Here is a 143,443-nt window from a genome sequence, read left to right as displayed (position 1 = left end):
ATTCAAATGCCAGACTGAGTTCCAGTAACCTGTTTGCTACGTTTGATAGCTCTATACTCCTGTACTTGTGTGTTGTTCATTACTGCCTTTTACTATTTACTGCTTTGCTGACTCATATGAAGCTGAATATTAGGCCCGTGCACACACAACGAAAATCGAAATTACAATCGCGATCCAAATTTCGACTTTTTTTTCGACCGTTCATACACAAGGAAAAATCGCACTTCGCAGCAAGGAAAGAACGAGCTGTGGCCAAATTGTGCATGCGCGAAACTTACATGACCGAAGACTGACCCCGCAGTCCCAAAGTGTTGACGTTCACGCGCTACGAACGATGGGATCAAAAATACCGATTTCTGAATCTCGATCGCGCTCACACACACGACGCTTAGCAAAATAATTGCGATTATTCTGAAAAATCGCACTAATAGTGCGAGTTGGATCGCGATTAGGATCGCGAAAATTAGTGAAATTTTTCTGTCCACACAGGAAAAAATTTCGAAATTTTGATCGCGATAAGAAAATCGATTTTTAAATCTCACTTTTTCCCTTGTGTGTGAATGGGTCTAGTGTCTCTATGTGGCATAAAAGTGAGACGGCATTACTGTGTATATTTTGGTTGTTTTTTGAGGACTAGTAAGTATGTAAGGCGTGGAACCGTCTGTTGAGTTCTGCTTGTAGCACGACTCTGCCAGGTAAGAAGCCTTGGAATACATTTGTTTACACAAGCTCATTGAGGTCATATAAGGGTTATGAGGCTGATTCTTGTTCTTTTTTCTTCTTTTTTTTGACAAAGGCTGTGACAGTACATTATTGGCATACTATGTACCATCAAACTTGGTTAATCACCCACCTGTCTAGAAAGACCAGATTATATGTTTGCCTACAGTACATTTCACATGTAAATGCATCTGTCTATAAAAGTCACCTGCAGATGAAGATGGATGTCATCTTTCTTCCTCACATGGTCTTTCTAAACAGGTTTCCCTGTACCATCCCTGAGACTAATTATAGTAGTGAATCAGTAGGCCCCAGTAATCTTTTATTTTTCCTTTGAACTACTTGTCATTCAGGAGAATTAAAGCATGTCTGTAGCCTTGGTGGTAGTGATGACGCAAAGCACTTTATTTTAGCTGCAAAAACCCAAAATTTGTGCCAAAGATGGCGCAGCTGTTTTTATATCAATCATTGCAGAATAAAGTGAGTATGTAATGAGTTCACCCTCGACGAATGAACCATTGAGAGTTGCATCGAAAGGGATAAACTGTAATCATAGTGTGTGGGGGAGCCCTTGCAGTAATCCAGCAACTATGAATGTGAATTATCATCATGTCAGAACTATCAAAATATAGATTGTGGGGACTTGTTCATGGTAGGTTTTGGAGACTTTTATACTTCATGAAAATTTGTACTCTTTTTATATAGTGCATTTATATCATATAGAGCAATATAGAAATTTGAAGACCCTATTTTGGTATGATGAACTTCTTATGAAAAGGAATATCTTTTCAAATTCTCAAAAGAAAGTAAAAAGAAAAAATGGAATTTTGATTTCCCACTTTTTACAAATTTCAAGATAGGAATTTCCATTATTTGGATATTGTCCATTTGATAAAAGTTACAACCACAATTGTGTTAAAGTGTTCAGTTTCCGTTTTTGAAGAAAGGGTTTTTCTCCCCTGCACCGATAATATTGAGCTTTTTTCATTGATTTTAGTTCGCAATGGTGTTAAAAGAGTTGCTGTGCAAATTGTGGTTCCCAGGGGTTTTCATGTTTATCCTGATTTTTTTTCTTCACTTTTCACTATGTGTGTAGCCTCATGGATAGTCTAGATTACTCCAGGGTACTTCTGAAATTTGAACCACAGCTGTGTGGGCAATGAAAGCTCAAGCAGTAGGCACAAACTTTGTGCAAAAACAACTAATGAGGGAGTCCTTTATTACTGGCCTTTGTCAGCTTTAATAGAGATTTTTATCCTGGGAGACTTGTATCATCGACATTACGAGATACCTCCGATGCAGACAATGTAGTACTCAGAAATTCACTCGTCCTCTGTGAATTTAAATAGTAACATCTGAAGACACTTCTAAGCTCATTCTTAAATCAAAAGACTAAACTTGGTTAAAGGCTGATTCGTGATCAAAAACTAGACTCTCCAAAAAGGTGATTCCTGATCCAAGACTAGGCTCTGTTAAAAGCTGATTCTTGGTCAAAGACTAAATTCTGTCAAGAGCTGACTTTTTGATTGAACGCTAGATTCCAAAGCCGTCAACTCTTGCATAAGTTTTTGGCTTACTTGATCTGTCTTTTCAATCTTACCATTAAGAGTTTCTTTTTTTTTCACCAGGTATTTTCAAGTTCAAGCATTGTTGCTTTCGTGCCATTCAGATTTTGATAGTTGGCATTGTGTTGTTGTGAGCATAGTTATGTTAAAGAAAAGGTGTTCTTAAAGTTACGTGTTGAAGATTTTGAATCTGAATGTTCTTGTTTTCTTCCAAAGTACCTGTGCATTGGTTAAGATCTTGATTATTGAGCCTTATATACAGAAATTAGACATGTATACAATGTGCACACAGTGAAATTTCACTTTGAAACCAGAGTGTGATGATAATGTTATTACTATTGACCTATTAAGATGGTTGTGTCAATGCATTGTTCAAAGATTTTGAATGTCTACCAACAATGCAGGTGAATTTTAAAAGAGCGAAAAGTGTCTTTCGTGTGACATGTTTTCATGTACTCCGTCAACCCACTCTTGACTACCAATTGAAAATCCTTCTAAAGTTCTCTTCAGTTAAATCAGAAGTTAAATCATCCAACGTATTATCTTGCCAACTGAATATCTTTGCACATTTCCTTTGTGGAGTACAGAAGTTGGCACAGAGAGAGAGAGAGCTCAGACACTTGGGGTAGCCCGCCAGCTATCTTGTGCCCTGTAAGATTACACAATAGTGTAGTTCAAAGCCAGTTTGAATAGTTTTTGCCCATTTTTTGTGAGCCCAAACTTAGCCAAAGTATGGTGGTGCTAAACTGGGGTTGATTGATGTACTCAGTAGAAATAGAGTGTGACTGATCTCAGGAGTTGTAAGACCCCCCAACTGCCAACAGAACTGTTTGTTTGTATAAATGCTGCTATAAAAGAGAGAGAGGAAGAAATAAAAAGTACATGAATGACATCATAAAATGAACTGCTGCCGATGCATATCCTTGATAAAGAACAAAATATTTTTTCTTTAAATGTAAAAACCATAGAGAGATTTTGAGACCTTCAAACTCAACATTTTAAATGTTTATTTCTTTTATTTATACTTATTAACACCACTGGTACCACATATCTTCTGCATGGCATCTCTCTTTCCAGTCATGCTGGATATGAAATATATTCCTGGTGTCCACATTAAGGCATGACTAGTCATAAACACAAGGTTCAGATGTCCCATCCCAAGTAGCAAAGTGCTTGCTTCATTCTCTCCACCCCCCCCCCAAAAAAAAAACAAACAAACAAACAAAAAAAAACAAAAAACAAAAACAAAAACAAAAACAAAAACAAAAACAAAAACAAAAACAAACTCCGGTATTCATTCCGAACTTGCCAATATGCAGTATGACAAGTGTTACAAGTATTAAAACACAAAACAAAAATAAAGGGGGAAAAAAGAATGTGGCTTCTTGGATACAATAGCTGCAGTACTCCCAGCCAACTTGGTTGTGCCCCAGCTTGTATCATAGATGCAATGATTATATGCTGCAAGTGGTATGCACTGCTCTATGAAATAGAACTGTAGTCAGTATTGACATGCATTGGTTGGTAGGAAACTGGACTTTGTTAGCAGCAGCAACCTTTTGGCTCTGAAAGGAGGCAGAGAATTTAATGGAAAGAGGGAGAAAATGACATTTCTTCCTCTATGGGGAGGGTAGATGAGATGAACTAAATCAACCCTTGGTTCATTGCATTGTACAATCAGAATATTATTAAGGAATGGCCACTCTTTTTATTCCTATGTATTGATTCTCCGTACTTCCTTTATGATACAGGGATTCCTGTTGCCCAAAATACCATGTTCCCTCTAAAAATGTAAATATCGGAGTACTTAACGCGCTTTGTACTGGATAATTCAATTCGAACATAACTGAAATGTCAAAAATGAGTATTCATAATATAATATTAAAGTAATGGTGCTGTATTGCATGAGTTTGTCTGGCAGCTCTTTAGTTGCAGAATTTCAACACATTTTTTTAAGAGTGGTACATGCATTGGTCAAAATATTGAATGTTAAATGTAAAATAGGTGTAAATTGTACAGCTCAAATTTTTCAAGTACTCAATGGTGCTTAGATAACTGTACTGCTCTGAGATTGCCGATGACCGTCACATTCAAAATGTAAGAAAGAAGATGTTGTTACGGGCTGGTTTCATGCCTGATTTGAAAGTGTTACTGTATTCCTCTTGTTCTTTCATCTTTTGTATTAGTACTGTTTTTCATTCATTGTTACTTGCTGCTTTGTGATTCAAAAATGTTTATGGGAAAAACTGTTGAACGAGTTCGTGAGAACAGGCTAAAGTCAAAATATGCAATTACATAGAAAAAGAAGAAGAAGTGATTTTGGTGAGAAAAAGATGGTAAAGATAATTTATAAGAAAAATTTATGCTGTGAAAAATCAATAAAGATAAAAGTACTCTATGATTTGTCCACAGTGCATGATTTACAACGAATGTGATTTGTTGGTGATGTGCCAAAATGCTGTAGGTATCAAATGTAACCAGTTCTACCCAACCTTTGTCCACTATAAAGATATTCAGCAAAATTGAGTTGCCAATGTAATGACAACATGGTAATTTCTGCAGCAGAATTCTGCCATGATATGGTGGGTTGATAAATCTTTTGTGGTATGTGTGTGTGTGTGTGTGTGTGTGTGCATGTTCTTGGTAAAGGCTTCCAATTGCACATACATGTACTTACAAAATAATTTTTCCAGAAGCACAGTCACACTAACCATACACATTCTTCTCTTGCTGCCTCTCTGCCTGATTGCATAAAGACTTAAAAGGCACATGGTCCCGGTGGTTTAGTCAAATGCGTACGCGGGCACATGGTGCAAGTTTCCTATAGAGACCTACACTATCGACTCCTCTTTAGCGCTTACACTGTGACCCATTTCCCCGAGTCTGAAGAAGTCCGATCCACTGTAGTCAGTGGTCCGATGATTCGGCTGAGGGGGATGACAGCTTTAGCAAACTTCTTTTGTGATGTCATTATAAGCACATATGCACGCACCCTGGCATTACTACAGACTGCGTGATGCGCAGAGAAGACAACGAAGGCAACGTTACTTAGCAACACCTACGCGCTTTACTCTTGATGACAGCTCAACTTCGGCAATCTTCGTATCAATGCTAACGGTGATCGGCAGTATTATCAACAGCGCCCTCTACGCTACTGGAATTATGCGGCTGTAATTTCTACTTAGAAGCTGGTGTCGCCCGCAGGCCTAAGGGTAGGGCCAAAATTCCTGAACATAAGCTGGTGTTGTCCAGGGAGCCTCCAGCAATGCCAGTTTATCGAGATTTTTAAAATGATTTGCCTTGGATGGAGTGCCATAAAGGCAAAGTGTGATGCTCGGGTGAATGCTAGACTCATGGGTCATGTTATTTTACCGGTTCTTCTTTCACTTGACTATTGATTTGGGTAAATTTTCTTACTACATGACCTGTGCTGAGATTTGGTAAATACTGTACATGTCTGATTATTTCACATGTTAACAGTGTACTGTAAGACCAGAAATTTTCTTGTGCATTGTTAAGTTTGCAAATTTCGCGAGAGCCGTCGTGTGCGAAATCAAAATGCATGCAAAAGTTCTTGTCTACATTTTTTTGTATGTGCATTGAATGCCAGTGGAAATTTTCGAAAATTTCATACTACGAATATTTCTTGCTTTACATCATGCTTATTTGTGCATGTTTCTTTCTATAGCAAAAAAAAAGATCACAGTCAACTTGGAATAATAACAGTATCCATCACAGAGATTACTCAACCAGGTAAAGCATGTTCAAAGCTTGTTGCAGTTTGGACAGTGCTCAATATATAGTACAGGGTTAATCAATTGGGGGGGGGGGGGGGGAAGTGAACTTTGAAACGCGATTGTGATAATTGTTCCACAGAGGTTTGACATTCACAATGATTTAAGATAAAATAGTTTTCAGAGGGATCTCAAAATGTATCATACTTCCGAACAAGCAGCATCAGTATGTAATTTACTGTCATGTGGAAGATAGATGTATTCTGCTATGGCCCAATTTGTGATCCATTAACTCAGTGAAGACTAGTCCCGAGTATACTTGGACAGGACCCTGGTGTCTACAGGATATGTGTGTTATAGCGAAATCAGGGATGCCAAGTTCGAAAAATTTTTATGAGTGAGATTTTCATGACTCAAAGTCTCAGCGCGCTCATGTGCGCGTGAGCGAGGGTGTGGGAGGGGTTAGTACGGAGCTTTTTCAATTTTCAGCTCTTAATGGTGCGATCAGGCGCAACTGAAGTGACTATTTTGTACTTATTTTGAAAGACAAAAGGGAAATATACCTTCAATTGCAACTATCACTTTAATCCTTTGAGCTATGCTCATTGTTAATAGGCCCAAGTTGCAGATTTCACCCAATGCGTGAGAAAAATGGGTGCTATGCGTGAGATCGTGAGACGGACCCTAAATGCTTGAGTCTCACGCAGAATGCGTGAGACTTGGCAGCTTTGCGAAATCAGCCCGTCCTCAACAGGTTAAAAAATATATGTATAATGCACTTTATCAAACATGGTGGGATATGCTCTGAGAGTGCTGTACTGTCAGCGTATTTTTTTCGTAGTTAACAAATTGAAATTGTGTTATCACACACACACACACACATTTCTTATGTATATTTGACCATTTTGGAACAAAAATTGACAGTTACACCTAAATAAATATCTAAAATGAAATGCCATTGAAGTTTTTCTAATCAAAGACTCACCACAGTTGAAGAATACTCAGTATCCTCTCATTCAAAAGATCAGAACACAGCAAAAATATTACAGAAAAATTTCACCCCGGACCACACTACAACAGCATCACAAAATTGAAACTGGGTATGTTGTTACCTCCGTACTTGCATACATAATCATTCATGTTTATTAGAGAAATTAAAGGGACGGAACAACATATTGCATAGAAGGCGGTTGCAAGAACAGTTTACATATGCACGTATATCCACTGCAATCTTTTACGAAACACGAACTTCCGAATAAAAATTTTAAAAAGATAACAGTGACACGAACAGCAATGACATCTTTCCAAAGCCTTATTACCTTCAATTCATACACACTTGCGCAATCATACAATAAATAGCAAAGTTTCTTCCCAAATACCATCAATTCTCAAATCTATACATAATCATTTTACCTCTATACATGAAAGACCAATCGCATATTGATTAGAATGAAAATGTCATTTGCATCATAATGAAACAAAAGTGTGACTGTGCCATATGGAACTCGGCACAATTTGTCGAGAACTTTCCCAGTGAGCTCTTCTCTGTACAGGCTTACATTCATTGCACTTTCCTAATTCATTCATGCAGTGGTTCATATATTACATACAGTAACAACAGAAAATGCCATTTGAAAATAAAGCATCCTCGTATAATAATCCACTGTACTGTACGAGCTGAAATTTCGCGTACAGATATTTTCGCGAATTGCTACTTGGAGGACATTTTCACGTGTTGTTAATTTCGCGGTTGCAAGGGTCTAACTCGACGTAGTTATTTGCACGTTGAATATTTTCGCGTGTTGTTATTTTCACTGTTCAAAGGCAATTCGCGAAAATAAAACCACCGCGAAAATTTCAGCTCGTACAGTATATAGTTTAGCATGATTGTATATAATAATTAAAATATTTATCATCTACCTATAGTATAAGAACTAATGCACCTGTGTAAATATACCCCAAGAAAACTAAAAGAGATAGCTCCTCTACTGGTATCACTGTTGGTATTATATAATACAGGTGTACAAGTATACAATGCCAAACTTCTCATCATCCCAACACTTCACAATGTAGTTCCTCCTCTTTCGCAGGTTTAAAGGGCAAAACAACTCATTTTTTTCCCCTTATGTCTTTCAATATCTTATTCAGTATCATGGTAATTGCTACTGGTAATACACAACTCAATAACACAGAAATTGCATAGATATCATTTTAATTAGCTGCTCTTAATGATGCCAGTCATCGATTATTAGAAAATACATTGTCAAAAGTGTCATCAAAAGATGAAAGAATAGTTACTGGTACTCATCTGCCACATCTGCAATATTTAGGGTGCATAAAAGTAAAAACAGGTGCCCAGTGAGGATATATCTACAAATCTTTGACATTTCATACCCAGTATTCATATCAGAAATTGAAATATATTTATAGAAAAAAAACTGAATATCTGCTAAAAGAATTAGTTCAAAACGAAACTTTCTACATATTCCAGAAGGAACAAGTCAGTACCATGTACAAGTTCATTTTCAATAGTAAAGAAGGCACACAAAAAAATTGATAGTGTGGCAGCATAATCTCTACGAAGGAAGCATGAAATACATTAAACTCCATCTAATTAGCACACGTTGTATCCATCATAATCACGTCAGTATAAAGAGATGAAGAATTCTGTAGAAAATGTAAGGCATCATTTCTTTCGCATTTGCAGCAAGAAAAAAAGAAAGAAATTGTAATACATGATCCATACAATCGTAAAATTGGCAAGCTATTCCATGCACTGATACATACATATAATGGCACTTGTAAGTTATTACCTACAGTATTGGAAACTTGCCATAACCATGCTATCATTGTTGTAAATGAGAGTAGGTTCACAACTGGTGTGGTATATGTTAAAATGCCCATTTTATTGTTTTTCCTCCTAAATGATTCTACTCCTGTTAACTCTACCTTCACCCAGCAGACAGTTTGCCCAAGATGTAACAAAATGCAACTGGATATGATGAAATTCTATGAACTTAAACTTCTGTTTCTCTTCTTGATATCTCCCTTCTATGTTAAAATAATATGTCACTATCTATTTTACACGAGTAGAAATTAAAAACAAAATCCTGCTTAGCAAATTTTGTTTCAGGTATTTTACAGATATAATGCAAAGATGATAAACATACACTGTGTATATCACATCAAAGCCAGTTCAAAGTGACTTTAACTGTCTTAGTAAATATTTCTTATTCACTTGGAGTTCAGTTCTCACGAAGAAAAAAATAATAATCAAGAATATAACATCCCAAACTCATTTCTACCAAGCTATCATGACTTCAGGAGATTTGATTTATTCTTCGTATTTCCATGGTAATGGCAACTTGCATCTCCTGATGATTTCCTTCAAAGAAGCTTTGCAACCTGCCAATCATTAAAATTTTCATTTTTCATAGAAAGCCCTCCAACCCTACTTATAGCAACCCAATCACCTCTCAGAGTCTTGCTTTATACCAGTAATAATTGTGACCGTGCACCTCAAAACGAACATAAAGTCGCACACACTGATTTTGCGTGAGGACTGAAAATAAGTGAAATGGGTCAACCTAGCCGAACTTGACTTTTTCATATTTTCTGAAAGAGCGGGTCTTTTTTTACATTACGCTAAAATTTGCTATCATAAAAACGGGCAGGAAAGTGTGTTTTTTTAGCAGTTTATCTCGAACATTTTTGGTAGAATAGTGTGATTAGGTGTGTCTTTAGAATCCCTTTTTCATTTCTGAAAAACCTTGTCCACACTCTTCACTTTCAACTGTAATAACTTTTGAAAGGATAGTGCTACTACTTTGAAAGTTAGCATTGATTATGGACAGAATGTGTTAGTGAGGCACGCTTAATTTCAGTTTAATTTGATAATCCCTTCATTGTTGTTACTCTGGTGGTTTACTTCCTGTTTTTTGTCCCATTCATCGCACAGCCAGCACGGTTTAGTAAAGATTAAGCGCTTGAATATACATTGTACTTCAGAGTCTCTTTTCTCAGTTCACACTTTTCCTGAGTTTGTGCTTTCTTTCCAATATTTAGATAGGTTAGGAGAGTCCATTTGGTTTGAGTTATACATCATTTTAAAGCTTAAAGTCTGTTCTTTCAGAATATGGTCTTAACTAAAAATTCATGCCTGGCGACTTTTTGTTTGTTTTGAGGTGCAGGGTCACAATTGGTAATGCACATTTCAGTGATTTTTTGCTCAACCTCTGTATGACCTGCTAGGTGCATTATCTATCCAAATGTTACACATACTTCAATCAAGTTGACTCAGAAGCTCACTCAATATTTACCCATGGGTTGCCCAACACAGCAGGAATGAGCTCAGGAATGAACTCAATCAGGAAAAAATAGCAGACAAGATGTGAGCATAACAGCTTCTCACTTAGGCATGTACAGTACACCAAAAAGGTCTACATATTTGTACACATACTTCAACAGGCATACTGTAAAAGTGGAAATTGTTGTGCATTTCGTGTGACCAGAAACCAGCGCAAAAATAAAAACACGCTAATATTTTTGCACGTCATATGAACCATTAATTAATGTCTTGATTTCACGGAATTGAAAGCACGCAAAATTCATCTCACCCAACCAAGCGCAAAAAATTACTTGCACGAAAATGCATATCACAAGAAATTTCCGCTTTTACAGGAAGGGCCCTGAAGGACAGCACTGCTGCGAACACTAAAGAGGGGTAACCCTGTTCAGAGTCAATTAAAACTGGCCTGGTTGAAAATCTGATCAGCCATACTTCTTGTGTTGGGTGTCTACCTGTACTGCTCCAAGGTTCGTTCCTCCTTCTCCACCTTGTTGAAAGGGTTGCAGGGAGGAACAAGAGTGACCATCTTGGACATACGGGACGTCCTCTTGAAGGGTGACTGGTTGGGGTCATACCGGTCTATCCTGAGGGGGGACACAAAGGAATCATTCTCAGATTGGTTAACAATTGCGTTTAATTCATGGGAATGTACTCTGGTCTTTATTTCCTGCTTATTTTCTTTTGTGCTGTAGTTTCTCACTCATACATTTTTACCCAACAGCGAATAAATTTTTACCATAATTGACATTGATCACTAATGCCTCAACCTATCCTCTTTCTCCCTCAACAACAACAAACAATACAAACAAACAAAAATTTAGAAAAAGAAACTGTCACAAGACCTCAACCATTCATCCCCCATTATCATGACTTACAAAACTGTAGCCCTATTAAGGAAACAGTCAGTGACAGCCATGCAGTGCTAATGTGTACTTTGATTTCAATGTGGTAGTCATTGGCTGTGATATACGATATATCAAAAGAAACAGATTGTACTTTTAACAATCAATCACTATCTCTGTGAACATAAAGAAGATCAAAGCAGTGACATAGTGAAGACTGTGCACTGGTAACGTATCTTTTCAGAAGCAAGAGTCAGAGTTAGAATGTTTGACGGTGAGAAGAATGAAGGGAGTGAGGATAAACGTCATGAATACCTGTGAACTCTGGCAGTAGTCTGAGGCGGAGGGACAGGCACATTGGCATTGGCTGGGTCTTTTCCTCTCCAGTGGGTGCATCCAGTGTAGCCGGGGATGTTGGGTCGACTAGTGAGAGAGAAATAGCAGCAAAATGATACACATGAAGAGTTTGATCGCAATATTCCATTCTTGTTATTAAAGTTGACATATCTACTATTAAAGGTGCTAAGAAAAACAGAAAATAATTAGAAAATACAGGATATTTTTAAATCATAACTTCCGAGAATATTCCTTAATTGTTATGTAACAAGTCAGGTATCACTCCAAAGGTTTCATTTTGTTCTATCTGATGATAGACTTTCTTTAAAATGTTCAAAAATGATGCTTAGCCCATTTTGTGATGAAACTCTTCACACTAAACAGTTTAAGCAGTGTCAAAGCACTGAGGTGTTGAGGAGCATGCTTTAGACAGCTTGAATCTTGCCCAGCACATCTGATTCTTAGACTTCAAAATAGTGACGTTCCACAGTTTTCAAGCAGGTGGTAAGATGAGATATAACTACAACCTAACTCACACAGGATCGAAATTGAACATCTTTCAAATTGGTAAATCACTGCTTCCATCCTCTGTAAAGTGTGGCTTAATAATACAAGTAAAATCAAGTTCATGATTACAACCTATTCTAGGATAAAAAGATACATGCCAATATGAATATCTATTTCAATCTCATCTCCCCGGCTGTAGCCATGGATACTCACTGTGCTGTGTCTGTATACCAGGGCAGGCTGGTTCTCATGACAGCAGACGGGAGGAAGAACTGGCGTGGGTGGTCCCTCTCACCGTATCCACCAATGAAGGCTGTGTAGTTGGGAATCTGATAGTTCTTTCTGTGAGGGCTACAGCTGTGATTCCATGGAGAAAAGAGCATGATGATTATAATCAGTTTGTTTGATTCACTTAACAAAGCACACTACAATAATGAATGAAAGGATATTTATATGTGCTATCTACACACACACACACACACACACACACACACACACACACACACACACACACACACACAAAGAAACAATGACTTTTAAGTTTTCTGTGCACTTCAATTGATAATCATAGATGATTACTTGCTGGATGTTATGACCAGAGAATCCATGAGCTACTCATCAGAGGCCATGGAAGATCCAGTGCAATGTATGGTGTAACAGTTTCATAAAGTTACAAATTACACAACATTCTATCTACTTTGAAAAGTTGCTAAAGATGTCGACCTAGATATGCAAATAATCACAATATATGGGCTTTCTACATAATGTAGAAAAAAAAAATGAAATGAAATGAAATGAAAATGTTTTTGATTAATGGTAAAATACACTAAACTGAACTACATATTGTAATAGCTGGAAGGCTTGAGTAGGACCTAGCTACTACCAGTGACACATGTACTCAACTGAAGCTGGGAACAGTGTATAACTAATTTACACCACTGTTAGTTCTTCTTCTTATTGTTTACAGACTGGACTTTTCTGTGAAATACTAGCATAACTCACTTCAGGAAATGGTAGCAATACTTACAATTCAACGGGTCCTGTCATGTGATACCCATTCCTGGTCTGGAACCAGTCAAATGATCTTCCCAGATTCTGAGCAAACAAGAAAGAATGAGAAATTTATTATTCATGCTGAGTGCCATCACATTCACAAGATATGAACAAGATCTAATCTGCACAGGGCAGTAATTGTTTGTTTTTTTGTGATACTGTATCAACTGGAAAATAAAGCAAAGGATCGAGTAAAGATTTGTACCTGTTTGTAAAGGGGTCTACAGACCAATTTCAAAACTGAGACAATCTGATCGTCTTAAGGTAATCATATACTGTATTTAGCAAACATATATATTTCCAAAGAGAAATCATAAAGTCTGTATATGCATGCTTTATACATTGCCAACAAGCTCATGTAAATGGCATATGGTCAGGAATCGAGTTGAAAGCTGTAAAGCAAGATATTTTTGCTCATCAAATTTTTTGTGGCATGAAATTTTTTAGAATTATCACTGACATTCACTGCATATAGTGTATCCAAGAACTTCTATGTGCATTTTGATATTGCAAATCTTGGCTCTCACTAAATCATAGAACTAAAATGCATATTATGAATAAAATGAATATTCCTTGTCTTACAGTACCATTTTTTTTTTCTCAAAATGAGAAGTAGATGGTTACATATAATTGTCTACTACTTAAACGCATTTCCAATTTTTATCATTACTGTGCATACATTCTGTTGAAAATATGAAAGTAAAGTTTGAATTGAATTGAATTGAATACAATATGGTCATGTACAACATTTGTTAATGTGACTATATATGAAAAATGACTAAGTTCACTTGTAAGCTTTCCAGACACAGATTTATGCAGTGTAGTGGCAGTTTGATTTGAACTCCATGAACCGAATATGTGTCACTTTCTATTGTACATGCAGAGGAGGTCAAGTCTTGTGACCAAATATGGACTAAACAGCCTCATCTCGGCTAACAAATTACTGTAACACACACATCAGAAATGCGAGTATACTGTAACATGCATACCTGCCACTCCTGAGCATCCGGCTCGTAGCGCTTGTTGACGTTAAATCGATGTGAGATCTGGTCTGGCTGTCTCTCTAGGGTCGTGGCCGGAGGATCAACTTTTGGGGCAATCTTGGCATCCCAGTTGACATCCTCATAGGACCTGAAAATCAGTGAGCAGAAAAAAAAAGAAAAAGAAAAACGGTAAACAATGTGTTGATTATTCAGCATGACAAGTTAGCTTCGTCTATTTCTACTTTATTTTGTGCTTTTCTTTTTCTGGACGACTTGGGGTTGGGGTAGGGACAAGGGGATTTGAAGTGAGCCATTTGAGTCTTATCAATTGTAACAGACATAATATTTTTCCATTGTAGAAATATCAAAAGATGAGATGTCATGCTTGGCAGTGACTGAAAGATAAGATATAGACACAGAACTTTTGTGATCTTTTCGTGATGGGTTCAATTACATGGCATTATACCCAAGCATAGTATTGATTACAATTCATAATATTTATAATTTTGCAGCATGTTAGGTGGCAGATGGATGAAATTTGCCCATGTCACACTGGTTCCTGCTTGCTTCTGCAACATATATGTTATATCATTCTCTGAAATAATCATTTCCTGTGAATTATGAGAAGAACAGTTAGAATGACCATTCTACAATCTTAAATACATCTAGACATTCACATTATCAACCAATTTAAATAGTACTGGTCAGGATCTACACAGGTACATACTGTACTGTACATGTATTTATTACCAAAATTCTGCTAACAGCTATAATGAAAGTATTACAGGTGCAAACATGTAATACGTACCTTTGTGTTGAAGGCAAATAGATATACCTCAGCGCAGCTTCATCCTTCCAGTCTTTGGCTTTGTCAACAGCCTGGAAAATGGGTAAGAGAATTTCATTTTAATTCACCATCATAACAGCAACATACACAAATCAGGTTCTGACATGATGAAAGAATATACACATACATGTACTTATTCAGAAAATAGATGGGAATTTTTGGATACATTCATTTGAAAATGAAACAGTTCAAAGAGTAAATATTATAATCACAGCTGCTCTACTGGATTTTTCACAGTAATCGGTCTCACTGGTGTGCATTGTGCGACTGCCCAGCTCAAAACTCATAAAAAGTACCGGTAGGCAAAAGGAATTTTCACTCTTCTACATTTAACTTGGAAGAGTAGGCTCTAAGCTGTGAAATGGTATTAACTTGTTTGTAGACTATCCAAACCTATTCAAAAAAATGATTGAATAATAGAGAGTAAGGAGGTGCAGTTTCAAAGAAATGGGAGAAAAGAGGATTTAAAGATTAGGAGTACTCAGTCATGCTGTGGTGGAGTATCAATGAAAATAGGTTTTATTTCACATTGATAGCAGCACCAGTCCAAAAAGTTACAGTTCAAGAAAAACTGCTTATATCATGATTTCTGTTTTGTTTTAGCCTACGAAATTTGGGCAGTAGGTAGAGAAAAGATTACAAACTTAAAAAAAAAAATTGAGTCAGTGAACCCAGCTGACACACTTTGACCCATTTAATACATAAAATCCTAATCTGCAACTTTAAGTGGATTTTGAGCTGGGTGGTCACATATATACATAACATATGTTCACATGAAAATGCCATTGTCTTTGATAAAATTTTCCAGACTTTGTAATTTCATGCACTTTATGTGAGAAAGTTATGATAGTTTGTTTTCCACCAAGGGATGCTTTGTGATGAAATGCAATCACGATGAAAACAGGCTGTTCAGACTATACTTACATGGGACTGATTCTTGATATTCTTGCTGTGAATTTGCTGCCAGATCATGTGTTGCTCCTTTTCAGTTTTTCGAGGATCGATGTCACTTGTCCAACCTGAGAAGTAAAACAGGTAAAACCTTCTTGAGCGAATCAGTGAGAAATATGCATGCATACAATATCTACCAAACATTCAAGCAAAAAAAAAAAAAAAAAGATTCTTGCCCGCACTTGAATTACATGTTGATTCACATAATTGATAAATATATTTCTTACCACAATGCAAGACAACCAGCCATCATGTTGAGACCCACTTTGATTACTGTGATAATTACCTGTACCTCTCCACAAATTTTGATTGTACCGACTTTCATCTGGCTTCAAAGCAGACATGAATAATATCATTATTTTCTTTTACAGTGTTTCCTTACAACTTCTTCTTCTTCCTCTTTTTCTTTTTGCTACCTCTCCCCAACCCTGCCCCCCTCAAATACACCATCGCGGAAGAAACATGGTTGACTGACATTCAGTAACACGTGGCTATTAAGTCACAGTGTAGCTGGACCTTCCTTGGCGTCAATCTTTCATTTTGCATAATGTTATGTCAGTTCAATAGACAGTGTATATGTATTCATTTAACACACATCCTTGAATAATAATCATTCACTTCCTTTAAAATACAATACTTCTGTACACTGTATTCACATTTCAAAACATGTTTACATTTCCCCTAGGGTTTTCTGCACTGTGACTGTTGTGAGAGGTAATAAAAGAGATCTGCAATATTCTTGCAGCAGTATTTCTGAGCAGTACTTGGGCAAGCCCGACCAGACGCCGTGTGAAGCACTTTATACAGCAACTGGGCTGTGTATAGTTATATTTGGGCTTTCAAATAGCATGTCAGTAAATACACACCATTTTTTAAAGACATTTGATTTGTGATTTTATACTTACCACCAAGTTTGGCTCTTATCATTGCATCACTGATCTGCCGACTGTTCCACGTCCCTGGATCATTTAATACTTTGGTTGTCTTCAGCTGCGGGTCATTATAAACTATCATTGAGGGCGCAGAAAATCTAAGTGGATTTGGTGCCGCCTTGCCATTCTCTTTGACCTTCTCTTTCTCCCTGTGGGCAAGTGTTGTTGTCGGTCTAGGAGAAAGCGGAGTGACTGTATTAGGTGGGTTGTCCGATTGTTGCAGGTTTGGAATGCCTTTTATGCCCGTGTTTCTATCAACATCTGCCGCAACTGATACGAAACCACTGGTTGGATCGATGACAGGATAGTTATCACGGTGTGGAGCTAGAGTATCATCGTTGTATTTGACAAAACCTGAATTTGCGGGCTCCTGGAAGCTAGCAACATCAAATCGTCCTCGTGAAATTGGGATCTTCATCAAGCGCCGTCTGCGATTTCCAACAATATTTTGCACATTATTTGGACCCGCATTGGTGTCAACCTGTAGGTGAAGTCGCAGGTCTCCTGTGGGTCGAGGTCTTACCGCTGTGTCGGCCATCGTAGCACTTATTAGGTTCCACAAAATATATCTGAGCTTGGACTTGGTGGATGTGGAACAGGAAATATTGAATGCCGGTATTTGTCACCACTAACAGTTTTAGACACGTCTGGGACTAAGTGATGATGTGAACGCCCTGCCGGGTTACCTTCGAAAGGTAAATATCCGCTATCAAGTCAGTACAACATGGTAGTTTCAGCAACGCATCAATCAGTTCAAGAGCCTTTATTCTTCTGATTATATCTGGTAATTTCTGTTCCAATGTTATACAGAAGCAGCAGATTTCAGTTTTAAAAATCCACCAGATCCCACACGGTCTCTGCTTCTCGGTCTGCTATGTGCAAGCGTTATCTCGATCCCGAATCGGCGGCGCGTGGAACACAACAATACGAGTTGCCATGAGCTACGGGACAGGTGTACACTGTTGTTGACATGCCACTTCACAACTACACTGTACACGACCAGACTGTACAGGTGTACAGACGAATTCATTTTCTATAGGGGGAAATAATTTGGTATTCCGTAAGAATCAAATCAATTTTGGTAAATCTTTTATGAATGAAGTAAGAAACTATCAGTTTGAAGTATTCTATATGAACTAGATCGAATATCTAGTTGCAATTATCTCATTTTATTGTTATATTCTCCCTCTTTTTTTTTCTTACGTCCATTGTGTATCAGAAAATGGACGAGTCCAAATCATCCTCCAGCAGAATTCCCGGGCGGGCAAGTGAAGTTACTGATTTTCTGTAGAGGCTGATTACCACGTCTAATACTTTAAAATTGTACTCATTTGATTGACTGTTTGTTTATTACCTTGTTAGAATGGAAAAGAGGGATGAAATGTGCTATTCTTAATGTTATATGAAAAATATTTCTGTGAAGGTACGAGGTAGGCCTATTGCATCAAGCAAACGTTATTTTTGCTGTAACGCTTTTTGAAATGTTTGATTTTTTTTCGGTAGAAACATCAAATTCACTGACACCAACTGGCTTTTCCTAATGATGACTTCACAATACAAATTGCTTAAATAAGCGAGTATTTTCAACTTACACAGTGAAATGATAACCGTCTGGTTATGATAGAACGTACGGCATGGGAGGGAAGGGGACTTTGGGTCGAGAGTAAGGAGGGAGGGAGGGAGGGGATGAACATAAGGTTTGCTTGAATCCGTGGATTCATGTAGTCTTAAATTCAAAATAAACAAAACAAAACAAGAAAGGCAGTTTTGCATTGTTTATTTCGTCACAGACAGAAACAAGACAGAAAGAACAGTATGGAGACTATTGGGAAAATCATCGTCACGATTGTTGATAAAACAATGTTAATTAAATTAAAATAGATGAGAAATGTTATGCAATACGCACATACACATACAGCCCTAAACACACACATACACACACACATACACACTCACAAACACAAACACACATAGGAAAGAAGCCTTTTTGTGTCATGAATTTTGTGAGAGAGAAAGCTGCACTCAGCTGAAACACTGAACGATTAATATTCACAAGGTTTATCGATTACGGGGCGTACTTTGAAAAGAACTGTCCAGAGGTGAAGAATCGAACTTCAATACTTGAGCAAGGATTTAACATGTACAAAAACACAATAGTAAGTATGGATTGTACAAGGGAGGTTCCTCTCTTTCTTTTTTTTTCCTTTCTACATTTCTTTTCTGCTTTGTTTACCGTGTGTTCATATTCTAAAATTTTGCGAAACGCGTGATGTGGTGAAAGCAGTGTCATCTTGTTTTCTCAAACAGTTCATTTCATTCTATTTAGTATTGATTTCTAGCTGCAAGTAAGTAACAGAGCTGGGTGCTGAAAACATTGATTAATGGAATGGGTTGATAAGACACAACGTATGTCCTCGCTGAAGAGAAAGAGGATAATGTATCTCGAAAGACAAATAAGGTCTGTTCATTGTAAATACTGAATGTGGAGAGTGTACCATTATAATCATAATCTGAATGTGCTGTACATGCCTGCACTTTTGTCAATAAACAATGAGAGTTTTTCATTTCACATCGATCTTTTGTCTTCTTCCTTTTCTCCTTCTTCGTTCTCTTCTTTTCATAATAAGATTCATGTTCCTGTCTCTGGGTGTAAAAAGCTAAGAGATGCCAAGGTCAGAGAGCAGGTAGGTAGGAGATTATGCGTCGCGTTAAGGTCAAGAGGGACATGTCCCCTCGAACCCATCACGATGATAATTATTGAAGGGGCTTTCACATTCTTTAAGCTGTATATCTTAGTCTACGACATAATATGCTATTTAGTATATTATGAAGTAGACTATAAACATTATTTAACTTATTCTGTTTTTAAGATAGTCATAAAACGTGACTCCTTGGTAACTGGAAATCGATTTGGGTTTTTTTTTTCGGTCATGTGTGCGAAGTGAGAGTGAAAAAAAGCCACTGATGCGTCAGCCTCTCTCCTACAATGCGTGAGATTTGATAGGTCTGAGCGTTACCTCGACACGGATCAGGACCAAGTTTTTTTTTTCTATCCGGGATCTTTTCTTCCTAGAAATATATATATATATATATATATATATATATATATATATATATATTTCCTAACACCTGCCACTAAGCTTATAAGGGGATGCAGTGACAACTATGTGTGACTTGGGTATAATGCCATTTATGCGCATGTATTGTAACTAATATAGTAATAATTTGAAGCTGCATAATGCTGTAATTTTTAAAGGTAAAATATCACCTATTACTCAAAGAATGGTGTTATTGGTGAAACAGATATGGCACAGGAATATCAGGCGGAATTCATATTTGCCTCACTGTGCCTAAATATTAAATCAAGAAGGATTACTATTCTATAATTATGTGAGGGTCATGCAAGTACGACATAAGTTCATGGTTTCAAATCAAGGATAGTTGCTTGATCCCCTTGTTAGATTCAGAATACTGTGCCATTTTAAAAACAAATGGAGATGGGGATTGAATTTTATCTATCATCACAACGAAAAGACACACAATATCATGCCCACCCTCAAAAGAAAGAAAGAAATGATTCCGACAGATAGTTAAAAAAAGCACACAATACATATACACTCTCGTCCCGCCCCCTATTCCACCTTCTATTATGCCGGCCTCCACGAGTACACGAGCACATGAACAAACATCTTTGGCTAAATAACAGCAACAACAACAAAAGGGAAATAGAATCCAACACCTAGGTGTAGAAGCAAACACACTGAAACCATCGGATTTGTTCAAGTTTCACCATAAGTTCCCATAAACCTCTCACCAACTTACCCTCCACCGGTGTCCCCTGAACACCCACTCAAAACAAACAAACAAACAAACACACACACACACACACACACACACACACACACACACACACACACACACACACACACACACACACACACACACACACACACACACACACACACACACACCACACACACAAACAAACCCCAAAACATTGAAACAAACTACAACAAACAAAAAACAAACACACACACATACGAGGAAAGGTCCCGCATCGTCCCTGCAGAATACTTCGTGAAGACGTTATTGGAAACGACAAGGATTACAACTATAGTCATATAGTTTGTTGTATGCCAGCATATCAGCTATGATTAAGAAAGCAAATGCTCCTTTATGATTTTACTTTGGTTTTGCATCGTCCAACACAACCACAATAGAAATTTGAGTACCAAGGTACGAAAAAAAAAAGAAAACAACGTATACACTGGGTTCATGAACGTTTATACAGAACAAAACACACACACACAACACAAACAAAGAAGCACAAGAAAATATCCAGCATTTGTCCTTTTTAATGAGCAAGACTAAATGACTAAACCTGAAGTCAAATATGGAAACTCAATCTTTCCTATCAATCAAATACCCATGATCCATAATTTTTGCCTCAAGAACACGTACTGCGCTCATAATGTCTGAACCTGTGAAGGTGAAAATGAGATGGCGCTATTTATAAATTTAGTAACCGACATCACACACGCTACTATGGTGTGCAAACGTCGAGTGAAAAGAGTGAATAGCAAGAACTTACTTCGTGTGTGTTAGTGGAGCTAACAAAACTATCGTGCAGCCGAAATCATGTAAATATTCTGACCGCATTTTTTTTTAATACTCACAACTAACAGTCAAATACTAATGTAGGACGTATGCTCACAAAAAGGTTACTCATTGTTCAAAAAGTTAGAGGCATATATTATACATTCCCGAAACTTCTAGAGTGCATCAAGTCATAACCTCAGTTTAGGTGCATCCACCCTTTTACCATGATTCTTGGCGCCATCAGATAGGTCCATGACGGTAGATATAATGATACTGATTACTGTCATCATTGTCAGTTTTACCTGCACCATATTGCCAATAGCATGTTAAGTATAGGCGTATATGTCGGGCAGTGAGGAAAAACCCTTATTTTACTTATTTTCAAACAAAATTCACGCGTCTCATTCGGAGAATAAAAAAAGTTTTTAGTTAACAGAGTATGAAACGAATTGATAAGAAACAATGCCAGAGTATGCTTATAGTCAGAACATATCGGCGTTTTCATGTTTTTGTTTTTGCTTTTTGTCAAGCTTTATGATATTCGTTTGGAGCTTTGGGATTATCATCGAAAAAATGTCGGTCAAGTAATTTGGTTAGGAATTAACTAAATCTGTGGAATCTCCTTGTAGCACAGTTACATCTCGTCAGTTGCAATCTTCCATCTTGACCTCAAAGGCCCTCATACTATTTCTATCATCACTACAGTAACTGTTGTTATTATATATTTATTATCATTATCACTATTGTGTTTATTATCCGGTAGGCACATAATGGTTATCATCATCACCATCATTGTTGTCATCAGTACTATAACTATTGTCATTAACTGTATCAGACATCTGAGCAGAGTATTCTTTAATCCTTTTATTGACCTAGTTTTTACCGTCATCATTACTGAATTGAAAAACCTTATATTGCTCTCAATCTACAAGAACAATGCGCAGAGTTCGAGTTTAGACAAAGAGGTTCTATACTTGTTTGTAGAACCTGAGTTTAGATCACAAATGTACCTGCTGCTTTTCAGCATGGCTGAGTGAAAAGAGTGAACAGTGTGAACATGCACGTGGTACGTGTCGAGCGCGATGTGCACGCTGGATTTAGTTTAGCATGCAAGATCAGTGCAAGTGCGTGCATCATCTATGAGAGCGCGTTCAATGAATGAGTCCGTCGGCGCGAGTGTTGCACTCTGTTACAGACGATTTACCGTATCTCCGAATTCATATCGGCGACTTCCCATGATCTGCTGTAAAATTTGACTTGGCTTCTATGCAGTTTTTATTTCGAGGTTGTCATCAAAGGGTCAACTATGGCATCGGAGGTAGGTAATTGCTTGAGTAAATATGAGCTAGTGTAGGACACGGCGAGATAGGATATTTATAACAGTCCCACATACTGAAATATTTGTTATTTTAAACAATACTGTGTCTTGCGGCGCGGCTCGCGGTCGGGTCGGTGCTAAAATTAGAATCTAGACTGCTATAACCTATGTGTAAATTTGATTTTATGTGTGTCTCTTTTATTTTCAGCAATAGCGCTGTCGGGTCTCTTATTTTTTTTTCCTCAAAAGTGTCTCTTTCCTACCTGTAAATTTTGCTTTCGTGAGATTCTTTTGCGTGTATCTTATTTTCCTTCAGTAAATTTTAACGTAAGCTTAGTAAAGTCAATGAAGTACATTGTAAATTTAACTAGGTCTACAATCTGACAATATACAAGTACAATGTATGTAGACTAGGTCTACATATTATTGTACTTTGTAGCTTGCAGTGGTAGACGCCAAGCATGACCATGCAATGATATTGACCAAACAGAGGTCTGTACTCTTGCATATAAAAAACAAACTTTCGTAAAGCAAGCCTCCCAGAGTCCCATATTCCATAATTCAACCATATTCAAACGCCGTCCAAAATTCGACCACCTGCTACATGTATGATGGTGCAAATTTGGCACGGGAGGTCGAACCTTGGTGCGGGGTTTTTAATGCAATTTTGTAGGTAGGCCTACATGTATTCTCATACTTTTGCGCCACAACAAAGTAAACCCACTCACTAGGCTTGACTGTCATGTATAATTCCATGCACACAGACCTGTTGTTCTAACATTCTAATTCGTGTACCGGTACATTGTATGACTCAAATATTATCATGCATTGTACATGGTTTCCTGAGTTTTAAGGTTACAGTGAGAGTTTAGCCATTGGATATCTTGGTCATTGTAGGGTTAGGGGTGGGATTTAACCCGTAATATCAACCCCATTATCCACATTGAAAATGTCGCCGTCATTTAGAATGAACATGACAGGGTCTATACTATTAAAAGTTACATCCTGTAGCCGAAAATTTGTTTTGGCATAAGTAAGAGAATGCCACTTTGTTTCCAAGCAAGTACAATTATGAAGTTGGTCACGACGGATGCACTGTTCACTTTTGACAAACACTCTTTGAGTGACCATGCCGGGGTTATTGTACTTAGAGACAACATTGAATATCACTGCCGAGTCAACACTTCCTCGTGTTTAGTCATCTGAGTGATATGGTTCTAATTCATGGTAGTTTCCTCCAGTGGAATTTGAGATATCCACTTGGATACAAAAAAAAAAAAAACATTAATTAAACAATTAGCGCCACTCCTCCATCCATCATGCAGATGAATGTATGGTCCCAGTGACATGCAAGATGGACAGACATTGTAGATTCCCCTCGCCGAATAACAACATTATAAAAAGAAAGCTCAGATAGAAAAGAAAAGAAGAGATACTTGTCTGTGATTACTCTCAGGCCATTATTCCCAGTGGTGACTTCTCTGTCACTTAGTGATAAAGCAGGTGAATTCCGCTTGCTTTTCATTAATGAATTTCTTCACATACTTTCTAGATGAAAAGTTATTTTCTAAGCCTTTGAAAATCAAATATGGGATAAAAAAGATAAAACTTTCTTTTTGGGGGAAAAATGGTTTTGTGATTTCCACATCGCCGAAGCTTATAAAGCTCTCCTGTAAGTCTAAAAATGTAAGTTCTCCAAACAGTCCAAAGTACTTTATTTATTTTGTTGTAAGCATGTACTGCATAACAAGGGAAAGCAGTGCAAGTCATCTTAATTATGACTGAAGCCACAGGAGCTGTGTCTTCAGCAGATATTGACTGTAATTTAATGCAATTCCTTTGAATTAATGTAGACTGTACATCTGCTATTTTGTTAAAGGAAGTCAGCAATGTTTAGGAGTGGAGCATAGGACTGATAAATTTCTATCATTCTGTTTATATGATTTGCAGGTTCAAGAATGCAAGGACAACATACATGACGTGGTGAGACTGAATTTACTGTCATCTGTCTGTGACCTTGCTTGGTTATTATGCTCTCTGGTCCTGCATTTGATGTACAGTATATCAAATGAGTTGATCAAATTGACAAAATGCAACTTGATGTATTTTAGCAAGCATAAACTATATGATAAGTTTAACAAGACTTTAAAATTGTCTCCAATATGACCTTTGTGAGCTAAAAGTAGCAAATTCTTCTTTTTTTTTGACAATTCATTGGGCAAATCAAATATGTGAAGAGAGAAATAACATTTGTTACCTGCTGCCTGTGTAACCCCAGTTATTCAGACATTGGTAGGATCATTAAATGTTTACATTTATTCTGTCCCCGTCAATTGCATTCTATCTACATTGTGATGGATGAGAAATAGTTGTAACTGGAATAACTGAATGCTAAATGTAATGAATGGAATACTCTTCCTCATGTGTGTGCCAGTCTCATCCAGATGATGGAATACACGCTGTACCTCAAGATACTGTAAAAACCCAAAATTTTTGCGCATGTGAAATTGTTGAAAATTTCATGAGGAACCAAGATTTTCAAAATTAAAATGCACATGGAAGTTCTTGTCTACACTACTGGCATTGAATGCCTTTGGTATTTCACACACACACACACACACACACACACACACACACACACACACACAAATGATAATAAATAGATAAAAATCATGCTGTGAAAAGGCTATACAGATTCCAGTTTTACAGGAGGATAGGCAACATACAGTTGTACTGCTGATCAGTCAAGAATGTGTACTGTATCTTACATTGTAGAAGAACCAATTTTTCAAGAAATTTATATCAACAATTCTACACCTCATTAAAAAAACGATATGCACATCTTTGTCCAACATTAGTCAGAAAGAATATTTTGTTTGTTACAAATGAACCTGTCTTGATCTCTCTTTGAATGATAGAGCAGTGTTGTTGTTTTTTTTTTATAAGCCCTCTGAGAAACCCCAACAAAAACAAAATTATTATTTCTTTGAACCTCATAAATTTGAAATAACATGTATCATTTAGGTATCTTTATTTTAGCTCTAATGATATTTCCTTTTCTTATCTTGTTCGCTTCTTGTTCTCTTTTATTTTGTTTTAATTCTCCTTCTTTTCCCTCCATGTTAAAGTCTGAGGCACTGGTTAAAGACACATTTCCAAAGAAGATTGCTGAGTTCAACAAACTACTAACGGTAAGATATATTGGGGTTTCTTTTTCTCTCTGTTAGGAGTAAATTTAAGATATTGTTAGTGCCTGAGAATCTTCCCTTCTTTTTGATTCCTTTTGGGCAGAATTATGACCAAATAACTCAACTTATTGAGGAACTAAAGGAGTATATCAGCAAATCTTTTTAAATGAATCAGTAAAACATTTAGAAAGTTTAAAGGTACTGTTTACGCCGAAAATTTCGCAAGGCTTTTATTTTTGCGAGTTTCGCGAGTGAGCTGCTATTCGTGAAATTAAAGACACACGAAAATATTGACTCTAATCCCGATATGAATGTGACGCACATGTATACATTTTCCCGTTCAGTACAGGACTCCATGATCGCGAATTTAACCACTCGCAAAATTGTCAGGAAGTCTTAGATTCGCAAAGATTTAGACTCGCTAAATATATGGCTTATACAGTAGTTTGATTGGCAGTTTACCATTAAACCTATAATCATATGTATAGCTCAATTTCCTGTCATTACTACAAATCCAGAGTGAGACTATTGTTACCTCTTTCTTACTTACTGGGGAAAATGTTTTTTTCTTTCCACACTGAGTATAATCAAATTAACTAGCTCTACCAAAGCATTGGTAAGAAATTTCTTCTTTTTATGTGCATCATTTGAAAGTTTGTGTTGATGCTGAAACAATTTATCGTTGTCATTGATTAAAAATTCATAGTATTTACTATGTTTCCCCCAAAAAATGTATGCATCATGATCCTGTAAACTTTGTATCATGACCAAATTATCTTTATGTTAATGTGTTTGAATTTGTCAGTTTCCTGCATAAATGTTATACTATGGAATTATTGACAGCGCAAAAATTAATTTAAAAAAAAAATGTAATTCTGTGGTTTTGTTTATTCAGGATGAAATGTTTCAGTTACAACGCATGGCAGCGGTTCACAGTAGCATCAACATTCCAGTACCTTCACCAGTCATTGTCAATAGCGCTGACAGTGTAAATGATGCGCTCAATGCACAGGTAATAAACATTCCTATTTTTGCCATTTCATTATGATTTCTGTTCTCTTTGCTACTACACCAAGATAAGTATACAAGAAGGAAAACATTAAGATATGAAAAAGAAGCATTTGGTTGTTCTGTACATGCATCAATTCTTGGCCAAAGAACATGTTCAGCAACTATCAACAAACAGTGAAACATCCTTTTCTTTTCACATTTGCACTTCCACCCCAGAAAAATAAAACACACAAACTGAGCTGAAAACAGGTGTCTCATTTGAAATTTCAGCACTTAAGTAAAAAAAAAATATCATGTATCTGCAAAAATAAAATTGTCCCACAGCTTTGTGTTGAGATAGTTGTTGATGTTATGCTTATCAGACACATACATGTAGTAATGAGCACAGTGGAAATTACTCTTCATTAGTTGAAGTTGAACTGGTAGTGTAATCATATTCTGCTGTTCACTGAAGGGATATCTACAAAATTGTACCTTCAGGTTTTACCTGTGTGTGTGTGCAAATGTTGTAATTTGCTTCTTGTACCTTAATGTACAGTCAACCTTGCTTAAGTCGACCTCGCTTAAGTCAAATAATCGCCTAAGTGGAAGGTCTTTTCAAGTCTTCTTCTCTTTATATTCTATGGATTTTAATCCCTGATAAGTCAAATTTTCTTTAAGTCGAAGCTATTTCTTAAGTTCAAATAGATTCAACTTAGACAAGATTGACTGTATATTCTTTATTTATAAGGTAAATTAATATGATAGGATACCAAAGAATTTTTGTTGATCTGAAAGTTTCCCATTTTACCATTCCCTCTGTCTGCTTCTTGCATACAATGCAACTCATCATTGTCTTATTTCATTCTATTTTGTGTGGGTTTTTTTTCTCACTCAATTGAACAGGATTGAACCATGGAAACAAATCAAATTATTCAGTATTGTATATGTGTTACAAATTACCTTTCAAAGTGCCTAATATTTTTCATTTGTTTTTGCTTCCTTTGATATTTTTGCAGACAAAGAAGAGGAAGTTGGAAGAGGAGAATGCAGTACAAGGTAAACAGTGTTTGAATTATGTATCGTGTGTTGGTTTTTTTTTTCCCCTATGATGCCATGACTTAAGTATAGTTTGATGTGAAAAAGTGATGTGTAGTGACATTTTGAGACATCAATAGTAAATGGCAAAAGCTTTTTTTTTTATCCATTCCTGCAGTATCGTATGGAAAATATTTGGAACTGTTACATTTTTGACAGACTCGCATAGATGTGTTTGTTTTGAACTTACAAATTGTGCTTGTCTCGAACAGTTTTCTCTGTTTTATTTTCAAAGGCAGTTTGGATGAAAGATTCATAATTATTTTAAAAGAGGAATTATATGGGACGGAGTACAAATTATATGTTTGTTCGTTTTTTATTTCTGTTCTGGTTATTGCAGAGATGAAGTTTATGAGTGAGATTGTGGTATTTCAACGTTCAAGCATGCCGATAAAGCAGCTGTATATACATGATATCCAAAGTAAGACCAAATTATTCCAAAATTTTCAATGCAAAACATGACATTGCTAATTCTGAAGGTGTTGAAATATCTTAACCCGTTGAAGACTACTCCAGAGTATACTTGGGCAGGTGTCTATGGGAAATGCATGTTGTAGCAAAATCAACGTGTCCTCAATGGGCAAAGCCAAGGGTCTTTGTGGTGCGTCTCTCCGTCAATTCTTGTATGGGTTTGCCATCACATTCTAGTGGAGCCCCAAAGAGGACTATGAACCACACCAACAATGTCACCCTGCTTTCACACAAGAGCATCTCCAAGACCATATAGTCCTTATGTTGGTGGCCTTTGCAATATTTCACTGGCAGGTTGCAAGGTGTTCGCCATCCCGTCGGGGTCAGTCCCGTGCAACAAGCACATATCAGATCTGGTGGAGATTCTCAAACCCAAGATATGCGAGCTCATCGAGCACTGCAACTGCCTCAAGATGTGGATCCAGCTGCTCATCCCCCGCATCGAGGATGGCAACAACTTTGGCGTCTCAGTTCAGGTGACCTTTGAACCCCTTTGCTGCCTTTGAATGAGATGTTTCCCACACCCTTGCAGTCTCTGTGCCCCCCTCCCTACCCCCCCCCCCATGTCTTATCCCCATCCCTCGACCCACCACCACCACTACCACTACTACTGCCAATACCACTACCACAACCACTTCCACTACCACTACCATTACCACTACCACTACCACTGAAACTACCACTACCACTACTACCATTACCACTTCCACTTCCACTACCACTAAAAATATAACTACAACTACGACAGTAACAACAACAAACAAAAGTAGAGTATTTGAAAAAATAAAGAGATGTAGGGGATTATTCCTCTGTTTCAGCTGTTACAGATTTTAGATATTATATGTATCCTCTTGCAAGAATTTACTTGATATGTGATGAGTCAGGTTTGCTGTTTTCTTTTTTTTGGGGGGGGGGGGGGCAGTGGGTGATATCCTCTCTCAAATCATGTCAACTATGTATGAGGTAGAAATGCAGTTTTTGCACAACTAAATAGTGGCTTTCATGCTTCAAGTATGAGAATAATGGAAATCTTGTTTGACCAAAATTATCTCATTCACCCCGATTGAATCAAAGCTCAAGAGACATCAGTAGCACTGACAGAGATTCCAGCTGTTACTTTTTCATAGTATTTTGTACTGTTTTTTGGCCAAAATGTGGCAGGCTGCATAAAAAGTACTATTTTTCTAAAATTGTATAACCACACATGATGTCTATTTGCAGGAAAGGTAAAAATGCTGTTTTCCACCAAAAATTGGAATACCGCAATATAGTTTGCAAGGTTGTTGGTTTTTTTTTGCATTAAAAAAGCAACAAAATCAACACCTGCCTTGTGTCATCAATCCTTGTAAATATGAAAAGATGAAATCAAACTGAAATTCCATGTTACCAGGTCATATGCATCCCCAAATCACACAAAACAGCCTGAAGAACTCCACAATTTTTCTCTGTTTCTCCTGGATATGGATACTACCCTCCACTGTGGTTTTAGACCAGATCATCTTTTATCTGAGATAAAAGATGAAAAATTGATCATCAATTCTTTTTGTGTTTTGTCAATGACAAACAGGAGGATACTCTTGGCGAGTTGAGACAAGTTGAGAGTGAGGCGGCAGCTTACCTGGACCAAATCTCACGCTACTACATCACCAGAGGCAAGCTGGTCAGCAAGGTGGCCAAGTATCCCCACGTGGTGAGTTAAGGGGCAAAGACTTTGGCCGGAATTCACAAATTTGGTGCAATCTTTGTCCATGGATTAAACCATGGACAGAGACCATAGTTTTGTATGGGGCGTTAAGTGTCGCATGGCCTCTTTCGTTATGAAATCAGTGATTTTGTCGATGAAATAACCATTTCGTAACGAAATAGGCCATGCGACACTTGGCGTCCCATACAAAACTACAATCTTGTCCATGGTTTAAACCATGGACAAGATTATGCTACCTTCATGAACTCGGGCCATAGAGGTAGACTGAGGATGGAGGGCTGGGACTCACCCACCTTGGTTTTAATCACTTCCTCAGCTCTTGGGTCACGGACAAAAGTGTTATTCTATAACCTATAGTGACAGCTTGTATACATGTCATCACATTCAAATGGCTTAATGTGATGGCTTGTATCGAGCATTATGAGCTCACACATTGATTTAAGAAATAAATGTCGAAGTTCACACATTAAAAATATAAACAGAGAAGAACTGGGCAAACTTAGATATTGCATGGATCCCCTAGTCCAAAAAAGGGAATTACTGTGTGTGTGTGTGTGTTTTAACCGAGACAAGATGAGGACAAGTCACAAGTATACTTGGGCAGGTGTCTATGGCTGTTGTAGCAAAATCAGTCTGTCTTCAATAGGTTAAAGAAAAGAAGAGAGAGAAAAATGGGGCCCTATAGAATTAGAAATAGAATTACTCTGCCTCAAATTAAACACCATTGGTCTGTTGTAAAATTCCCTTTTCATACACAGTTTGGTGAAGTTTAGATGGCCTAGTGAAAGACAATCGAATTGTCGTACAAAATTTTGAAAATGTCCTATGTTTGAACTATATTTGAGTAATGATAAAAAAAACATCTTCACTTTGCTTTTAAATTCCAGGATGACTACAGGAGAAGTGTGGATGAAATTGATGAGAAAGAGTTCATCAACCTTCGACTGACTTGCCTGGAACTGAGAAACACATATGTGAGTATCCAAAAGTCTTTAATATAGTATTCTGCTGTATGTCGCCCCTACCACTCCTCCAACCCCGCCACCATGTTCCAGAGAAAACAAAATGTGAAATAAAATAAAACAGGCCAGTAAGTCAAAGCTTTTGAGACTCAAAAAAGGGCTTTGACTTATGGAAATTTGGACCTGTGAATGAAAAATGATATGACAATGTAAGCAACTAGACACAATAATGAGGGGAAGAGAATATTACATGAAAATAGAATAATGTGTTAACTATGTGAATACAGGAAACAATTTAAATTTTCCTGCTTACACAAGCCCTGCTTACTGTTGCCTCATCAGTGGTAAACTTCAATGTTTGCATGCTTAACTCAACCAAGCCACTGGCCTTTTATCAAGGCCCACCCGCTGTATATTAAAGAGAGCCGAGCTGCATGGGGATGCGCGAGGGCCTTTTGAGATCTGCTTTGCATCCTTTTGTTAGCCCTTTGAATTACCTACTTTTGCTCCCCGATTTCGGGAGCAAAAGTTGACCAATCAGAGTGTCTGTCTTGGCTTGCACTCATGCACGCCACAGACCTCCACAGGTGGTCAGTGATGCATGCGAACAGGCATGACAACACCAAGAGGGAAGATGTGGGGAGTGCGCCATGCCATTGGTCGACCGGAACCCATTAATATTATGAATACTCAGTAGAGTTCATGTATTATGAATAATAATATGTGAAGCAGATCTCAAAAGGCCCTTGCGCTGTCGTGCTCACCCGTTACAGCGAGAGGGCCTTGACAAGAGGCTACCAATCCACTGGAATACATCATACAAGTATTTATCCACGTTTATTTCATAAGATGTCTGAATGCTTTCAAGTGAAGTGTCTCTGCTGTCATCAAAAAATTCATTTTGTTCACTCTTCTACCTTACATTCTTTTTCCACCTTTTTTGTTTTGGGGGAAGGACTTGCCACAATGTCAAATATGTAAAGAAATGTCAAAGCATGTCAAAATTTGTATCCCAACCCATTCTGAGCTGGACCATTTGTCTGTTTATTACATTTCTTTTGACTTTTTCGTGTTGCCATGTGGCAAGTGCCCTTGCAATTGGCTAAAATTTACTTTGGTGTATGTTTTTCCTGTGTCTCCAGCTGTCTCTGTATGATGTCATCACAAAGAACAAGGATAAAATCAAGAAGCCAAGAGGGAACAACACTGAATCCATGTACTAGGGGGAAAGTGAACTTTTCAGCACATTCAAAAAACCAGAATTGAAATTTGACATCGTGGGACAAAGCCCCTCACGTCTTTTAACATGCACTCTGCAGCAACGTATCATTTTTTGCCAACTACAAGAGAACAACTACTTTTCAGCCAAGCTAAGTATGCACTTACTGGACAATTTAGATAAGGGTTCTGTAACCATTTCGGAATGACCTCATGACAAGGAGAACTTTTTTATTTTTAATGAAGCAGTCACTATTTTGTGGTTTTTAAGTTAGGACAAAAACTCCCACCCAGTCCAGGAAGTATGTGGATTGGAAAAACTTCACCATAACTGTGAGTTAATGTTAAACCCTGTATGAACTCACGCTGGTCATCATTATATTCCATCACATTCTTTTTATGTAAGTGGTTATACAATTGTAGCATGTATATAATGTCAATTCAGGGTAATAAAGGATGTTTGCTATACAAAGAATGTATGCAGATAATACCAGTATGATATCCATTTGACAATATTGGACCTGTCACACACTTTGTATGAGGATGAGAGCTAGGATGCAAAATCCCAGACAGTGCTTCAGTGTTTTGTATTTGTAGCCATGAAGAATTACTTGAGTCTTCTCTCTGCTTCAAAGAGGCATGTCCTACTGGTTTATTATAACAGTCTATCCTGTGTATCATGAGATATTTCATTAATTGGTAATACATGTACAAGAAGTGGAGCTTCTTTATCTTCTTTATCTTCATTTTGAACTCAAGATTACAAACCTATTTTCAATTGCTGTTATGTTCTTTGAAAAATAACCATTGAGGACTTGACACCAACATTTTATGTTGTTGGCCCATTTGGGCTACTAAAATGATTAGATTTGAAATTTTGTTGCCCCCCCCCCCCTCCCCCCCCCCAAAAAAAATGTATTAGCAACAATAACAATTGATTTTGAATCTTATTTTCCTGATTTCGCCACCAAAGGATAGACTTTTTGGAAATTTGATTGCTCAACATCGAATTTTAATGGCCCCAAGCCATTTTTAATGTTGAGCCCTTCCATTTCTGTATTTTAATGGAATTGATATCCAAGTACTCAATTGAAATTCATGTGACTGAATTTGGGTAGGCAGATGACGAGAAGATATTCACAAATGTGTTGGATGTATAAGGGTCAATTTATAGGTAAAATGAACAGTTTTATGTGAGTGTCAATGTATGCACAATATTTTCCTGAAATTGTCACTATTACTAGCCTATTTTGACCTCCAGAAATTGTTTTCTTTGTCAGTCCTGTACTCCAGTTTGCTGCCACAGGATGAAAGTATTTTTGTAAGGATCGGCAAACTGATAAAGAAATAGTGCAGACAAATAATGGCATAGATTTCAGCTGTGGCAGACCAAATTTCCTCTGTTATCAAAACAACAAAGTCATTTTTGAAAATTGAGATCATCTTTGGAACGTTTTCAAGGAGCACTCAGGTTTTATGATTCATTTCTCGCTTCATTACAATGAATTCTAGATACACTGGATGACTCCTAATAGCTAGACCAGCATTCCCAGCATTTTCACTTCATTTACTGGTTTTCAAAGTGATGAAGAAGCAGTCCATGAATTAACGAAGTTTGTGTCAGTCAACACAGACATGCTCAAAACAAACAAACAAAAAGATACATGTAGCATGCTTTGCTGCATTTACAGCTGTAGCAATCCCAATCTCTTGCACAATGCACAAGCGTGACATTTTGTGACCGACATTTGATTTTCATCTGACAATGATAGAGTGCCCTTAATATGGTTTGTCAATCAGTTGCAGTGAAATATCATGAATTTGAATATGCAGTCGTGAAGGCAGCCATGCTTTTTGTTAAGTCTGTGAGGATCCGTGTCCCTTGTCAATTATGATGTGAAACGGTGGAAAAACAATACACCTGTAGCTTGAACAAATGATGATGGCAAAGGACTAAAAAACATCATGACAGCCACCTGCTTTATGAGCTGCTGATGATAAGTTGTTTGTGCTCTTGCGTGGAATACAATTTCACTATCCGCAGATAAAAAAACACCGACGTTAACGTTTGATTGCACAAGTAATTCGCTTTATAGAATTTCCCTGGCAACAATTTTGGTCAAACAAGCATCTGTAACCCCTCCATATACTGTATGTTTGAGTGTGCATCCCAATTATGGAAATAGATTGGAACCTCCATTATAAGGAGGACCTGAAAACCATGACAATTACCTTTTATATCAGGTGTCCTGCTATATCAAGGTACAAAAACAAAGTTGGGACCCACAAAATTGCTATGTTAGAAAAGGATGTTGTAAACTCTGACATTTTTGTGATGATGAGATTCACTGAATTCCACAGGGCTAGAAAGAGGAATATGTGTAGTTGAATTGTAGCATAGAGCTGATGTACTGAGAGTAGTTGGCACCACTAATAGTGCATATCTTGTCTTCTGAAGACAAAGTGCTCCTTTGGAACAGATCAAGGCATCTCTTGTTTCATGAGGTTTGTTTGCGCTGCTGGTTATCTGTAGTTACCATAGCAACAACTGTAATGCTCATTGCTGATTGGTCTTTGGCTGCTGTTATGATATATGTAATTACACGTATTTCAACAGTAATGAATGCAAACACTAGTATGAAAGAAATCCTAAGATTCACCCACTTCAAAGGGGTTCTTCTTGTGGCCTAATCATCGCTTTTCTCATTACAAATGCAATTGGAAAGATGAAAAAATGTATAACGCAGAATAATTTCATTGAAGTTCCAAAATTATGACATATTTGATGCTTCAAATGAATGTGTTAGCATTATTTTAGGAAAGATTATTGTGTACTTTATCAACATGCAAAGAGGCAGCTGCTGTATACTGCAATGGTACATGTACATTCATGAAAGACCCAAGGAAATTGTACATACTACCTTTTGGAATGGAAACTCTAGAAAAAAAAAAGATGAAATTGACTCTCAGCTTCAGATATCTGCATATCATTTTAGAAAGTTTTGGGAGGAGAATAGATTTAAAGCATGCCCAGGATATTGTGATTTACTACAAAACTGTGGCAGAATCAACAATGTGCACAGTCAGTGGATGAGTATTTACATGTACATGTGGGCGTAAATTCTGGGCTGGTTAAATGACGAGACTGTATGATATCACTTTTTCCTTGTAGGATGCTTGAGTGAATTGCACAATCATGAAGAACAGTGTTTTTGTGTGTTTTTTTTAAGTTGCTTGTTTTTTTCTTTTGAATAAATTGTTCTCCTGGAATATGTATGATTGTACTGTAACATTATGATTTGCGATATTTTACAAGTTGGTTTGTACAGGTGTGTGTCTGAATCCTGGACATGTCTCAACCATGCCAGCACAGGTGGCACTATGGTATAAAAGCTGGCCCTCACTTACCCCGACCAGACGCCGTGCGACACTTGTGTACAGCAACAGGGCTGTGTATAGTTAGCCCTCACTGAAGCAAAGAACTGGTCAAAAGTATGCATGGACTCAAGCCTGTGGGACTTTAAGTTTAAAAATGGATTGTCGTCATTGTGTCTTTATATCAATGAAGTAGAGTAGTAAGTTATAATTAAAAACAGTGATAATACTAGACCCCTTCTCTACAAGCCAGCCATGAGCACAACATCCAATGAGATGAGATTCCTGGTATGCCTGTCAATGCCGTCTTCTTCACTAAAGTGTCTGTGTCAATGCATTAAAATGATCTACAGTATCATAGAAATAATCACATGTACATTTGTGCCCAAGTGATGTAATAAAGCAATTTTTAAAAAATTTGAATGGGACAGTACATTGCAATTTTTTTTTTTTTTTTGGTACAGTGCACTCCCGTTATAGTGAAGACAGTTTTTAACAAAATTCTTCTCAGTTTACAACAAAACAGAATTTTAGGTCCCAAAATTATTGTCTTTATATCTTTCTATACTTTATTGTTATAACAGTTAATAACAAAACAAAATCACAAAATACTGTTTAAACAAAAATTTTGATACAGGGCTTGTATAAAGAAAGAAAACTACTGGTCCTGACAACTTTGTTATTATGGGAGTGCACTGTATACTGTATAGTGTTGTTTTTTAGAACAAATTATGAAGGGAATTTTCTTCCCCCCCCCCCCCCCCCAATTTTAACTCAGTTAGCAGGACTGAGTAATAAAGGAAAGGTAACGTATGAATCTCATGATACACGTAAGGTGATCAGAGGTAGACTTGAAAGTTTCTTGCAGACCATTTGTACAGAGGTCTGGCAGGCCATCCTACTGGCTGCTAACTCTGGAAGGAAACTACATTTTAAGTCATAGATAGAGTACCGTCTTTAAAGGGATGGTATAGTTTTGGTAAAGATGGGGATTCAGGTTTCAACTTTTTGTGAGAAATCAGAAAATAGAAATCACTTACATGGAATGTTAAAGAGCATACAATTATAAGAGGAATGAAATAATTATTTGATGAAAATTGGTTTTGAAATGGCTGAGATATCCAAAAGTATTTAAAAGAAAAATACAGTGGTCCTAATGGAAGGTTGGACCCACCTTTTATTAGGACCCCTTTGTTTTTGGATATCTCAACCATTTCTAAATCGATTTTCATCAAATAAGCTCTTAATTCCTCTGAGAATCATACTCTTTGATATTTCATATAAGTGATTTCTAATTATCTGTGCAAAAAAAAAAAGTAAAAACCTGAATCCTTGTCTCAAACAAAACGATACCATTCATTTTAATTTGAGCCCTCTCCCCTCTTGCATCCAATTACCTTTTATTGACAGAGCACCAAATTGTTGCATGTGTTATATTTTACTGACCTATCCAAGTAGACCAGGGCCCCGTTTCATAAAGCTGTTCGTTAACTTACGAACGACTTACGAGCGACCGGTGATCAGTTCTGATTTGCTATACTTATCAGAATTTCCATAATTCAGCACAGGAACTGATCACCAGTCACTCGTAAGTCCTTCTTAAGTTTATGAACAGCTTCATGAAACACCCCCCTGGCCTCTTTCTCATCTCTACAGCCCCATTCATTCTTTCCTCTGATTCCAGAATTTTACAGAACTACTAGCCAGAGAGGAAAATTTCATTCACAATAGGTACCATCATCATCATACCAGAACAATGATAATAATAATAATTGTTTTGGATATAAACTCTCAAATTTTATTGTCCTAAAATGGAAATTCTTTTTGCCCAATTGATCGTGGGCCGGCAGCCACTGAGCAGCGCCAGATCGATGTTGCTCTAACCTTTTATTTGTTCTCATACATGTACTGCAACATTTTAATTATTACCATCGAGTACAGTGCACTCCCATAATAATGAAGTCCTCGCGACCGGCAGTTTTCTTTCATTATATCAAAAGTTTGTTATAGCCAAACAGTAAAGTACATGAAGATACATGTATATAGGTACCACCATCATAGATGATAATTTTGGATCTGAATTTTTACTTTGTTGTAACAAGAATTTCGTTAAAACCGTGTTCATTATAATGGGAGTACAATATACAGGCAGTCGAAAGTTTCAGTCTTCATAGAAGAAGCATAGAAGGTTTCTGCCATGCATTTGAATTGTATACGTGCTTTGTTCATAAAATATTGCCTTAACCACAAAGTTTGCTGGAGGCTGGCCCTACCTAGCAACAACTAGTGAATTCCCACCAAAAGGAACTTAGTCGGAGGGAGCAGGTGAATGAAATGGTTCAGTACTAAATTGTAGTGAGGAAAAAAAGTCCATGAATTTTGATACAGGTGACCCCCGTTACAATGAAGTCCTTTGTATTGGCAGTTTTCTTTCCGTACATCGAAATTTCATTTCAGCCCAATATGTTATACACTACCAATTATACTAGTGATGGTCGCCTAAGAGCAGCGCCCTCCGAAATAGTTAAGTATATAAAGGTATAAGAAAAGATGAAAATTCTAGGGCCTGAATTTTTACTTCATTGTGATGAGAATTTAGTCATAACTGTGTTTGTTACCCGGGATTCATTATAACGGGAGAGAATCCGTGCATTACAGAAACTGTCTTACCATGCCAGATGGGTACACTGGCAGCACTGCACAGCATATGGAGAAACTGAAATCAACCACATACACACACACACACACACACACACACACACACACACACACACACACACACACACACACACACACACACAAGCAATACTTTCAAGGCAGGCAATGGTAAATTGTGTCAGAAGTCTTTTATTACATATCCAATATATGAAAACTATAAAGTGTCTTCTTGCAAATTTAAAAAAAAAAAGACTCACTGTGACCCAAAGTCTGTGGTAATCTTCCGAACTTCTTAAACCAATCATATAGAGTACCATAATTTGGTATATTATCCAATAGCTGTATTTAGTGCCAACGTATAATCAACATCTATGTCTCATATCCTATAAAATGTTGATGTAATACAACATTACATTTCTGTTTGTCATGGGGAGTTAGTTCAGAAGCACAATTCAGCAATTTAGGATGTACCGACAGTCTCTCAACAGTTGCATTTGCAGTACATTATCAAGAAAATATGCACTTTACTCGATTCTTAAGGTGGTCATTACATGTGACACCGTTTAATAAAATGAACTGTCTTTGTGCTCAAAGTTACTTCATATTATATTCACTGGATTTCATATAAAACACTAACAAGAGCGAAAAAAAAAATTAACGTGGCTGCCCTCTAGCTGTGCATATATTGTAAATGCTCTTTCCTGCTACATTGTCTATAAAAGTTTGTGTGGAAAACTCCAATGGGGTTTGCAATGAGTGTTTGCTATATTAAGTATCTTCTTTACCAATATCCAATTCCACTGAAAGATCCATTGACCCGCTGTCACTTCATAGTCTCTCTAAAGAACAATTCTAGACCAGAAATAACTTGGTAAGATAAAAAGGAAAAACAATTTGCAAGCACAATGAACATTTCATTCCAGTTTGATAAAAAATAAAGAGGTTATGAATTGTTAACCCGTTGAGGACGATTCCCGAGTATACTCGGGCAGGTGTCTATGGGAAATGCTTGTTGTAGCAAAATCAGTCCGTCCTCAACGGGTTAATGTAGTAAAGTTTTGCAATATAGTTCTGGAACGGAATATAAATACATATGCAGATGAGTGAGATGATGATGTCATCACATTACAATTTTCCTTTTATCAAGTACAAAAAACAGATGAAAATTCAATTAACTTCAAAATAATGATCGGTCAGATTTTCAAACTGGGGCACAATTGCGTTTGAATAAATATCTTGAAACATACAAGAGTTTGTGTACAAACTGTATATGCAAGTTGTTAAGCTTATACTATTAACTCACTCATTTGCATATTCATATTGACTGCTCAAGAACTGTTTTGTGAAAATAAGCAAAACTTAGCAATTCAGAACTTCCCTAACTTTTATTGAATTTTGATGAAATTTTCACTGTTGTGCTTAGAAATGCTTAGACGAACTTGATAACTGGTCTGGAATAGTCCTTCAATGCACAACATCCAGGAAGAGTGACTATCATCGGTGTAGAGCAATGTAAATTTCAGGCCATCAAGTTTATCATGGCAACAACTTCCTTTTACAGTAGCCAGAATTTCTTTTTTTTTCTCACCTTCCAATAACAGTGAATGGCAAGATACTACAGCAAACATACAAGAGAAAAATGGAATGACATTTTAGGATTGTTTTAGAAACAAAAATTGTGTAGACCGTTGCCACTTTACAGATATCACTTCTTCTAAATGTTATCATCCGCTGATTCATGTGAGCTACTGCAGCAACAACTGTCAAAATAACAAACATATAGCAACACAGGGCTGGAAGAAAAGATAGATAAGTGAGAAAAAGAAAACTAGTCACCATGGTAAACATGGTGGAAGTGTTTCCACACTGCATAAAGCTAGTCACCCTCTGGCTACTTGGAACATTAGTTATGAATCTGTATCATGTGACACAAGTTAAATGCCAACTGGAATCAATGCAAGCAGACTCTATGGCCGGAATTCACAACTGTAGTTGAAATTTTGTCGACACATGCACATTTTGATAGCACAAAAACATGTATCACATTATGTCAACAGACATCCCACAGTGAACACACACTGATACACACATGCACAGGGTGCACCGATGGACTAGATAAAACCCATGGATTGGATTTAAACAACTGAAGTGAATTCTGGCCACTGTGATACAATAGTAAGCAACAACAATAACTGCACCCCCAGTAGCTGCCCCTGCTTGCCACTACAGTAGGTGCTAATGCTATAATTACTGACATATTGTACAGGGTAACTGCGACCAGCCTGAACGCGAAACGCACAACTACAACGGAGCGCCCTGGGGTTTTATGTACACTTGTATTTATTCTTTTGTATTTGGGCCCATATGAGGTGGCAAAATTCAGTGTAATTCAGACATTCTACATTATTTTCTTCAACTGACGTACTGAAAAAGATGTGTGATCTAAAATCATTCATGATTTCATACAAATAGAGTTGGCCATGCACTGGATTGCCTCAAAATGAGTCACACTGTACACTTACAATTCTTCTGTCAAACCAGTACATAGCGTACCATAGGGTTATCAACAATTATCTTCATATATGCTACTCAAAATATTCTTCTTTGATATCTAGCCTTTTATTCAATCAATTGCTTGTGATTTGGAAAAAAAAAAAAACACAAGTAGAACAATTTTGCTGCTCTAAAATTGCAACATTGCTAGTGAGAAAAAAAAAGTTACATGTGACAAGAGCATGTGAGTGGACGTCCACTGTTCCTCTACCTGCTTTTACAATTTACTCTTACAATGTAGATAAATCTATATTTTGAGAGGAAGATCTGGTTTTGGACAAACAATGTTTGTCTCACAGAGCAAAACCCTTGCCATAAATACCATTTCTTTCTCCTTCTTCTACGATTCAACTTGTGCTGGCTCCACCCTCTCTCCCTACTTCTCTCATCTTTCATTGCGACAATAATGAAAATAGAGATTGTATATAAAAAAGAACACTTATCCCATGCACGAGCCTACGGTAATGAACAACCACACCGTTTCTTTTCCTATTGGTCATATTTTTGTTTTGTTTTTTGTCAATCGCAAAAGAGACAACGAAAGCCCAATGTTTAACAGTCATAGGAACAGCGGGTGTTAAAAATGTCATCAGCTCTGTGGGAGAAGAACATAGAGTCTTGGAATATCCTTTAGCATGCCATTCATGTTCTTATACATGTATATGCCACGTATGTTCAATAGAATACTGGAAGGTGTTCTGGGCTGCAATGTTTTTAGTAAGACGGGATGACAATCATCATTTTCACAATCACTTCTACAATACGTCATGCATGAACAACTTCTATAAAATCTTGTTCATCTCTGTCTATAGATCAACCATCTTAATCACCACCTTAGAAATCTTTTCTTCTAAGAAGTGGTGCATACTGATTTCACAGAACAGCCATTATGGACTGCAAAATTAAGAAACAAACAGATATGAATAGATGCAAAGTCTGCACTGGCATCAATGCAGTAATGTTGTGTGAAGAAGTCTTGCACTAGCACTACATGCACGATCGGAAGAGGACATTCCTTGACCAATTCTGCTATGTACACAAACAAACTAAGCAAGAAATCCTACAACTTTGACAAATGAGGGAAGACACTTTCTATACTAACTTCCACACATGACTTTGATTGTTAACATGATAAAAAAAATGAAAATAAAATAAAAGGTCAGGTGGGGAGGGGGCTGGTAAGGTAGTTGAAGCTATTTCCCTGGAAGCCGAACCTCACATGATAAAGGATATCGAGTGGGTGGGACCAAAGAGAGCACTTTGAGGCAAAACAATAACACTTATATCTGGTGCTGGAATGTTGCCTCATAGTTTTCCTTGCATCAAGAGGCGAAAGAACCGTGCAGGGGTGACACCATCACTACACTCCATCAAGTGGCTCTACTACTCGACACATCCTGCAGGTGCTCTCTGCCTGACTTGCTCCAAAAGGTATTTGTGATGATGCTACAGGCATTTTGTCTCTAAAAAGTGCATCTTACTGAGAAGAAAAAGAGGGGATAAGTGCTTTTTTTTTCTGGTTTGATATATTTTTCTCCCCGCTTGAGTGAGCTGATGCTAGTCTCTGCGTAGTCCCTTCCTCTAGCTGAACCTTTCTCCTGGTTTAGTGCTGGACAAATGTCTTTCCTCTGTAGTCATATGAAAACAAAAACAAAAGCAGAGCACACAATGTCAGTGGGAAATTCATGTTGCTCTTAAAAGGGATGGTAGAGTTTGGGTTGAGATGGGCATTCAGCTTTTAACTCTTTGCAAGATAATCAGAAACCATTTTTATGAGATATCAAAGAGCACATGATTCTACAGTAGGAGGAATTCAAAGTTTATTTAATGAAAATTGGTTTTGAAATGGGTGAGGTATCCAAAAACAAAGTAACACAAAGTGATCCTAACAAAAGGTGGCTCCCATCTTTTATTAGGATCCATTTTTTGTTGTTGATATTTCAGCCATTTAAATACCAGTTTTCATCAAATCGACTCTGCATTCCTCATAGATTTGTATGCTCTTTAATATTTCATAGATATGACAATTTTAAATCTCACAAAAAAGTTGGAAACCTGAATATCCATTCAGCAGTAACACTTCTTAATTCTTCCAGACACTCTTTATAAATGCCATTATTAAAATCATCTGTCAATCCAAGTCGTTGAAACCCTGCTGAACATTCAAGCAATGAAGCAAAGCAACTACGTTTCTTTATTCCACACATGTCAAATGACGATTCATCTTATTCTCTACAGTTTCAAAGTGAGAGAAAATCATAAACTTGAGGTTATACTATGCCTTCACTGTAAAGTCCTAAAGTTTGCACTTTTTTCAAATCTCCCTTTAATGGAGCCATGAGTTATAACATAATGTAATACTGCGCAGTCAATAGCAATGACTCTACATCGCTCTATTGCACAGCAATGCACGTAAACACTTCACAGACAGGAAATATAAGACAGTACATCTCAAAAGAAACCAAACAAAACAAAAGAAACAAGAGACCCAGTGGGGCCAGAGCTCATCCCAGGATCCCGCCATAAACAAACTTGAAACCAAGCCAGTGTACTCACTCATGGCACTAACTTAGCTCTCTGAGAGATTTTTGAAGATTTCATAATATTGCAAATTGCCCCCCCCCCGCAGGCAAAAAAAAAAAACAACACCCAAAAAACAAAATAAAAACAAACAAACAAACAAACAAACATAAACAAAAACAAAAACTATAAGCTAAAATCTGGTGGGGAAGAGTAGAGGGCGGGAGGGGCTATCTTCTGAAAGTGAAAGTGCTGAAAAACTCACGAAATGGTCTTTTTCTCTTTCTGGGTCTGATCTTCTGGTCTTGCACGGTTAAGGATCTTCAGGAACTCTGAGGTGCGGAACCTCATTCTGGAATGGATATATGCCTGGTGTGAAGAAAAAAGACACAAGATATGATGATACAACTCTTTAAAGGAACTGTACAGTTCTGGTCGAGGTGAGGATTTAGCTTTTAACGTTTTATGAGATATTCAGAAAGCACTCTATGAGATGTCAAAGAGCATGCTATTCTAAGGGGTATCAAAAGTTTATTTGAAAAATTGAGCAAAGAAAATTTGATGAAAATCGGTTTTGAAATGGCTGAGATATCCAAAAACAAGGTGAAACAAAGAGATTCTAATAAAAGGCGTGGCCTGTCGCTTTTTATCATTATCACTTTTTTGGATATCTCAGCCATTTCAAAACCAATTTTCATCAAATAAACATTGAATCCTTTTTAAAATTACATGCTCTTTAATATTTCATAAGAGGTTTCTCATCATCTCACTTAGGAATGTTATAAACCTGAATCTCGACCTCAACCAGTACTGTACAGTCCCTTTGAAATATAACGAAGACAAAGACAAACTTCCACATACATTGGTTGCCATTTCACAAGTGTCCCAAATTTGAAATCTCATCTGCAGATGGGTAGGGAGGTGGCTTTTAATAGTCAGTAACACATCCACCTTGTCATTGGAAAGTAATTACATGAATGATAATGAAAACACTTAACAAGGGGTTATTAACATATATGTTTGGCAATCAAATCTGTCTTTTTGTTTCGGGGTGGAGGAGATTGGTATTATATACACTGAATTATATTATTTTGACCATTAAATATGTCTTGTTCATGGCTACTATATCAGTTGATTAAACTAAAATCCCCCAAACAACAACTATAAAAAAAAAACTTATTATTACCTTTACACCTGATTTGATTTGATCTACATTCATACAGTAAAACTCTTTTAAAAAAATACATAAAAAAAATAAAATGTATTCCGGCACTATGTAAAGCTTGCATTGCTTTGCGTTTCATTGCATTGCATTGCATTGCATTGCATGGTAAAGACGGTGCTGACAGTTATCCCTGCTAGTCTCTTCAAACATGGATTTCCCTACAAAGACTCTGTGCAAATACATTGGAATGGCTGGGATAGTAACAGAAAACAAAACAAAACAAAACAAAACAAACAAAACAAAACAAAACAAAACACTTCAATTCCCCACCCCCCCCCCCAAAAAAAAAGCAACAACAACCCTCCTCCTAAAATACCTTCAAAGGTTTCTAACTAGAACCAACTTACTTAAACCAATTTGAATGGCTTAGTCTACAATGGACCTACCTTTGAGCACTTGATGTGATAGTGGAGATAGTCCCGGAAAGTGTGAATGAGGTTGATGGTATTGTCCCTTGATGCTGCGTTTGTGTGACGTGGTTCCAAAACTGTACACCAGTGGCACAGGTGTGGAAAGAAAATTACAAAAATATCAGGAATGGTTAATACGTACATGATGCAATCCACGGAATGTCAACTTGCATACATTACCTAATTTTTCTTGCATCACTTCAAGAACTATGAACATGCTTCTGTTAAAACATAGTTCTGGTAAGGGTTTGAGAACCTGTCTGGCAACATTTCATATTTGCTTGCAATATATTGAAAGAGTCTACCAAGAAACTTTATAGCTGGCTGACGCGATTTGCTGGGATGAAGAGTTGTTTTGGAGTTATATTGAAATCAAAAGTGTGGTTGATATACCAACTTTTATTCCAGAAGGATCCAAACTAACTCGGTCTCAGGGAAAATTCGGCCCTATTTCAGACAATCTACACATGCAGTTTGTGATCGCCATATTCTATACATAGGCGCCTAATAGGTGCACATTAATTTTGCATGTGCGCCACAGAAGTTCTTTGATATGCACGTTGCATCAACTCCGCCCATAACTGCAACCAGCCAGAATGTGAAACGCTCCCATAGTACAACACTGTACAATCCAGAAGGACAACTCTGCCCCGCCGTCAAAGTGAGGCCGAGTTGTCCCCGAGTCCGAGTTAGCCTGACCCCGATTGGGTAAGTCCTGAGATTGCGACTCCGGCGAACCATTTTGGTTAATATTTTGCATTTTCGTCATTACCAAACAAATATCTTGTTATTACAGTGTTATTCCACACATTTCTTAGGCACACGTGTACATTTGGGAGCGAACTTTGACAATTTTTGCAGGCGTACCAGAACTTTGATTTGGCTTTAACAGAACATAAAAGCTGCATATATGTAATAAAAAGATCATACAATGTGTGTGAACTAAATCGAGGTATTCATTTAGACATAGTTATTTAAACAAGACATGAAACAGGCTAAAAGGAGCAAGGAGCTATATGCATGACCAATGACTGTGCCAATGTAAAATCAGGCATGCAAATGCAATGTGAAGAGTTTCAAATATCATGCACTCTGATCATTAGAATGCTAGGACTGTACAGGTACCGGTATATTGCAACATGCACTGAGTTTCAATCATTTCATGTTCAGTTTCATTCACAACTGTGCCAGCATGGCTGGATGAAGTTTAAACTACATCTGTAGGCAGAGCTAGAGTAAATCCATCTACATATCATGCCTCAGGAAACCTCTCAGTGGTTGCAGAAGTAAACTCAAATAAGACATCACATTAAAACCAAGAGTCAGGGGGAAAAAACAGCACACATACATCTGCAATCAATAGTAAGCAAATAATCAACGTTGGTGAAGGTGATGGGACAAACTATCACTTCTGAGGCGATCTGGATGTAGCTATCTTTCCGAAGCGCAGCTGAGGAAAGATAGCGTACACATTCAGATCGCCGAGGAAGTGATAGTTTGTCTCATTGCCTGAAACTAAAAGTTGATTATTTGCTTTATATTCCACATCTAGGGTCCTAGAAATTCCCATTTTATTCCACATCTGAAACTGTTTTAGCTGTCTTTAGGTATCCTTAGGGCTTAGGCTACGTGTGCGCGTAGATGACAAAACAATTAATTTGCTGCGCACACCGCGCGGCACCGAAGTGAAAGTGCATTGCACTGTGTACTATCAATTGACCTAGGTCACATGATAGTCCACAGTGCAACGCACTTTTATTTCGCGCGTTCTCATCTCGCGCTAGGACTGAGTGGACTGTATGGAGATCAGCGAAACAAAAAGGGACTATCAACATAGAGTGTAACGAACTTTTCTTCTCAGGTGATGTGATGGGCAAAACTACGCTTCATCACGTGATCAGCTCTTGACCAATCCTATTGCAACATTCTTAGTATGTGGAATATAATCCCACATACACAAGTTTGTGGTGGCAATGTCTGGGGTACATGAACATGTGAATATCATGTCTTTGCAATTTTGCCTTACCCACTTGGTAAACCATGTACTTAAGACTGCATGGAAATACTTGTACAGTGTTTTTACAAGTGTAGCAATGCAGAACAATATCTACAGACTTATGAACATGGAATATTTCATGTTCTAGTGACCTACTGCGAACATAGTAATATTCAAACACTTTTTGAAGTTACTGAAATATGTTCAGAAATACTGTCATTAACAAATTTTATGTTCAAAGTAGTTCATTTCACCAAGTTGGACCAAGGTGAATGATTGATCAATGTGAAGGTTTCCACATGCACAGCAGTTCCTCTCAGAGACTGCTTTATTACATTAGCAGCTGAAGATTCTGTATATATAATGGCCATGGTTCACTGGAAGGTACAGCAATATTACTCACATTTTGAAAATGTTCTATGCGTATATGTAAAATAGCTCTCTGCATGTTTATTTTTGTCTAAGTTATGTTTATTCAAAAGCCTATTGAGACATTACCAAGAGAATGGTGTGTCACAGAAATAATTCTGACATTCTTTTGCTGACCTTTTGACCTCTTTCAAGTTACATAATTACATATATTCTATAAAAAGCACAAAATTGAGAAGCAGAAAACTTATCTAAAAAACAGAAAGCAAAAAACGAACGGCCAGTTTCGGGCACTTCAGTTACCGTACTACAAACGGGTTGAACCATACCGGAGCTGTGGGGAAGTCAGCGTAACACTTGAAAATGGCAAATTAGACTTCACTGATAACACTCACCAAAAGTGATGTATCCAATGTTGTCCCCAGTTGCAGCATCTGTGCCTTCAAGTTCTAAGGGGGGCTCACGGTGGCTGAACAGAACCTGAGGTGCTGTATGGCTGGCCTTACGACCCTCCTTGAACTCCTACACACACAAACGATAACAAGAATGATGATGAAAATACAGTAAACCAGTGTTTCCTTGGCCATTATCCAGATTAAAATCATTTCTGAGAAGGTTAATTCATGCCCCTCCAACCATGTGAATAAAGACAATGACATTTAACCTCTGGATGTGCTTTTGATTGAGATCTTTCATACAATTACAATGTATCAGGTGTCCACAATTACAGTTACTACCATGTACATCCTTTTGCAATTACAAACAGCCATCTTTTTATTACCTGTCAAATTTAAATGTCATATGGAGCTACTGCACATATGGGTTCATAACAGAAGCAACAGAATTCATTGATCGAAAGATTTTGAAAGAATTTTCACAACTACAACTATGACCTACAGATATTCCCTTCAACTTCATGTGAACGTATTCAGTGTGATTTCTTTCGAATTCATACATTGTCAAACATTGTCAATGTATCAATAAGGGGAGGATGTATGGTGTTACAAGCAAGAAATGCAACAAAGGACTTAGGTTTAACCAACCTTGAGGTGGTTGCAACACACCAGACAATCTTACCTGCATGAAGACTTTCCCTATAATGACGTCATCATCATCCTTGAAGACCGTACTGAAAATGACCGTCACTCGGTCCTTGCGCGCAGACACATACCTGGAGCAAAATATTGTGGATTGATTGTGGAATGAGTATGGTGAATTACCCTCTTTTGTTTTCCTGACTCTGCAGGATATTTAGAGCACTGCAGTGAACATGCCAACATAGCTTAATTTCTTCTTCCTGTTGAGGATGGTTGATTTTGCTACAACACGCATTTCCCATAGACACCTGCCCGAGTATACTTGGGACTGGTCCTCAAAAGGTTAAAGTTTTTAGGAACACTATAAATGAAAATGCAATCAACTTTCCCTAATTCGACCTCGAAGCCGTCCAATATTTGCCTAAGTTGAAGGTCTTTTCAAGTCCTCTTCTCTTTATATTCTACTGATTTTAATCCCTCATAAGTCAAAATTTCTCCAAGTTGAAGCTATTCTTCAGTCCAAGTAGATTCAACTTAGGCAAGTTATTGTTGTTGTTGTTTTGGGTTTAATGGCAATCAGTCATAATTTTGACTATTTTTGCCAGACTATATAATTTCTATTTTCTCGTTATTATTTAATCATCGATATTTACTAACAATTTCAAAGTCAAGGTTGACTGTAAACTATAACAAAGGTTTAGAGGATTGACGACATATTGGAACCAGGACAGGTTACAAATACTCACATGGTCTCGTCTTCGCGATACTGGATCACTGCCTTCTTCTTGCCGCTCTCCTCGTTCTCCTGGTACTTGAAGTACCTCTCAAACACCGAGGCAAAGCAGTTCCTCTTTAGGAGGGCCACCTTGGCCGCAAACTCCTCCACATTGGGCGGGAGGTTCTCCAGGTCGATGAGGAGGGTTGCATTGTAGCCGCTCTCGGGGGTCGTCAGGAAATCACCGTACTCACGCTTCAGGAGCTGCATGAAAGCGACAGGGTTGGCAAGAAATAGATGAGTTGCACATCATAAAATTTCTGCATTTTTTAAAGCTGCCATTGATATAATGGCTCATAAAGTTGAAGCACATTACATGTACATGCCAACCCCAGATAGAGCTTGTGATACCATACGTACTCATGTTGATAGCATATACATGACAACAAAAAATTACTTTGATGAATAAATTTGGTCTCTTTGACGTTGTTTTTGTAAATGCTAGTAATTGTAATACACAAGCAAATCTTCTGCAAGTTGAGAAACTTGGGGTCCTATGCAAGAGTGAGGTACATTGTACACGACAGAAAGCATGTAGGTACAGTACTGCTCAGTCCAGACATTTCCACAGCTAGTTCTTAAACCCGTTCTCTTTTGAGATTCTGAAATCCTCGGACGTTGGACACAATCCATCACAGGAAATACATATCCTGGTATTGCATCACAATTTGCTATCCATTTATGATTTTTACACCACTGCTACACAGAGTACCTTTTGTGTAGCAATTTTCGTCCAAAGAAGCATACAGGATACCATTTGAATCATTGCTCATCAGCTGAAATTGCTAATTAAATTTGACATGGAAAATTATTCCCTGCATCAGGATACCATGGTCCAGCATTTTAACTCTGTTTGCACTTTACCTCATCAGCTCCATATTCTTGCAGGTCCTTGAAGAAAGTCAATGAAATGCTGACAAGTAACTTGGTCTTGTTTCCATCCTGGTTTCCAATGTGGTAGAGCACACCATCAAAGTCTAGCACAGATGAAAGATGTCAGTGAAAAGTTGATGAGTAACAAACAACATACTTTTAAGAAACTGTTATCCATGTCTGAGTAGACTGCTTGCTACCAAATTTCTTCTACTTTTCACTTCTTTGATGCTGACATTGCTACTGAAGGAGTGTGTTGGGTGTGCGCTGTGTGCATGATGAGAATGTGGTGTGTGTGTGCATAGTGTAGGGCTGATAAGTTTTTTTTTGTGTGTATTTTTTGTTTTCATTTTCATCTTTTGCACAATATGCTATTTAGCAACTGTATTTTGTATAATTTTGTTTTGGGCCCCAACAAGAAGCACCAGATGCTTCAAAGGGGTCCCGGCATTAATTTCCATAATATGAGCATTACACATTGCTTTTGTTTTTATTGTGTACATAATGTACTTTTGATTTATTTTGTGCCGAATAAATTGAATTGAATTGAATTGAGTAACTTGAATAGTCTTGTTTCCATCAAGGTTTCCAATGTGAAAAAGCATATCAGCAAAATCAGTAAAATCGCAATGTCAATCTCAAGAGATTACACTGGTCGGTAAGAAGATGAATGGCTTTATTGGGGGGAAAAAATTGAAGTCAAATTCAGGGATATCATCATTTTGAGAATCTGACACATAGATCTAGTCAGTCAAGCAAAGAGGAAAATGCACAGTCACTTTCTCACAAATGGTTATACTGGGTCAATTTTATGCAAGGAAGCCTGCACACTGCGTTAATACTAATAGGTTCACAAATCAGCAACAATTGGATGTACACAAATCTCAAAACTCACCTGCAATCTTGATGTCAATCCCATCAGCTTTCCCACTGTGCAGACAAAGAAAGGAGAAAATGGTATTTGAATTCCCCCTCAAGTCTACAGTCATGTTACTATTTTACAGACATACACAATGAAATATGACTGAACGACACCGACTTTCTCTATCATATGAACACTACTTCCCCATTAAAGACTGTCTTACTGCAAGAGTTATTGAAAACTAAATGCAAACTGTCTTTAAAACAGAGCACTGCAATTTTTCAGGCATGCTCAGAATGACAAAGCTCTGCACAATGCCAGAGATGTAAAGTTCATGAAAGACAAACAAACCTTCAGTATACAAATGACGCACAGGTCTGAGTGCGTCAGTCGGAATTGTGTGCATAAGGTAACTATGGAATGCTTAACCCACGAGGCGAAGCCGAGTGGGTTTAGGCTAAATTCCATAGTTACCGCATGCACACTATATTCCGACTGACGCACGAAAAGACATGTGCGTCATTTGATTTATAGAATGGGTAATTTTCTAGTCAAAAACCCAGTTTTCTATCGTGTTACCCGATGACAAAATTACTGGATGCATTTCCTTTTGGCTTTCCATAAAGGGCATGCATACCCGTACTTACCGTTTTTACTGGATGCATGGCCAGCCATGCATAAGTTTTTACTGGATGCATGGCCAAGCTGAGTGCGCGAACGCTTGCTTTAGTGCGCGAACCTTTGTTACAAGTACGCGTACTCTTGCTAAGTGCGCGATAACATGTTTACCACTGTGACTCAGCGTGCGGCCAGTGAAAATGAACACATAGCTCTCGACCAATCAGATCGCAGGATTCTCGCTACCCATTCTATAATACTACATGTATGACCCCTCTCTCTACTGGACTCTAGCTCTTCACAAAAAAACAAAAAAACAAAAACAAAAAAGTGTAGCAAAAAAAAAGCTGCTGAAAACTGCTTATCCAATAATGGCAAGCCAATGGAGTAAAATGGAGTCAAGAAACGGCTTGAGCTTTTGATCCTAGCAGAATCTTCTTCAGAGGCAAAATGACCACCAAAAAAATAATATTAGTTAATAAATTAATTAATTAAATAAAAAGAAACTAAGTACAGAGGCAGATTTTTTTTTCATCTTCTTGTTCTTGTTCTTCTTCCCCTTTGTCTTGGATAATGTCCAACAAAGTTCAACAACAATAATTAACAATGCCCAAAGCACTGCAAAGCAGCACGGGCCAAACCACTGGAGAGAGGTGCGGCAATGTTGATGGCGCAAGACAGAGAAATTAGAAGTTAACTATACCAATCTAGAATGCAGCTATAATACTGACAGATATTTTCGAGTGTCGACCATACTTTCAGTGTTCGTTTGATATTTCAAAGACAAAGCAAAGTTCTATTCAAGGTAAAAAGTCACACCATCTTTTGCACAGTAAATTTTAGAAGTTTAACGCGAGGCCTGGTTACATGCAGCTGCAGTGTAGTACCACCACATTACACTTAGGCCCTACAGTGTACAGTTCACCACCCACTCGACACTGACACTGCACTTATTAGTTATATAGTATAATCTACATAAGCAAAGAGACAGGAAAACAGAATCTTCTGTAATCTTAAGCAAAGGTAAAACTGAATGGCTGTAGAACCGCTCGCTCACCAACACACCCCACTCACGTTTCTCTCTGGCTCTGCTAGAGCTGTGAAACGTCGTAAACTAACACTGGTGAACAATCATCTTCGTGATAGGCTGCATTTTATAGCACTTTGAAGATTATAGAAGAAGAAGAAGAAGAAGAAGAAGAATCGTAACCTGCAATCAGCATGTCAGTGGCAGTGCACTGCACTATCCTATGCGCTATGCACACTCTGTACTCGTATTCTAGTACAAGGGAGGTTACCAGTGCAGTTATACGACATGGGAGGCAACCACTTCCTACTTACCCGGCCTGAGCATTCTCAAACTTCTGCAAGAGTGTGTCTTCCAATATCCTATTCTTGATTTCTAACAGAATCATTTTGACGGTGGTGTTGATTATATCACTCAGATATGCTTATAAATTCTGCCACTCCTTTGAAAATGAGATATTTTCCGTCAAGTCAGGTGGGGCTGGACACCAGCGATCGACGGCACTTGAGAAGGAAGTGAAGGCATCATCGAGATAAAAAGTGCTGCCCTCTAGTGGTGAAATGACAACCATTCCTTCCTGATTGCCTTTGAACAGCTGCACGAGATAGCCAGCACCTTTCCTTGTATAATCTGTTGATATAGGCAGCCAACAAGTATTGATACCCCGGAATTGATACCCAATTTCTAGAAAAAAACAAACAAACAACCAAAACAAACTCGACCTTCAGACAGCCATACACACACATACGCATACACGCAATTTTTGTATTCTTTATTTCTATTTCGTTCGATGATATCAAAATCGTATTCACCACCCACGAAACTAAAATGGCAGCTATTATTGCACATATGTTGCTTCACATTATAAAAGTTTACTTACTATGCAAAGATACAGTTTATTCACATTGATTAAAACGTTACTTTATGCATACTATAGAGTAACACACACACATACACACACACACACACACACACACATAGAGACATGATTATAGACATACAATGTATTAATGTCTTCCATCCAATTCCATTCAATTTATACAAAAGACAGACTTTATTCAAACTATGTTACCGAAAAACAAAGTAACCAAATTTCATAAAGATTATGCACACACACCCGTATACACCCAAACACAAAACAACATGAGCAAACAAAAACAACAATTGAAACCAAAAGAACAACAACAAAATCAGCAGCAGCAGCAACATGAGCAACAACCACTTTTCCCTTCTTCTTTTTTTTTTTTTTTTTTTTTGCGCTCGCAACTATACAGGCTATGAAATTTGACTAACACATAAACTCATCAGACAGATCCGAGACGCGCCGGCAACTCAACACTGATAAAAACACACTTCAAACTGATTGACAACATTCGCATTGAAGCCAGTAGAATGGTAGATAGACAGAAAACGTCACTCTGCATTCAGCCTACATGCACACTGAAGGATCTGGATGCCACATCACGCAGATGCTGCAGAGAATAATGGAACCTAACCTAAAATGAGTGACTGTACGGTTCTGGTCGAGGACTTGTGAGGATTTAGCTTTTAACGGATTGCGAGATATTCAGAAACCACTCTATGAGATGCCAAAGAGCATGCAATTCTAGGAGGAATCAAAAGTTTATTTGATGAAAATCGGTTTTGAAATGGCCGAGATATCCAAAAACAAGGTGAAACAAAGAGATCGTATAAAATAATAAAAGGCGTGGCCTGTCGCCTTTTATCATTATCACTTTTTTTTGACATCTCAGCCACAAACCAAGTTTCATCAAATAAATGTTGAATTCTTCTTAAAATTACAAGCTCTTTCATGTTTTACAAGAGGTTTCTCATTATCTCACTGAGGAATGTTCAAAACATGAATTTCCACCTCAACCAGTACTGTATACAGTCGCTTTAACCATAGTACTGCACAATCCCTTTGAGAGGGTATACCAGACAAAATATAAGCAGGGACTCATCACGGCCAAAACAAAGTTTTGACAAAATAATACAAGACCAAACAATGAGAAGGGCATTAAGTTGTCTTGAACACGGGCTTAGTGGCAAATTAACGCCCTTTTCATTCTCACCCGACGTATCAACTTCTGTATCTCACCGAAGTTCATGTTTGACTTATTAAACTATCTGTCTATCTTGCCATTATAGCCTGCAATTCCATCCATCTATCTATCTATCTATCTATCTATCTATCTATCTATCTATCTATCTATCTATTTATCTGTGTTTTATCATAGCAAGGGACGAAAGTCAACAATCCTATTCATCAATTATGTTAATTGGACAGACATAAGAGAAGAGGATACCCACCTCCTTCTTCTATAAGCAGAGACTCATTACGCCAAGAAAAATGTGAAAACTTGTCAGAGGTTGCTCTGATGCCATCATGAATCGTAGAGACACACGTAAATTGAGCTTTTTGCCATTCCTATATTTTTTTTTTCGATCGCTCAAGGGTACACAGTAAATTCAAATTGAATTGCAGCCTTAAAATGCTCAGTGTCTTGACCGTAAATGCGCTGATGAGCTTAACGCCCTAATAATTAGGAATAGGCCTAACATAGCAACTATCATAGCAACTTACTCGGCTTTAAGGTGAGGACTCTTTCAGGATCATTCACACACTCCTCCTTATTCTTCTTCTTCTTCTTCTTCAGCTACTGCTGGCGCTCTACAGTTTCGGTCCAGGGAATACGGTGACTGGTATCGAGATAGGAAAGCTTTCGGGCGTTGTTTTTATGATGATCGAACTGTATCCTAGTTTTGATATAAAGTGCCCATGGTGAGTATTATACACGTTAAGTGCTTACAACAACATGATCTGACAGCAATTTAGTTGATATCTTATATAACGTTCCACAACGCCCACAACTCAAACTCTGAAGCCAGCTGCCTGTATAATAGTATCACCAAGTAAAGGTGCCGTCAGTGCAAACGAACAATACTTTGCATAGGAAGTATTGGTATGATAGAATACCCCGAGGATAAACAGTTCCAGACGTTTCTTCCGGCTTTTAGGTCCCAAACATTACCTTGATATGATAGCCTTTTATCGCGCCAGTGATAAGATAGTGCCAAAAAGGAAACATGGAAAGATAAAATCACGTTTATACCGAGGAATTTTGTGGAATCTCTACAATCATCATCAATTCACATGTGACGCAAACCACTGCAGCACCTGCCGGCGGATTATCGGTTCCGAAGAAGAGATGCACCATAACATTCGACAGGAGTGTTGCAGACAGCATGCCAGCATTCCTAGATTAGATTCCCTATATAGGGTCTACTATGCCTATGTAGGACAGTCAAAATCAGACCTTCGCAATGATGTGACGAGTTTTATCGCAAAACGAGCTCAGTTGAGATATATGTGATTCAAGCTGCTAAAAAAACAAAGAAAATGATAAGAAAATACCGGATATTTTAAATTTTTACTTCTAGAACATTCCTTGTCGTGTTACAGGTGAGGTATTAATGGAAAGGTTATTGTGCTCCATCTGAGCGATGATGGTCTTGCACTATATATATGTTTAAAATGGCGCTTAGCTCATTTTGCAATAAAACTCTTCTGTGTTTCCGCATGGAGAGCGTATACAATTATAACATTAACATAATTTATAGCCATAACAGTTCCCTGAACCCCTGGGCTACATCAGTGACTCAGAGCGGAAGTCTTGATGACCAACTTCAATGGCAGTGATAATCACGGGTGCCTCTCTGGGGAGTCGTAACCAGCGGCGGGCTTGAAATGGCAGGGGTCATGATGTAAAAATGTCTCCAGCACCTTGGAGACAACAACTTTACTTGTCACGTAGTCACAAAAATACTCAAGCAAGCAAAGAAGGAGAAGGATCGAGGAGGAGGAGGAGGAGGAAGAGGAGAAGATGATGAATAGCGACAGAGAAGAAGATACTCAAGCAAACAAAGGAGGAGGAAGAGGAGGAGGAAGAGGAGGAAGAGGAGGAAAAGGAGGAGGAAGAGGAGGAGAAGGAGGAGGAAGAGGAGGAGAAGGAGGAGGAAGAGGAGGAGGAAGAGGAGGAAAAGGAGGAGGAAAAGGAGGAGGAAGAGGAGGAGAAGGAGGAGGAAGAGGAGGAGAAGGTGAAAAGCAACAGAGGTGAAATGGGAAAAAGGAACAACTGAGGAAAGAGAGGGATAGAAGGAGACACTGGATGGAGAAGACGTGAAAGGAAAATGTGGGGATTTGGCGGGAGAATGAGGGAGAGTGATGGAGATGAAAAAATAAGAACTCGACGAAGAAAATGATGAAGAAAATGATGGGCAGGAAATGAAAAGGGAAGAAGAATGGAAGGGGCTCAAGAGGGAATAACAGAAAGATCCAAAATGTTTTTGCATGAGGAGGAAGAGGAGGAGGAGGAGGAGGAGGAGGAGGAGGAGGAGGGGAGGAGGAGGAGGAGGAGGAGGAGGAGGAGGAGGAGGAAGAGGAAGAAGAAGAAGAAGAAGAAGAAGAAGAAGAAGAAGAAGAAGAAGAAGAAGAAGAAGATAGAGGAGGTAGCTGAGTGGATGCATAAGTTGTTTTTTTTTTTTTTGAAGATTTCGGAATACGTCTTCAATATCGTGTCAACAAAACATTTTGTATACAAGAGATATTTATACGCTTTGAAGGTATTTCCTTCACCTCTGGCTTTGCCCAGCGAAGTTTATTTCGCTTCTGCTGTTTTTATTCTTGCTGGAAGGCGTCAGATGCAAAAACAGACTAACAAACAGCCTTTCCTCCCTACACCTCCCCTCCTATATCATCGATAATGTTAATCTGTTTTGAGAGGATGGTATCTTAGAATGACGGATGGAAGACCTAGAGTGCCTTTAGTCTCGACTCGTTGGTATGACTGAGTGGATTGACGTACTCGGAAAATGATGCATTCTCGGTCGGCTTAAAGACGATCAAGAGTCACTGGGGCAGATACGTTAATTTCGGCTTAAGGGGACACCTTGAAGGAGAGAGCATGCGTCACGATACCTTAACATTTCGAGGTCGAGAGGAATAAGAGCACATGATGACGTTGATTTTTTAGTTAATGCTCGAGTATATTACTGAGCAGAGTTCAGAGCCTGTGATGTGCATCGGTGTTAATATAAGTCTCTCCTCAAAAACTTAAAAACCCTCTTCTCTTTACAATTATTACCTTTGTCAATTATAAAGTTATTTTCCCATTAACTCTTTCTTGATCATCTCTATTTTTTTCTTTTCATCAATAAAGAATATCAAACGATGCACTGTTCAATCCACTTTTGGTATTTCAACTATCTATTGTTTGACTCGCATTACCCACACACCCTGATTTTTCTAACATTATGTATGATATAGAATTTATAATTTTCCCAGCAACATAACATTAACTACATTCCATTTCTCTTACATTCTCTTTTTACTCTCTTTTATTTTCCAATATATTGTCTTTAAGATCTCTCTTTCTAGTTTTGTCTTTGGTCCTATTTGCTTGATATCATCAGATCATTGATAAAAATAGCAATTCACTTTATCTTGAGTAGATCGCGAAGAAGCGGTGGGACGATTTTTTTATTTTTTTATTTTTTTTTAACGTGGGACTTGAATCTTTTTAAAATGTTTAACATTGTGTATCAGTTTGTATGTGCAATGTCATGTTTGTGTGTGGGAGTGCAAACTTATTTGTATGTCTGTCTTCTGCCTGTATATGTCAGTCTGTTTTGAATGTCTGTCTGTATCAATGTACTTGTGTGTGTTAAGGCATTTGAAAAATCAACCGTTTATATAAAGTTTGAATGAAAAAATATTGCGTTTTTTGTGCGTCTTTTGAAGTATCTTTTGCAATTCAAAATGTGTGATGCCAGGTTGAGATGCAAAGAGTGCATCATTGCGATTGTCTATTTTATCGATATATTTCAAACTGAATAAATAATGACGTTAGAATATTATTACATTCACTTGGACAGATAGACTTGTTTCCCAACCTATAGGTCTCAAGGCAAGATGGCAAAGAGTTTATCGACACGTACGCTGAAGTTTGAGATACCAAGATCATTTCAAGCAATCCATGGAACGGATGTTGGTCATGTGTTCATGACAAACCATTATGAATGATTTTAACTACTACACACTGTGTGGCATCGAGCTTGCTAAACTTCCATCTCTGCAATGAACATTAACCTACGCCACAGGGTTATTCGGAGACCAAAACTGTAGTTCATTTTTAACTTAATAATCAGTGATAATGCAACCGCTGTGCTTTATTGCCTTTAATTTTGAATCCTATCAGACAATGTCACTGTTATAGGTATACATAACTGAAACACATTTACCTTTGCCTGTCAATAAAGCAATATGCAAGTTTATATCATAGTGATTCATCGTTTTCTTCGGGATCGACCATTGATACCACTCACCATTAGTAATCATCATGATCACTGTATGCCTCAGTCTTAATAATATCGATAATTCAAATTTGCACAGCAAAATCATTCGGCAGCAACAGATGTTTTTAACGTCTGTGTCACTTCTAAAGACAGACTGAAAAAAAAATCATCAAAATGTCTCCTCTCCTCTCTCTCTCTCTCCCCCCCCCTCTCTCTCTCTCTCTCTCTCTCTCTCTCTCTCTATATATATATATATATATATATATATATATATATATATATATATATATATATATAATTATGGTTATGATTATGATGATGATGATGATGATTATCATTACATACATTAGGTGTTTTAAAAGGTGTTGAAATCCAGACTACTTTACCCAAGCCGCTTTCCTTCACAATGCTTTCCATCGTCCTTCTTTCTTCTTCTTCTTCTACTTCTGGTTGAGTCTGCCTCCTTCAATAAGCTGAAGATTCTTGCAGACTGTACTTTCTGTATCTTCTGCCCTCAGAACAGCAGCTTATCATCATAAATCATTCAGATAAAAGATGAAAGCCAAACAATTTTTCAAGCAGCGTCAGAAAATAGAAAAAGAGAGAGGGGAGGGAGATGGGGGAAGGGGGTATAGAAAAGGGGCGCTGGTTCAGCATCCTATCCTAGTGCGTGTAAGAGCGTGCGGGATGCATTAATCACAGGCATGATGCTGTGGCTTAGAGGAGGTTTCTGCGCGCTCATCAACATACCCACGGAAGCGCTATTGCTCCTTCGCATCTCTGCACAGTGGGATTGGCATCGTCTGCGGTGGTGGATGGTGGCGGCGTGGATGTCATTTATCGCGGCTACACGTTCTCATCTCCGATATACATGGTGCACACATCTCGACTGTCCGCCTTCATGGTTTCGCGTCCAAACCTACCTTGCATGGTAAGCGCTGTTTTGAGTAATATGTTTTCTTTAGTTTGAGTCATTGCGGTGTGTGAATATTGTGGTAGAAATCAGAAATCCATGCAATTTTCTGTAAGCTTTAGTGGGCAATGATGTGTTTGGTTGGAGAATATAGTTGAAGTCGTCAACGTTCCATATGGTGAGTTTGCTAGTTCATAATGGGTGTGCATCGTGCACTACCTACATTCCACCTCTTTCAGACAAAGTCGCTTTCATCATGTATTTTTGGTGTGTTAATTCATCCGCGAAATAGTATAGGTCATTTTGCTTTTGTCGTCTGACTGCGAGTGTGTGACTGGATACATGAGTGGTGTGATGCGAATCGGGAAAATCTGAGTATGTGTCTATACGTCGGTGCAATTGATTGTTGTATGCTTCAAATCATCCCATCCAATCAAGTGCCGTCATTGAAATACGGCGGGGCATCTAATGCATTCATCCCTTGTTCCGCATACAAAATGCCCACTGGCGGAAAACGCATTGTGTTACACACCGTATACATGCGCTGTCTTCCGTAGATGGGTAAGCATTCATTTGGATAGTAGATAAACGTGCATGCCACCACGCCATAATCATTCATGCATGAGCATTTAGATATTGGGCTATGCAAGATAACCCCTAATCTATTGCGTTCCGTGAAGTCTTGCAGCCGGTTAGTGATGAATTAGATGCCATGGAAAAGGGAATGAGATGCCAATATAATCTTACAGAGGACATGGTGGGTAAAATGGACAACGAAATGAACCTCGGTGGCAGCTACCTTGAAATCATGTGACCCCGGCAAGCAAATCCGGTGTACTATCACGTAATTGATGTTTTGAATAATAGATGGGATGCAGAAAAGAAAGGAAAAAAAGCAAGGAGCGTGCAATCCCGTATCAAATATATTTACCAGCCGGATGAAAAATGCGCTATTCTCATCGGCTATCAGTCTTCGTATTATTAAGAGATCAAGAAGATTTAGTAGAGGGCTTCTCAGATTTCTTTTACATCGATAGTTTATCACGATCTTAATTCGACAGTAGCGTTTTTCATCCAGCTGCCCACCATTTATGTTACAAGTTTCAACATGATTATAGTGTAACTGAGGGCCACAACATGATTCGCAATTTTATTTTGGAGTCAATTTCTTTTTTTTTATGTATCTAGATATTACGTTTAAGTCATACGGCCGATCATTATCATAATTCCACTTTAAGATTGTCAGGATGAGAACATGGAGAGAAAACATACCTGCTGTTGGAGTTTGTGCATTGCATTTTTCTTTATGGCGAGTATACGCGGAGCAAAAGCAATACGAATATATTTTAACCACTTTGAAGAAAGTTTGACTATTTTCAACCTAAATTCGTTTATTCATACATTTCTAAATAACACAAATTATTAAATTTACACACACAAAAAAGAACAAATATACTTAATTGGAATCATGCACATTTGAAATTGTAACTGGACAGGATTTAACACAAAAACAAAGATCGAATGATATCAAAATCGAGATCAGGCCAACTAAGAAGCCAAAAAGTCATCACACGTTTACAAGAGTTGAAATGAATATGTCTGTATATCGGCTGGATCGTTTCTAACTGCATGGGATATCAAGCAGCATTGCGCTCATGTCCAGCTCGTTCTTACATTTCAGAGAATAAAATCTTGAGAAGTATTGATGTAAAAATGAATTGTATATAATTATAAGATAATGATATTCGTGACTGTGATGACCATCGACAGGTGGCTCGAGGATTCAAAGAAGATCATAGGTGACACAAACGAACTCAATCAGACATTTAGTGTAATAGGCCCTACAGTCTGAACCAGGAACCCTCAAACACACACACACACACACACACACACACACACACACACACACACACACAGTACTTACCCACACACAGACCAGGACACATGGCTACCCACCACATCAATACTATCTCACAAGGAAAGACGCCAAACCAACGGTTTAACTCCGTCTCTAGATTACTGAAGACATTGTACACGTCACGTGGTGTACGCCCATTTTCATCATGTCAGAAGCTTATTTCCGAGAAAACATGGTGGATAGGAGTGGTAAAAACTGACCATAAACACAATGGCGAATCATGACAAGAATAAAACTCATGATCAACAGCATTAACCTTATATGATTATACATGTATTACTGTACTATACAGTACAAATAATGAAATATCAGGTGAACATGTTTTATTGAATTGCTGATTAGCAATCGAATATAATCTTTAGAATTATGATTTTTAATGATAAGTGATAGAAGTTATCAAGACAAAACTTTAGAATGGAGAGTTGAGTTTACAGAACTCCTTGTTTCGCGTCCATTTAATCTGATATAGGCCTCATCAAGGCGACTTGTACTTTTGTACAGAACAGTGAATAGTCACAGAAATAATCGCTATGTATGCCAGTTGTGACAATCCTAATCACTCCCATTCTTAAACCTACTGCACTTACATCTTGGATGTGTCACAAAGCACCTATAACGCGATCAGTAAAAAATGCCACTCCGTTTGCCAGGTTTTACCTGTTAATCACACAGCCATTACTATACATCACTCGAGTGACCCTCTGGCTGTCACATTGATTTCTATCCACAGGTTAGTGTGTAAAGTTTTTGCATAAAATATTGGACTCATTGGCATAGAGCATGTAGAGTGCACGGGTTAAATAGTCTTGCAACGTGTGAAGTCCAAGTTCTTTTAAAGGTAGAGGCTTTTTTTTTCCAGTTCCCTCCAGAATTATCCACAAACCTCACTTGAATGTGACACACACACACACACACACACACACACACACACACACACACACATATATATATATATATATATATATATATATATATATACAGGGATATTAAATGATTGGTAGGAGCAACATGTATCAAACTCACTCAGTTGATGCCAAACTTAACATGACAAATCCGGGCCGGTGCAGCGTTTTTTAAAGTGGTGGCCCAAGTTTATATTTCTGGTGCCACTTCCGGGTTTCATCTATAATTTTCTTGTACAACTTTCAGGGTTAATCGGCTTCAACGCAAAAGAAAAAAAAAACCTTTTACCACATTGTTCTGGCGCCACTTCCAGGGTAAAAAAGTAGGGGGAGGGGCAAGCGGTTAGATCTTGTGTATTCCTATGTATTATGCAAAAAGAAAAAAAAGGCCCAAGCCCCGTCCCCCTTAAAAAAACAACGGAACAGAAACACATTCAACATTCGTCAGTTGTTGCCTGAAGCCTTTACCGGTTGAATGAAGACAACGAAGACAACGGTATGATATGTGGATGTTACTTTATCATAATATAGCGATGAGCAAAAACCTTGAGTTCATCACATTCATGAGCTATCACGGTTAAGAAATTTGGAGCTGGGTTATACGATCGCAGAGTAAATTTATATTTCCCAAGGGGTAATTCTCCACATCACTGACAGTTTGGTATCATACGAAGACGTTAGTGTCATCAGTCTAGAGACATTTGGGCATCGAACATGACGTCACAGAGGCATCTCACCTTTAATGTCCCCTTTTTGCTTGTACCGTTTATCCTCGTATATCCTCATTACCTGTAATCCTCCTTTGAGCGTGAAATATCGCTATTTTCCCTTGCTGTGTCAAGAATATTGAGTTACAGAAAGTAGACGAATTCATCCGATTTCAAATCTGTCTTTTTTTTAGTCTTCTGAAAATCAAGATTAATTTGTTGTATTTGCTGCAAGTGACGTAAAGGTCGCCTCAATATATTATGCACTTTCCCACAAGTTCGTCACCCCTGGTTTAAATACGAATAGGTATTCAAACTAACATAATCCGATTTTGACCAACTTCATTCAGACATGATTTAAATATATTTCATTATTGGTAGTTACATTTTTGAGTAAGCCATACGCGTCGGAGATTTTGGGGCTTTTAACTTTTGGGGTTACATTCTTTAAAGCTTCTTTACCTACTACATAAGTTGTTTGTTTGTTTGTTTTGTTGTTGTGGTTGTTTTTGTTTTTCCGATGCACCATTGCTGAAGTGTAATGACCTGACTTCCAGCCCCGATGAAAATGCATTGATGCCATTCTAAAGCGTATTGTCAGCTTCAATCAAATTCAATATCAATTCAAGTCAATTTATGATGCTGATTATCTGAAATTTATGTCGCAGAAAGCAGGAGTAATGTTCTAAACTGCCAGAGTATTGTCATTATTATTGGCACTTTTATCATATCATGTTCAAAGAGCTTTTCGGTTTTCTTTTTGCATTTCCATTTTGATATCCAACCTTATGGCACTAATAATGGATGCTTTGATACCATTAAAACTATGACATCCTTTGACATCCCGATGAGAGGATATAATATGGCGCAAAGCTGATATACATCGACAGATGTTGTCTCGTCATGCGTCTTATACCAATTGTCAAGAGGTCTGTATTGGAGTTCAATGTGAAATCTTGAGTCGTTAATAATTCGACTTAAACACAATAATTACAATCATCACACAATCAAAACATAGTTTTCTTTGCAATGCCAATGACTCACTGTTTGCCCGAACCTTAGATTATTTGTCCTCGATTGATAATGTGCACATGTGACAACGCGGTCAGCAACTTGAAGACTTAATGAATGTAAGTATTTGGACGTAATGTTAACTATATAATGTCTTGTAAAAAGTAAAATGCTATATGACTGATTCCATATTGTCGAATATAGCAGCAATGTATACACATTATTCTGTGCCAGTGAGCCAAATGTGTACAAATCCCACACACAAACCCATGGACGGGAAACAAACGTGGCAATCAAACAGTTAAACAGTCACCTACCCGAACGACATGACGGCGAAGTGTTTGTGAAAAATGATACTCAGGCGTATGGAGTGTGATTACGTGCAATATATCAATATGTCTCATATCATCATTTTTAATTTTTTTTATTCAGTGCCACGTGGTGATCGACGAAGCATTTCAGCTTGTGTGTGCGTGTAAGATGTGTGTGTTTGTGCATGTTGACGTATACGGGTTACAGAAGACGAAAATATCTGGGAATTATTATAGCGCATGCAATACTAGTATGTCGTCTCCATTGAAGACTATATACAATAAATCTCGGTAACTGAGTGTCTGAATCAATTTACATAAAGCATTTATTTCCTTTACTGCAGATCATTAAAATGACTACCAATGACGAAATCAAACCGGACATAAACAAGCCCTCCGAATGAATTCGACCATGGACCTACGTACTATCAGTTTTTCTGCTAACTAAGCCCAGATTGTATTCTCCTTGTAATGACAGTATTACAGGATTCATTAAGACGAACCCGGCCTTATCAATGACGATTACAATCCCCTGTATGGCGCAATCGCCACATTGCTGTGGATCATAACAAAATTGGCTCTGAGCTTGTCAGTTGCTGCCGTGCGTGGTTACTACAAATAGGACACAAGGATATATTTCAGCATCAAATGAATGCAATAATACAACGCTTCTGAATTCGTAAAGCGAAGCTCTCGTATTCAGTAGACGGGAACAAATCACACTCAGACGAGGCATTTATACCTGCTTTGTGCTTTCCTTTTGTTTTTTTATCCGTCAAGGCTATCATGACAGTATACTCCCGTGGTTAATTGTTCTTGCCTGAATAATGATATTGTGCACATGTAGGCCTATGTATGGAGCCGCCGCGGAACGTTTGTGTAGGACCTATGTGTGTGTGTGTGTGATGGGAGGGGGGGGGGATGATGGTGGTGGTCATGTTACAAACTTACCACCTCTTTCAGGTATAGTCACCACGATACACAATGAATATCCAACGTGAGCCCCGGAATTCAGTTCTTTTACAAAGAGACATCAAGGCTTATGAGCACAACCATCTTTTGACAGTATACAGTATACGAATTGATTATGACGTCAATGTGCAAAAACATCAACATAATAGAACACAAAGAACAAAGGGCGAAAATGCAAACATAAACACGACTTGAATGCAATCGTTACACGACACCGTAAAGGAAATCATCAGGATTAGCCGAAGGGAACTCGATTTGTCTACAGACCTATCAAGACTGCATTATGTCGGATACATTGTCTATTCGGGAGGCCACAATGGCGTGATCTGCTATACCTCGAGGTTTTCGTGAGATATATATACTTCTATATTATACACAAACATTAAAAACATGTGAACCTGTTTCAAATCCTCGACGACCTTAGATTTCCTATTAAAGTGATCAGATTTAAAGGACCGTCAAACATAAATTGTAGTCAAACCTACACAAAATGAGAAATTATACAGCTCACTCATACCATTTAATTGGTCATATTTTAAGCTGAAGTGGCAATTTAACCTCTGAGAACTACTGGAGAAAAAACATTGTGTCCGTCCCTTAGTCCACGTGTACATTCAGCATGGGATGTGTAATGGACGAAAAAAATATAGATAGATAGATAGATAGATAGATAGATAGACAGATAGATAGATAGATAGATACGATAGATAGATAAATAGATAGACAGTTCGATATATATAGAAAGAAAGATAAATGGATGGATATCATAGATAGATAAAAAAAATAAAAAGATGGATGGACAGATAGACGATGGATAGGTTATGAAAGATGCATAAATAGATGGACAAATGAATACTTGGATACTTAGATACATACAAGTTTACCGATATATGGATGAATAAATAGAGAGAGAGAGAGAGAGAGAGAGAGAGAACGAGAGAGGTGGTGAGAGAGAGAAAGATAGAAAGGGAGAGAAAGAAAAGTAACTCTGTGATGGGAGCAGTTGATACTTTGAAATATTGTGTAAACCGTTGCTTATCAAAGTAATTTCCCATGTACTGGATGCAGTTATGACGAACACGTGCACGAGTCGGAGGCAATGGAGTAATCATAATATATCATCCAAATTGTGCTTTGCATGTATAGCTTCTTTTCGCCTGCCGGATATTCTATGAGTTTGTATTATCACTCCCTCCAGTCACACACACCACACATGCACAACTCACTGCAGAATCATTGCTACTTTGCATATATGTTTAGATTTGGTTTAGATTTCAAACTCTTTAGGATTCTTCAGCATCGTCAAACATCCATAGTATTGTGTAATGTGTTGTCGTTGTTACCATTATCATCATGAATTTGTTGAATGTATAGGTGTAAGTCTCACAGAAAGAATACTTTGACCATTCCCACAAATGGCTTTATTCATGTAAATATGTACACATTATTTACATAATACATATCAAGCACATGTAGGCGTACTCATATAATATTCAAATGATACACAAACAAATGTATACAAATATAAATGTATATGAAATATATTGAAGGTAAAGATTGAAGAGCTTTCAACCAAAATGCGCTAAATCCATTGATAAATGATGGATTGGCGCCTTTTTGAAGCAAATACTTGTATTGCAAATTTTCGGGAGACTCACTCTATACGGCTTTGATAAACAAATCTTTAGTTAATGAAAGCTTGAAAGAAGGGAAAAGCCCCCGAAATTCGCATTAAAATCAACTTCATTGGGCTAAATGCAATGCATTTATCTTGACCTGCAAAGTGCATTAATGCATTGAATCATCGTAAAAATACGTGTCTACGTGTCTATGTGTATGTGTGTGTGTGTGTGTGTGTGTGTGTGTGTGTGTGTGTGTGTGTGTGTGTGTAAAGAGAGAGGGGGAATGAGGGAGTGAGAGAAGAAACGAAGTCTAGCTAACTCTCTCTCATCTATACCAGCTTGCTATTCTTTCTCCATGGGTTGACTTTAGAATAATAATTGCTTTCAGTGTGATCACACTTGTATGCTTATAAAAAGCAGCGCAGCACTGGCAGGATTTTGAGTATATCGTGCATGGTCTGTCTCGAAATGCTTGATTCCCTCCGATTGGGAATTCACTGAACGTAGCCAACGTCAAGGGACAAGGGATAAGGAATGCCGGGGTAATTAGGTCGCGATGAATATTTCAGAGCAAAGGGGAGCGATGTGGGATTAAGAGGTAAACTTGAAGGCAGGGGACACTAAAGCATTGAGGAGGAATGCCATTAGACGTTGTATTCTATTGGATTGGAGACAAACAACTTTTGCTTGCATGGACGATAAAACGCCTCTTATTGAAATAATGATGATGATGATGATGATGATGATAACCAGGCATTGAGATGCAGATACGCTACACATAGTTCAACAATAACACAATAAATGCGTGTACTTTAACTACATCACAGTGCTTACAAAAGATATAATCATACCAGTGTTATACAGAAAAAACCCAAATAGATCATGTAGATAGTACCAAATCATACGACTGAGGAAAAAGATGATTGACCACATTGCGGCTTTAATATGATCATAGTAATCAATGTTTAATGCTGTGCAAATCATTGCAAATAGTGTCACTTCCATATCTTAGTTCTCCTTCTCTTGAATTCCATCGTTGCTCCTTATCTTTTTCTTTTCGTCTTTCGAATGTCAACGTGAATGCCGCATTTGTTCTAATGAATCCAAGGTAGCATCCAGATTTGAACAGGACTAATGCTACATGATATTGACCATCTTGTTCAGATTTCAGCCGTAATGTTTGCGCATGGCTATTGCATCCGTTTCGTAGAGACACAATAGCATGTATTCATCTAAAATTCTAACCCGTTGAGGATGAGTCCCGAGTATACTCAGGCAGGTGTCTATGGGAAATGCGTGTTGAAGCAAATTCAGCCCGTCCTCAACGTGTCAAGAGATGAGGATCACCATTGATTTCTGCATGGTACGGCAAGCACTTGATAAGAAGACCATTTCTGAGCACATACCGAAGTAGAGTGCAGGATTCATAGGATCTTTCAATACCTCTCCCCTCTCCTTTCTCCTATCCTATCTCTATGCAAGTCATCCCTCCCCTATTTTCCTATATATTATGTATTATGTACGAGGGCTGCATGCAAATCAAGCATTGCTTAAGCTGTAGCCCTTCTGCGTTATTCATTGCATCGCTGATATGTTCTTTTGTACATTGTAAAAGCAATGAAGAAACTGTATTGCTGTATAGGTAATGAAGAAACTTACTTTGTTAGCAACTAATGTTTATGTATATCCATTTATATGTATGGTACCATCAATGTATATGATATATATGTGCATGTATCTGCATGAGCAATGATATAATGCAGGAACCAATAAAATCAAAATCAAATCAAATCTTTCAATACCTCTGGTGATTTAAATGCGATCTGGAGGAAGCAAGCTATAGATAAAGACATGAAGGCTCATAAGACAAACTGTTTACTTCTTTGTTGTGTTCATTCCAGTATAGCTTCTTGGACATCTGTCAATGTCTGTTGGAGCTGCGAGAGGGATTACAGTATCAAGTATCAAGTATCAATTATCAAGTCAGTGAGTGAATGAATACTAGCTCGTAAGGAACATTAGATTCAAAGCCACCAACGTACAATGCTCCTTAACTCTGACATCTCACTTCAGTTATTAACCTACGCCGTCAAACATCACCTGTATTCTTTGATAAATTCACAGTATAAATATTGATGAAGGGTTAGACATGATTATATTCAAAACCCTTGTCTCTATCTCTATCTCTGTCTCTGTCTCTATCTCTATGTTTATCTCTATCTCTATCTCTATCACTATCTCCCTCCCTCTCTCTCTCTCTCTATCTCCATCTCTATCTCTATCTCTATCTCTATCTGTCTCGCTCGCTCTCTCTCTATTTCTATCTCTTTCTCTATCTCTATCTCTGTCTCTGTCTATGTCTCTATCTCTATCTCTCGCTGTATATATATATATATATATATATCTGTCTCTGTCTCTGTCTCTATCTCTGTCTCTATCTCTATATCTATCTCTATCTCTGTCTCTATCTCTGTCTCTATATCTGTCTCTATCTCTATCTCTATCTCTGTCTCTATCTCTACCTCTATCTCTGTCTCTATCTCTATCTCCATCTCTGTCTCTATCTCCATCTCTGTCTCTATCTCTATCTCTCTCTCTGTCTCTATCTCTGTCTCTGTCTCTATCTCTATCTCTGTTTCTATCTCTATCTCTATCTCTGTCTCTATCTCTACCTCTATCTCTGTCTCTATCTCTATCTCCATCGCTGTCTCTAACTCCATCTCTGTCTCTATCTCTATCTCTCTCTCTGTCTCTATCTCTGTCTCTGTCTCTATCTCTATCTCTGTTTCTATCTCTATCTCTATCTCTGTCTCTATCTCTACCTCTATCTCTGTCTCTATCTCTATCTCCATCTCTGTCTCTATCTCTATCTCTCTCTCTCTCTCTCTCTCTCTCTCTCTATCTCTCTCTCTGTCTCTCTCTCTCTCTCTATCTCTGTCTGTATCTCTATTCCTATCTCTGTCTCCCTCTCTCTGTCTTATCTCTCTATCTCTATCTCTATCTCCCACGCATGCTTTCGAGACAGCATAAGATTGGATGATTAGGATCCCGCAAATTGATGAGATTACATAATAACATGTAATAATTTCTTGTTATTGAGAACTAATTGCATTAAAGGTCTGTTTACCTTTGGAAAAAGTTGCAAGATATCACATTCGATGCATATAATTATATGTGTAGGTCTGTTGTATCACAAAACATCCTACCATATGAAATTTTCGCAATAAAGCGGCCTATACTACAGGGAGATATCAGTATTTTTTTTCCATAACTGTAGACGGTTTAGTCTGGAAACATTTTTGTTATAACTATTGTTCACATTTTGTGTATAACCTCAATTATACGTACGGATTCAAATTTTTACAGTGGTTGTTTCTATCCCAAACTCACAATTTAGAACTATTTTAAAGCATTACTGCTGGGTTTTTGTTTCATGTGCAAGTGGTAAATTATGCCTCTAATGTATATATTATGCGTGCGTCTATGTATCTCTTCATCGCTGTTTTACGTCTGTCTCTCGTTATGTTATTTCTTAAGATAAAAGAAATAAAAAGGGAAAAATTGCGCTGAACCCCCTCCTTCTTTTTTTTTTCTTTTTGTTAGCTGATGAAACCCGGAAGAGGCACTAGAAATATTTTTGACCCTCCCCCCCCCCTTTATGGAATTCCTGGATCTGTTCCTAATCATTATTTATAAATTTTGAATCGAACTGAAGAAACCACAAAAATCCTGTTTTGTATTATTCTACACGATTATATGGAGGAAGCGTAAGATTTACCTGACATTTAAACATACCTTTGCGACAAAGGTTGCTGGAGAGAAAGTTTGCCCGAGGCTGGCTCTGCACAGCCATGACAACAGAAACTAATACTGTAAACTGAACTCCAGTTATTGAAGTGAATACAAAAGAACGGAGAAATGGGGAGAGATATTCTATGAAACAGAAATATCAATGCACCGGCCTACTTCCTCCTTCCAACTGGAGAAAAAAATCTTCTTGCAATTTTCATCTTCGAGGTAAAACTTTTTTTTTTGTGACATGAAGGAATCACACACAACTCGTTGTTAACCGATAACCCCCCCCCCCCAAAAAAAAAAGACCAAAAAAACAAAACAAAACAAAACAAAACAAAACAAAACAAAACAAAACAAAGCCAAAAAACCAAAAACAAAAACCAAAAACAAAACAAAACAAGAAAACACAAAAGAAAAACAATAGATAGAAGAATAACAACAAAGAAAGTTTCCAGTAACCCATCAAAACTCACGTGTTTTTATAAGAATGTGAAATATAAATTCGTCATATATTTTCCTTCCTTGTATCTCTCTCTTTACCAGCTCTTAACTCTATAGTTATTATGTGCCATGGTGTAAACCCCTGTGTCCAACATTCTTTTGAGACAGGAACGTTGTCATGCTTTGGGAAAACATTCTGTTTTTCAGATCTATGTAACTTTTATAGAATTTTGTTTCCCTGGTGGACAGGTAAGGGGCAATTGTACAGAAAATGCCAGGCTTAGCTTTGATGTAAAATCTGCTGTATGACAAATCTATGATTGTTTTTTTTTTTCTTTTTTTTTAAATTACCAGTAGCTACATTATTGTAGAGAGATGACTTTTGCACACGAAACAGTGACAACAAGTAAGAATTTACTTGCAAATCCAGTCGGGAACACCCCTTGATAGTCAACCACCACATTAAATGCAAGCTATACATGTGACAGGAATTGAATCGTGAGAAACGATTTCATTGTACTGCGGCATTTGGCGATTTATTGATCAGTTTGGGCTGGTTTGTGCGTTTGGGCAGAATATGCGAAGTTGGCACGCCGTCAACTGAGTCGGGTGTGCAAACATGGCACATAAAGAGTTATAACTGTTGTTAGCCGCTGTCTATAGCATAATCATGCAGACTCAATAGAAAGTTTATGAATGCCCTACTCATAAACGATTGCCTGAACAACCTCAAACTTGCTGGAGTTTTGCCCTACCCATAATAAATCATGCATGCAAGTGAATTACTGCCTAAGGAACTTGATTGCAGATAAAATGGTTCCTTGATATATAGGCTACCCCCTCCCCTCACATTATTTAACAGCAACAACAAAAGCAAATCCATGAATCCTATTACAATGAAGGCCTATTTGTATTTACCTTTTCCCTTTTTTCACTCACACATAAGTTCTGTTGCTTGGAGAGATTTAGCAATGATTAACTACAAAAAAAAACCTTTCTTGGTATTCTTTCACTCATAGAATTATATCCAGTTTCGTCTGGAATGCTTTTCACTTTGTTTGCTCATTGATATAGCTTAAGCTTTATACGGTGAACCCTTTTGAGAAAAAAAAAGTAAAGGAACTCTAAACAGGCCCTCTTATTTGAAAAAAGGTAAAATATATCAATTATTATAGTTTCTCTGTAATCGATGTCTTTGCTGTTATCAGTATTGCCATAAATCACAAAGCTTTTATGAAAAGCTGCAAAAAAAAAAGAAGAAGAAGAAGAAAAATCAACTCGATGAAATTATGAACAAAATTTCATCGACTGTTTTTTTTTAAGGAACCGTTAATGGCACCTTCTCACTGTGACTGAAATGTGAAGGAACCCACTGAAAAGCAAATCTTATATGTAGGTCCCTAGATGGAAATTTTAAAATCTTTAAAAAACCGAACTAACAACGAAAACGTTGAAAGGAAGGAGTGGGACGTAAAGGAAAAGAGAGCAAAACGAACAATGAGAATACGTTACAACATACCGAGAGTGTAATTTCAACCAGCTAAGAACTTGAAGAAGAGACCATGGAAAAACAAAATGATGGATAAAATTTTGTTCACAATCTTCATATAAAATGCATTTAATATACGCATTATTCAAACTATCACTGGTCTGTAAGTTTTTAAGCCTCTATTCTGTTCTGTAAGGTTACAGAAGTCCATAAAAATAGGTTCTTTCTTTTTGTCCATCAAACTACAGTGGTTAAGATAATATTTCGTGCTCTTCCGCGCGGACTCTCATTAATGATATCCTTAACTACATCAGTTTCACACCATGAAATCATGTGATTAAGCAAGTTGTAAACCTACATGATATGTCTGTATGCTGTCAGTATAATCATTCCACATCCTCCCAAAATAGACATTGTTAACCTCTGAAGAGCTCGAGTTAAGGTAATTATACTGTATGAGAAGGATACAGTTGATATAAATATGTAACAGAGCAGTAGACTTTCAAGTCTCCCACGAGGTAGACAGAAATGAGAAAGGGATTGAAAGGGATGGACTAGTTTTGGTTGAGATTCAGATTCAGATTCTAACTTTGTGCTAGATGATGAGAAACCATAAAAATAAGATCATTTATGCAATAGGAATTAAAAGTTTATTTGATGAAAATCGGTTTTGAAATGACTGGGATATCAACAATGTTCCTTAATAAATGATGGGACTCATCTTTTATCACAGGACATCTTTGTTTTACTTTGTTTCTTGATATCCCAGCCATTTCAAACCGATTTTCATCAAATATATTTCAATTTCTCCTAGAATTGTATGCTCTTTAATATTGCATGTAAATGGTTACTAATTATCTCACACAAAAATGTTGAAACCTGAATCCCGATCTCAACCAAAGCTAAACTATCCCTATTAAAATGTGTCAATTCACATTATGTGAATTAGCCAATTAAAGGCGATGTCGACGGTCACCTCTCACCTCTCTGACCACAAGCTTATCATTATTTTTATATCAATGATAGACATGAAAGCATCCTCCCTTTTTAAAAGGTCATCACATAACTATCTATTTTTACGACTCTTATAAGAAGTGAAGAAAATTTTATTTCTTTATGTCATTGTTATCAAATTCAAGCGGAAATAATGGTGATATATTCATACTGTAGGCTCAAATGAATCAGTAACTTATAAGCCCTTGACATCACCATACTCTCTAAAAAAAAATCGAGTGAAAATTTTCACTCTAAAAAGAGTGAATTTCGAGTGAAATTGGAGTGAATTTTGAGTGAAAATGCTCATTTTCACTCATTTTGGAGTGACGTCAGGGATCACTCCAAAATCTTCGAGTGATCCCTGACGTCACTCCAAAATGAGTGAAAATGAGCATTTTCACTCAAAATTCACTCCAATTTCACTCGAAATTCACTCTTTTTTGTATTTACTCTTTTTAGAGTGAAAATTTTCACTCGATTTTTTTAGAGAGTAATATCCATGTAGATTGATTTTCACATGTGAATGGGATCGACATTGGTGTTCCGGGAAACTGCATGATAGTAATTTTACAATTTTGTAATTTGCTTTGATATATTAACATTTACATTCCGTTATTGCTTGATATTGCTATGCCAAAGTCAATCCGATAGTACAAAGAGGATGTTTGCTTCAGAGACGAGTTTAATGGATTGATAATGGTAGCCGAAATATTTGCCATAGATATTGTTTCCATGGTGAAGAAAACATTCTTCGCAAAATATGGGGAAGACAAGCTATATGGAGAACATAGAACTCTCGTCACAGGGTTTGCTCGTGTCGGTCTTATTTTCTGTTTTTCCTGTTCTTCGATCTTGCTCAACTCTACTCTACTCAAAACCAGTCACCCTTAGCATAATGAATTTCCCTTTAATATCACGTGACACCAGCTATTGTTCTCTCGATCAGGAGATAGAAGTCTTGCTTTCGTCTCTGCTTTAGTTGTTTGTTTTTCTCCCACTCTTACTCATTTCGGTCGGTATTGCATCCCTTTTAAGTACTGTACTAGTAGTATAGATTAAACCAGACTGTTCGATCTTCAAGATATGGTCATCTGCGGTCGCATGTTTCCCCCTTTTTACTTTCATCTGCATCACGTTCATACACAGTATCGATGTAATATACGCATATACATTATTATATGATTTTTTGTTGTTGTTGTTGCAATAACAAAGGAATTTTGTGTTAACACTCTTTATGATTACTGATAATAATTTTCTTTATGACAGTCGTTACAACTGTGTTGAAGCCTTCCCATCAAGCAATGTCTGTGCACGTAAACCTAGACTGAAAAAAACCCCACTAAATTTACTATAAACAACAGGTGTCTGATTTTGCTCAGACATTATTGTTTTGTTCTACCATGCAAGCCGCACGCATTGATTTTGGGTGTAAGACAGTTTCCCTCGTTCATGTAGGAAGGGTACCTGGATCTCTTAGCCTTTGTCAAAGGCTTCTTTTATAGTGATGATTTCAGATAATATAGGAGTTGTGTAGTTATAGTATAGTGGTAGTAGTATAAAGCAAAACAAAAGTAAGACTCATTGACCATAGATCCATGGAGCGACTGGCCTTTGGCTCGCTGGCCTGGCGATTGTCGGCGCTAACAACAGCAGCGCGAATTTCCATAAAAGAGGCTAGCGATCGCACGCTTGAGGAACCTCCCTTACGAAACACGGGCGTTTGTCAACCGTGGTAGTACATCGTACATGTGTATGTAAATGTGTAATTTATACATGCAGAGGGTAAGAGGTATGGGGTGTTGACAGCTGCAAAGTCCGGAGCATATTCGGCGGTGACAGTCAGCTCCTGTGACCACAGGTGAGTCTAGTATAATGATTGATGTTCTCCCATCTATCATATCTACCTTCTAAGAAAAGGCGAGAATGCATACCTGAATGTATATCGTCGCATGGTTGCTTTGTCGTTTCTGTACAATACCATATGTCTTGTCACAGTCACTATTTACATCTTTCTGAAGTCTCGGCATCCATCTCTATGTCTGTCTGCCGTCTAACATTTCAATTTGACAGATCGAGTGAGTGTGCCAAGACCTGGTAATGTGTATAGACATGTGAATCTCAATTGTGGATTACAGGAGCGGGGTTGGGTTTTCATCCTTTTCATTGTCGTGAGAAACAGATTGTAGACTGTATAGTACGTGCTCATATCTAAATGTTCATTCCTGCATTATTAGGGTGTTGAGGTGATGAGGGGATTGAAACCCAACACGAAACGAGCAAAGAAGCGTGAACGTTGGTACACTATAGGTGTTACGTAATGAGGGGCTGTACGATGTTGGTATATGTTATTAGTTGCGGTGGGAATAACCCCGGAGCGCTCCTTGTGCTGAGGGCTGGTTGTAGTAACACAGAGTGGTAAGACTTTAAAGGGATCGTATAGTTTTGGTTGAGACCTAATGTCGGGTTTCTAACATTTTTTGGTGAGATAATGAGAAACTTCTTTTGAAATATGAAAGAGCATGCAATTTCATGAGGAATTCAACGTTTATTTGATGAAAATTGGTTTTGAAATGGCTGAGATATCCAAAACAGAGCGATTCTAATTAGTGTGGGACCCATATTTTATTACGATCGCTTTGTTTTACTTTGTTTTTTGATGTTTCAGTCGTTCCAAACCCGATTTTCATCAAATAAACTTTGAATTCCTCTTAAAATGGTATGATCTGTACTATTGGTATCTCGCAAAAAGTTAAAAGCCCCATTCCCCTCTCCACCAATACTGCACCATCCCTTTAACCCCGAGAGCTCGCTCGGAAGCGAGTGGCAAAACAGAACATTTGTGTTCTCTGGAGCGCTGTGTAAGATTTTCATTATAATGGTGTCTAGTCAATTTATAAACACATACAAAGGGATCCGAAACTGACCAGAAATGAGTATACATTGTATAATTCATTAGTGAAAAATTGAACAAAGAAAATCGGATTTTCTGCGCTCAATTTTTCACAACTGGAGTAATCTGATGTCATTCAGATTCATGAAATTCTTCCGTCGAGTTTTTATTGCAACTGATTGACAAATTATCCCAAATCGAAAGGAATACAGCACCAAAATTGATCAGTGTTATAGTCGTAGCCATAATTTGATATTAATTCGTCTCAAAACGTTCTCCACACACTGGAGTGAGACAAAATTCACTTGTTGTCATACATCATGTGCAGAGACTCCAACCCCAAGCACCTTCTGATCTGGAGATTCTCCCGCCTGAAACCCGTAGCAAACGGGAGACTCCAAGTTGATGTGCGCGAAGCGCACATCACGTGCGCGGAGAGTGAAGTTCCTTGCGGCCGGGGTCCAGGGCCCGCTGAAGGGCCCTGTAAGCTCTAGGGCTCTAGATGCTTTTTTTGTGTGTTATCTAAGGTTTATATTTTTTTCAACATACGATGGCAATGAGTAAGAAATTCTTTCCAACGGGAGACACAGAAATTAAACCTCAAGCTGGAGAACGGGATATTTTGCAAAAATGGGCTTTCGGCGGGAGATCTCCCGTCGAAAGCGGGAGAGTTTGAGTCTCTGCATGTGTGTTAAGGTGAGTTCCGATATTATGCTAATTTTCTCTCGACTCGTATCAATATTTCGTATGAATTCAGTGTATATCATTCATACGTGATAGTAGACGCACGTCCTGATACAGATCACTTGAGGTGGGTATGCTGGTATGAAATTCGAGGCCATAATTCTCGCCTAAGCAGACGTGTCTGTAATTACTTCATCCTTTAGTTTCCTTTGTGTATGTGGGGTGTTTGGAACATGATCTAGATAGCAGGCGTGTCTATAGGATACACTAATAATCTATATATAAAGATTCTGCTTGATAGTGTCATGTACCCATTCCACACAGTATTCACAATAATTTCTAAGTACAATTAAAGGTCAGCCATAGACTGTTTTTATATATTATACTGAAGGAAAAGATACGAAACACTAATCCATTAGTGTGTGTGTGTGTGTGTTTACCTGTTTGTGCTCTTACAATATAAAAGCATTATCTTTGCTTCTTAATATTGTAATTGCAAGGAACATAGGGCCTACCTAATGTGCACTGATCTTCGATTAAATCAAGGTTCTATTATTTCATTTCTTTATTTTACCTACTACTTTCAACCACTGTTTTCGTATTTCATTTTTTTTTTAGTGTTCATTACTCGATGATATTCTTTATTGTATACAAATGCATTAATGGCATGTTTGTTTTGGTTAAACAGTGTGAAGCAAATACAGCATCTTTTTATTGTTAGAATATCAGCTGCAGAGGCCATTTTTCGCTATAATGCACACAAGTATGATAGATACAAAAAAAAAATAGACTCAAAGTGTCTTTGTAAAACTTACGCTCTCACGGTGAATATGCTGTATAACGTGTTAATGTTACTGCATGACCGGCGCACTCATTCACAGCCACAGGCCATGTGCAATTGTTATTCAAAATGTCGAAAAGGCTATTAAATAGGTGCGAGCGTTTTATACCTCCGGATGATTTTCAGATTTTTACATTTGAACAACGATAAATTACTTATACTGAGTACAGAGTTTCAGAATTTGTAGTAATTGGATGAAGAATAAGAATGTTTTTAAAGTTACATAACAAATTGCAATGAACAAGGATGATGACATGGCAGCCTCACCATAAGAATGCATCAGTTGGGGCTCAAGGAAACAGAACAAAAGAAGGCATGCATAGATTATACACAGGTGAACTTGTTAAGCAAGCGGTATTGTAAAGGAATTACACTGCGACATTTTTGTAATATGTGAGTCTCCTACAGTGTATGTCATCAACAACGTATTCAGTGTAATTTGTTGAAGATTTTCAGAGTTTTCTTTTTTTCTTCTCAAAGACCACAATAAATTCCACAAATCTATACGTGGAGCTGCCGATGTATGTACATTGTAGGCCTACTGCATGGTGTGAAATTATGAAAATCGTCTGGAATGCCCCTTTAAGAGTTAAATGACTTGTTGTATTATACTTTGATTTTTTTGCCACAAATTTGACCGAATTGAGGATGCTGTACTAATATTTAGTTGATGAACTCAAGTTGACTCTTAAACGGAGTTACTGATGCGAAAACCTGTGCCCGTACGACACCAGCTTTTCTTGATACATTAGAACGACAGGTAGAATACGACGAGACAGAAAAATCCGTTTGTCCGTAGGAGTTTTCTAACATTTTTTTTTTTTGGGGGGGGGGGGGGGGGGGGGGGGGGCATTTACGGCTCTCCTCTATAAGAGGGGATTCCGTGAAGCCAGACGTAGTGTCTGCGGAACATTGTGTAATTGTTTGTACGGAATTCAGTGGAAGAACTGTACCTGTCCACGTACAAAGTGTACGTTACCTGTCCACGTACGGTATGTTGCATCAAAGAGCTATTGGGTTAGTAGCTCTTTGGTTGTATCTAGTGTAAATGTCATTGTTTTGTCATCTGTATGTACAGGGCCTCCAAGGAAGAACAGTACTTGCCTACTGGTGAGGCTACCCTGTTGAAACAAGACTGAATAAATAAATAAATGAATAAAGTATAAATGAATAAACGAATAAATGAATAGATAAATGAATAAATAGATAAATAAATAAATAAATAAATAACTAGATGAATAAATAAGTGAATACATGATACATACATACATCATACATACATACATACGTACGTACATACATATAAATAAAATCTCCGACAACCAGAGACAGACAGAATAAACTGATATATCGGTCAAGAATGCAACATGTCCATGCGGGTTTACCAATATCTGTCATTTCATCCATACCATCATGCAGATATTACACAATGTGGCACGTACTGAACAATGCCTTTCTCGTGCAATATTTTCATGTACCAAGAAAAAAAAAATGATTTAGGGAGGCACGGAAAACCGAGAAGGGATGGAAGGAAATAGAGAGTGAAAAAGAGGTGATGGAATCGGGGGTATAGAAGCTGGTGTGACATAAGGATGACAGTTTTCCCACCTGCTTGTTTCTATAATCCTAGAATTGTCCGGTGTTATGTGAACATGACTAGATCTCATGATAACCCCAGGAAAACAACTAAAAGAGGAAATAACCCACATACGGAATCACGAAGCCCTTTTTGTTTCCAAGCCACCACCACCACCACCACCACCAACCCCCCCCCCCCCAAAAAAAAGAAGAAAAACCGACAGCAACAACAACAACAAACAATATAAATGTGATGCCTGGGGTCGATGCAAACCACTTGCTACCACTCATCTCTCTTTCATTATCCAGCTGCTTTTGATCTTAAAGGGATTGTACAGTTATGGTTGAGACCTAATTTCAGGTTTCTAACATTTTTTGGTGAGATAATGAGAAACCTCTTATAAAATATAAAAGAGCATGAAATTCTATGAGGAATTCAACATTTATTTGATAAAAATTGGTTTTGAAATGGCTGAGATATCAAAAAAGAGCGATTCTAGTAAAGTGTGGGACCCACACTTTATCAAGATCGCTTCGTTTTACTTTGTTTTTGGATGTTTCAGTCATTCCAAACCCAATTTTGTTAAATAGACTTTGAATTCCTCTTAAAATAGTATGTTCTGTACTATATCACAAGTCTTTTCTTGGTATCTCACAAAAAGTTAAAAGCCCAATTCTCATCTCCACCAAAACTGAACCTTCCCTTTAATCACAACGCTCGCTGTCCTCGAGACGTCTATCGGAAGTGAACATAATCAAGACGCGCAGATTTGCTGGTTGGTGTGAAAATTGCCTGCTTACACATTTCAAGCGAGGCAGCGGTGGACAGTGATAGCTACGGGAACGAATGGTTGTCCTTCGGTCTTTCTTTTGTCTCACTGTCATTTCTGTATTCACCTCCGTGCACAGATACTTCTCCAGTGAAGTGAAGAATCCAGCATTGTCCACACTGGTTATGATCCACGCCATCGCTCGTCTCGTAGCCTTCACCAGTCCTGTCCTTCGTTGACCACCTGCAAGCTTGACCCCGCCCACCGTCCAGTCCCTCACCATGTTCGTCTTCTACCTGCTCCTCGGCGCCTCGCAGGTCCTGGCCATCCTCATCCTGATCCTTGCTGGGTATTGGACGGGCCACACCCTTGGAGGGTTTGCCTGGGATGGGTCCTCGCAAGAATTCAACCTTCACCCATTGCTGATGACTCTGGGTCTCATTTTCCTCTACGGAGACGGTGAGTTTAGTTCTTCGTAGTACGGGAACATGACGTACATTGCTGCGTTTACACCATGTTCCCGGCGGCCACGACAGTCCCATTTGCCCGAAAACTAAAGTAGTGTGCCGTGGGTAGAGGAGACATTCTCCTGCCTCCCCCCCCCCCCCCCCCCCCTCCTCCCTTCGCCCCGGTGAACAGCTATCAGATGCTGTTCTCATGCACGGCCATTGGTCAGGCTAGTCTATCCATATTTTTCGTCGCGTCCCGTTATTGAAGGGCTCCATGTTTTGTGACGGCCTATCACTTGTCGTCGTGTTTTGTTGAGTTCACCCGCTTTTATCGCGGCATACAAAATTCCTCATTAGCACCGGGACTGCCGTGGCATTTTTTTTTTTGTTGTTGTTGACAGTTTGAAAATCTGACAAGGCATCCTCGGCAGTCGAGGCTTGTCACATTTGCCTATCCCTTATCACCGCGTTGTTTCACGTCCATCTCGTTTTGTCCACGATGGCCTGAATCGTGGCTGCCATGGTTGCCGGGAACATGGTGTAAACGCATCATCATGGAAGGTTTTAAGGAATGATCCAAATGTAAGTGCATGCCCTGGAAGAGAGGAGATTGATAGCATTCTCGAATTGAACTGCGATGGATCAAGATAACGTTTCATTGTTTGATTTTTTTAAAAGTTTCTCGGCACTTTCTGGACAAATTAAGATGGAAAATTGATAATAAAAATGGCATCGTTGATAATTTCAACCAAGTCATAAAGTACTAGTAGTGTTTTGTAAATGTGCCCATTGTTACACATGGTTCATGGTCAAAGCTATGAAGTATATGAGTTCGAAGTTGCATGTTGTATGTGTGTCTCCTCTTGTAGATACAATGTCGTGAAGTACATCATGGCAGCCGAACGGTTTTAATCAGGCGGGAAAAGACAGGTATCCAGGGGCAACACCAGACGAAGTGTAACCGGGCGGAGAAATCCTTCGAAAATTTTGCATTGCGTTTGTTGTTGTTTTTTAACAATCTTGATGTTTATAAATCATCACTTTTATTATCATTCTGATACCTTCGCCGCTAAGTGTCCCTGGAGGCATTATGTTTTCGGGATGTCCCTCCGTCCGTTCGTTCTTTATCGATTTTGTAGACGGCGTAAGGTATGTCCAAATGAAACCTGGCATATGTTTGTACGAGTGGACAAAGATGTATACCTACCGATAACGTGCATGTGGGTACATACGCTGAACTTCTGCTTTGATTGGCATATTTAGCACTATAATTTTGGCAGGAAGGGTAAACATGAATAAACAACTATTTACATGCAATGATGTTAGTGCGGGTCATACATCAAGTTCAAAGGCTGTCGTTCCTTTGAGTTAAAACGTCTTTTCTATAGCCATTACCTCTGTTATTAATGTCTATGTAGTGACTTAAGCTGTAAGACACGTTTGAAATACGAATGATTGGCACGATAACGATGATGACAGAAGTTCAAAGAATGAAGTTCAAAGATCGAGGTCAAAGGTCGGTGTACTTTGCAACAGCAGCAGCAGTAACAACATAACTTGTTCTTTCAAGCCATTACTTGAGTTGGCATTATTATTGTTAGTTCTGTAAGTTTGCTGGACAGCGTAGAAGAAAATTTGCAATGTCGTCCATGAACATGACAGCAGTAACAGGTCAAATGTCAAGGTCACGACTTTTCCCTTGAAAGGGTGGATATGTTGTAGATTGGGATGGGGTAGACCCGCTCTCTTCTGCCCGAGTTTATCTTAACTGCATGCGATTCTCTCAAGGGATCCGTAAGATGTTTTCGCTACGTCTGCTGTGGAGATGAATTTCTCAACATTTGCAATAAGTACGTTATACCAACAAAAGAACGCAAGTAAGGGTAAATGATAAGTTTGATAAGTTTCTTATAGAGTATAATTTCTTGGGTATCCATTCATGTGGCCTCTTTCATCTTAAGTGCTATAAAAGATAATGCTATATAATTTGAGTACGAGCGGTAAAAGCTTTGCTTCACATTCATTCCATTTTTTGAGACCTGAGTGCATGAATTTAACACTAAACATTTCATGCTGTCTTTATCAGTGATACGTTATGGGATTTATTTCTCTTCTACCAGCCATCCTGATGTTCCGCATTCTCCGGCGGGAGAACAAGACGGCAGTGAAAGTTATCCACCTGCTGATGCAAGCCCTGGCTCTGGTCTGTGCCTGTATCGCCCTCAAAGCGGTCTTCGCCTTCCATAATAAGAACAGCATTCCTAATCTCTACTCCCTGCACAGCTGGGTCGGCCTTACCGCTTTCATTCTCTTCGCCTGTCAGGTAGATAATGACTCTGCATCCTGCCCGGAATATTATTATTTCATTTTAACAAACGCAAACAGATTGGAACTGACCAAAAATAAATATTATTTATGAGTGGAAAAATGAGCAAAGAAAATGGGATTCCATCGGGATTCGAACCCGAGACCTCCGGATTGCTAGCTCGGTGATCTGAGCTATATAGAAAGCCCTAGTTCAGTGTTCGTCCCAGAAACCCTAAATTCTCAATGCTCGGATGGTCAGAAGCCATGGCAATGTGTTTGTGTGTGACACACACGCACACACTTAAACCTGACATAAACCCGCAGGATAATTCGACTTGGGGATAAAAATGCGAGGGATCACCGAAGTGATAAAACTTTTTGAGTTTGTAACAAACGCAAACAGATGGAAACTGAACAGAAATTGATATAATTTATTAGTGGAAAATTTTTCATCTAATTCTTTTAATTCGTCAGGCTTATAGAAATTGCAATGTAGAAGATGAGGGGCCACGTTGTAAACCTCAAAATGGATTGTCGTGATATCTGAGAATGTCGTCAAGTCTCCTGTGTTGAAATTTAATACCCAATGAACTAATTTATCTAACCAAGGAACCTCCTTGATCTAACAATCTCATATAGTGGTGCATCAAATGATCTCATAGTGTGACTGTGATTGGCCAGTATATCTGTGACGTCATCTAATCTCTCTTCCTAGCCTATTGTTCAGTTACTTCGCTTTTAGACCCCCGATTCGACAGATTCGACAATGAGAGGAGATCCTATAATGTACTGGACAAAAAAAAAGAATTGCCCAACAGGGTAGACTAGGAAGTGCATTTTATAAGAAAAAGAACTGTTAATAGTCCCAAGCACGAAAACAGCCTGCGCGGAGACAGGATAAAGGTCGAAGAAAGTTGTCTGCTCTTTGTCAGACAATGAATAGCAAATTATAGATGCGGGTATTGCTGTATTACACTTAACAGAATAATGATCTGCCTGTAAATGATATATGAACTGAGCTGTGCTATGTAAAATTATATCTAAATGAAAAAGCTTAATTCAAAATACGCAGGCATGCAGCTCTATATAGTTTTGACTCGTGTTGGATGCAGATGATTTATTGGAAACTACATTATACATGCAAGCATGTGACCTGGAACGTGTTAAAGAGCTTTACGATATTGTATAAGTTACTTTTATTGCAGTGTGTTGTGGTGATAATCAAAGCACAATTTCACACCGTATCGTCACATCGATTCTCGAAAGGTTTGCGTGAAATTCGACAAACAGGGAAGTGAAGTTTCATCCGAATTTATAATACTAATTATGGAAATTTGAAATAACACAATACACCGTGACCAGTGGCGTATCTGGGGGGGGGGGGGGGTGGGCAAGGGGATCACGTGCCCCGGGCGGCACTCCTTGGGGGCGCAAAAAAAAAACGAAAAAAACGAAGAAGAAGAAGAAGGAAAAAAGAAAAAAAAACGAAGAAGAAGAAGAAGAAGAAGAAGAAATTAAAAAAAAATCGACCGGAAAAAAGGGGGGGGGGGGAGGGAGGATGGGGGGGGGGGCAGAAAACCAAATCAAACGAGATAAAAACAAAACATGATGATGACGCGGACAAAATGACAATATTTATTGTGTTCACACAAGAATTCCATGTTCTGTAAACTGAAATACAAAAATTTTCGGCTCACTCGCTGCGCTCGCTCGCCAAAATTTATATAAAAAAAAGAAGGTAAGAACAAAACGTAATGATAACGTGGGCAAGATGACAATGTCTATTGTGTTCATACATGTCATTTTATATTTAGCAGGCAAATGTTTCACGGAGCAGCGGCTGCAATGTCTTTCGTTCTGAAGCGATAGCCAATTGGATCAAAAGAAGGCGCCAACGGTTTCGAACATACGGGTCGTCACTATATCTTGATTAGAATTGTAAGATTTGATAAGCAAAAAATGACAAGAGTTCCATGTTTTGTAAGCTGAAATACAAAAATTTTCGGCTAGCTCGCTACGCTCGCTCGCCAAAATTTATAAAAAAAGAGGAAGATAAGAACAAAACGTGACGATGACGCGGACAAAATGACAATGTCTATTGTTCACACATGTCATTTTATATTTAGCAGGAAAAACGTTACACGGAGCAGCGGCTGCAATTTCATTCGTTCTGAAGCGATTGCCGATTGGATCAAAAGAGGACGCCAACGGTTTCGAACATACGAATACAAATAAAAAAGATAAAAAAAGATAAGAACAAAACGAAATGATGACGCGGAAATATACAAATTTCGGCTCACTCGCTCGTACTAATTTAGAGTATTTTTCAAGTCCTCAGTTTGTTTGTAAAAATCGTTATCTATAAGGTCGTCACTATAGCTTGGTTATTGTAAGATTTGACATGTATGATAAGCAAAAAATGACAAGAATTCCAAGTTTTGTAAGCTGAAATACAAAATTTTTTCGGCTCGCTCGCTGCGCTCACTCGCCAAAATTTATCAAAAAAAAATATAGAGATAATAACAAAACGTGATGATGACGCGGAAATATACAAATTTCGACTCACTCGCTCGTACTAATTTAGAGTATTTTTTCAAGTCCTCAGTTTGTTGGTATAAATCGTTATCTATAAGCTCGTCACTATAGCTTGATTAGAATTGTAAGATTTGATAAGCAAAAAATGACCAGAATTCCATGTTTTGTAAGCTGAAATGCAAAAATTTTCGGCTCGCTCGCCACAATTCATTAAAATTCATTACATTTAAGTCACCCTCAAAAAAACCCTTTTAAGTGCTTGAAAAAGCATATCATGTGGACTTTGTTTAAAGCGTATTATATCGGGACCATGTGGAAGAACAGACATATTTTGAAAATATGACTGAACAGGCAATCCCCCGTTTCTTCTGTACGTATATGCAATGTATATGCAACTTGTAATGTGTGTATTTTTATATGAAGACGGAAATGAAAACAAACAAACAAACAAACAAACAAACAAATAAAGTCCCTACCGTAATGGGGTTACGGTTGAACACTTTTTCAGAAATTAGGGGTGCAATTTTCGCGCTTGCCCCGGGCGCCGTTTTCCCTAGATACGCCACTGACCGTGACAGTTATACGCCAGAAAGTTATAGTGGGCGGAACGACACACTCAAGTTCGATGGGGGATGTTTTCGAAGGTTCTTTTTGACCCTAAAAAGGCCGGGGGGGGGGGTGAATCAACCCCCCCCCCCCCGACATTTTTTCGCGACTACTCCGCCGTTCGCTGACTTTTTACTTTCAAGTCTCGCGCATCTTTTGACACCATTTTCGCGAAAATCGCGCATACCGTTACGACGCTGCATAACGTTTTATACATGCCTGTCAGACCGAAAATGGCTCAAAAACGTGATTTTGTGTATAAAGTCTATGCAAATGGAGTTTTCTCTTCTTATTCATAAAGATATGATTATTTTCACTTTCATAGGCTGAAACTAATTAATTTTAGCATAATTATTCTTGAAATAGGTTCTGTTATAAATTTTGCAGAAAAAGATGATAAAACAAAAGGTCGAAAAAACAAAGAAATACATAAGAAATTCATGAAACAATGAAATACATAAGAAATTGATTTTCAAACCAATTTTTTTTTCAAGTACATTGTTAGGAATGCTACAAAGAATGTTTTCACCAAAAATTAGGAGTCTAGGAACTCTAATTTCTGATTTAGAGCAAAATGTATGATTTTATGCATATATTAGCATAATTAATTATGAATTTCTTTTTGTATAGCTTGGTAGATTACGCCACAGGTAATGCATGTGCCAAATTTCATGGCGATTGCGCGATCGACGGCCGAGATCTCGGGGGGGGGGGGGGGGGTTGAATCAACCCCTCCCCGGCCACAGAACACCCCAAAAAGCCCGGCCTGGTTAGGGTTAAAATACGAAATTGAAATAAATATACATGGTATTCCAAAACAGACAAATTCCCTACTCCTGTGTTCATTGATCTAAAAATAAGATAGGATTCATTAATCCGAACATAAGTTTTGTGAATGGCGTTATTTTGAAGGTTCGTCATTCCGAAGGTTTGTTAATCGGAAAATGTAATAAAGTTCGTTATTCCGAAGGTTCATTGATCCGAAAATGAAATGAAGTTCTTCCATCCGAAAATGAAAAGGTGAGTTCAACGAACCTTCTGAATTTCAAATCCTGTTTCATTTTCGGATCAACGAACCTTTGGAATATAACAAATCTTATTTCATTTTCGGATAAACAAATCTTCAGAGTTAACGAGCTGTAACTACTCAGATGAGGTGATAATGTCATCAGTCGTCAATAATCGATTTGCGTTTTACTATAACTCCTGAATATCATAGTTTTGGCCGAAAATTTAGCTGTTACTATCCTTCCTTCTTTTTCAAGAAGTCAACGTTGCCCTAATGTATTGCAGTGCGTGAAACAGAATAGATAGACAGATGGATAGAAAGATAGATAGATCTGTCTTTCTATAATTATTTATTTGTCAATCAATCTTTCTATCTATCTGTCCATCTATCTATTTATTAATCAGTCTCTCTTTCTATCTATCTATCTATTTATTTATCTATCTATTTATTTATCTATCTATCTATCTATCTATCTATCTATCTATCTATATATTATATAAATCTATTATATCTCATTCTTCCCTCAGTGGCTTGCTGGGTTTGTTTCCTTCTTTTTCCCGAAACTGAGGGAAGAGTACCGAGCCGCCTATCTGCCCCTCCACCGGTATATGGGTGTGGCAGTATTCGCTTGTGTCATCGCTGCCGCCTTCATTGGTATCAACGAGAAGTTGTTCTTCGTGTAGTAAGTATTCTACTTTGTTACACTGAAAAAAGTCGGGTTTTAAATATGAAACACCGAGCTGGTGTATTTTCTGGTACTTATTTGTGGTATTAAATTGACATCTTGAGATGTCACTTCAAAATGTAAAACTTATGTTATCCTCAAGTTGTCGAACCCATGGTGAAACGAAACACCGAGCCTTGTAAACTAATTTCACGATGCCAATTGTTGACCTGTTGCAGCTGCGATGTCCAAGCTGTTTCACTGTCACACATTCGTGAGCTGATTTCCACTTTTAATAGACTTATTTCAAGGCCGTATGGAAGTGGAGACTATACTAAAAAGCGACATTACTTTTAGGCGTCTGAGCTATCATGGCGACAATATTATAGAAGCTGAATACTGATTTATTTATTTTTTTGTCTGTGCAATGTGGCAATTGTCCTCATTTGATTAATTCAAGTAGCTGCATTTTCCTTTTATTTTCTTGTTGTTTTGCTATTTTTTTTCTGTGTGTTACTGATTTTGCATTGGGTGCTGTGTGAGCGTGCATTTGTGTGTGTGTGTGTGTGTGTTTGTGTTTCTGTTATCAGAGTAGGGTCACCTCCCCGATCAGACCTTAGAATGCGTTCTTCTCTATCGTATTCCTCTTACCTCCTGATTCAGTGGCACCAGTGGTGGTACAGCCTACTCCACCCTGCCTTCCGGCGCGTATGTTGGCAACTTCCTGGGCTTCTTTATCCTTGCATTTGGGCTTATTGTGGGCTACCTTGTGACCAATCCCAATTACCAGCGCGAGGAAGTTCCATGCGAGGAGACGGTACCACTGTCTTCCGGAGGGATGCGGGGTTTCCAGGCAACGGAAGCTGTTCCCGAAGCCCAAGAGGTCAATGGCAACTAAAAGCAGCTGAAAAGAAAAAAAAAAATAGGCGGAGTAATCCATAGTGAGTGGAGAAGAAACAGGAGAAGAAGAGGAAGAACTGGAAAAGAAGAAAATGATGATGAAAAACAGGATGAAAAGAAAAAAATAACAAAGAGATGCGAACTTATTATTTCATTATTTATCATGTGTAGGCAGCATGCAGCTACTCACTGTGGAGTCATTAAATATTACGTAATGTACAAAGCAACTCCGTATAATGATTGGCCAGTCTGAATCAAGCGCCTTCGAACGTACGTTCGCACCAATGATACTGATACTCCGATATACTATATAAGTAGAGGATATTGGGATTAAAGTAAGCAATGAAGAAATTCAAAGTGTCCTCGAGGATATTACAAAAGGCCTTAACTTCATGATTTATACTAGGATTTAATGTTGAAGCGGAGTTAAAAACTGGAGATTTCTTCCTTTTTTGTGACAAACACCTGTTAATAATACCCAAAGTTCATTGTTTAGCAGTAGTGATGCAGATGTTCATGGTCCAGTAATCTCCTGATAAATGCCCTGATCCATATTGTATGTCACCGGGTATTCTAGTTCGAGCTACAGCGTGTAATCAAACAAGCGAAATAAATATAAATCAAGAAGATTTCTTACAAGGGGAGCTGTTGTTGTATGTATTTAAGAGCTGGTGTTCCAGGCATTTACATAAATATGGAAAAAAAGTATTCAAGTCCAGTGAGAATGCAACCACTCAACTGCTGCTTCGGTGAGCGGCACAGCCATCAAGCTGAGCCCAAGAAATGGGACAATTTTTATGTCAGAAAACGAAAAATGCACTGTTCTCTGATGTCACATGACATTATTATGCAACAAATATAGCAAGCAGACCTCTTATTGGGGTTATCTTTCCTCCTTTATGCTGATAACTCTTCTCTGGAAGCTGTGAAATTGCACTTTCCAACGCCATTCTATGTAAACAAAGGCATCGACGTTTGATCAAACTGTCGTTATGAATGAGATTTCCGATAAGAAGGGGTGTGTTGTTAGTTGCGTATTATACCAATAATGTGTGCTTTGAGTGACCCAGACAAGCACATTGTACATACACTGTCCGCGAAGTTCCTGGTACAGAAAGGGTTAAATCTATGTGACGTTTGTTAAATTTTAGATCAAATCGATGCTGTTGATACTCGACCACGCCTGCCAATATATCTATGTGAATATTCGTGGTCCTTCACGTATATCACGTCTATACACAGAATGATATAGTCCTCAAACTCCAAACGAGTAGTCCTTGAACGAATGATTGCTTCAAGCCATTGGTCGAACTCAATAGTGTTAGACCCTTCTCCCCTCATACTAAGTAAATATTCCTTTTGTCCCTTAAAGCATCAACGAAGACAATTATTGCACGTGTTGCCTTCCGAGGTTCTAACTGAGTGTGTTTATATTAGCTCATTATGGTGCATTGTGGCGGGGCTGTGTAGAAGTTGGGCCTATTTCGGCCTCGCAGTCTCTCGCTCATGATTGTATAGTTCTTCACAGGATCTATAACAAACATCATCATCGTAGGAGCTTTGTCAGTCGGAAATCAATTTGTGATAGATAGATGAGGAAAAAACACAACGTAGCTGAATGTTTCAATGTTGAGGATAAAATAATGAGAAAACGGTTGATTTAGTTTTTTACTGCGATTATATTACTTCCAGTTCGTGTAATGCAAGTCCTATAAAATAATCGTTAATAAATGGGATGAAAAGTTATGGTGCATTCACTATATCGAACTGTTCTCTCGTGATCATAGCAGCATTCGTTATGGTCCCTTTTAAGCCTTTCTCAATGTACGTGAACTGGATGCTGCGCTATAAAAATAGTCTTTTTGAGATAATGTACCTTGAAAGTGGATATGTTGATGTCATGACGTGTGTATGCTTTGTTTGGAGTGTACATAATTCTTCATTTCATTTAAGCTGATGATATATGTTTATATTCTGTAAAAAAAAATGTGTAACTCGATCTCCTTCTCCATGTACCTTATCTTTACTTTGACATGGGATATCAGTTGTATTAGATGTTGTATCAAAGGGTATAGTTTACGGAAAACCAAACTATCAACCTTGTCTACCGCAAAAGATGTAGACTGTTAAGTGTTGACAAGGCTTGTTGTTGCGCTTGTACCGGTCAACATGCTTCCGCCTTGGCGTCATAATATTATTGCTGTACTCTGCATTTAGATTATATGAGCTCATTAGCCATTATTAAATGTTTTAGACTTGTGTTCCTAAATAGTTTCGTCATTAGTAGAGGTCACCGTGTAGATTTTCGTCCACTCCCTCTTTTGGCAAGTTCTCAAATCGCTATCAGTATTCCCTTAAAAAAGTGTTGTTATAACTGGAGTCTCAGAGATGATCTAGTTTTCCTGCTTGATATCCGTTCCGTTTGTATGAGGTTGTTTTTTTATGTCACTGCTATTTATGTGTGTGCTGTAACTCTAACATCATCGTTATTAAGTCCATATTGTGCAATCAATATTATGCATATCTTTTAGCGCATTGTATAAGGGACATGAAACACTATGCGCTGTATACGTATGAGCGTTATTATGTGAGATATATTGTTGAAAATCTAACTGAATGTATTATCTCGTTCTTTTACCCAGGGTCACTATCATCAACCGAAACTAAAATGTATTTAGTGCTTTCTCGTAATAACGATTGAGAAGATAGAAGTATGATTAAACCAGTGTATCGTCCTGACTAACAGACCGGCAAGTGCTGTCCGCCGGGGATCCATAAATTCATTGCAGGCGTATACATCTATACAAGCTGAATAATTATAATGGAATAGGCGGACAGACCAAATTTCACCGAAAAGAACTCAGAAATCATGAATCACAGAGATACTTCGACTTTTTGTTGATGTGCAAGAACCTTTCGTAAAGAGCAACTCTTTTTTTGTTTAAATCGGACTAAACTTGACCGTGTATAAGTGAGCCCGCAAGAGCGTATTGTGTCTGTAGAAGATACAAATTTAGCTAGTAGAGAGAATTAAATTCATGATGATGTAAGCGATCATGTCGAAGAAAATTGTCCAATGTCGTGCTTTTGGCTGTTTGGTATGATATACTCTAATCCGTATAGACTAATAATGTGTAGTATTATGCGTATATATTTGGAATGAAATTGAAATAGACAATAAATATTTTATTGCTTTGAAAGCTAAGTTGGCTGAAGCTGATGTTTACAATTATTCTTATGATGATCAGCAGGTTGGAGTGTACAGAATACAGGTGAAAGTTGTCATGTATTTAACACGTATGTAAATGTGTACATACACAAACACTGACAAAGCCTAGATACCAAACTGTAGGCTTACCTGTGCTTTGGCGTCTTGTCCGCTACCGGGGGTTTCACGCTCTGGCGATCTTCAAGCAGACTGACTTTCATATACTGATATATATATATACATATATATATATATATATATATATATATATATATATATGATTACATGCACTCAGCAAGAAAGAAGAAGAAAGTAAACACTTTTTCGAGGTCATATTTTTCATAGAAGATTTTTATGAAAATCATTGCATTATATACCATCATATTATTAAAGGTAATTTAATTGGCTATTGGGCTCATAGGTTTATTAAAAGGAGAACTTTACGCGTGAGTGAGCACATTCATTTGTGTCCACCAAGGCACAAAATTAAAAATTGCAAAACTTGACACGCTCTCTGTCATTTGCAAATGCCCTTCACGATAACATTGACAACAAAAGACCAGTTTAACACAATGAGAGACATGAATGAAATAGGAAAAATTATTCATTTCAAATGTTCATTTCCACTCGTTTTAGAGTGACTTCAGGGATCACTCCAAAATCTTCGAGTGATCCCTGAGGTCACTCCAAAATGAGTGAAAATGAATATTTTCACTCAAAATTCACTCCAATTGCACTCTAAATTCACTCTTTTTTGTATTGAAATTCACTCCTTTAAGAGTGAATATTTTCACTCGATTTTTTTTTTTTTTTCACAGAGTAGTGGCCCTGGCCCGGGGCCAAGACTAATGTCGAACCGTACATATCATGTAATTCAAGGTGGATGCAATAAATACACGAAAGAATTACAATATACTATTTGACTTCAGGAAAATCGGACTCAAAAGATGGAACTAAAGTAACTGTCAAAATCTCACTCGCCGAAAACGCCAATAATGTTGAAAGCAACCACCTTTCCTACGCTTATCGCAAGAACATTTATTATTATGTCATCATATCGCACGTTTCTCTTAAATATATGCTGTATTATCACTTTATCTTCACGTAGAATCCTTTCATAATATTATCAATATCTATAAAATGTTAGCCTTTCTTAATAAGAACTTACTGCAGCCTAGAAATATCAAAAATAACTTTTAGGGGGAAATAAATTGTTGCAGCTAAATTATAACAAAGAGAATGAAGTCTAAGAAAATATTGTTTTCAAGAAAGAGTTGTGATGTGTACAGATGCCATTATTATCTCTAGGTGCGGTTGCAATCATTATTTTTTTAAAAATATTCAGCGAAACGTGGTGTGAAACTTGATGATGACACTAGTGCCATTGGTCATGATTGTTACAGTGAACTTGAACGTGGTGTGCATTGTGTGCAACCATGCTACTCTCTATACTGAAATGATAAGAAACATGATTTTGGGCTACAATATATATCTATCTGTATATATATATATATATATATATATATATGTTTATATATATATATATATATTTATATATATATATATATATATATATTATATTATATGTGATGATACTTGTAGTACGCGTGTTGGTACCAATTGTCGACCCTGAGGAGGACGAATGTATTCGTCGAAAATTTGATCTGAATGAATACTCAAGTAGCACTGTTGGACTGTAAAAATGCATCACCACTCTACTTCTTCATCTTTATATATATATATATATATATATATATATATATATATATGGGCCGTGACGCGAGAAAAGGGCCCTTAGCGGTGCTGCGCGCAAACGCCAGAAAACGGCGCGAAAGTTTGACAAAGCAATACGCGCAAAAAAGATCAACTAGCTAAATGCGCGCACATGCATATAGACGCATAAAAAATTGACAGGATTTGGACAAAACATGCTTTTTTGATTGTCGTAATGGGGTCATTTAGGATTGGAATTTCAGAAAAAGGTTTGCATATCTAAATACGGCAGAGTTCCTTCCACAATGTGGAGGTGAAAACTCATTTTCAGTATTTAATGCCCTAATGGCCCTTTTCTCGCGTCACGGCCCATTATATATATATATATACATATATATATACATATACATATATATATATATATATACATATATAATATAAACATAAGTAAAATTCCACAAACTTTCATGAAACGTACACCTTCCATCAACTTAATTATTACTGACTGAGATACTAAAAGGGTGATATTATTTCCTCTGAAAGAAGAAGTAGGAACCTATAGTACTCTTTCATCATGCTATTAAAGTGAAATTGTGTTGAATTTTCGCTTCATTACGTCCTCACTGTTATCGAAGATGACGTTTGTTGGGAGTAGCATATCCAGAAACGACGGGACCTAAAACTCTAAGAAATTCACAACATTTGATTAGATTGTCCCATTTTCCTTGGACTGTAATGATGTGCTTTTATCAATATGGCTACTATTTCACTCAATCCACATTTACATTTAGGCTCGGTTTCCTTCAAGGTGTTTCTGAGATGCACCGGCCCCTGCCCCTCCCTCATTATAGTCTTCCCCCGCGAGTCCGCCCTTCACCCTATCTAGAGCTACCTCTTATCTCTCCACCACTCGATTTCTGCTCCATCCCTATCTCTCTTTAATATGAGTCGAAGGTATCATAATTGTCAAAAAGGAGTACAGATATATTAAACGCAGGATAGCAAATTCTATGTCAAGTTGCGGTTTCGTCACATCAAGTAGGCCTAGGCTTGGCCTATATGCATCAAACTTTTCTCTTGCATGCCACTCGAATATGCGTTGGAATATACTCAACGTGAGGAGGAAATTGTTTTGTCTTAATACCAGGAAAATACTTCCTGCTTCGATCGTGATTGAAGGGAATATGTTTTGGTTTAGTTTGAAATATAAACCCTTCTACCTCTAGTCTCTTCTGGTTAGGTTACCTGTAATTATCACATCGTCGTATATGATACTGCTCAAGATTTGTGACAGAAAACCCCAAGAGGGAGCTCGAAACCGCAAGTAGTAATTGTCACGTGACGTCTTCGCGCAACGTATACTATGACTGTACTGGAAAACAATAGTTGAAAAGATCGTATATAGGTCTATATATTTGTTCAATAATGAGAACTGATCTCGCAGTAAGCAGTACCTCCTCGAGTTTGAGTGATCTACTTTAGGTTTTAAAATCTAGTATCGGATTGACCACCATTCAAAGTATGATATGTTTAGAAGTACCCTAATGGACAGCCAGCTATGGTCATGTCATTGCGATTGTGATCTTGTGTGACTCTCGTATTTTGGAGAGGCAGACGATCGCAGGAGAATAATTGGTCTCCATTTCCATTCCAGCTAGTGTTTATCTATTTCGGTACGGAAAATCGCTCCCCAGCCAGGCGCATACAGGCTGTATTGTGCTGCACCTGCCAATACTGGGTAAGCTGAATCTTGTGACGTGATCTTATCACGATGTGACTGACACTTGTCGTTAACATTGTTTGTAATCAGACGACAGAGATGTGAACGGATCCTCGTGTGACATGACAAGCAGTAAGGTTAAAAGTTATAATTCATGCAACTTATGAAATACTGAACTGGCAGCGAGTAGCACGGCGTATCATCTCTTCGCGACAGCAAGTTAAGAAGGATTTCTAAATTAGGGTTCTACTACTAGGTCTAGATAAAATTTACACCATTACGTAGGCTGGAGAACCCACACACTTTGTGTAGTCCCGGGTATTGCAAAGTGTGTCTGTTTATATTGTGGCTGTGGTCCTCTGCATGCTGCAAGTGCGCAAAGTGATTCAAGATTTCAGAATTCTGCGGGTACAGCCTACAGGGTCAAATCTTATTAATACCTAACTGTGGTACTGATGGTAATTTTATTAACTCTTACTGTGCTAGACCCAAAACCCCTAACGTGCCAGACGTTTTTACCCAACGCCAGAAAGTTCGCGAACTTTAGTGGCAATGGCCAATGTAACATCTAATTTAAAACTGCCATATCTTTGAAACTATTGACTGTTTTGAATTGAGGTCTACACAATTCACAACATATATCAAGAAATAATTGGTCTTTCGTGCCATGCAGTCAGTTTGCTGTAATATCTATCTCAACCTGAAATATTGCAGAAATAATTGATATCATCAAAAATATTGTTAGAAATTTTCGTGTAGTATGGAAAGAAAGAGTCATTCGTGGTTTTTCTTCAATAGAACGCTCCCTTGACTCTGTGAGAAAGTTTTAGAGCTACATCTCCTCTTTCGAATGATAACAAAATTGTCTTCTAGAGTTGTATAATTACACAAATATTGGCAGTTCAATTTGTCTTTTCAATTGCTTTTTTTGCCTCGGTAATTCATTCCCTAATCCGAGTCCTTTAAGTCCCAGATCTTGTCTTTGAAACTAAAGTAAATCCTGGGTCCTGGAATGGTGTCTTTTGTCTACTTGAGAAGGAAGCACTGACTAATCCTTCTTTTGTCTATGCCGACTGCGGGTGGGTGCACTCTATTGAAATCGGCAGGCCTTTGTTTACAGGTCTACTTTCCGTCTACTATACATGTGCATAGACAAGAACAAAAGCGTGTTCTTCCTTCGTATATGCTAGCATGGGGACGATTAGTGAAGTTCACCAAGACAAAAGGATGAAAGACTTGACCGACGAACGAAAGCTTGACCCACTTTGAGGGACAAAATGAAAGCTGCTCCCGCAGGAGAGCACCCAAGCAGAACAATGCGAGTGGAAATGCATAGACAACACACGCAGATTAAGTAGCATACACACGCATGGTTTATCAATGAGAATTTAGATCTATACACAGCTCGCAGAGGGTGCACTCACTGCGGATTTTCCCGACGCGAAAAAAAAATACATCTAGCTGAAAAAACACGTATTTACTCAAAATTTTCCTATGTAAGTATACTCATATTTTTTGCGGAAACAATGGCTATGCTAATCAGCTACCAGTGCATATCAGTGGCAGTTTCGTGGTGTAACAAATTATGGTACCACAAGAACTTAAATGACCAATGTTTTTCGCGCTCTTCTTAGTCGCCGATCGGCGACCATGGCACGTCAGGACTACGGTCGCCGACCATGGCATGTTAAGAGTTAAGTATGATTTAATTAGAGAAAAAAGTAAACGGAAACAAAATGGGGAAAAAGGTAAAATAAAACTAAAAAAGATGGATATCTTTTGTATTCTATCTTATGTGCGATCATAAAATTAAAAGATAGGCAAGTTAATTATTGTTTTGTTAGACAAGTAAACTATTACATATTGAGAACCATGTCTAGGCTTTGAAAACATCCAACCCTTCCCATATATTTATTGTCATCTTCAGGACAGGTTTATTACCAATCAGCTAGAACATGGTTTCTAATTGCTTTGTAGAAAGTTCTACCAAAAACCAATTTGAATTGATTACATCAATGTCCTGATGAAAACCTTGTTGAAAATTAGAAATTTGGTTTGCAAACTTTAGTTGATGCTGAAATCAATTAATGCAGATGTTGCAGTAGTCCACGATTTACGGACAGATGACTGGACATCACTCTTGAGTTGACTGGGTCAGGCGGAGTAACCCCCCAAGGCCACCATGGACCCTGCATCTGCGGACAAGGACTTTAAACGGGGGTCTACCTCCACCAACAGCACTTCAAACTTCACCTATGAGGAGTTGAGCAATGGCATGACCTGTCCAACCTGCGAAGGGACGGGAAAGATTCCCAGAGGTGAGATCATGACCTGGTTCTGCCCTGTCCAGGGGGCTGTTTCACTTAAAGGGAACGCAAACCCAAAGAGCAATGTGGATTGAGTAAAAGCATTAACATTAGTAGAACACATCAGTGAAAGTTTGAGGAAAATCGGACGATCGATGCAGGAGTTATGAATTTTTAACATTTTGGTGTAGGAACCGCTGGATGAGGAGACTACTAGAGGCTATGACGTATGAGTGGACAACAATATAAAGAAAATATAAAAGGAATTCCACAAAAATTAACTTTTCTAGCAAAATGAAAGAGTACTTGACAAACCGCTTCCAGAAAGCAGGGAGAATAATTGCTACCCCTAACATATAGTATGTCAGTATCAAGTTGATGGACTGTGTAATTTTCATGAAAAATGAATTTTTATTACATTCCCTTTATATTTTCTTTATATTGTAGTCCACTCATACGTCATAACCTCTAGTAGTCTCCTTACCCAGCAGTTCCAACACCAAAACTTTAAAAATTCATAACTTTTGCATCGATTGCTCGATTTTCCTCAAACTTTCACTGATGTGTTTTACTAATGTTACTGCTTTCACTCAACCCACATTGCTCTCGGGGTTTATGTTCCCTTTAAGAAGCTCTAAAATCAATCCTACACCAAATTCAGTTCAACTGATCCTAGAGACAACTGTTGGATCTGTCAGTCCTCATACTTTCTAGATTTCATAGGAACTGTTTCACTTTTATAAGCTATTTGGGAGCAAGAATATTTTGCTCAGGACTGCTATGCCATTTTGTAGAATATGTTTTGAATGTCTGTGTGTCCTTCTTGGCTCCATGACATTTGCTCCTGCGACAATTGCTCCAATGAAATATATGAAGAGTTTGTTCGCAAAAACCGATAAGTCTATATTTGCCAAATGGAGATATTTGCGATTAAAGGTCAAGAAAAATAAAGAGAATAATAAGAATTTTTTTGCTTCTTTTGACCATAACTTCAAAAATGTACCTTTATATGTAGTGACCAATATATCATTTAAAAGGTATTATTTTGTACTTCATGACAGAGACCATACTTCAAAATCTTCAAAAATGGACTTATCGGTTTTTGCGAACAAACTCTTCATATGAATGCTAAGCTAAACATATTAAAATTCTATCCACTATAAATATAAACCCTAACCTTAAGCTTAATCCTCACATCAAACTAAACCTAAAACCATATCACAACCCTAACTCTAACCCTAAGTCCTGGGAGAAAATAAAACCGTAGCAATTGTCACAGGAGCAAGCATTGTGTCACCGTCCTTTTCAATTACATCTGATCTGAATCTGTCCCAACGTAGGTTCAATGTTTGGCTTGATATAGTTCTCATGCTAAGTCAAATCAGGGACCAGGTGTCAAGGAGGAATCTCCTGTATCCATCAGAGGGCATACTTTGAGATAATAAAGTTGATACTGGTACCAACTATTCCAGAATAGCGTTAGAACACAAATACCTTGGTTGCAATGCATTGTATGCCCCAGGTATTCAAATATACCACCAATGTTGAAAAAATATGGATTGTAATTTGAGTGTCAGGAGGCAAGTGTATTTCAACAGGTTGGAAGCTGTGCAAAACAGAGCAGCGCGATTTGGTAGAGGTGACTACTCTAGGCACAGTAGCATAACAAATATGAAGCATGAGCTTGACTAGGAACTGCTCAAACACCGACGCAGAGTAGGACGCATCAACACATTCCTTAAAGCGCCTGCGGGTCGCCTATCTATCCCAGTTTGTAAAGCCCTGCGTCCAATCCAAAGGGTTCTCCAGAAGTCATCATCTACAAGTTATATCCCAATCGCCACAAACAAAAACTGCTAAGTACTCATTCATCCCAAGAACTATAACAGATTGGAACGTGCTCCCACCGACAGTCACAGGCGTCACAAACAAAGACTCATTCAAAGCAGCAATCCTTCATTACATCCAAGAGCAAAGCAACTAGTTTCTAAACCTCTCTCTCCGCGCAATAAACACCAGCGCACCCCCTGTCTGGTTGGCCCCTACTTAGGGGTGTTTGACAGTATCATAGAAGAAGAAGAAGAAGAAGAACTTTCTAGAATGGTATGTGATGTCATTTGCCATCTGATGGTATTGATTCAAGGTGAAAATATAGGATCTACCATCAAAGTAAACCCTGTTTGCCCCAGGATTTATCAGACAATGTTCATCAAAGTACTGTGAAGTCATGTGAAATATAGTGTACTTTATTTTGCTTCCTGCTCCCATAGAAACTATTAAGGGTGCTCTGTTGTTTTGAATGGAATTGAATTGAATTGAATTGATTGTTTTATTGTCCACAATGCGAATGTGGAAATGCGCCTTCCACCAGCGTTACATACAAGAGATACAAACAGGTAACAATAGTTCAAAGAAGAACATACAATGTATGCGTCACAAATTACAAATAACATGAAACATAAATGTTTTGCAATACTTGTTGCAGAAAATAAAGGTGATAACCGTTATGGGCAATTCCACGGTAATGACGTTACGTGGAAGGATTTTCATGAAATTGTTTACATTGTAGTTTTGTGAATGAAAGCACCTCGGGCTTGTGATTAACATTGATGAATGAGTTCATGAGAATGAAGATATAGGTGAAAAGTTTTTCTCTCAAAGTGCATTTCTTGTCACATAGCAAGTGAAAATGTGTCGATAACTGACGTTACGGAAAAAGGACATGGAAAATTATGGTGTAGATTTAAATTGAAATATCTCATGTCCCTGACTTGTAAACTTTATGTGTTTAATATGACAATATACCTAGGTCCTTAGGAACAGGTGTGCTTTAGATATTTCCTTTTAGCACCATGCCAATTTTAGTGAAGGCATGACGGTAACTGACGTTACGCTTACATTTGCCATAGGGTTTACACATGCAAAATCATGATCGGGAATAGTTTTGTGATATTTTATAATTCTGACCTTTCAGAGTGATTTGTTTGATATGAAATCATACCTTGGTTCATCAATTACAAATACACAAAAGAAATGAAACATTAGTCCATTTTCTTTGTGTTCTATGAAAACTTAAAAGTAAACATGTCAGTAAGTGACGTTACGTAACTGACGTTACACATACTTTTGCCATGGGGTTTACAGAGAACTGATTTATTTAACAGGTTATTATACTACTGCAGTATGCCAGTAACAATCCCAGGCATTTACTTAGCAACAAATTGAAACAAAATCTAAAGAAGCAAATGGGGTGGCGTGGGGTCCTTAGGGGGCAAGCCCCCCCCCCCCCCCCCCCCATGCCATACCAAATGTAGCACAGTTGAGCAAAAATAATGGAAATGTACCAGAGGATATTTCTTGACATGAATGCTTATTCAACAGTTATGATTACACAGAGCCATTTAGATTCAGCAGTCCAAGTATGAATATTGTCATAACTTAAGGTTTTTTTTTTTTTTTTTTTTTTTTTTTTTTTTTTTTTTTTTTTTTTTTTTTTTTTAAATGAACAGGAAAGTTTCTATCTAGACTGCCCCACCCATAATACCCTGCAGTACTACACAAAACACAAATATTATTGTGCATGAAAAAAAATATCTTTCAGGTCATGGGGAAAAAACACATACAAGTTTCAACACATAAATATGCATAAATATGTATCAAAATCTACTGTGATATACTGTATTTGTTCTTCTTTTCTTTATCTTTACTCAGGACTTCTCCTTCAAGGCATTGTTAGGGCCACAAATTTAAAAAAAAATGATCTCCATCATTAATTGATTTAAATGAAAAGTGTTACACTTTTAATATTTTTCTGTGAAGAAGAAACATGCTTTTTTGGTCAAAAGGGCATTATTGGTTTATTCCTTGCTTGAAGTAATATTATTGTTTTTCTTTTCCTTTTAACTGGTATATCAAGGCTTGCAAATACCTCCCAGATACCAAGAAATAGGACTTTCCAACGAAAGAATTCTAAGATCAATATAAACAAATCTTCCTGTTCATAATTATCATGTATTACAAAATATCCCTGCATGAATGAAATCAAGTAATCAACAAATATGAACAATTTTGTTTCACCCTAGAATCACCTCTCACTTTGAGCATCATCATTGTTAAGTTTCAAGCAGTAATGACAGTACATGCCTCATGTACCATGATACAAGATGTGCCACATTAACTAAACCACACATTTAAGTGTGAGCGAAGAAATATATATCTGTTTGTGCATTTGCCTTGAGGTTGAAACTTCACTAAGCTTCCAGAAAAAAAGAAAAATACTAGCAAAAGCAATTATTAGTAAAGATTATAACTGTTGGTATACAGCTGTACACAAGCTTTTTAATAGAAAAAGATGTTTACCATGCAACCACATCATTGATTAGGCCTACAAACTTTGGTAGCTTTATCATCCTGTGGGACTGTGAATGTACTGTATAGTAATTTGAGTGCATTATTGCATGTTGTAAACCTAAACTTCCAGATGATTTAACCTTAAACTTGTGCTGAATCAAAAACTCAAGCAAAAAAAGAAGATAGTTGTAATAAATAAAGAAATAAATAAGTTCAAAAAATAAAATAAAATGAACAAAAACAAATGTATCCACGGACATACCATGGTGATGACATCATTCCCTATCAAAGGGATTGTTGCTCTTTGTTGATAACCTTTGACTTCCCAGGTGTATTGAAATAGCCTAAAGTCAAAAAAATTGCCTCAGTTATAATTACTGTCATGGTAGCTGACGTTACATAATGGTATCTGATGTTTCGGTAACTGACGTTACACATTTTGAAGTGTTCATTTTGACTCTCCAGTATGCCAAGTATCCTTATTTCTGGTATCAAAAGGAAGGCATATGGGCATAGATTAGAAATCCCAAGTTACATCATACAGCTCACTTTCTTTGATGAATAAAGTAGAAAATTCCTTGTTTTTGGTAACTGACGTTACATCCATCATTGTCAAACTAATTAAAAGTTTTTATCAAATTCTAGAAAGCAACCAGCTTTCTTTTTCTATCATGTGGTAAAAGACTTCTCTGGTAAGTGCATACATATGAAAGATTGTTGTTTAGAGTACTAGTAAAGTGGATATACAGAGAGTAAGTTATGTGACATTACACTCTTTCCTACCATTGGTTATAGGCATATTTTGGCAGCCATTTTGAAAATCAAAATGGCCGCTTTTATTGAAAAACATAATAATTCTTAAAACTTCAACTCAAGTATCGTCTGATGATAAATGGTGTTTGAAACAAATATTTTGAATTTTGGGCATCTGTGTCCTCTATACCATGGAATTGCCCTTATATTCATAATACATATTATATTATATCTCATTCAATTCATCAATTTAAATAAATTCCATAGTTGTTATAATTATCATCAAAAATTCAACTTTCAACAAATCTCCTACTTCTAATCAACATTATTTTCCTTCATTTACAACTTATCATTCATCTTCAAATACATTATCTTCTCTATAATATATATATTAACATAATTAATATATTGTTATTATAATTTATTGTTATAAATTATTATAATTTGTATGGAAGTTGTTTTCTTGTTTTACCTGCATTTGCCCAGATATTTATTTTCTTTGGCTTATTTTTTCTGATTTTGGTAAATGCCTTTAATCTTCAAAAGGAAGTGAAATTAGTGATCATCAAACAATAGATTTAAAAAGTTTGATAGGGAGAAACAATGGGAAAGGAACAAAACTTTGAGTGAAGATACTGTCCTTTAGCTAAAAACAAGGCTGCCAACTCTCACTCATTGAGAGTGAGACTCATTCATTTTAGTCCTTTCTCACTCTAAAACTTTAAATTTCATTTGCATGCATTTCTATTGATCTCACTCATTTTGACTCCTAAATTACAGCATTGGCCTATGGGAGTCTTACTCTCAACTAGTTTCCAATGTTGGCAGCCCTGTAAAAAATTATCTGTTGGTTACCTAACTGTGACATGGCTGGCTTGGAAATTGTTCTATTTGATTGTTGCTGAAAGTGTAATCATTGTAACAACTCCTTAGAGTAAGTGGTTAAAGTGTAACAGGGTTTTTATTTTGAGCAGCTCATTTAACATCTAGAACATATCTTTTAAACATTTAATCCAAAAGCGAAACAAGGTTCAGAATTCTGAAGGTTTGTTAGTTTGCACAGTATATTTTCTGATTAACAAACCTTGTTTCATTTTTGGATAAACGAACCTTCAGAACAATGAACCTGATTTTATTTTTAGAATAACAAACCTAAAGACCGACAAACTTTATTTCATTTTTCCAATTGACAAACCTCTGGAGTAACAAATCGTATTTCATCTCTGGAAGTGTGAACCTTCGGAATTACAAACCTGCGGAATACGGCACAAATGTTCAATTTAAGAAACCTTTTTTTTTTTCATTTTCGGATTAACAAACCTCGAGGTATTGGGAATTTGTGTGTTTTTAAAGGACAAGATCACCTTTATATACATGTGGATTGAGTGAAGGCAGCAATATTTGTAGAACACATCAGTGAAAGTTTGGGGAAAATCCGACAATCCATTCAAAAGTTATGAATTTTTAAAGTATCTGTGCAATCACTGCTGGAGGAGAAGACTACTACAGTATATGTGACAGTGCACCTCAAAACAAACAAAAAGTCGCCAGACATAAATTTTTAGTTAAGACCATATTCTGAAAGAGCAGACTTTAAGCTTTAAAATGATGTATAACTCAAAGCAAATGGATTCTCCTAACCTATCTAAATATTGGAAAGAAAGCACAACCCCAGAAAAAGTGTGAACTGAGAAAAGAGGCTCTGAAGTACAGTGTCTATTCAAGCGCTTAATCTTTACCAAACCGTGCGATGAATGGGACAAAAAACAGGAAGTAAACCACTGGAGTAACAACAATGAAGGGATTATCAGATTAAACTGAAATTAAATATGTCTCATTAACACATTCTTTCCATAATCAATGCCAACTTTCAAAGCAGTAGCACTATCCTTGCAAAAGTTATTCGAGTTGAAAGTGAAGAGTGTGGACAAGGTTTTTCAGAAATGAAAAAGGGATTCTGAAGACACACCTAATCACACTATTCTATCAAAAAATGTTCGAGATAAACTGCTAAAAAACACACTTTCCTGCCCGTTTTATGATACCAAATTTTAGCATAATGTAAAAGAAGACCTGCTCTTTTAGAAAATATGAAAAAGTCAAGTTTGGCTAGGTTGACCCATTTCACTTGTTTTCAGTCCTCACGCAAAATCAGTGTGTGCGACTTTATGTTCGTTTTGAGGTGCACGGTCACATATGATGTCACATGCGTACAACAATATAAGGCAAATAAAAAGAGAATTTCACAAAACTTGACTTTCTGAATAAAGTGCACATTTCTTCGACATGTTACTGACTTATGTTAGGGGTAATATTATTTCCACTGACATCTGAAAGAGAGAAGTCGAGTGTTCTTTTATTATGTGAGAAAAGTGAGAATATCTTGAATTTTCTTTATACTTTCTTTATATAGTTGTACTCATATGACATCACAAGCTATAGTAGTCTTCTCATCCAGCCGTGACTGAGCAGAAACTTAAAAAGATCATAACTTTTGAAAGGATTGTCCGATTTTCCTCAGACTCTCACTGATGTGTTCCACTGATATTGCTGCATTCACTCAACCCACATGTCTATGAAGGTGAACTTGTCCTTTAAATGATGAACCTTCAGAGTGCTCAACAAACCTTACTTCCTTTTCAGATTGACAGATTTTCGGAATAACAAACTTTATTTCATCTTTGGAAGTAGGAACCTTCAGAATATTGAACCTGTGGCATAATGGCACAAATGTTTAGAATAACAAACATTATTTCCTTTAAAGATTAACAAACCTTTGGAATAAACATCACCTGATAAGGTTACGTAAGTAAGTGCGCCAATTGTGACATTTCTCTAGCGTAATGAATGACAATTCTCAAAAGGTCACATCTCAGTTAAACTCAGCCAATTTTCAAGGGGCCCATGGAAAGCAAGGTAGTCATAAATAGTATTCATGCAGCCATATATTTCTCTGCATATTTTTCCTTTTTTATTTAAGCATTTATAACAGATTTATTGCAGTGGTTTCATTGTGTTTTTTTTTTTTTGCAATGAATTCTCTCTGCAGCTCTGTTTAGCCAATTGTTATTGTGTTTATATGCCTGTTCCTGTGCCCCAAGTTCATATTGAAGCAAAAGAGAAAGGCCTTTGTAATCACCATTTATTCATCGGTATCTCTCTTGCATTTAAAGGGGGAATGATGCCAAAATGTGTGTGGATTGAGTGAATGCAGCAATATTAGTAGAACACATCTAGGTGAAGTTAAAGGGACTGTACAGTACTGGTTGATGTAGGGATTCATGTTTTGAACATTCCTAAGTGAGATAATGAAAAGCCTCTTATGAAATATGAAAGAGCATGTAATTTTAAGAAGGATTCAACGTTTATTTGATGAAAATTGGTTTTCAAATGGCTGAGATATCCAAAAAAGTGCTAATAACAGGCGACATGTCACAACTTTATTAGGATCTCTTTGTTTCACCTTGTTTTTGGATATCTCGGCCATTTCAAAACCGATTTTCATTGAATAAACTTTTGATACCCCTTAGAACTGCATGCTCTTTGACATCTCATAGAGTGGTTTCTGAATATCTCGCAAAACGTTGAAAGCTAAATCTACACCTCGACCAGAACTGTACACACCCTTTAAGGAAAATTGGTTTACAAGTTTGGGATGAAATATCTTGTTGACCATGGTTACTAGTGTCAGATGTGTTTTGCCCTGACTGAACTGTGTTTCTGAATAAAATCATGGACAATTTGAATTGTTACCTGTGATGTAAGTACTGATGCAAAGCACATACCTGTAACTACCCTAGCATGGTGTGCTCTGTTTCCTTAAGTAGCACACTCATGACTGTTCTTAACTTTATATCTGTGTTGAATTGAGGTATTAAATGGTTCTCTTATCACCATGCATGATGTGCTCTGTTGCCTAAACACACTCGTGACTGTTCTTTGTTTCTGTGATAAATTGAGGTAATTATTCTTTTATTACTGTCTGTCCATGTTTCTCCATACATCAGGAAGAGAAGACGATTTGGTAGCCTTGATTCCATTCACTGATGACAGATTGAAACCGAGGAGAACGTGAGTCGGGGAGAGTTCCATAGATTGGCACGTAAATATAATGTGACTAGTTTCACATACAATGTACTTTTGATGGCTTAAGATTTTATTGTACGTGTAAAGGTCACTTTTGAGTAGGAGAAAGAGAAACACACTTGTGCTGTGAGTGAGGCAGATCTTATCATACGTATAGAACAGTCTTCTTCCTACTTGTGGATCTTAACTTGTCATACATTCTACCAGGTGGATGCCAGTGCTCCAGTACAAAAACATGTTCACTGTATGTTTGGTGCATCGTTCACAGCAGAATTGCTTTGCCTCCAAAGCATTCTTGCCAGGGAAATGAAGCATTATATTTATGTGTTCAAACAAAATGCAAACAAACAAACAAACAAACAAACAAACTAAGAATATTAACACCATTAACAACAGAGGTAGTGCATCAGTGCAATTCAAGATTCATATGAGATATATTTATATTATACATAAAGATAAATACACATACGTGCCTTATCAGTTTTGTGCAAAGGTGATGGGGGATTGAATGAAATCGTAACAGAATAACAGATAAATACTGAAGAAAGTCATGGGGGAACTAAAAGGCCCGAATTCACAAAGGTGTTTTAAACGTAGACCATGGCAGGAATTAAGACCATGGATGGTCTGAAATAAGCGTGAAATAAGTGTATTGTCTTGCGTGACTGTGGGTGCGAAGATTTGAGCACTCTCCTCAAGCGAACTGAATCGTACTGAACCCATGCCAGAGGAGCGCTCAAACGCTCCTAAAGAACACGCCAAACTGAACCGAGCCAAAAGTGGACCACTTCCCTATGTGCTCCAAAAGGGTACCAAAAGTTTGCATGTGAAGAATGTGTGTAACATGCACATACAAGTATTATACTGTACATCGTGATGCAGAGAGTTCATTCTCTTTGTTTGGGACATCCGTAGGTAGTTAAGCGCACCAAGTGAATGGCCCTCTTGATAAAAAATTTGTGACCCCCTCTAAAAGTAACTCATGAGGTATGCTTTCTCCACAGGTGCTCGAACGCTATAAGTCTGACACAGTACAGTTCAGTATGCTTTGGTTTGCTGTAGAGCACTCGAATGCACCCTGTGTGTTTTCCCTATGCAGGTGGCTGTATGTCTTCCTCTCAATATTTGCCTGTGCTGTGGTTGCTGGCATCCTCGTAGCCTTCCTCATACCCCGGCCGATTCTTCTACAGCAGCTTGGGGACGTCCAGACAGTGGCCACCTGGTACAACACCTCCAAACCTGAAATGAAGCTCACTCTGCAGGTAGAGTAATGTGCACTTGTACACCACTTTTTTTCTTTTTTTTTTTGGTAAAGTTCCAGGCAATGATTACATAGAATAGTAACATCATCAGCAGAGACTCCAACTCTCCCGTTTTCGACGGGAGATCTCCCGCCGAAAACCCATTTTTGCAAAATCTCCCGTTCTCCCGGTTATGATTTAATTTCTCCCGCCCTGGCTCTGTGTCTCCCGTTGGAAAGGATTTCTTACTTATTGCTATCATATGTTGAAAAAATAAGCCTTAGCTAGCACAAGAGAGCATCTAGAACCTGGGAATTTCGCGCTTCGCACCCACCACTTGGAATCTCCCGTCTGCTAGGGGTTTCAGGCGGGAGAATCTCCAGATCAGAAGGTGCTTTGGGTTGGAGTCTCTGCATCAGGTTGTACTGAGCATGGTAACAATTATACAGAATTTAATTATTACCATAACATAGCAAAGGAAAAAAGAAGAAGAAAATTAAAAAACTTTGTTTCTTTGAATTTTGTACTGCTGTCACAAAAAAAAAACCCACCAAAATTATAAAAAACAAAGTAAAGACAAAAGGAACCTTCTTATCAAAATGGAGAACCTAACAAGCCCATACCCCTTTCCCCTCTCCCCATGGCAAGTTTCCCCCTGCTCTCGTCTGAACCGTAGATAACGTTTAACCCATAAACCTAAATTAACTTCCTACAGCCACCTTCCCAACATAATTTAATACACAAATATACTTTGCCTTGAGGGTTTCTTGTTAAAAACTATAGGAGAGGTGCACCGAGGCCTATAGTTTGAACAAGAAACTCGAAATTAGGCAAAGTATATTTGTTTTATATTTTGGATCAAAAATTCAAACAAAAGAAGGGGAAATGGGGGGAAATGCAAAACGAGAAGTTGTATGGTGGATGCAATGTTGTGAAGAGATCCTACATTGACCATAAGAAGCATGCAGCAGCACACGATGTCAGAACTGCATGCTTTGTGATATTAGTTAAAAATGTTACATTTTAATTGTGACGCACGGTGTGAAGCGATGCGCAATGTCAGAATTGTTTTTATTGCATCACAATTGTTTTGTTAGAAATTGATACATTTCACAGAGTGACGATACGAGCAGTGCGCAATGTCAAAATTGCTTTGTGACGTCACAATTGTTTTAATAGAAATTGTTACATTTTAGAGAGTGACGGGTACAAAGCTGTGCACAATTTCAGAATTGCTTTGTGACATCATTTTGCAAATAGTATACTATTTGCAAAATGTCGACATAGAAGTGATGTAATTTTGCAAATAGTACTTTATGGAGTGTCAACTTTCTGACATAGCTGAAAATACCTGTAATCACGTGAAGCTCTTTCAACCAATCACCAGAGGATAGATTTTTTATCCAAAATATAAAATGTCCTATTTTCTATCCTCTAGTCCCCTTTCACCTATCCTGCATCTGCCCCACCCTTCCTGTGAATGCACACATACACATACACACACACACACACACACACACACACACACACACACACCAGAAAATTTATAAATTATACATCTTTTTGTGTTTGCATTCATGGACACAAACATACATGTTTGCAGAAGCATAGTAAGCATAGACTTTTTATTAATTCATTTTATATCTGTTTTGATGATAGTAATATGATTACCTGAGCATGAGTTCATAAGCATGTCAAGTACAAATTAATTTTAAATTTCGATTTGTTTTGTACTTGTCATAGTGTTAGGGGAACCCATGTACTACATGTATCTGATATGTGTTGCAAAGTCACATACCTATACATAGATGCGTGTACCAGTTCCTGTAGCACATAAGCGAGATTACTTCAAATTGTGGTGAAAGGATAATTACCTGCTATTGTACTTTCAAGATGCAGATTCATCGTAAAATGAATGTCCTTATTCAAATTTCCTCAGAGTGCTGTTCAGTATAAACCCCAAACTCTCTGCAACTTGGATTGATCAAACGATGAAAACTTTTAATAGCATTGTGCAACATGCTGTACTATTAATAGGGGATCTAACTATTAAGACACTTGGAGAGCTCAGACCTCTGCCAAGCCAGCAACTCATTTCCGTCCATACACGCATGCAATTTCACAAAATATAGAAGCTGTTTGTTTACATCATCAGCTTCCAGCTGCGCGGCTCCCGAGCATGCACTTTTAGTAGTGCGCGTATCTAAACCTCCAGTGCGTGCAGTGTGAACCCCCAAGTTCATTGACCTTATATGCCAAAAGATTAAAAAATCCTTTAAAAAATCCATAAAAATATCCAGATCACTACCAAAATTTAATCATCTATTCCTTGTGTCATTATCAACTTTTCGTGCAAGTTTCACTCGAATCCGTTCACAACTTTTTGAATTATTTTGCAAACAGACAAACCAACGTCAATGATCACACAACCTCCTTCCTTGGCGGAGGTAGATGTATGTAGTTGTGAATGCCCAGCTTCAAGAATAGATCTTTGTCCAATACAGGGTATGTGACTAGGACCAGTACCAGGTCAGCAGTAGGTGTGGGAGGATGGGAATGTGTTGTGTGATGCAACACATTGCATCATCACATTACCTGTATAAAGTGTTAGATCATAAAAAAGAAAAAGCATGGAAAGCTGACAATTTTGGCAATAAACTTGCACATCTTTCTAACTTCTTTTGGGGTTATTTGCCTTCAATAAAGTATGGCAAGTTATGTGGCGATTTGGAACTTAGCATCTGGTAAACTCATATCTGTCAAACTCCCTCCCCCCCCCCAAAAAAAAAAAACAACAACAACAACAAACAAACAAACAAACAAAAACAACACCCAAACCAAAACACACAAATGATTATTACTTTTTTCATACATTATATGGCTGTACCTTGGCTTACCCATATAAAGACAGATCATAAAAGAAGGAAATTGCCTGTAAAGCCAAGTCACAGCAGTATTGACAGATGATGAATTGCAAATTTTGCACATTAACACATTAAGGTTTACAGAAAATGAGTCAGAACATGTTTTGAATGAAATTATGAAAGTGATCATTTTTGTGTTTACCAGACGGACTTTGAGGTGTACAACTACAACTTCTTTTCGCTCACTGAGCAGTCGATGTCGATCATTGCCAGATGGAGTGAGCAAGTGATTGGAACAAATGTCACTATGCTGAACGCCACCACCGGTGGTAGGCAGAGTCATCAGGTATGGTGTGCACCTTCTCCTTGTCTTTCCTGTGGTCTTACAAACGTACTTCTTGAAGAAGGAGCAACCTAATTCAAGGAACAAATCATGCATGTGAAGGGAGAGTTTAGTTTACTTCGACAGAAAACAAAGCGCAAATAAAGACCCACAGAACAGTGAAACATGGCACATTTTGTGTAATTGTGGTAGGGTAGGAAAGCCCCTCCCCCAACTAAAGATTATGGATTGCTAAATACATGTATATAAATTTGTTTTCTAGTGTGTGTTAGCCAACACATGTACAAGACTTGTGCTAGAATGACATCATTCCCTCGCCTATCATACCATAATTGCCAACGTATCAGTCCAGTGAAAGGAGAAGACCCAAAAGGTGTGTTCGTGTTCTGTTGTGTACAATAACTTTCTCATTTCTTATCAAATTTTGAGGAAAGGATTTTTTTTTCTGTTCCGTATGTGTGGCTTTGGTTTCTTTGTTTTTATGTCATTTCTTCTTTTTTTTTGATGTCATTCTCGTGTACAGGAAGCCCTGTTTTAACAAGTTTGCTTACGAAGTACCACTTTCAACAGAGCGTATTTTGCAGCCCTGATTTTCCATTTTTTTTTTTTACCTATTCTCTTTTTAGTACGTTTTCATGGCACCCGTTATAGCACAGTAAAATCTGTAGTCCAGGTGACCTTGTTATATTATTATATTATAATTTTCCTGTAGCTTGTGAATGTACATAATCTTGACCAAACTCTTCACATAAAAAAGATACAGGCAACAACCTTTGATCAGAAATTTAGAAATGAACCTACCATATTTCCACATCTTTTGAGCCAGGGAAGAATAACATTGTTTTCATTCAAATAATAGGATTTGTTTTGTCTCATGTAAAGTGATATGATTTGTCCTGTTTCTATCTTTATTTTTTCTTTGTTACAGGAATGAAAATGATGTAAAATCTATTCAGTGAAAAGCACTCCCCATTGTATCAGGGAATTTTCTTCAGTAGCAACTGACTTCAATGTGATGAACAATCTTGTGTATCAAAGATAATTCCTTTTGTTATATTGATGTTATTGCTGTGTACTTTGGTCTCACTTCATAAATTTGGTTTGTGATTTGTCACGGCAGTTGAAAAATAAAATTAACTGTCCATTTGTATTTACCCTTGTCTTATAGTTTTCAGCCAATGTGACAGTTACAATAACAGAGAGTGTCTTAGTGTAAGTATCAGAGTATATTTTGTCTTTGATGGGCTTTACGATGGATTACTGTAAAACCAGAAATATTCACAACATTAGATTTTTGTCGAGCCCACCGGAGGTGTGCGGAGACTAAAGGATAGCCTGCGGCGTCTGTCCGTCCTTCGTCCGTCCGTCGTCTGTCCGTGACGCTACAAAAACTTGAATAACTCTCTACTGAGGATATCAATTTCAATCAAACTTGGAGGGAAGAGTGGTTATACAAAGTTACACATTGTACCAAACATGAAGGTCACCTCAAGGTCAAAGGTTACAGGCAGAGGTCAATGGACTTTAGGGCCCAATGTTAAGTTTTTACGGCGCATTTCTATTATGGCTCATAACTTTTGATGTATATGTCCGTTTGTGACCAAACTTAGATGGTAGATGTCCCTTGGGGAGTTGAAGGTCATCACAAGGTCAAAGGTCACGGACAGGGGACAACATACTTTTAGGGCCCAATGTTAAGTTTTTGCGGCGCGTTTCGCTTATGAATGATAACTTTTGATCCCTATGTCCATTAGTGACCAAACTTGGATGGTAGATTTCCCTTGGGGAGTTGAATGCCATCGCAAGGTCAAAGGTCACAGGCAGGGGTCAACAAACTTTTAGGGCCCAATGTTAAGTTTTTACGGCGCATTTTTATTATGGCTCATAACTTTTGATCCCTTTGTCTGTTTGTGACCAAACCTGGATGGTAAATGTCCCTTGGGGAGTTAAAGGTCACCACAAGGTCAAAGGTCATAAGCGGGTCAATGAACTTCGGGGATTTAGAAAAAATTGATTTCTTATCGAATGGGCAAGACACAATTTGGCACTTGCCTTGTCGTGAATTAGAGCCAGTGACCTTTTTCATGGCATGAAATTTTTGCAAATTGTCACTGCCATTCAATGCATAGTGTGGACAAAAACTTTTGTATGCATTTTGCTTTCACAAATCTTGGCTCATTGTGAAAATCCCAAAAATTTTATGCATGCAAAAATGTATGGTTTTCCAGTATTCCTCATGACCTCTGATACCTTGATGTTTTCAAAGAAAATGTAGCATGCACTTAATACAGACACTTGCTGTGTGATAGTATCAATATCTAGAAGTGTTGGTCGAGAAATTCATTTTAAAACATAATACATTTTGTGCACCATGTACGTCTGCTCTCTTTAAAGCTGCCACTGGCAGTGCTGCAGGTGTATGCATGTCAGCTAACCTTGCACAAACTTACTTCACAGTCCAATCAAGTCCCTCCAAGAACTCTCAAGATTAACCCTTCAGTGACCAGCACATCAGAGTGTCATTGCCCGAGAGCATGTCATAGGTTTGGTCAACAGAGATATGAGGGGCATACAGGAACTTGGGACTTTCCTCTGAAACTTGATCAAGTGCCATTTTCTGTTGTCAGGGGCTCTGCTGGGTGCGCATGGCACCACTAGTTCATAAGAGTCAATGATGCCCCTCACCGACTCACATGATATGCACAATTGCAATGTCAGTGGATGACAAATAGAGCTTGTGTGCATCAAATTGCTCTCTTCTGAAACATTTTATCAAGGTGCAGCTTAAGCGCTTAATGACTGTTTAGTGATGCAATGCACTTTAATTTCATTTCAGCAAATATCACAACAATTTTTTGAAAAAGCCCCAATGCAGTGCAATACCCAATACTGTACTTGATCAAATCAAGTTTGTTACTCCAGTGTCTGTAATTGTGTGAATCATCTTGGGCTGTTTATTCAAATGATTGGGTTTTATTAAGTCCTTGATTTATAAGTGATTTTCTTCATCATCTTCCTGTACATTTGGACATTTTGGGAAAGTAAAATTCATGTTCAGGCAAGCGTTCTGCAACAATTTGATAATCTACTCCCCGTCTGGTCAAGTGGTGGAAAAAAAAAAAGAAAAAAGTTATGCAGCACCCTGACTTCATCATATAGTTGAGCTATGTTGTTCTAATAAGAATCATCCAACTATCCTTTAGAAGTCAGTACTTGTGTGCTATGACAGAGCGCATAGCATGAACTTATCGGGAGAACACTAGCCCAATAGCATGTCTTTCCTTCTATATTCCTCTCCCCAAACATTATTTTTGTCTGTTTTTGTTTCTTGAACCCACAGAGCATAACAGAGAATTTCATGTCTAGATCAGAAAATATAAGGAGTAAAGATCTCAAAATTATTTCCATGATGAAGCTTATGAATTGTTAACTTTAAGCATCCATAAATGAAGGAATGTAAAACATTGACTTTTATTCCATTGATGTTTTATGGAATTTACACACTCCAGCTTTATTTCATTCAAATAATGTTTATACATGAGGCTACCTTTGACAACGCCTGATGAGTTCTAGAGAAGCAAAAATAGATAGAATTCTATTCAAGTTTCAAGTTTCAAGTTTTTATTTCATATTTCCATTTCTCAGTGATGGGATTACAAAATGATTGACAATAAAACAAAAGTACAAAACATATACAACCATATCTTATGTTTGAAGAAAAAAAGACAAACAAACATTACACACAAATATAAATGGTCATTTTCATCTGAGGATATCACAAATAAATGTCAGAAATATGATGGGGCCTACATAAAAGCAATGATGCTTGTAAAAACTGTAGGTTCCTATTGTGGGTAATTACCACTTCATCAGCCATAGCCAACTGCACAGTATCCACTGTGAATCTTTTCACATCTACCGTGGATTTGTTGTTGTTCATTTTTTTTCACCCATTTAAGACTAGTCCGTGGTATTTGCTGGCGGGTATGTATGTTAAATGTGTGGTATAATAAAAATAACTAGTTCTTAACTCTTTATATGCCACGTTCGCATGCCCGACTCAATTAACAGTGTGCCAACTTCGCATATTCTGCTCAAATGCACAAATTCACCCAAACCGATCAATAAATCGCTAAATACCACAGAACAATGAAAGTGTTTTATGTGATTCCGTTCCTCTCATATGTAACTTGCTTTTCATGTGGTGATAGACAAGCAAGCGGTGTCCCCTACTGGATTTGCGTGTAAATTCTAAGTTTCTGTCACTATTTCATGTGCAGATGTCATGTTTTGCTGTAATGTAGCTACTGGTCATTTGAAAGAAAAACATACCGGGGTACCTACAATTTCCATGAAAGCAAAACTTGACATGTTTTTTACAACTTTGCTCACTACATGTCAAGTTTAGAAATCTATAAAAGTCACATAGATTTGAAAAACAGAATGTTTTCTCAAAGTATTTCAAGCTACCTTTCATTTATGGCTACGTTATTGACTCAGAATGATGTGGCACCCAAGGGGTTTCCATCACAGCACATAAAGCGTTTATGGGCTAGGATCAAGTTTGTTAAAGTTGTGTTAATTCTTGTCTTTCTTCTCACAGATCGCACTGTGTTGGAACAGCAACACCAAGTCATTTGATCTACATGCAATTCACGTGAGTATGGATATGCTGAAATTTTCAGGCCTCCACCCCAAAAGAGGCCTGAAGAATTATGTTTTTAGGTTGTCCATTCATCTGTCCCAAATCTCATCATGATTCCAAAAAATATGTACGAAGGATTTTTTTTTTTTTTCCGAGGGGAAGGGTACACATGATGCAAGTAAGCTACGTACTTGAAGGGTCAGATGCCCTGATTATTTTTTTTTTTTCCAGCAAAATCCTGCAAGATCAAATGTTGCAGACTTTTGCTAATTGTGGAATTTTCGTTTCAACAAAGAAAATGGTGTAGCTGTGAATTATATTGAAGATTTGTCACATTAACCCGTTCCTTCCGCAATTCTCTGAGTGCCTTTAATGCCCCCAAACGAGATTCTTTTCGCCCGTCGACAGAGAGGCACACAGGTTGGAAATCCAGCTGTGTGAAGGCAGCCAAGCGGTTCATTGTGTCCCCCTTTCTACAGTCAACTACATGTGCCCGTGAACAATGGAAATATCGATCGGGTGCGAGGTATGAATAGAGCGTGCGCTGATGAGCTCTCAGAATCTTTTGTTCTACACAAAACCAGGTACCTGAATGAGGTGACTGGGGTCAGCGAACCCGCATTTCTAACTGATCTCAGCCTTGATCATTATGTACATGTTCGTACGAGTTTACAGCAGAACAAGCAAAAAACTAAATCAGGAAAAGGTACATAATACTGTAAAACCCCCTTTTTTAAACAGCAGGAGAACAAATCCTGATAGAATAAACTCTGATCTTTTTATCTTTGCAATATAACACTCTTCACGCTATGATTTTGATAACATAGCCTTAAAAGAGGACAAACTGGGAAAAGTATTGTTACATTTGCTTGCATGAATACATCTTTTTCCTATAAGTAAAATATGGTTTACCAGTATTTTGTTTATATCAATCTCTATAACTCCAATTAATACAGTCTTCACATTAAGGGATGACAAATCTATAATCGTAAGAAAAGATGTTATTTCCCTCCAAAATGTTTGTGACACCTTACAGTTCCACATAATGTGTTCAATCGTTTCATTCTCAGTACATCCAAATGAACACAAAGGGGAATATACTAACTTCATTTTAAACAACTTATAATTCAATGGTAATTTTATTAAGTATCTTAAACTGAAATTCTCTGCTTCTTGCATCAATTGACGCTTGCACAATAAGTTTACGTGCTTTACCTATATCCCGCTCTGTCATATCAAAATTAGACTGCATTCTAAAAGTACTAACAGGCGTTTCATATTTAAGTTCTACTAATAAATCATTAAAAAGATGTCTGCTCTTTAATCGGGCACTCAGACGTAAGCGTTCCGGAAGAACGACAATGTCTTTTACGACTTGCTGAAATTCTGCACCAACTGATAAAACCTGTATTTCTGTGTTCTTTTTTAACAGCCGACCAAATACCTTGTAACCTCAGATAATCATTAATATCAATACCAAATTCTACTTGTAAAACATGAAAATCTTTAACATTCTGTTGATGATCAATGCCAACTTTCAAAGCAGCAGCGTTATCCCTTCTAAAAATATTGGAGTTGAAAGTGATGAGCATGGACAGGGTTTTTAAGAAATGAAAACAGGACTCTTTGAGAAACACCTAATCACACTATTCTACCAAAAAAGTGTTCCAGAAAAACTGCTTAAAACCCAATTTCCTTATCGTTTTATGATCCCAAACTTTAGTATAATGTAGAAGATGACTTGCTCTTTCAGAAAATATGAACAAGTCAAGATTGGCTAGGTTGACCTATTTCACATATTTTCAGCTCTCACACAAAATCAGTGCGTGCGACTTTTTGTTTGTTTTGTAATGCACGGTCAAATGTGCCTATCTATGCCAACTGTCTGACCTAGACTGTGTTTTTAAAACCTCTGTTCCAATTTTTTTCTTTCTCGTCGTGAAGGTCTGAATTCCAGTATCGTTTGATGTCTCAAGACCAGCAGGAAACTGACATTTACTACAAGCCTGTAAGCTGCTCACCTCTTCCTGGCCCATCGTAGCCCCAGATGGATCTCCGACTTTAGCTTCGTGATGATTCCATGCATGCAGAAGAAATCATGCAGAGGAAATCGAAATTGGCCTGCCTAAGACTATGAGAGACATCTGCTTCTTGAAGCATCAACATTTTATGAGCACTATATGGAATTGGGAATTTGGATTTTGAAAAAAAAAATCAATACTAACACTCACTGCTAAAAACAGAAACAAAACCATAAAAGGAAAATAAATGACAAATAAAAATACATTGTATCCTCCACCAACAGTTAAGGTGCACTAACACTTTCACTTGTATTGTTAGATGTCAACCATCAAATAGTTTTCAACTTCTAGATGTAGTTGGAGGGGAATGTGAAGGGTGGTGGATTCATTAACACCTGGCTAGTTATGGGTAATTATCCTGTTTGTTGTGGCCATGAATTTCATCCTGTTAGTAATGTCAATATTTTTGGTGAATACATAAGGAAACGTTTTCTAGGGCAAACTGACAAGTTTTTGTATCAGGCCAATTTTGCATACATACTGGTAATGTTTTTCATAAAGAACATGATTGTATAAGATTCTATGAATGTTGATAGGCCCAATCGTGCATTATCTCCAAGTGTGAAACGTTATTTTTCATGACATGATACATGATTTATCTCCCAGCTCCTTTCAAGGCCAAACCAGTGTTAGCAGCATGCTAGGAGCTTTCTGAGAAAAGTCTGAAATATGCCATCTGCTTTTTATACCCCCGCCAAACGAAGTTTGAAGGGGGTATATAGGAATCAGCGGACGGTCGGTCGGGCGGTCGGTCGGGCGGTCGGGCGGTCGGTCCGTTGCAAATCTTGCGTCGCGAACTACTTCCTCAGTTTTCAACCGATTCCCATAAAACTTGGCACAGATGTGTGCCTTGGGTTGTAGATGTGCAAGACGTATTTTTTGACAGTACCCAAAAGTACGTTGCCATGGTAACGGCATATTATGGGCAAAAATGGGTACAAATCTTGCGTCGCGAATTCCTCCCACAGTTTTTGATCAATTTTTATGAAATTAGGTACAGATGTTCATCTGAATATGTTAATGTGCAAGACACATATTTCAGCAGTGGCAAAAAGTGCGTTGCCATGGTAATGGCATGTTATTGGTAAAATATCGGGCAAAATGCTTCATGGCAAAACTGCTTCATCAGTGTTCTTCCAATTCTCATGGAATTCATATTGAATGTTTGTCTTAGGATATAGGTCAGCATGACACATTTCTTGACAGTGACAAAAAGTATGTTGCCATGGTAACAGCTCACATATTATGAGCCAAAATGATGGAAAATTTTGTGTTGCAAACTACTTCCTCAGTTTTTGCCCAATTTCCATGAAATTTGGTACAGATGTGTGCCTTTGGTTGTAGATGTGCAAGACGCATTTTTCGACAGTACCCGCAAGTACGCTGCCATGGTAACGGCATATTAATGGCAGAAGATCAAGGAAGATCTTGCGGATTTAACTACTTCCTCAGTTTTTTGACCAAAGCTTATGAAATGTTGTTTGGCGGGGGTATAACCAGTCGCTGTAGCGACATTTCTAGTTTACAGAGTGAGAGAGTCAAGTTTGAAAATAAATGTCTTAATAAGTGTGATTACATGGTGACAGTCATGCTGCCTATTTATGCGATTCAGCATGTATTGATCTAGGTTCATTTGTATATGAGCTTTACCAACTGAACAGTGTGACAGGTTTTGAAATTGGTCAAGTTATAGGACTTAAAGTTGTGTTGTAGTATTTATTCGCTGTAGTTTGCAATATCGTGGGTTCTTTTTCAACATCAGCCACTTTGGCATTCAGTCTTGGACGTGTAATTCTTGCATTTTTTGTTATATGTAGGTTACCCATAAAGAGCACTATAAATAAGTCTTAATATTCACTGTATGTTTCAGTTTCCATTAGCCAGAAGTACATGTTAAATATGTTTTGAATAATAACCTTTAGATTACATTTAATAATGTGTCTATATGCAATTTGGGGTTACTGGTAATCCAAACACATCTTCAGATTTTGATAACCCATAAAGAGTGCTCTAAGAAAAGAATTGAGTGCTTTATGAAGCTTTCAGCTGCTTCACATCTCATAGGTATCATTTTGGAGTAATAAAAGTCGATCAGTTCAGCAAGACTGTAGGCTCCTAAACTTACAGTTGCCCCAGACACTGGCACGTGATCCTTGGCTGATTTAATCAGAAGCATGCTTTTGGAAGACAAAATTTGCCAATAAATCGTGCAATAAGAACATATGAGAGGTTGATTTGGCGTGTGTGTGTGTGTGTGTGTGTGCGTGTATGTGGATGTGCCTGTGCGTGTGTGTTGAGGCAGTGAATGCGGGCGTTTAGCTTGGGAATACAGATGGGTCATTTTTGTTAAATTTTTGTTCACTCTGCAATGCTCATGTATTTGACCATAATGAGGGTGCTCATTTGTAAATTGTGTGTGTTTGTGTGTGTGTGTGTGTGTGTGTGTGTGTGTGCATTTGAGAGAGAGAGAGAGAGAGAGAGAGACAGACACACAGAAAGGGGGGGGGGAGGGAGTTGTGAAAGGAGGGTGGGTAACATTTTTGAACGAACATTGATCAACAGTTGCTTGATTTACCAGCAACCTCTCACTTGATTGCTTTGTCTTGGGTATGCATTTTTTATTTTCATGATAAAGAAGTGTAGATTTGTCCATATTACTAGCCTAGCTGCTTGTATTGTAGGTAAATATCAGTCTCCATGTTTTGTGTTCAGTATTACAGTCAAAGTTTGAGGTTATTTAAATTATTATGTAGGCCTATCAATGCAGTTTGTGAATGAAATAGCGAATATTTGAATGTAGGCCTATTTACATGTATACTTAGTCACTGACAAAATTTATATTAGAAATGAAAGAAAGATATTATTCAGAGGGGTGAAGGTTCAGATGTGAGTTTCTTCAATTTGTCTCCCTCTACAACTCACATCTAAACCAAAAGATTTATATTCTTTCGTGATTGTGTATGATCTAAACCTGTATTTTGTTGTTCAGTAGCTAGTGGTTGTATATGCACTCGGTGAGAATAAAGAACGACTACTTCAAATATGATCAGTTAAAGGACAAGTTCACCTTCATAAACATAAGGATTGAGAGAATGCAGCAATATTAGTAGAACACATCATTGAAAGTTTGAGGAAAATCGGACAATCCGTTCAAAAGTTATGATTTTTGAAGTTTTTGTGCAGTAACCGCTGGATGAGAAGACTACTGCAGTGTGTGAATAACTTAGATGTCACATGCGTACAACAATATAAGGAAAATATAAAGAAAATTTCACAAAATTTCATCTTATGAAAAAAGTTCACATTCCCCCGACTCGTTACCGACAAATGTTATGGGTAATATTATTCCCCCTGCCTTTAGAAAGAGCCAAATCAAGTGCTCTTTTATTATGTGAAAAAAGTGAAAATATGTTGAATTTTCTTTATATTTTCTTTATACTGTTGTACGCATATGACTCACAAGCTGTAGTAGTCTCCTCATCCAGCGGTTCCAATACAAAAATTTTAAAAATTCATAACTTTTGCATCGATTGTCCAATTTTCCTCAAACTTTCACTGATGTGTTCTACTAACATTGTTGCATTCTCTCAATCCTTGTGTTTATGAAGGTGAACTTGTCCTTTAAATTTACACACCACACAATTTCCATGCGTGTTTATTCGATGTAGGCGTGTATCCCATTTTATAAGAATGTGACGTTTTATGCATGAGGGTAAGAAAGTTGAACTGAGCAATACGTGATGCATGACGCAACTCCCTTACCTCTACTTTTTAATCTCTTAGACCGGGGGCCCAGAAGATTTATTCAGCTGAAAAGGGTCACACTTTTTAATGGTCTCATCATATAAGGATTTGTCCAAGGGTCAATAAAATGCATTGCTGGCAAGTCACATCCTGTACCGTAAGCCTAGGGACCACAAAAAGGGACCCCGAAAAATGGATTTATTCAGCCGAAGGGGGTCACGGACAAAAGTTGGTGGATATTGTTCCTTTGGGTGTACTTATCATGAAAACAGCAATGCCAGCTATTTTATCCTGTACGGGGCCCCAGACAGTAGCCCCAAAGGGCCCCAGAAATATGGTGCTATTCAGCTGAAAAGGGTCACGGCTAATTTCTTTTGCAATGGAAGTAGTTCCCATCAGAGATATCCAAAACACCAATGCCAGCTATTTTATCCTGTACGGGGCCCTAGACAGTAGCCCCAAAGGGCCCCACCCCCCATAGGCCTACGTACAAACACACACAAACATTGATTTTATTCAGTTGAAAAGAGTCAGGGCTAATTTCTTTTGCAATTGAAGTAGTTCCCATCAGAGATATTCAAAACACCAATACCACCTATTTTATCCTGTACGGGGCCCCAGACAGTAGCCCCAAAGTGCCCCACCCCCCATAGGCCATACGTACAAACACACACAAACATTGATTTCATTCGTGCAGCTGAGAAGAGTCACGGCTAATTTCATTTGCAATGGAAGGAATACCCATCAGAGATATCAAAAACACCAAAGTCAGCTATGTTATCCAGTACGGGGCCCCGGACAGTAGCCCCAAAGGAGCTCCCCCCCCCCCCCCCCCCCCCCCCCGACACACACACCCACACTAGTTTCATTCAGCTGAAAAGAGTCACGGCTAATTTCTTTTGCAATGGAAGTAGTACCCATCAGAGATATCCAAAATACCAAAGCCAGCTATTTTATCTTGCACGGGGCCCCAGTCAGTAGCCCCAAATTGCTCCCCCCCCCCCCCCCACACACACACATTGATTTTGTTCAGCTGAAAAGGGTCATGGCTACTTTCTTTTGCAATTGGTAGTAGGCATACTCATCAGAGATATCCAAAACACTAAAGCCAGTTATTTTATCCTGTACGGGGTCCCAGACAGTAGCCCCGAAGTGCACCCCCTAACACACATACACACACACACACACACACACACACACACGCACACACACACACACACACACACACATTAGTTTCATTCAGCCAAAATGGGTCACGGCTAATTTCTTTTGCAATGGAAGTATACCCATCAGAGATATCCAAAGCACCAAAGCCAGTTATTTTATCCTGAACGGGGCCCCAGACAGTAGCCCCAAAGTGCCCCCCCCCCCCCCCCTCTCCACATACACACACCCACACACACACACACACTAGTTTCATTCAGCTGAAAAGGGTCACGGCTAATTTCTTTTGCAATGGAAGTAGTACCCATCAGAGATATCCAAAATACCAAAGCCAGTTATTTTATCCTGTATGGGGCCCCGCACAGTATAGCCCCAAACACGGGTAATTTCTTTTGCACTGGAAGAAGTACCTATCAGAGATATTCAACACACCAAGGCTAGGGCTAGATGTAGGGCAATTTGTCAATCAGTTGCAATGAAAACATCACGACGGAAGAACTTCATAAATTTGAATAACACCAAGGCTAGTTATTTCATCCTGCACAGAGCCCTAGACAGTAGCTCCACAGTGTCCCATCCATTATACATGTACTGTGAATCAGCTGAAAATGATCTTACAAATTCTCTTGTAACGTTAATATCAGGGCCTACTGAACAGAGATATCACAAACACTAAAGCAAGTCATCTTATCCTGTATACGGGGTCCCATAGGTTACAGTAGCAAAACACTCAAGAAATTTGCAAAGGAAGCATACTTCTGTATAGTGCACAACCAAGATGACCATATCACGAAAACCAGTCATTTCATCTTGTACTGGGCCCAGGTTACAGTAGCCATAAAGTGCCCCTCCCCCACATAATTATTATGACATCATTTAGCTGAAAAGAGTCATAGTTGTTTTTCTTTTACAATCGAAGTAGGCCTTAGTTTACATCATAGATACCCAAAACATCAAAGCCAGTTAGGTTTTCCCAGCCAATTTCGCACTTTTGTTGGTTCATTAATTTTGAGAGAAGGTTCGAATTCGTAAAATGGGTATTCAAATTGGCTGGTACCCTACGTTCATTCAAATTCGCCTTGACTTGCCGAAAAGTGTATTTCAGTCATTAAATTTCGCAAAAGACAGTCAAATTCCAAACGTGTTCATTCAAATTCAAATCATGCTATTTCTTTGTTTCAGATCTTTTTAACATGTCTTTCTATGTGTGTTTTCGTTTCATCTATAAATCACTGTTATAAAGCAGTAAAAGTGTCATATTTCTTATCTAGTATAACTGGATTTGGTTGTTCTGTAACCAGATTGGTAACGCTCCTTCTCTTTCATATACATGTCATTATAGGCCTATACGTGTACCAGTAATGCAGCTTAACTTCATTTTTTATAGTAATGACAGCACAATATATACAGACGTATATCTCTAGAAGACATAGAAAGAATTATTTAAAAAAAAAAAACATTTGAGGATCATAACCTTGACTTCTTGTAACTGGCCGACCGCTCGTAATAAAGCGCTCGTAACGGCCAGATAATTTGTGGCTTCTTACTTCTTTGGATTCAAAAAGCACGTTAAAAAATGGTGTCAAAGTCTCTTAAACGAATACGAAAACATGAAATGCTATGATGCTTACAAAACAATAACTACGACGAAAGAAAATAAGGAAAGAGGCCAAGCATGAACATATCTGTTTAATTGACTGCAGAACATGTTAAATTAGATGGCCAGAAATCAATTTGAATGAACGAGCGCAGCATGCAATCACGTGACTATATCATTATGAATTTATGAATGAACGGATAGTGGAATGGTACTTGTCTTATATATGGATTTCAGTTGAAAAAGTGTTATTTAGAATAAGGTTAGAGGTAATGTGAATGTTTCAAAATAAATTTGAATGAAGAGATTAATATGACATTGAACTACCATGTCATCTAGGCGAAATTTTTGCTAAATTTAATTCAACATTAAAGAATTCGATTAAAAGAGGTGCGATATTGGCCCGGATGCAGGGCCCTTGACAGGTATAGCCCCAAGGTATTCCCACCCCATATGAATTAATTGTTTTTAGGTGAAAACAGTCTTGTATGCCTATTTTCCTTGGCAGTGGAATTAACAGCTGAGATACGTAAAACACAAACCCATCCAGTTAAGGGGCCCTCAGCCAGTAGCTGGAAAGTGCTCCCGTATTATTTTATTCTAAGTGAAATGAATCATTGCTATAATTTCTTTTGCAATGGAAGTAGTACTCAAGGAGGTATCAAAAACACCGAAACCAGTTATATAGCTGTACGGGGCCCCACGGAGTGTTCCTAAAGTGTCCCCACATGTAATTCCACTATCAAGATCTGCATCCCGATCTATTCATTCTGTCAGATCGGAGGGACTGATCGGGAGAGAGTGGCAAAAGTGTACGGGGACCGGGAGCATCGTAGCAGCAGCGTTTGGGTGATGGGTTGGATCTGGCAATTTTACAGATCGGGAAGAAATTTTGAACTGGTTCAAAATTTCTTCCTCATCTCCCCATCAAGATTGACCTATTTTGAATCGTAGCTCAAACGGGGAGAGAGCAGTGACAGTTTAAATACCGCGGGATGAGCGTAACAATTCCAGGTTTTTCTGACCGTAGTAACAGCGGCACAACAACGGGAAATATAGTCTAAACTAGACACCGACGACATGGTCCCGCTGCTACGCCGCTTTCTTGATCAAAGCACGACCTTCCCGCTTTAACGACGCTCTCACTAAGTTCTCTACTCTCGTATAAAATCAAGGCCTGTTCCTACGACGCTTCATTCCTGCTTCGATAACGCTGTTGGCCGCTTTAGCTACGCTGTTCCTACGCTTTCCCAGACTCAATTATGCACGTCTTCCGCTCTCGCCGCTCTAAAATCGAACGTAGCCGATACGCTGGAAAATGTTTGCCAGAACAGCAAAACTGATGATGATGAGGAGGACGCGTTGTCGTTGTCGCGAAAATGAAGACGAAGGAGCGCATATTTAAGAAGAAGAGATGCAAACAATAAAGAGAATAAAGCAAAACACTTTGGAGCTACTGTACGGGACCCTGTGCAGGATAAGATATCTGACTTTGGTATTTTGATATCCGATGGATACTACTTCCATTGCAAAAGAAATTAGCCGCGACCCTTTTCGGCTGAATGAAACCAATATATATATATATATATATATATATATATATATATATATATATATATATATATATATGTGTGTGTGTGTGTGTGTGTGTGTGTGTGTGTGTGTGTGTGTGTGTGTAGGGGGCACTTTGGGGCTACTGTCTGGGGCCCCGTACAGGGTGAAATAACTGGCTTTAGTGCTTTGGATATCTCTGATGAGTACTACTTCCGATTGCAAAAGCAAGTAGCCGTGACCCTTTTCAGCTGAATAAAATCAATGTGTGTGTGTGTGGGGGGGGGGGGGGGGGAGGGGGTAAGGGGGCAATTTGGGGCTACTGTCTGGGGCTACTGTCTGGGGCCCCATGCAGGATAAAATAACTGGCTTTGGTATTTTGGATTTCTCTGATGGGTACTAATTCCATTGCAAAAGAAATTAGCCGTGACCCTTTTTCAGGTGAATGAAACTATTGTGTGAGTATGTGTGTTGGGGGGGGGGGGGGGCACTTTGGGGCTACTGTCTAGGGCCCCGTACAGGACAAAATAACTGGCTTTGGTGTTTTGTATGTCTCTGATGGGTACTACTTCCATTGCAAATGAAATTAGCCGTTACTCTTATCAGCTGAATAAAGTCAATGTGTGTGTGACTGTGTGTGTTTGTACGTAGGGCTTATAGGGGGTGGGGCACTTTGGGGCTCCTGCCTGGGGCCCCGTGCAGGATAAAATAGCTGGCTTTGGTGTTTTGGATATCTCTGATTGGTACTCCTTCCATTGCAAAAGAAATTAGCCCTGACTCTTTTTAATTGAATAAAATCAATGTTTGTGTGTGTTTATACGTAGGCCTATGGGGGGTGGGGCCCTTTGGGGCTACTGTCTAGGGCCCCGTACAGGATAAAATAGCTGGCATTGGTGTTTTGGATATCTCTGATGGGAACTACTTCCATTGCAAAAGAAATTAGCCGTGACCCTTTTCAGCTGAATAACACCATATTTCTGGGGCCCTTTGGGGCTACTGTCTGGGGCCCCGTACAGGATAAAATAGCTGGCATTGCTGTTTTCATGATAAGTACACCCAAAGGAACAATATCCACCAACTTTTGTCCGTGACCCCCTTCGGCTGAATAAATCCATTTTTCGGGGTCCCTTTTTGTGGTCCCTAGGCTTACGGTACAGGATGTGACTTGCCAGCAATGCATTTTATTGACCCTTGGCCACATCCTTACATGATGAGACCATCAAAAAGTGTGACCCTTTTCAGCTGAATAAATGTTCTGGGCCCCCGGTCTATTATATACAACAACAATTTAACATACTTCTCAAACACTGCCCGTAAGAGGGCAGCATAACACACTGGCGCTATAGAACACACAATGTCTTTATATTTCGTACAGTGTGTATTTGAAAAAAAAAGAGGTACACTGTCCATGCATATTAAATTTCAACTGAATTAATCTGATTTACCTTATGCTGAAGTTAACTTTCCCTCCTCGCTTTGCTCATTTCGCTCAGGCATTATAACCAACATCATTCTGCGTTACCTGCCACCCCGGCGGCTTGCCATGGCAGGTGGTCTACTTGGAACACTGCCGCTCATTCTCGGCAGTCTGTCACAAACGCCAAGCCAGCTTTGTGGTTTGACTGTAATATCAGGTAAGAAAGAAAAAAAAAACAACATTTGGATCTATGTACCAATATTTTAGAGTGAATGGCACATTGACGCACGGCGCATTCGTCTGCAATACTACTGACTGTCTCGGACAAGGCTTTTAAAGGACAAGTTCACCTTCATAGACATGTGGGTGTAAAAGAGAAAGCAGCAACATTAGTAGAACACATCAGTGAGAATTTGAGGAAAATCATACGATCCGCTCAAAAGTTATGAATTTTTTAAGTTTCTGCTCAGTCACGGCTGGATGAGAAGACTACTATAGCTTGTGATGTCACATGTGTACAACTATATAAAGAAAGAATAAAGAAAATTCAACATATTTTCACTTTTGTCGCATAAGAAACAAATGCTCAACTTCTCTCTTTCAGAAGGCAGGGGGAATAATATTACCTTTAACATACATCAGTAACAAGTAAAGGATGTGTGCACTTTATTCAAAAAGTAAAGTTTAGTGAAATTTTCTTTTTATTTTCCTTATATCGCTGTACGCATGTGACCTAATGCACTGTAGTAGTCTTCTCATCAAGCAGTGACTGCGCAGATACCTTAAAAATTCATAACTTTTGCATGGATTGTCTGATTTTCCCCAAACTTTCACTGATGTGTTCTACTAATATTGTTACAATCACTTAAACCACCGTATATGAAGGTGGACTTGTCCTTTAAGTCTCCTGTTGGCAATCAGCTATAACTGTACGTAGCCAACTTAAAGGCTTGCTATAATGTGTCACTTTTGGTTCTCCTCGTCTAATGCCAAAACTGATGATGCTGTTTCAGAAATGCAGTCGTCCTATTCTTGTAGAAAATAAGTCACACCGACGAAATCGAGTTAACAAGAATGGGTTTACAGTAAAAATGATATAGGATAAAGAAGATTTTGTTGAAATTGGATAGCAACAAATTCGGGAATTTCGGTCACAATCACTCATGTATAAGTAAAATGAAACAATAACTCATGGCCAGCTCTAAACCGCCCAATAGAGTTTTTTAAACATTTCCCCAAATGATTCAACACTTCAAGAATTATTTCGATTAAGTTTTTGTGATAGTTGTATAAATTGACTACAATAAATCGTAATGAAGTACATGGATTAATTGAAATAAATTTGAGCTCATTTACTGACATTGTAACGTTATACATTTCCGTTACGAAACGAGAGTTAAGTTAGTTTTTCCTAATGAACATAACATAATTGCAAAAGCAAACTCAGCAACAAGATTCTAGGGACCAAAACAATTTGATCCTTAGATCAAATTTTTTGTCACATCAGTATTATTATAGTCAATAAACAATACAAGAACAATACAAACACGACAAAAAGGAAAAAACACATTGGCACTGGGGAAATTAGTTGGTTACATGAGGTATTTTGCGATAAAAGATCTCTTTATATCGAGTTTCTACTTTAATTGTTGCTCTCAATGAATTCAGAAGATACTGAATGTCGCTTTTTAACAGAAATTAAAGGAGATCCCTATTACTATGTGGATTCTAAGCAAGTGAACGAACTGCTTCTGATTATAACTGCAACCCTTTATCTATCATATCCACATTGCAGGAGGCGGATACGGCCTTGCAATTTTGTCCGGTTACTCGTCAGTGGTGGCTGCTTCTGGCGACGAATACGGGTTGGCCTTTGCTCTGTCGATGATGGGTGCAGGAGTAGGTATGATGCTCATTCCAGCACTCACACAGTCTTTGTTCTTCATCTACGGATGGAGGGGAGCGATATTGTTACTGGGAGCATTAAACCTCCACTCCGTCGTTGCAGCAGCCACGTTAAGCCCCGAGATACTCTCAACACAACTTGGAACACATGAGCCTAGCAGGGCCAGGCCGAGTGTCCAGCCACAGATACGGTACATGAGAATGAGAGTTACCAAGAGAACATGAAAGAAACTTTCGGGTGGGTACATAAAATCAGACAAGCAGCATGCGGACATATAAGAGCTTACCTTGAGTCTGGCCGCCTTGAGATTGCTCGAGTAATTCTGCAGATATGCTTCGTTATTCTAGCTGTCATTCTGTATGGCATGATTTACAGCAGTTGGACGATATTCGTCATCCCGGATGCAGAGTTGAAAGGTTATCTAAACGAAGATGCAGTGCTTGTATCAGTATCAGGTGGAGTAGGAAACATCATCGGGCGAATCATGTGCGGTCTACTTCTCAGAGTGAAACAAGGCATCTTCAATGCCAGCTCTCAGTTTATCACAATGAGTGCTGTAAACGGCGTGGCTCTGATTGTGAACTCCGCCACGTCCAACTTCTCACTACTTATTAGTCTGGCGGGCATCAGTGGACTTGCCATCGGCGCCGGAGCTGTTCTTAAGTCTCTGCTGATCATGGAAATGTTTTCCACTGAGAGGCGTACCTTGTCCATAACTTGCGCTATGCTGTCACAGGGACTTGGGGAAGTTTGCGGTGGAGTGTTGTCTGGTATGTCAATCTATTCTTCTCTGAGTTTCACTAAGGGTGTGTGCAACACGTACACATTCAGTATAATGCTGAATTGGAGAATTAAGTTTGAAATCGTCTCCAGAGGCGGATCTAGGAATTCTGGAAAGGGGAGGCGCCTTTACAAAATTAAAGGGGGCGCCCCCCCCCCCAATTTTTGTTCTTTGATTTATTTTGTTTTAACATGATTAAAGGGGGGGGGGGCGCCCGGTGCGCCCCCGCTGGACCCTCCAATGGTTTCACATGCATAGCCGAGCAAAAAAACAAAACGAAGTAAATCAATTCAAATCACTATTTTTATTGAAATCTTCTGACATATACCGCCGAATGAGATTCGCTTTATTATCTCAATAAGGTCATCAATTCGTTAAGCATTAAACAATTACACATATTTTTTTTTTAAGTTGAGAAACACAAGTCCTCTCAGATGTTCACGTTGATTGTACCGTATACTGTATACCAGTGAGTCTATTCGATCCTTCTTTTACGTCCGCTCTTCTACATTGTTACCTGTGTACGTAATTCTTTGCAATATGTTGAATCCATGTTATATTTAATTTTTATCACTACACGTACATTGTGGAATCTAGTTTGCTTATGTCCAAGATGGCACGCGTACGTTTTTCACTTTTTCTTTTTTTCTTTCTTTCTTCTCTTTTTACTTTATAATTCAATTTCATGTCAGTTGACATTGGCTCTTTTGATTCTGTTGTTTTATATTGGGTTAAATATAGTTTCGTTAATTCATTATTCGTCTTCTTATGCATTTCTGAGGGTCCCGTAATGTACAAGCTTTGCTTTTAAGTGGGAACCTTCATTTCCATTCTTATCCCTGTTTAGTTTGTAATATGCATATATATGCATATGTTATAAAAAATACAGTTATATTTTCTTCATTCTGTTACTCATTTTCTCATGTATTTTGTTAATTTACGATTTTGCCATTACAAATGAAGAGCTTGCTGCCAAAAGTGGCTAAATCCATCATTTTTCAATCGATTTAGCGCCTCTTTGAAGCAAGCTCGTCAAATATAAAACAAAAAAAAAGCTGAAATGAAACCCCATGTAATGATAGTAGACATGCTTATTATGCCTATCATTGTTCATTATTGTTCAATGATTGTTTCGAAGTTGATAAACGCAAAGCTGTTTTGAAAGCCCTTTAGGTCGCCCTACTGCGGTTACGCAACCATGCGTTTCCAGTTTCTGAAAAGACGCGCGCCACGTAAAGTGCACACGAGTACGTGTACACAGGTGTATACATACAGCTGTGTGTAATGCACGCATATGCTTGGAACAAGGAGGTGTTTCTTTCACCAACAAGGTTTGAGAAATAGAGTAACAACAGTCTCATTCCCTTTGATCCCATGTCTCATGCCGCCACTCAGAAATATTTGAAGTATGTGCTAAACTGGAGCTGCCTCACAGATAGGAAGACAATTGATTCACGTGGCATTGTATCATGACTCGTCACTCTCAAAGGAAGATTATGTCTTTATGATGGTAATTGCTTTTCGCCGTCCCTTCTTAGAAAACAAGCGGCACATAGTACACGCAGTCAGGGCTTTGAAAAGGGCTCTCGAAAGGGCTATGGAAAGGGCTATCGAAAGGGCTATCGAAAGTTGATAAACGCAGCCGACGAAAACAAACGGCACATTAATAGTACAGGGAGTGGACAGGGCTTTCGAAAGGGCTATGGAAAGGGCCATCGAAATGGCTATCGAAAGGGCTTTCGAAAGTCATTTAAACTGGGGAAAGTTGATAAACACAGCCAAAGGAAGATATGTCTTTATGATGGTAATTGGTTTTCGCCGTCCCGTCTTAGAAAACAAGCGGCACATTAATAGTACAGGCAGTCAGGGCTTTGGAAAGGGCTCTCGAAAGGGCTATGGAAAGGGCTATGGAAAGGGCTATCGAAAGTTGATAAACGCAGCCGACGAAAACAAGCGGCACATTAATACTACAGGGAGCAGACAGGGCTTTCGAAAGGGCTATGGAAAGGGCTATAGAAAGGGCTTTCGAAAGTCGTTTAAACTGGGGAAAGTTGATAAACACAGCCTTGGTTAGTTTCAGTCTGATAAACATGTCAATATAATGTGAAAAAAATTGAAAACCACCTGCAATACAGCCTCATATTTTCCGACAACGCACCATTTTTGATCAACACATTTCATTATTTACTCGTGATGGAGAGGAAAAAATAGGAAACAACAACATTTCAAGATTGATGCATTTCTGCCAAGACAACAGACGGAAACGGATTCCATATTCTCCCCTTTTCTCGAAGAGAGAGAGAAAAAAGAAAGAGCACCACATAAAAGAAATGAACATACTCAGCAATATTTTATGCTATTTTGCTATATTGATGCTATATTTCATTTTGATGTGATGGAATCACTTAAAGCATATCATGGATTTTCTTCATCAGTAATGGCCCCAGACCACCGGGCAACCGCTAACGTCGAGCTCTGTTATACAGCATCTAAAAGATAGAAATATTTCCACCTCAGAGTGCAATTCGACATCACAGATGGTCAAATTTACGGATGCTTTTCGTTATTCCGAAGGTTCGCTATTCCGAAAAACACAAAGTCCCTATACCTACAGATTCGTTAATCCCAACATTTGTTGCGTCTTTCCGAAGGTTTGTTATTCCGAAATTTCGTTAATCCGAAAATGACATTCGGAACAATGAACCTTCGAATGAATCTTCGGACTAAAGAGCCTTCGGAATAACGAACCTTCGGAATAACGAGCTGTAACCAAATTGACAGAGTGCAGAATTTAGAGGACCAGAATGGTACAGGAGTTTCATGAGATTGCTTCCGCTGCGAAGTGTGTCGGAGGCTTTGGGGCTGTTCGTCCGTCCGTTCGTGCGTTCCAGTTCTCGTTGTAACAACTCGATAGATATTAATTTTTTATCTACAGGCCCTTTTATACGCGCTGTTCAGACTTCAGGCGAAATATCTGACGAACAAAGCTCAAACATTATTAAATGATCTCTAAGAATGGTTAGTCCAAGGAGGTAACTTCTTGTGGTCGGAAGTGATCGTCAACATTCGGTCCAATGATTATTTTGACACTAACAGACTGGAGGGATGATGTCATCACCTCGTTAATTTCCATTGTTGGTTGGAATAATGTGGGACCATAAAACTCCCAAAATTTGAATGAGAACGAGTATTATAAATTATCAGACAAAGGTTCAACGCAGCATTGAATTGAATTGAATTGAATTGAATTGAATTTATTCATTTCATTTCCATTTACATTGCATTGAATTTTACATTGCATTTTTGCATTTTCATTTACATTGCATTGCATTGATGATTACATGTTGACACATAATATTACAGTAATATAACAGCATGAATTAACAGAATAACTGTAGAGTTACTATACAAAACGGAAATGGGGTGACCCAACTAAAAGCATAGCTTGTAAAATTTGTAGGTCACCATTCAACGAGTAATATTCATAATTATGTACAGAGTGATTGAGAATATAACATATATACAGACTCCTGAAACATATTTACATAACTTATACATATATACATCTTAAAGATGGCAAAAATGAAAGAGAAAGAGAGGGAGAGAACGAGAGAAATAGAGGAAATAAAGTGAGAACCAAAGGGGGAGAGAGGAGGAAGAAAAAAGAAAAAAAGAAAGAGAAAAATAAACAATGGAATTAGAATGAATAGGATTCCACATGAATGATATACCATATAAAAATGATATAAGATTACCTTATTGGGTAAAAGTGTCCAGATATTTGGTATAGGATTATAAAAAACTAGTTACATCGTAACATATTTACTCAAAAGACTTAGTTTTAATTTGTATTGGAATGTTTTGAGGCTTATGGTTTGTTGAAGAGAATAGTCTAAAGAATTCCAATATTTTGGTCCAGCGAAAGCAAGTGTATTGTGTTTAAAATTGGTTCTAATGGATGGCAGGTGGTAAGAAGAAAACTGCCGAGTGTAGTAATTGTGCACTTGTTCATTCGTAACAAAAAGTGACGAAATGACTTGTGGAAATTCAGAATCCTTCGAGCTGTACATAATGGATCCTAGATTCATAAAATATGTATCCTGTACTTTGTTGCACCAGAAATAATTCTCACTGCCCGTTTTTGGAGTAATAATAATTTATCCAGGTATAGTTTTGCTGAGTTTCCCCAGGCAAGAACGCCGTAATTGAGATAAGGTAGTACAAGGGTTGAGCATAGCATACGCAATATATTCTTTGGAAATATAGATTTTATATTATTGATAACGCCAACATTTCTGGAAAGAAGTTTACTTAAATAGCATATATGCATTCTCCAATTCAATTTATCATCTATATGTAGGCCAAGAAATTTTGTATTCGTGACTTTGTCTATTTGCACATTATTAAAGAGTATATAATGGCCTGGTAAAGATGATAATGAATTGCTAAATAGCATATAGTTGGTTTTCAAGAAATTCAAAGATAACTTGTTGGCATGGATCCATGTAACTACAGATTTCAGTTCTGAATTTATAATATTCAGTAGTTGGTGTGGATTTTTGTGAGTGAAGAAAATACTAGAATCGTCGGCAAATAATATGAAAGAAAGAAGTTGTGACGATTTGGGAAAATCGTTTATATACAAAATAAGAAGTAGGGGACCAAGCAGCGACCCCTGTGAAAAATCCACAGGGAATCTTTTGCGAATCTTTTGTTTTAAAGTAAGGTACTATATACATCAACTCTCTATTCCATGCCGCGAAAGAAGCGCAATCTTGACCTCGTGCTTTGGCGCAGCAATCGACGTGGTGTAATAATGACGCCAATTAGTTTTTTTTTTTTCCTGATATCATATGCGGCGTATGACAGTTTACTGTTAATTAGGTAGAATGCATGCGAAGAGATAACTGGGAACTCTCACAGAATCACGGTAAGGTTTGCCCGATCCCAATACATGTAATATCCTTTACTCTATCATTTTGTGTTGTGGTGTCACTAATCTCTTTATGCAGACAAAAATATTGGTTAGTTCGACTGCATCTAATTAAACTTTTTGCGATCAATGAGGGCGAATATAGAAAAAAAAGGTTAATAATCACACCTTTTATATGAATAATTTTATGTATCTAACTGTTCTCAATTTTGTTTTGTGTCAACAACACAGGATATCTCTTCACCATTACCACGTCGACTGACTCGGTATTTTTAGTGCTGGGATATTGTTCATTTGCAAGCAGCGCCCTCGTCCTGCTTGTACGTCTACACACTGCCATTGCCAAGCTGTCGACAAAAATCTCCTCGCCATCATGAGAAAACACTCCACACACTCCCTTGCTGTTTGTGTGTGTGTGTGTGTGTGTGTGTGTGTGTGTATGTGTGCGTACATATGGGGTGAAGGGGTATGATTCTGATTAACTAGAAATGTCGCTATGGCGACTGGTAGGGCCCGCCATAATGCATGATTCTCATAGTACGTATTGACAATGCGTAATGACAATTAACATAATCGGCAAAATATCAAAATGGCAATCATGTTTTTTCACAAAAATGTGTTGAATGTCCACAGTCCTTGAACTAGGTTTTATTGGATGATATGGCTATATTTTCTAAGACAGCATGTATTTTGGGATTTGAGGATTTTTTACTTGACTTTTGACCTTTTCATAAGTTTTATGTGCATTGAGTAGTTTTCGAGGTAGGGAGAAAAAGTTTAATCTCATTTTAAATAGTAAATCTTTAACATCTTAATGTGGCCTCTGACACTTGACCTTTGACCCTAGAATTCCCAAGAGAATCACTGTACTGTCAAACTGAACAGGCATAAAAATGTACTAAGTTTTATGATGATACCTTGAGCCATGCACTTATTAATTCCTTTATAGATGTGGAAGAAAAAGTGAAATTTAGAACTTTCATTCGACATTTGACCTATGACCTTTGACCTTTTTGGCAAAAGGAACATCCCAGAGAATCTCTATTGTGGGAACTAATACATGTATACACCAAGTTTTAAGAAAAAGCATGCAGGCATTGCATAAATAGTAAGGAATATGTGAAATTTTGAGGAGTTAACCTTGACCTTGACCTCGTGACCCCCAAATTCCCTAGATAATTATTTCCACTCATGCATATAGGACCTACTAAGTGCCGTGAAGACACCTGAACCATTTCCGAGATATGGAGAAAAAAAATGAAATTCTAATATTCTCACCTGAACTTTTGACCTTTGACCTCATGACCCAAAGCTTTGTCTAGAGAATCTTTATTTGGTAGTACATGCATACACTAAGTTTCAAGAATATATCTTCAGGCATTGCATTGATATGGGGGAAATAGTGAATTTTTGAGTATTTGACCTTGACCTTTGACCTTAAGCATGTGCACCCAAAAATTGATAGGCACAATTCGCCCACTCATGCATACCAGGTTTCATAGAATACCTCAAACGGTTTGTAGTTACGCTGTCCACAAAATTGATTACGGACGGACGGACGGATCTAAGGACGGCAGAACGGAAGGAACGACGGAAAACCCGAAAACATAATGCCTTCGGTGACACTCCTTGGCGGAGACATACAAAAGAAAAATCAGATTTCCTTTTATTAATTCAAATATGATTTGCATATGAGTTTTATTTACTGCAGGTTTTTGACTCATGCTGTCCTTTCATTAAATCTTGTCTATTTTATTTTCTGCAATTCTGCTGTCAGGCAGAAGTTTTTGAGGATGATGAAGTTGATCAAAGTGAATAATTGTATTGAAAGACTTATGTCTGAGCTTTTATTGGAACACTGTTAAGTACATATTTGTAGACTTTTGTAAAATATTTATGTTTGCTTGTTTGTATGAATCTACCTTTTTTATCATGATATCGAATGAAATTCCAATAAACAAAGTATTAAAAAAAGTATGTGCGTGTATATGTGTACGTTTGTGTGTGTATGCGTGTGTTCTTTTTGGTCGGGAAAATTTAACGGGCAAATATACCACGTACACATAGGTGTACCTCCCTGGTTCTACGAAACAGTATGAGGTTTGGAAAGCCTTCCTCTCCAAGAATGCTGACTGGGCATAAGAGGGTTTGTTTTCGTTTTGCAGTAGTCACGTATGTTAACTTCATTTATGCATTTTCATAGATTGGTTAGCTGTTTGATAATGTAATTGGTATGAAATGAGCGTATTGTTTTTTTTTCCATTTCCAGTTATACCATATACATAACATTTTGTGCATACACCTTATTATTATATTGTTATGCCGTCTTTCGGTAGCGTTGAGCTGAGCAAGATGTGACAGACACATAGGAGAATTCAGTATCGTCCAAACAGATACACATACTGACATTATGAATTCTACACTGCAAAAACATCGGTTTTAGATTTAACACCATGGGTGTTAAATCTAACACTTCAATAGAGAACCACACCCACAGGTGTTGAAAATGTATTGTGACGGTGTTAAAAAGTATTTGCCTGGCACTTCGTGGTGTTAATTTGACACTGTGGCTGGTGATATTTTTGACACTGCGCTACAGTTAATTCAATAATGACACCGCATGGTGTTGATTTGATATTGGTGGTGTTAATTTCAATGGTATAACACCCGTCCAGCTTCAATAAAGGACCACACCAACTGGTGTTACTGTGGTGTAAATGTGTTGACACATTTTTTCAAAAATCAAGTACTTTATCGGAAAATTCTTTATCGTCTTGTTGAAGTTCAAAATTAACAAGAAGTGCAGTAACTAAGAAACTATTCAAAAAACAACTTTAAATTTTGAAATGACACCCAGAGGTGTTAATCTAACACCATGAATGAGCACCGGAAATTTAACACCTGCTTGGTGTTTCATATTTAAAACCGGACTTTTTGCAGTGTACGTAACTTTGGGGCGTACGACTATTTCTATAGTTGTAAGACCTAATAATACATGGCGTTCCATGCCAAAGACACTGGTTTGATTCCAGGTAAAGACCAATTCTTATAACTCGTGCACTCCCCCTCCCCCCCCCCCCCCAAAAAAAAAAAACCACACAAACAAACAAACAAAAACAAAACAAAAACACAACAACAACACCAAGGTAAGCAGTATGTAGGAGGATCTTCCCTTTCCTAATCCAAAAAATGAATTGAATTGAATATATATATAATAATTATAGGCCTTAGATGCAAGAAATGTTGTGCCAACGTTTAAACTTCCAGGTCGTGGAGACATTATATAGGCGTAAGACAGTATAGTATTCCACGGGAGACGTAGCTCCTAATTCTTACTCTTTCCTTTATTTTGTATTCGAGCTTTCGGCCACGTTGGCCTTCATCAGGATCTATACAAACAAAATGATGAATGCACCACTGCCAGTGATATTGTAATAACATGACTTACATGTATATGAAATAACATCGCTACAAAGCAATATATCATGGCATGTGCACAGAACATCCGCATATTATATACACATGCAGTATATACATTGGATATAGTAATAATACAATTATATGAAAAAGGTATACATACATTTTGCGATAATCGAGTAGCCGCTGTTATTGATACTCGATTATCGCAAAATTTTTGCTCAACAAATTTTTGGGGAAATTGTGGTTACCATGGCAACGCTTTCTCCGACAAACATACCAAAACATGTCTTGCACATCAGGTACTACATCTACACCTCAGTGTCATTATGTACACCAAATTTGAGTTCAATTGCTTCAAAACTGTGAAAGTAGTTCACATCGCAAGATTTTCAAGAAAATATGGAGTTACCATGGCAACGCCTAGTCAGGTACAAACACAATGTCTTGCATAACTTAATCTATAGATCATTACACATACCAGATTTGAAATAAATTCCTAAAATACTGTGGAAGAAGTTCACTCAACAAGGTTTTGTAAAAATTTTGGTTAGCATGGCAAAGCTTTCTCCGACAAACACACACACACACACACGCAAAAAAAAAAAAAAAAAAAACATGTCTTGCACATCTAGTTGTTTTACTTGATATGTCGGCAGCTTTTGATACTGTTGACCATTCCATTCTCACCCAGACTCTCAGATCTGTTGGTGTCACAGGACTTGCATTAGAGTGGTTTCAATCTTACCTTGCCAGCCGTTCACAATATGTTAAGATCAATGACAGTAACTCTGATCCGGCTGCACTTACTTGCGGAGTCCCGCAAGGGTCTGTAGGTGGACCACTTCTATTTTCATTATATCTTTCAAGGATTAGACACATTTTTGAAAGACACGTTATGTTATGCAGATGATATACAAATATTTGTATCCTTTTCACCAACCAGGACTGAACTCACTGAAGCTGTAAAACGATTGGAATTATGTATTGATGATGTTAATGCATGGATGGAAAGAAATGGTCTCAAATTTAATGACAGTAAGTCAGAATTTATTCTGATAGGATCCAAACAGATGTTGTCTAAAGTGAAATCTGATACATGTTTTGTTAGGATTGGCAATAGTAATATCAAGCCTTCGAACAAAGTTCGTAATCTTGGTGTTGTTTATGATGTAAATCTGACATTCAAAGACCACATTTCATATGTATCCCAATCTGTCAGATTTCATTTGCGTAACCTGGGCTCAATTCGGAGATATTTAACTAGATCAGCAGCACAAAAACTGATGCATGCTCTTATTTCGTCTCGTCTAGATTTCTGCAATTCTCTGTTTTGCAGCCTTGCACAAAAAGAACTCAGTAAACTGCAACGTCTTCAGAATTGTGCCGCTAGATTACTTACTTTCAAGAAGAAAACTGTGCATACTACCCCAATACTTCGGTCCCTACACTGGCTTCCTGTAGAAAAACGTATTAACTTCAAGATTCTTCTTCTTGTTTACCGTACATTGCGTAAATTTGCCCCTGTCTACCTTCAAAATACTCTTCATCTTCACCAACCACCACGTTATCTCCGTTCATCAAACTCGCTAACATTACAGGTACCTCGAATCAAGCATAATTGGGGGGATCGGGCTTTTTCAGGATGACCCCATTCGGGGTCTTCATGACCAAATTCCAAGTCATTTCTGACCCGGAACGGTGTATGACCCCAACGGACCCAGATCCGGGTCAGGTCTGACTCGGGTCTTTTTAGAGTGTGTACCCCAAGTTTCATCGAAATTGTTTCATAACTGTATAAGGAGTTCGCGACGCAAGATTTGCAATGGACCGACCGCCCGACCGACCACACGCTGATTCCTGTGTACCCCGTTATGCACTTCGTGTATGCGGGGGTATAATGATTTGCCAGGGGTTTTTCCACTCTTATAGACTAACTTCTGTATGGACATGAGAATGATCCGTTAAGTAATGCATGAGTTAGCACACCACATTGAAGCCACAAAAATGGTAACTTTTCTTTAAAATAGCACAAGGGTTTTTTTTGTTTGTTTTTTTTTCTTTTACGTGAAAGGGAATTTGTCAGTTCTGTTTCTGGTATTCATAAATTAAACACTGATATTTGATTTACTATCGTTTGACCCCCTCACAAGTAACTTGACACTTTTAACTTTTTGTTGTTGTTTTATCATTTGGATGAACACAATTGTGGAGACGATTTACACTTATAGTCTTTAAATTGACAATCATTGACAATCACATGCGTTTTTGCCCGATTAACAATTCAGGACATGTAATGTTGCGACAAGGATTGCCGCCCCTACACGGATTGTCGCCCCCGTCACGGATTGTCGTCTGCCGACAATCCGTGACGCTTGTGCAGTTCCCAGTTTTTGACCTCGAAGGCGACAATCCATGATGGCAAAAAATTTGTTGCGACACGGATTGTCGCCCCGTCAAGGATTGTCGCCCCGGGCTCGGGGTGGTTCCTCCGGTGTTAAGCTTTGGTGGGATGGGTATGACTGGTAAGTTATGCGTATGTGTGTGTGTGTGTGTGTGTGTGTGTGTGTGTGTATTTGTTGTGAGCTGCCTGATATGTGATGTGTATGATTTGTAGGTGCGTACAGTAAGTGACTTGTGTATGGGTTTCCGTATTGTTGTTGTTGTTGTTGTTGTTGTGTGTGTGTGTGTGTGTGTGTGTGTGTGTGTGTGTTTGGAGTATAATAATACAATATGTAGAAACTGTGCATGTGTGGTGGTTGTATAGTTGTAGTGGTTTGTTTGTCTGTGTGTATACGTGCGCCTGTATGCTTACGTGTGTATGTGGTATATAGTGGCGTATGTGTATATCAAAGGGTATGTGATGGTGCGTGTTTTCAAGAAAATATGGAGTTACCATGGCAACGCCTAGTCAGGTACAAACACAATGTCTTGCATAACTTAATCTATAGATCATTACACATACCAGATTTGAAATAAATTCCTAAAATACTGTGGAAGAAGTTCACTCAACAAGGTTTTGTAAAAATTTTGGTTAGCATGGCAAAGCTTTCTCCGACAAACACACACACACACACACGCAAAAAAAAAAAAAAAAAAACATGTCTTGCACATCTAGTTGTTTTACTTGATATGTCGGCAGCTTTTGATACTGTTGACCATTCCATTCTCACCCAGACTCTCAGATCTGTTGGTGTCACAGGACTTGCATTAGAGTGGTTTCAATCTTACCTTGCCAGCCGTTCACAATATGTTAAGATCAATGACAGTAACTCTGATCCGGCTGCACTTACTTGCGGAGTCCCGCAAGGGTCTGTAGGTGGACCACTTCTATTTTCATTATATCTTTCAAGGATTAGACACATTTTTGAAAGACACGTTATGTTATGCAGATGATATACAAATATTTGTATCCTTTTCACCAACCAGGACTGAACTCACTGAAGCTGTAAAACGATTGGAATTATGTATTGATGATGTTAATGCATGGATGGAAAGAAATGGTCTCAAATTTAATGACAGTAAGTCAGAATTTATTCTGATAGGATCCAAACAGATGTTGTCTAAAGTGAAATCTGATACATGTTTTGTTAGGATTGGCAATAGTAATATCAAGCCTTCGAACAAAGTTCGTAATCTTGGTGTTGTTTATGATGTAAATCTGACATTCAAAGACCACATTTCATATGTATCCCAATCTGTCAGATTTCATTTGCGTAACCTGGGCTCAATTCGGAGATATTTAACTAGATCAGCAGCACAAAAACTGATGCATGCTCTTATTTCGTCTCGTCTAGATTTCTGCAATTCTCTGTTTTGCAGCCTTGCACAAAAAGAACTCAGTAAACTGCAACGTCTTCAGAATTGTGCCGCTAGATTACTTACTTTCAAGAAGAAAACTGTGCATACTACCCCAATACTTCGGTCCCTACACTGGCTTCCTGTAGAAAAACGTATTAACTTCAAGATTCTTCTTCTTGTTTACCGTACATTGCGTAAATTTGCCCCTGTCTACCTTCAAAATACTCTTCATCTTCACCAACCACCACGTTATCTCCGTTCATCAAACTCGCTAACATTACAGGTACCTCGAATCAAGCATAATTGGGGGGATCGGGCTTTTTCAGGATGACCCCATTCGGGGTCTTCATGACCAAATTCCAAGTCATTTCTGACCCGGAACGGTGTATGACCCCAACGGACCCAGATCCGGGTCAGGTCTGACTCGGGTCTTTTTAGAGTGTGTACCCCAAGTTTCATCGAAATTGTTTCATAACTGTATAAGGAGTTC

At 37.9% G+C, this 143,443-nt stretch overlaps 6 protein-coding genes across 7 annotated transcripts; 4 read left to right on the top strand and 2 right to left on the bottom strand.

Moving 5' to 3' along the window:
• Positions 1 to 10,815: 10,815 nt before the first annotated feature.
• LOC139740729 (protein SPMIP7-like) lies at positions 10,816 to 17,356 on the bottom strand. Its single transcript, XM_071651299.1, has 8 exons — positions 16,792 to 17,356; positions 15,860 to 15,954; positions 14,897 to 14,967; positions 14,095 to 14,236; positions 13,080 to 13,147; positions 12,266 to 12,409; positions 11,525 to 11,632; positions 10,816 to 10,951 (listed from the first exon to the last, which is right to left on the bottom strand). Exons 1-8 carry the CDS (start codon positions 17,354 to 17,356, stop codon positions 10,816 to 10,818), a joined length of 1,329 nt encoding a protein of 442 aa, XP_071507400.1.
• An 8,498-nt stretch (positions 17,357 to 25,854) lies between these two features.
• On the top strand, positions 25,855 to 33,192 carry LOC139740303 (proteasome activator complex subunit 3-like). Its single transcript, XM_071650891.1, has 7 exons — positions 25,855 to 25,926; positions 26,819 to 26,935; positions 27,933 to 27,972; positions 28,777 to 28,958; positions 30,050 to 30,172; positions 31,075 to 31,161; positions 32,292 to 33,192. The coding sequence occupies exons 1-7, from the start codon at positions 25,855 to 25,857 to the stop codon at positions 32,370 to 32,372; spliced, it is 702 nt and encodes a 233-aa protein (XP_071506992.1). The 3' UTR covers positions 32,373 to 33,192.
• Positions 33,193 to 42,388: 9,196 nt separating this feature from the next.
• Positions 42,389 to 53,175, bottom strand: LOC139740958 (actin-related protein 2/3 complex subunit 2-like). Its single transcript, XM_071651548.1, has 9 exons — positions 52,980 to 53,175; positions 51,054 to 51,088; positions 50,150 to 50,262; positions 49,257 to 49,489; positions 48,551 to 48,644; positions 47,869 to 47,995; positions 45,085 to 45,185; positions 43,739 to 43,842; positions 42,389 to 42,581 (listed from the first exon to the last, which is right to left on the bottom strand). The coding sequence occupies exons 1-9, from the start codon at positions 53,051 to 53,053 to the stop codon at positions 42,557 to 42,559; spliced, it is 906 nt and encodes a 301-aa protein (XP_071507649.1). The 5' UTR covers positions 53,054 to 53,175; the 3' UTR covers positions 42,389 to 42,556.
• Positions 53,176 to 59,901: 6,726 nt separating this feature from the next.
• Positions 59,902 to 91,102, top strand: LOC139740713 (transmembrane ascorbate-dependent reductase CYB561-like). Of its 2 annotated transcripts, none has more exons than XM_071651282.1 (5): positions 59,902 to 59,953; positions 81,002 to 81,321; positions 83,432 to 83,634; positions 88,296 to 88,450; positions 89,096 to 91,102. In XM_071651282.1, the coding sequence occupies exons 2-5, from the start codon at positions 81,144 to 81,146 to the stop codon at positions 89,328 to 89,330; spliced, it is 771 nt and encodes a 256-aa protein (XP_071507383.1). In that variant the 5' UTR covers positions 59,902 to 59,953; positions 81,002 to 81,143; the 3' UTR covers positions 89,331 to 91,102. The 2 variants fall into 2 exon arrangements, with proteins under 2 accessions (XP_071507383.1, XP_071507390.1); XM_071651289.1 differs by lacking the exon at positions 59,902 to 59,953 and adding an exon at positions 75,906 to 75,957.
• Positions 91,103 to 96,064: 4,962 nt separating this feature from the next.
• On the top strand, positions 96,065 to 120,825 carry LOC139740294 (transmembrane protein 106B-like). The gene is made up of 8 exons (XM_071650879.1): positions 96,065 to 96,105; positions 98,067 to 98,291; positions 107,390 to 107,453; positions 108,568 to 108,730; positions 111,779 to 111,919; positions 113,085 to 113,128; positions 116,520 to 116,573; positions 118,506 to 120,825. Exons 2-8 carry the CDS (start codon positions 98,156 to 98,158, stop codon positions 118,600 to 118,602), a joined length of 699 nt encoding a protein of 232 aa, XP_071506980.1. The 5' UTR covers positions 96,065 to 96,105; positions 98,067 to 98,155; the 3' UTR covers positions 118,603 to 120,825.
• A 9,560-nt stretch (positions 120,826 to 130,385) lies between these two features.
• On the top strand, positions 130,386 to 136,112 carry LOC139740283 (uncharacterized). Its single transcript, XM_071650867.1, has 2 exons — positions 130,386 to 130,791; positions 135,967 to 136,112. Exons 1-2 carry the CDS (start codon positions 130,386 to 130,388, stop codon positions 136,110 to 136,112), a joined length of 552 nt encoding a protein of 183 aa, XP_071506968.1.
• Positions 136,113 to 143,443: the final 7,331 nt, after the last annotated feature.

This window comes from Diadema antillarum, unplaced genomic scaffold, assembly GCF_040938485.1.
Source record: "Diadema antillarum isolate AM-2024a unplaced genomic scaffold, OU_Dant_1.0 scf00000030, whole genome shotgun sequence".
Taxonomy (NCBI): domain Eukaryota; kingdom Metazoa; phylum Echinodermata; class Echinoidea; order Diadematoida; family Diadematidae; genus Diadema; species Diadema antillarum.
The sequence above is the reverse complement of the archived record's forward strand: the minus strand, read 5'-3'. Positions and strand labels throughout refer to the sequence as shown.

Coding starts and splice junctions, on each gene's coding strand:
- LOC139740729 (XM_071651299.1), bottom strand. CDS start 17,356: ATGGCCGACACAGCGGTAAGACCTCGACCCACAGGAGACCTGCGACTT. Junction 14,968..15,859: donor ATATCAAGAATCAGTCCCAT/GTAAGTATAGTC, acceptor CCCATTTTCCAG/GCTGTTGACAAAGCCAAAGA. Junction 10,952..11,524: donor ACTACTGCCAGAGTTCACAG/GTATTCATGACG, acceptor GTCCCCCCTCAG/GATAGACCGGTATGACCCCA.
- LOC139740303 (XM_071650891.1), top strand. CDS start 25,855: ATGTTAAAGTCTGAGGCACTGGTTAAAGACACATTTCCAAAGAAGATT. Junction 25,927..26,818: donor AGTTCAACAAACTACTAACG/GTAAGATATATT, acceptor TTGTTTATTCAG/GATGAAATGTTTCAGTTACA. Junction 30,173..31,074: donor TGGCCAAGTATCCCCACGTG/GTGAGTTAAGGG, acceptor TTTAAATTCCAG/GATGACTACAGGAGAAGTGT.
- LOC139740958 (XM_071651548.1), bottom strand. CDS start 53,053: ATGATTCTGTTAGAAATCAAGAATAGGATATTGGAAGACACACTCTTG. Junction 51,089..52,979: donor TTTGAGAATGCTCAGGCCGG/GTAAGTAGGAAG, acceptor TTGTCTGCACAG/TGGGAAAGCTGATGGGATTG. Junction 47,996..48,550: donor TAGGGAAAGTCTTCATGCAG/GTAAGATTGTCT, acceptor TTGTGTGTGTAG/GAGTTCAAGGAGGGTCGTAA.
- LOC139740713 (XM_071651282.1), top strand. CDS start 81,144: ATGTTCGTCTTCTACCTGCTCCTCGGCGCCTCGCAGGTCCTGGCCATC. Junction 83,635..88,295: donor TCATTCTCTTCGCCTGTCAG/GTAGATAATGAC, acceptor TTCTTCCCTCAG/TGGCTTGCTGGGTTTGTTTC. Junction 88,451..89,095: donor GAGAAGTTGTTCTTCGTGTA/GTAAGTATTCTA, acceptor CTCCTGATTCAG/TGGCACCAGTGGTGGTACAG.
- LOC139740294 (XM_071650879.1), top strand. CDS start 98,156: ATGGACCCTGCATCTGCGGACAAGGACTTTAAACGGGGGTCTACCTCC. Junction 107,454..108,567: donor AGATTGAAACCGAGGAGAAC/GTGAGTCGGGGA, acceptor TTCCCTATGCAG/GTGGCTGTATGTCTTCCTCT. Junction 111,920..113,084: donor GTGGTAGGCAGAGTCATCAG/GTATGGTGTGCA, acceptor CTTGTCTTATAG/TTTTCAGCCAATGTGACAGT.
- LOC139740283 (XM_071650867.1), top strand. CDS start 130,386: ATGATTTACAGCAGTTGGACGATATTCGTCATCCCGGATGCAGAGTTG. Junction 130,792..135,966: donor TTGCGGTGGAGTGTTGTCTG/GTATGTCAATCT, acceptor TCAACAACACAG/GATATCTCTTCACCATTACC.